The sequence below is a fragment of the Lethenteron reissneri genome, chromosome 19, assembly GCF_015708825.2.
Source record: "Lethenteron reissneri isolate LAM-NWPU_2019-01 chromosome 19, ASM1570882v1, whole genome shotgun sequence".
Classification (NCBI taxonomy): domain Eukaryota; kingdom Metazoa; phylum Chordata; class Hyperoartia; order Petromyzontiformes; family Petromyzontidae; genus Lethenteron; species Lethenteron reissneri.
Genome location: NC_083797.1, coordinates 480072 through 624250, shown reverse-complemented (window position 1 = coordinate 624250; position 144179 = coordinate 480072). Strand labels below are relative to the sequence as shown.

The 144179-nt window shown below is 56.0% G+C and overlaps 4 protein-coding genes across 4 annotated transcripts in view; 1 reads left to right on the top strand and 3 right to left on the bottom strand.

Annotated features, from left to right (window-relative positions):
• Positions 1-7279, bottom strand: part of LOC133344089 (myelin transcription factor 1-like protein) — a 132346-nt gene extending 125067 nt beyond the window's left edge. The window contains exons 1-2 of the mRNA XM_061554039.1: positions 7128-7279; positions 4902-4968 (exon numbers count right to left, since the gene is read on the bottom strand). The gene's annotated coding sequence lies outside the window, so the exon portion shown is untranslated. The remainder of the gene's footprint in view (positions 1-4901; positions 4969-7127) is intronic.
• Positions 7280-62993: 55714 nt separating this feature from the next.
• Positions 62994-86323, bottom strand: LOC133344086 (phosphatidate phosphatase LPIN1-like). Its single transcript, XM_061554034.1, is given in 22 exon segments — positions 62994-64124; positions 64616-64719; positions 64893-65007; positions 65816-65968; positions 66831-66917; positions 67078-67226; positions 69996-70137; positions 71078-71169; positions 71688-71777; positions 71985-72054; positions 73021-73114; positions 73596-73768; positions 73953-74061; positions 74479-75337; positions 75704-75824; positions 76744-76839; positions 77554-77834; positions 78069-78179; positions 79464-79553; positions 79744-79893; positions 79895-79945; positions 84786-86323. Coding segments are annotated over 22 exon segments (3366 nt in total). The 5' UTR covers positions 84915-86323; the 3' UTR covers positions 62994-64024.
• A 3649-nt stretch (positions 86324-89972) lies between these two features.
• LOC133344085 (YTH domain-containing family protein 1-like) lies at positions 89973-108843 on the bottom strand. Its single transcript, XM_061554033.1, has 6 exons — positions 108552-108843; positions 103628-103664; positions 102156-102238; positions 93280-95376; positions 92375-92820; positions 89973-91545 (listed from the first exon to the last, which is right to left on the bottom strand). Exons 1-5 carry the CDS (start codon positions 108561-108563, stop codon positions 92410-92412), a joined length of 2640 nt encoding a protein of 879 aa, XP_061410017.1. The 5' UTR covers positions 108564-108843; the 3' UTR covers positions 89973-91545; positions 92375-92409.
• LOC133344029 (acid sphingomyelinase-like phosphodiesterase 3a) lies at positions 108562-125651 on the top strand. The gene is made up of 9 exons (XM_061553981.1): positions 108562-108790; positions 109874-110176; positions 114729-114942; positions 117531-117675; positions 118417-118513; positions 119936-120114; positions 120760-120940; positions 122768-122904; positions 124226-125651. Exons 1-9 carry the CDS (start codon positions 108562-108564, stop codon positions 124652-124654), a joined length of 1914 nt encoding a protein of 637 aa, XP_061409965.1. The 3' UTR covers positions 124655-125651.
• Positions 125652-144179: the final 18528 nt, after the last annotated feature.

Here is a 144179-nt window from a genome sequence, read left to right as displayed (position 1 = left end):
TGCATTGCCCCGCAGAAGCGCGAACCGAAAAGGTGTGCGCTTCGAAGCCAGCGGCCGTCTGCTATTCGCAAGAGTGGGCCATTGTGTGCTGGCGACATGGTAACTTTTTGTAGAAATGTGGCAGTCACACCGCAAATGTCCTCAACTGGGATCACACAGCAGCAGCAGCAGCAGCGGCATAAACATCGCCCCCTACTGTGAGAGCTTGGCAAGGCCCTCCTGGATAAAGAGCCTTGAGACTCAGCGGGCTTTCCTGTGTAAACAAACGGAACAATATTAAACAATACGTCTTGCTAAAGTGATAACGGTACGATGAGACATTACCAATACGGGATATTAAATTAAAAAATATGGTTGTAACACGCGTGATCTTGTGCATGTTTGCACTATCTCATTATGAGAATGTGATGTTACATTTGTAGGGCGCCTTCACTTGACAGGGTTTGAGAAGCAGTGACACCGAATGGAATGATCTCGTTGTGGCAGGGGCGCGCTCCGAGGTACTGAGCAATGAGTGACAGCGATAGAGGGGCGCTTAGGGATCACGGAAGGGCTACGGGGGAGGGGCAGGATGGAGTGGAGGGACGAGGGGAGGGAAGAGGAAGAGAATGGATGATCGAGACGAGGTGAGCAAGTGGTATGGTTATTCAGTATTTATATACGTATCAAGATATCTAGCAGTACCCGAATATACTGCACGTGTATGGCCAATACGCACATCCGATGAGCACGGTTGGCTACGTACGGTGCAAAAGAAGTTGAACATACAGTACGTACACAATACAAAATCATGTGGGGCTACGTGCTGTTAGCGAGCACCTATTGAGGCTGGCACGATGATATGCCCGGGCGCCTGTGTGTCCTGACTTTTGGACCACCCTGCTTTAGCATGTATATAACAGGCGACGTTTCGGGCAATGGCCCTCCGCCATAACAGAGAGAGAGAGAGAGAGGATAGGGAGACGGATAGAGTGGATAGTAATTCGAGATGATGAGAACCAATTCGAGATGATTGGAAACAATTCTCTGGTGGTGCCATGGCAGTGGTGCACAAGCACAGCCAACAACAACAACTCCACACGCTCGCCAATGACAATGCGTGGCCTTCGAAGGAAAACAAATCATTGTCGACGTTTCGAGCAATGGTCCTTATTCAAGTACTTCCTATTAAGGCAAAAAATGTTTTTTTAGGGGGATGTATTGGCGAATGCCGCCTATTACAGTGTGTGTACGTGTACTGTACTGGGGAGCGGTGGCGCAGCGGTTAGCGCGACGCTACAAACCCGGCGACCCGAGGTCGATTCCCGCTCACGGCCAACATCGGTGAGGATTATCTGAACTGGTCCTGGGCCTCCCTCTAGCTCGACTCAGCCTCAAATGAGTGGCTGGTGCGATGTGCAATCATCGTCTCTTCGGGACAAAGGCGGCCGGGCGAGGCGCTGGCCACCTACCTCCCGGTGTGCCGTGCTGGCCTCCATAGGTGCGACTCGCTAACAGCACTTGTCCCAGCAGTCTGTTAAGGCTATACGGGGGATCTTTGTTGTAATCGTTTTCTTCCCTTGAAGGCCACGCTGTTGGTATTCACTAATGGCTCGAGCTTGTTTTGTTCGACTGGAACCAAAATCAGCTCCCGCATTAGCGCCACGTGGCCTCCGCAGGTGTGAGCACAGAGGACCCCCCACGTGCAAACAATGCACGTGTCAAGGCTCATTATAGAGGGGGAGGGGAGGGGTTGGGGGAGGGGAGGCGTCTCCCTCCGTAGCGACCACGATGTAAAGGCGGAGGCAGGGGTGGGGGTGGGGGCAGGGGGGGGGTCAGGCGCGCACCGCAGCGGCCCGCGTCAAGCGGACAAAGCGGCGACGGGAGAATTCACAGCGGGGACTGCAGAGCGGGGCAAGCCCTGGACCGGCTACCTGGGAAGTTCGGCCGACTCCAATGTCAGCGCTGTATCCTGAAATGTTTGCACACAAAACAACCACAGAGAGAGAGAGAGGGAGATCCCCCGTGTCGCCTTGCAGAGACGGTGGGATGAAGCGCTGTGAGCGAGAACACAGTAAAGCTGGCACGGCATGCGACTGGGTGGGTGGCAATTACCACTCCCGGCCGCCTTTATCTCCCAATTCTGATGTTTACACTCCGCATATAGTCCGAATTCTAGCGAAGGTCCAGGACCGGTTCAATTATTCGCCATTGATGATTGTTCGTGAGCGACCAATAAACCACCCACACGGACACACACAGACAAAGACAAAGATAAAGATCCCCCATATAGCCTTAACAGACTGTAGGGGCAAGTGCTGTTAGCGAGCACCTATGAAGGCCGCAACGGTACACGAGGGGGTGGGTGGCCAGCACCACGCCCGACCGCCTTTGTCTCCCTAATGGTGATGTTTACACACCGCACCAGGTACTCATTTGAGGCTGAGTCGACCTAGGGGAGGCCCAGGACCGGTTCAGATAATCGTCACCGGTGTTGGCCGTGAGCGGGAATCGAACTCGGGTGGCCGGGTTCATAGCGCAGCGCGCTAACCGCTACACCACCGCTCCCCACACACCGACACACACACACAGACACACACGGACACACACAGACACACACAGACACACACGGACACACACAGACACACACACAGACTCTTCACCCACCTCACGCCAATGCCTCAACCCTCATCCCCCACCCACCCCCTCATCACCTCCCCATCACCCCCCACCATCACCCCACGGAGCGCCGCCACCTCAGAGACGCGCAGATGACGTCACGCGGAGCTCGCGCGAGTCCCTCTGACGTGGGGACCCCGGTGCCTGGGGCCGCAGTCTCCAACGGACAGCGGACACAGCCCCCCCCCATTACCCCCCACACCCCCCACTCTCAACCCACCCCCCCTCACACCCCCACACCCCCCACTCTCAGTCCCCCCCCCATTACCCCCCACACCCCCCACTCTCAGCCACCCCCCCACACCGCCACTCTCAGAACACGGAGCAGGCTGGCCGTGCCGCCTGAGACATCCCTCCTCCTCCTCGTTGTGTCACAGACACTGCCGAGTAGGCGCAGCCCGCACGCACTTGAGACGTGACCGTCCGCAGGAGGAGGAATGACCAGGCCAAGATGTTGGGGATGAAGATGGGGCGATGGTGATGATGATGAGAGGAGGGAAGAGAGGGGAGAGAAGGAAGAAGCGAGCAGCAGGGAGTTGCGTGGAGGAGGAGCGACGTCTCTTTTCACGGTGGATGGTGAGGGGGGAGGTTCAGAGAGTGAGGTTCACTCACTCACCCACTCACTCATTCACCCAACCCACTCATTCAGTCACTCATTCAATCACACGCTCACTCACCCACTCCCTAAGTCACTCACTAACCCACTCACTCATTCACCCAACCCACTCATTCAGTCACTCATTCAATCACCCGCTCACTCACTCACTGACTAAGTCACTCACTCACCCACTCACTCATTCACCCAACCCACTCATTCAGTCACTCATTCAATCACCCGCTCACTCACCCACTGGGGGTGGCCACACAGGAGTCACGTGACTCACTGGAAGCTTGAGCAGACGTTGATACGCATCTGTTACGTAAACATCTAATCACGGACAGGTTCTCGAACACTCTCACCGCACGGCTCTCTCAGGGCCACCCTCGCGGCCCAGCGGGTTGGGGACCCCGCGATCCATCAACCCTCAAAATCCCTCCCCCGTGGAGTCTTCTCTCGAGCATTGTTCTCGTGTGGAGGCCTTCGTCGACTCGTGGATCGACGAAGAGCCGCACGTGCAGAGCCGCACGCGCGCTTACGATCTGAGTCAAAGTCAAGAGCGAGTTCTCTGCTTCAAAAGAGTCACAGGAAGGCATCGGTGCTCTACTCCCGTTCACAGCCCTGCAGAGCCAGTGGTGGACATTCCACATTCCTCTGGAGGGGGGAAGTTTCAAGTAAATGTTGTGTAACCATGTGCTCACTCGAGATACCAGGATGAGCCTCGTTTGCAAGAGTAACTTGGGTCAGTGAGTGAGTGGGTGAGCGAGTGGGTGGTGAGTGAGTGGGGTGAGCGAGTCTATGGGTGAGTGTGGAAATGGGTGAGTGAGTAAATGGGTGAGTGAATGGGCGGCTGGGTTCAAGTTTAAAGTTGATTTTGTTTAAACAGCAAAATACGTAAAATAAAGTAACAACGATGAAGCAGATAGCCATCAGAACCCAAAACCAAAACAACAACTGTGTGACGAGAGAACACGAGAATACTGCACAAACGTAAACCAATGTTACATCAAAGTTAAACATTAAACTCGGTGCAGCGCAAGCCGGTTGGAATCCATTGGTAAAAAAAAACGCGGTTGGTTTCCCCCACAAAGTGGTACCTACTTTATCGATCCGGGAAGGGGAAAGGTGGTATGATGGGTTATTACTGCGGGTGGATTTACCATAACAACAAAAACTCTGCGCCGTCTGCTCCACGAAATGCCGTGGAGGCCGTTCCCAAGCGTGGGCCATCGGGCAGTTGGGATCACACAACACGTGACACGCAGATGGGATCACACAACACGTGACACGCAGTTGGGATCACACAACACGTGACACGCAGTTGGGATCACACAAGACCGGGACTCGCAGTTGGGATCACACAACACGTGACACGCAGTTGGGATCACACAACACGTGACACGCAGTTGGGATCACACAACACGTGACACGCAGTTGAGATCACACAAGACCGGGACTCGCAGTTGGGATCACACAAGACCGGGACACGGCGGGCAGCGATCATCGTCCCACTCATGCGGACACTGTGGCAGGGCCCTCGAGAGAAATAGTCTCGAGATTCGTGGCGAGGCTTTGCTGGGTGAACAGGTATGAATAATAACAGTAGGTGGCAACAAGCAGCATCGTAGAGTGGGTCTGCACGCACCTCCAGTTTGCCGTCAGCTCGTGTTGGGCGGCGCGGGGCTGCGGGTTCCCTCCGCGCTCTCCGTTTGCTGTGGGAGCCGCGAGACAAACATCGCAAGGCAAATGCAAGTTTTTTGGCTGCGTACGGTGCGAAAGAAGTCCAACGTACATACGTACGCACATTCCATGAAATATAAATGCGAGCGCGTGTGTCTGTGAGGAGTGGGGAGCGGTCGACTCAAATGAGTGCTTTGTGCGGTGTGTACACATCACCACTGGGGAGACAAAGGCGGACGGGCGTAGTGCTGGCCATCCACCCCCTCGTGTGCTGTACCGACCTTCATATGTACTCGCTAACAGCACTTGCCCCTACATTCTGCTAAGGTTATACGGATAATCTTTGTCTTTGTAGGGAGCATTAGCAGCAGTGTCGTCATTAACACGCCGTGCCACGAACCCGGCCACCTAAGTTAGATTCCCGTTCACGATAACAAACACCAGTGAAGATGATGTGAACCAGACCTGGACCTCGCCTAGGTCGACTCAGCCTTGAATCAGTACCTGGTGCGGTGTGTAAACATCGCCACTGGGGAGACAAAGTCAGCTGGACGTGGTCCTGGCATTCCACCCCCTCGTGTGCCGTGCCGGCCTTCATAGGCGCTGCTCGCTAACAGCACTTGCCCCAACAGTCGGTTTAGGATATACGGGGGATCTTTGTCTTTGTCTCGAGCACTGAGCCAACATCACGAGCTTACACTGCAGCAGCAATAATCGATGTGAGAATGACAAAATTACCCAACGATTTGCTCTCCGCGTTCCATAATTAACGTGACACGAGGCACGTGCGTATACATTATTACACACATTTTGTAAAAAAAAGGACCTACAGATTAATTAAAAACATCGCAGAGTTTCTCTTTTGTTGATAGAGCAGGAGAGAAAAGAAACAATCGCGGGAAGTAAACTCGTTTAATAACTCGTCTCGCCTGAACCGGTGGCGTTTCACAACAGATCAGCAGAGGGGTTTCAAGTTTCATGTTGTGTTTTGTGTGAGCAGGTGAGACCAGGGTAGAGCCTCATTTGCACGAGTGAGTGGGTGAATTAGTGAGTGTATGAGAGAATGAGTGAATGGGTGAATGAGTGAGTGGGGGAGTAAGTGAATGGATGAGACAATGAGTGAGTGGGTGAATGAGTAAATGGGTGAATTAGTGAGTGAATTATATCATTCGTGAGTTGGTGAGTTGTGTGAGTGGATGAATGGGTCAGTGGAGGAGAGAATGAGTGAGTCGGTTAATGAGTGAGATGACGAGTGAGTGAGTGAGTGGATGATTGAGTGTGTGAGTGAGCAGGTGAGGGGATGGGTGAGTGAGTGAGTGAGTTTAAGATCATCTTCTGTATCCAGGTGAGAACTGAAGCGAGCAGAGTCCCATTCGCGACAGTGAGCTGGGACATCGGTCTGCTGCCAGTCGGGGCGATGATTGCTGCTGCTGCTGCTGCTTGCTGCTGCTGTGCGTCTGCGTGTGATCCCAAGTGAGGAGTCATTTCCGGCTACTATTCGAATTCAGCAAAAATGAACGTCGGCACCCGATGGCCTTAAGCCTTGTGACGACGTCAGGGGTCTTTAACGTCGCCCGTGAGTGAAGCGGACGGCGCTCGAGGGTCTGCGACAGGCGACAAACGCGCTGCCGCTGGGCCACGCCACAGCACGTCGCAACTCTGTCGGGTGGAGGTAGGTTGCACGACACAGATTCGACGAGACAATTGAGGCCTAACCCGCTCCCATCGCCCCGCAACAACAAAATCAGTGAACATTCAATGAGCTCGTTGTATGACAAGCATCTTGTACAAATGTAAAGTCAGTCGAAAATAATAGGCCGGTGTCAATTTTCCAAATCACAGAAATATCACCTCCCCCCCCCCCCTTACTGCCAGCAGGCGGATGCACAGGGCCAGCTGCCACTGGGGGTGCCCCTAGGTTAGGCCACAGCAGCAACCATCGCCGCTCGACTTTTAAACTCCCGCAGCCTGCGTCTGTGTGACCATCAGCAGCGCCTTCCTGCGTCCGTGGCCATCGTCCCGTGCCGCACAGGGATAGCTGCCACTGGGGGGCATCGTCCCCTCCTCTGAAGCTGCCGCAGGCCGCGGGCGACGATCGCCTCGCGCTCTGACGGCGGCGCAAGTGACGAGATGAGCCGCGTTGTGTTAATGGCGCTGTGATGACCGATGCGAAGGTGCAGAGAGGAATTACCTTCAGACCTCCTCGCGGACCACACGGACACGCAACGACTCCCCAGGCCTCGCGCGAGCAACAGCTTCGCGGCCACGGGAACACACGAAGACAGAGATCCCCCGAATAGCCTCAACAAACTGTTGTGGCAAGTGCTGTTAGCGCGGAGCACCAGTGAAGGCCGGCAGGGCACACGAGGTGGCGGATGGCCAGCATTACGCCCGACCGCCTTTGTCTCCACAGTTTCGATGTTTACACAACGCAGCAGAGGTACTCGCACACACACACACGGACGTGTAAGTTTCTGAAAAGTTTTGTACACAGCTCTAAACTTTTGCGTGTACGTGTTTAATCAAAACTCGCTCAAACAAGGAGAGACTCGCCCCACCAGTGGCGGGGACTCTGACATCACTCAAAGCTACGGCCTCGGGCAATCGCAGGCTGCTTCGGCTGATCGACTCCGATCCGCCGAGATCCAGGCAAGGACGCGGCCAAGTCGACTCGCTTCCGAGCCGAACCCGACCCGAGCCCGACCCGAGCCCGACCCGAACCCGACCCGAACCCGACCCGAACCCGAGCTACGCCGCCGAACCTGGCGAAGTTCGCAGACAGCCGACGGGCTGGGGAATGGAAACACAAACTAAACTTGACTTAAAGCTTTCGTGACTGCAGGAATTCATCTTCTTTGGGTCTTTCGGTAAAGTCACGGAGATAGGTTGTTATTTTCTTTGAACCTATCTACGTGACTTTACCAAGAAAAGACCCAAATAATACAAACAAAACTCTTCAGCATTTGACCAGGTAAGGCCCACTGAGCGAAGCAGCTCCTTCTAGAAAGCGACCTGGCCACAGACGATAGCTCAACGAAGTGGCCCATCACGTGGAAATGTGTAGCCTCCGATTACTCGGAACGCGTGTCGATTCTAAGTGTCGAGGGGGGGGGGGCGGTAGAACCGGAGAAATATCCTCGCGACCACGGGGAGAGACATTCAGACTCGGAGTGGACGGGCGTCAATGTCGGGATCGCACCCACGACCTCCTGCATACCAGGCGAGGCAGATAACGTCTCGCCACTGCGGCGCCCATCTGTGACAGAACAGATCGCGTTGATGCTGCTGTTGGCAGTCGTGAACAAGCACAGACAACAATAACAACAACAGACTCAACACGTCCCGTGTCAGTTATGCTGTGTGTGTGAGAGTGGCCCATCATATGAGGAATATATAATAGGCGATGTTTCGGGCAATGGCCCTTCAACATTGCATATATGAAGCACATTTAAAGCACATTTGACGTGCTATGAAGACGGGACCTTTCCCGAAACGTCGCCTCTCATACAAATTGTTGAAGGCCACACACGAACTTATTGACGACTGCGTTGCAGAACCACTCAGGTGGCCGCCCGTTCCCCAGAGCATCATCCCTCCCTCCGGGGGTTGATAAAAGGGGTACTACGTTGTGGTTGTTTTATAGATGGACTCTCCCCCGCCATAGGAATATGGAATGTCCACTACTGGCTCTGCAGGGCTGTAAACAAAAGAGCACCAATTCTCCACTGTGGCTCTTGCAGAAGGAGAGGCACTCTTGACTTTGACTCACATCATCAGCCCGCGCGCCGCTTTTCATATCGTTCAATCCTTTATCGATCCACTGCTAGATGAAGGCCTCCGCACGACCGTGTTGGGCTTTGCTGGACCCCCTTCCTCCCTGTGAGACGCGGGATCTCGTTGGACGCGAGCCGCGAGTTTGTTTTGAGACTTTTTTTTCGTTCTCAGTGATGCGGCTTTCTCTGGTTTTAACTAAAGGTCATCTCTCTCATCTATCTGTCGAATGACGCTTGAGCACATACCACGAGGTGGGGGGCAGTGGGGGGGGGGGGCTGTTGGGCGGGGAGGAGGGGGGGGGTAATTGCTGGGGAATAGCGGATGATTGGAAACGCGGGCGCGTGGATCTCTGGCTGACACTCGGAGCTTAGCCGCAACCCGCGGAGGTGATGAATGTGGAGGCGGCTGATGCGGCCCCACGACTCCCTTGTGACCACCGCCCCCACCCCGTCACGCGAGTAACCAGCCAACCACCCCACCCACACGCCAGGGGGGCGGTACGGGGGGGGGGCGTGAAAGGGGTGGGTGGATTGTTGGGTGGGTGGGTAGGTCGATGGATATTTTGGTGAATGGGTAGGTGGTTAGTTTGGTGGTTGGTTTGGTGAATGGGTTGGTGTATGGGTAAGTGGTTGGTTTGGTCCGTTGCTGGCTTAGTTGGTGCGTGGGTAAGTGGTTGGGTTGATGGGTTGGTGGGAGGGTCGGTAGGTTTGTGGGAGAGTTGACGGGCGCGTTGGTAGTTGGGTAGGTTGGTGGATGGTTTGGTGAGTGGGTTGGTAGGTTGGTGAGCGGGCGAGTGACCGGAGTCAATGAGTGAGTGCTCTATCATCATTTACCCCACTGCTGCGTCACTCTGATTTCCACCGGGTGCGGCAGTGAGGTAGTAACTGAGAACTCCACCCCAGTTAGCAGCAGCAGCAGCAGGAATCAAATTTGTGCAAGATTGGTGCTCGGTAGAGCAGCAGCAGCAGTGAGTCTCGACATTATTTTGAGTAAGAGACGAATACATTGGCACCGGCCAGATGGGTCAGGCAGTCATTCAGGCAGTCAGTCAGGCGGTCAGGCAGTCAGTCAGGCAGTCAGCCAGTCATTCAGGTAGTCATTCAGCCAGTCAGTCAGGCAGTCATTCAGGCAGTCAGTCAGGCAGTCATTCAGGCAGTCAGTCAGGCAGTCAGGCAGTCAGTCAGGGAGTCAAGCAGGCAGGCAGTGAGGAAGTCAGTCAGTCAGTCAGGGAGTCAGGCAGTCAAGCAGTCAGTCAGGCAGGCAGTCAGTCATTCAGGCAGTCAGGCAGTCAGGCAGTCAGGCAGTGAGGCAGTCAGTCAGTCAGGCAGGTAGGTAGGCGACCAACGAGAAGAGCGGCCATGCGGCGCGTCAGCCCCGCGTTACAGACACGGCCAGAGTGGCCACACAAGGCGAACTAGCGACCCGACAGTAAACACAGCGAGACACACGGAGATACACACAGACTCACAAAGAGACACACTAAAGACAAGCCACAGGAACGCGTGTGTCCATAAAACACACACTATGGATCATATAGTAAACCCATAGATACAGAGACTCTTGGACACACATAGAGACATAGAGACACAGCGACACATATATACGCTTAGATACACTTAGAGACAGTTAGAGACAGTTAGAGACACGTAGAGACCCATAGAGACACATGGAGACACATGGAGACCTACAATAAAACCTCTGTGGTCTGCGTCCCTTCAACGGAGGAGGAAGACACAGCAGTACCACACGATTCACTCGGTTGGCTACGTACGGCGCGAAAGAAGTTCAACATACACCAATACAACACACACAAGCTCCCTTTCTCTGCTGAAGCCCTCTCGTCGTGGCGGCAGCAGCAGCAGCGGAACCTCCACATTGGCATGGAGCTCCTGCACCATCTTGCTGCTGCTGCTGCTGCTGCTGCTGCTGCTGCTGCTGCTGCTGCTGCTGCTGCTGCTGCTGCTGCTGCTGCTGCTGCTGCTGCTGCTGCTGCTGCTGCTGCTGCTGCTGCTGCTGCTGCTGCTGCTGCTGCTGCTGCTGCTGCTGCTGCTGCTGCTGCTGCTGCTGCTGCTGCTGCTGCTGCTGCTGCTGCTGCTGCTGCTGCTGCTGCTGCTGCTGCTGCTGCTGCTGCTGCTGCTGCTGCTGCTGCTGCTGCTGCTGCTGCTGCTGCTGCTGCTGCTGCTGCTGCTGCTGCTGCTGCTGCTGCTGCTGCTGCTGCTGCTGCTGCTGCTGCTGCTGCTGCTGCTGCTGCTGCTGCTGCTGCTGCTGCTGCTGCTGCTGCTGCTGCTGCTGCTGCTGCTGCTGCTGCTGCTGCTGCTGCTGCTGCTGCTGCTGCTGCTGCTGCTGCTGCTGCTGCTGCTGCTGCTGCTGCTGCTGCTGCTGCTGCTGCCATCGTCGCGCGCGAGACCAGACAACGTGTCCGCGGTTCTATTCCTCGCGCCTCTGAGTGGTCGCCGCAGCCAGCGTGGGGACGCGCGCCACGCGACGCCGCCGCCGCTGCTGCTGCTGTTGCTGTTGTGGGGTCAACATCTTGACTGCGACCTCTGCCAACTGTGCACGGACTCGAGCCAACACTCGCACCGTCATCGAGGCGCGTGTTGGGGAAACAGAGGGGGCTGGCGGGGGGACCTTACCCCGCCCCCTCCCCCTACCCCCACCCCGCCCCCACCCCACCTCACCCCAACACTGCCCCCAGCCCCACCCGGCCCAGATGCCCCGTGCCGTGAAAGCGTGAAACAAAGACAGAGACCCCCCCCCCGCCTCGTCCCCACCCCCCCGCCTCGTCCCCACACCCCCCGCCTCCCTCCCCCCCCACCTCCCCCCCCGCCTCCCTCTCCACCCCCCCCGCCTCCCTCCCCACCTCCCCCGCCTCCCTCCCCCCCCACCTCCCCCCCCCGCGTCCCTCCCCACCCCCCCCGCCTCCCTCTCCAGCCCCCCCACCTCCCACCCCCCCGCCTCGTCCCCACATCCCCCGCCTCCGTCCCCCCCCCACGTCCCCCCCCGCCTCCCTCCCCAACCCCCCCGCCTCCCTCCCCCCGCCGTGATCGTGATCGAACCTTCCGTGTGATGCGCTGTTGCGCTTCTGGCAAGGTGATCGAAGCGCTGCACAACACCCGGTGGGCGCAAACCGGAGATCGACACACTCCGGTTGACTGCTGTGTTTTACTATGGCACAGCAGTGTATATCAAAGCTGGTTTACCATTGCAAAGTAAAGTTGGGGGCGCCACTGTGGCGAGATGTTAACTCCCTCGCCTGGTATACAGGAGGTCGTGGGTTCAATCACGACCCTCAAGAATGGCCATCGCCCGAAACATCGAATTTATTTTAGAATACCAACAAGTCAGGCCTCTCCTTGTGGCAATCACATTGTCAGCGTCGGGACAATGGGTTCGTGTCTATTGTTCTGTGCCTGTCTGCTCGCCGTTCGCACAGCGTGGTTCAACAACGAGCTTGGTGGAGCGCCAACACAAATGTAGTGTTGGTGATCAGGATGAGGCGGTACAGGCAAGTACGGACTAATCGTCATCCGTCCCTTCTGACAGCACTTGCGTGAGAAAGCAGTTGCAGCGCTGCGCCTTTGTCTTTTGATTGTAGATTCTGAGCACTCGGCATGAGCTGCGTCACAGCGCCCTCTAGCGCCTCCACCGGGGATGGAGGTCCGATCTCGACTCCTCCCCCATAGCCCCACCAGTCTCACTAGCTCGTCACTAGCCCCACCACTCACACTAACTAACTAGTCACTAGCACGAGCCCCACCACTCACACTAACTAGCTAGTCACTAGCACTAGCCCCACCACTCACACTAACTAGCTAGTCACTAGCACGAGCCCCACCACTCACACTAACTAGCTAGTCACTAGCACTAGCCCCACCACTCACACTAACTAGCTAGTCACTAGCCCCACCACTCACACTAACTAGCTAGTCACTAGCACCACCACTCACACTAACTAGCTAGTCACTAGCACCACCACTCACACTAACTAGCTAGTCACTAGCACCACCACTCACACTAACTAGCTAGTCACTAGCACCACCACTCACACTAACTAGCTAGTCACTAGCACCACCACTCACACTAACTAGCTAGTCACTAGCACCACCACTCACACTAACTAGCTAGTCACTAGCACCACCACTCACACTAACTAGCTAGTCACTAGCCCCACCACTCACACTAACTAGCTAGTCACTAGCCCCACCACTCACACTAACTAGCTAGTCACTAGCACCACCACTCACACTAACTAGCTAGTCACTAGCCCCACCACTCACACTAACTAGCTAGTCACTAGCCCCACCACTCACACTAACTAGCTAGTCACTAGCACCACCACTCACACTAACTAGCTAGTCACTAGCCCCACCACTCACACTAACTAGCTAGTCACTAGCCCCACCACTCACACTAACTAGCTAGTCACTAGCCCCACCACTCACACTAACTAGCTAGTCACTAGCACCACCACTCACACTAACTAGCTAGTCACTAGCACCACCACTCACACTAACTAGCTAGTCACTAGCCCCACCACTCACACTAACTAGCTAGTCACTAGCCCCACCACTCACACTAACTAGCTAGTCACTAGCACCACCACTCACACTAACTAGCTAGTCACTAGCCCCACCACTCACACTAACTAGCTAGTCACTAGCCCCACCACTCACACTAACTAGCTAGTCACTAGCACCACCACTCACACTAACTAGCTAGTCACTAGCCCCACGACTCACACTAACTAGCTAGTCACTAGCCCCACCACTCACACTAACTAGCTAGTCACTAGCCCCACCACTCACACTAACTAGCTAGTCACTAGCACCACCACTCACACTAACTAGCTAGTCACTAGCCCCACCACTCACACTAACTAGCTAGTCACTAGCCCCACCACTCACACTAACTAGCTAGTCACTAGCACCACCACTCACACTAACTAGCTAGTCACTAGCACCACCACTCACACTAACTAGCTAGTCACTAGCCCCACCACTCACACTAACTAGCTAGTCACTAGCCCCACCACTCACACTAACTAGCTAGTCACTAGCCCCACCACTCACACTAACTAGCTAGTCACTAGCACGACCACTCACACTAACTAGCTAGTCACTAGACCCACCACTCACACTAACTAGCTAGTCACTAGCCCCACCACTCACACTAACTAGCTAGTCACTAGCACCACCACTCACACTAACTAGCTAGTCACTAGCCCCACCACTCACACTAACTAGCTAGTCACTAGCCCCACCACTCACACTAACTAGCTAGTCACTAGCCCCACCACTCACACTAACTAGCTAGTCACTAGCCCCACCACTCACACTAACTAGCTAGTCACTAGCCCCACCACTCACACTAACTAGCTAGTCACTAGCCCCACCACTCACACTAACTAGCTAGTCACTAGCCCCACCACTCACACTAACTAGCTAGTCACTAGCCCCACCACTCACACTAACTAGCTAGTCACTAGCACCACCACTCACACTAACTAGCTAGTCATTAGCCCCACCACTCACACTAACTAGCTAGTCACTAGCACCACCACTCACACTAACTAGCTAGTCACTAGCACCACCACTCACACTAACTAGCTAGTCACTAGCACCACCACTCACACTAACTAGCTAGTCACTAGCCCCACCACTCACACTAACTAGCTAGTTACTAGCACCACCACTCACACTAACTAGCTAGTCACTAGCACCACCACTCACACTAACTAGCTAGTCACTAGCCCCACCACTCACACTAACTAGCTAGTCACTAGCACCACCACTCACACTAACTAGCTAGTCACTAGCCCCACCACTCACACTAACTAGCTAGTCACTAGCACCACCACTCACACTAACTAGCTAGTCACTAGAACCACCACTCACACTAACTAGCTAGTCACTAGCCCCACCACTCACACTAACTAGCTAGTCACTAGCACCACCACTCACACTAACTAGCTAGTCACTAGCCCCACCACTCACACTAACTAGCTAGTCACTAGCCCCACCACTCACACTAACTAGCTAGTCACTAGCCCCACCACTCACACTAACTAGCTAGTCACTAGCACCACCACTCACACTAACTAGCTAGTCACTAGCCCCACCACTCACACTAACTAGCTAGTCACTAGCCCCACCACTCACACTAACTAGCTAGTCACTAGCACCACCACTCACACTAACTAGCTAGTCACTAGCCCCACCACTCACACTAACTAGCTAGTCACTAGCACCACCACTCACACTAACTAGCTAGTCACTAGCCCCACCACTCACACTAACTAGCTAGTCACTAGCCCCACCACTCACACTAACTAGCTAGTCACTAGCACTAGCCCCACCACTCACACTAACTAGCTAGTCACTAGCCCCACCACTCACACTAACTAGCTAGTCACTAGCCCCACCACTCACACTAACTAGCTAGTCACTAGCACCATCACTCACACTAACTAGCTAGTCACTAGCCCCACGACTCACACTAACTAGCTAGTCACTAGCCCCACCACTCACACTAACTAGCTAGTCACTAGCACCACCACTCACACTAACTAGCTAGTCACTAGCCCCACCACTCACACTAACTAGCTAGTCACTAGCACCACCACTCACACTAACTAGCTAGTCACTAGCCCCACCACTCACACTAACTAGCTAGTCACTAGCCCCACCACTCAAACTAACTAGCTAGTCACTAGCCCCACCACTCACACTAACTAGCTAGTCACTAGCCCCACCACTCACACTAACTAGCTAGTCACTAGCACCACCACTCACACTAACTAGCTAGTCACTAGCCCCACCACTTACACTAACTAGCTAGTCACTAGCACCACCACTCACACTAACTAGCTAGTCACTAGCCCCACCACTCACACTAACTAGCTAGTCACTAGCCCCACCACTCACACTAACTAGCTAGTCACTAGCACTAGCCCCACCACTCACACTAACTAGCTAGTCACTAGCCCCACCACTCACACTAACTAGCTAGTCACTAGCCCCACCACTCACACTAACTAGCTAGTCACTAGCACCACCACTCACACTAACTAGCTAGTCACTAGCCCCACCACTCACACTAACTAGCTAGTCACTAGCCCCACCACTCACACTAACTAGCTAGTTACTAGCACCACCACTCACACTAACTAGCTAGTCACTAGCCCCACCACTCACACTAACTAGCTAGTCACTAGCACCACCACTCACACTAACTAGCTAGTCACTAGCCCCACCACTCACACTAACTAGCTAGTCACTAGCACCACCACTCACACTAACTAGCTAGTCACTAGCCCCACCACTCACACTAACTAGCTAGTCACTAGCCCCACCACTCACACTAACTAGCTAGTCACTAGCACTAGCCCCACCACTCACACTAACTAGCTAGTCACTAGCACTAGCCCCACCACTCACACTAACTAGCTAGTCACTAGCCCCACCACTCACACTAACTAGCTAGTCACTAGCCCCACCACTCACACTAACTAGCTAGTCACTAGCACCACCACTCACACTAACTAGCTAGTCACTAGCCCCACCACTCACACTAACTAGCTAGTCACTAGCCCCACCACTCACACTAACTAGCTAGTCACTAGCCCCACCACTCACACTAACTAGCTAGTCACTAGCCCCACCACTCACACTAACTAGCTAGTCACTAGCCCCACCACTCACACTAACTAGCTAGTCACTAGCACCACCACTCACACTAACTAGCTAGTCACTAGCCCCACCACTCACACTAACTAGCTAGTCACTAGCCCCACCACTCACACTAACTAGCTAGTCACTAGCCCCACCACTCACACTAACTAGCTAGTCACTAGCCCCACCACTCACACTAACTAGCTAGTCACTAGCCCCACCACTCACATTAACTAGCTAGTCACTAGCACTAGCCCCACCACTCACACTAACTAGCTAGTCACTAGCCCCACCACTCACACTAACTAGCTAGTCACTAGCCCCACCACTCACACTAACTAGCTAGTCACTAGCACCACCACTCACACTAACTAGCTAGTCACTAGCCTCACCACTCACACTAACTAGCTAGTCACTAGCCCCACCACTCACACTAACTAGCTAGTCACTAGCACCACCACTCACACTAACTAGCTAGTCACTAGCCCCACCACTCACACTAACTAGCTAGTCACTAGCCCCACCACTCACACTAACTAGCTATTCACTAGCACCACCACTCACACTAACTAGCTAGTCACTAGCCCCACCACTCACACTAACTAGCTAGTCACTAGCCCCACCACTCACACTAACTAGCTAGTCACTAGCACTAGCCCCACCACTCACACTAACTAGCTAGTCACTAGCCCCACCACTCACACTAACTAGCTAGTCACTAGCCCCACCACTCACACTAACTAGCTAGTCACTAGCCCCACCACTCACACTAACTAGCTAGTCACTAGCACCACCACTCACACTAACTAGCTAGTCACTAGCCCCACCACTCACACTAACTAGCTAGTCACTAGCCCCATCACTCACACTAACTAGCTAGTCACTAGCACCACCACTCACACTAACTAGCTAGTCACTAGCCCCACCACTCACACTAACTAGCTAGTCACTAGCACCACCACTCACACTAACTAGCTAGTCACTAGCCCCACCACTCACACTAACTAGCTAGTCACTAGCCCCACCACTCACACTAACTAGCTAGTCACTAGCACTAGCCCCACCACTCACACTAACTAGCTAGTCACTAGCCCCACCACTCACACTAACTAGCTAGTCACTAGCACCACCACTCACACTAACTAGCTAGTCACTAGCCCCACCACTCACACTAACTAGCTAGTCACTAGCCCCACCACTCACACTAACTAGCTAGTCACTAGCACCACCACTCACACTAACTAGCTAGTCACTAGCCCCACCACTCACACTAACTAGCTAGTCACTAGCACAACCACTCACACTAACTAGCTAGTCACTAGCCCCACCACTCACACTAACTAGCTAGTCACTAGCCCCACCACTCACACTAACTAGCTAGTCACTAGCCCCACCACTCACACTAACTAGCTAGTCACTAGCCCCACCACTCACACTAACTAGCTAGTCACTAGCCCCACCACTCACATTAACTAGCTAGTCACTAGCACTAGCCCCACCACTCACACTAACTAGCTAGTCACTAGCCCCACCACTCACACTAACTAGCTAGTCACTAGCCCCACCACTCACACTAACTAGCTAGTCACTAGCACCACCACTCACACTAACTAGCTAGTCACTAGCCCCACCACTCACACTAACTAGCTAGTCACTAGCCCCACCACTCACACTAACTAGCTAGTCACTAGCACCACCACTCACACTAACTAGCTAGTCACTAGCCCCACCACTCACACTAACTAGCTATTCACTAGCACCACCACTCACACTAACTAGCTAGTCACTAGCCCCACCACTCACACTAACTAGCTAGTCACTAGCCCCACCACTCACACTAACTAGCTAGTCACTAGCACTAGCCCCACCACTCACACTAACTAGCCAGTCACTAGCCCCACCACTCACACTAACTAGCTAGTCACTAGCCCCACCACTCACACTAACTAGCTAGTCACTAGCCCCACCACTCACACTAACTAGCTAGTCACTAGCACCACCACTCACACTAACTAGCTAGTCACTAGCCCCACCACTCACACTAACTAGCTAGTCACTAGCCCCATCACTCACACTAACTAGCTAGTCACTAGCACCACCACTCACACTAACTAGCTAGTCACTAGCCCCACCACTCACACTAACTAGCTAGTCACTAGCACCACCACTCACACTAACTAGCTAGTCACTAGCCCCACCACTCACACTAACTAGCTAGTCACTAGCCCCACCACTCACACTAACTAGCTAGTCACTAGCACTAGCCCCACCACTCACACTAACTAGCTAGTCACTAGCCCCACCACTCACACTAACTAGCTAGTCACTAGCCCCACCACTCACACTAACTAGCTAGTCACTAGCACCACCACTCACACTAACTAGCTAGTCACTAGCACCACCACTCACACTAACTAGCTAGTCACTAGCCCCCACCACTCACACTAACTAGCTAGTCACTAGCCCCACCACTCACACTAACTAGCTAGTCCTAGCCCCACCACTCACACTAACTAGCTAGTCACTAACCCCACCACTCACACTAACTAGCTAGTCACTAGCCCCACCACTCACACTAACTAGCTAGTCACTAGCCCCACCACTCACACTAACTAGCTAGTCACTAGCCCCACCACTCACACTAACTAGCTAGTCACTAGCCCCACCACTCACACTAACTAGCTAGTCACTAGCCCCACCACTCACATTAACTAGCTAGTCACTAGCACCACCACTCACACTAACTAGCTAGTCACTAGCCCCACCACTCACACTAACTAGCTAGTCACTAGCCCCACCACTCACACTAACTAGCTAGTCGAGCTTCCTCCCCACGTTGCCGCTAACCCTCCTCCTCCTGCTGCTGCTGGTGGTGGTGGTCGTGGTGGTGGTGGTCGTGGTGGTGGTGGTCGTGGTGGTCGTGGTGGTCGTGGTGGTGGTGGTGGTGGTCGTGGTGGTGGTGGTCGTGGTGGTCGTGGTGTGTGGTCGTGGGTGGTCTGTGTTGGTCGTGGTGGTGGTGGTCGTGCGTGGTGGTGGTGGTGGTGGTGGTCGTGGTGTGGTGGTCGTGGTGGTGGTGGTGGTGGTCGTGGTGGTGGTGGTCGTGGTGGGTGGTGGGTCGGTGGTGGTCGTTGGTGGTGGTGGTGGTGGTCGTGGTGGTCGTGGTGGTGGTGGGTGGTGTCGGTGGTCGTGGTGGTGGTGGTCGTGGTGGTGGTGGTCGTGGTGTGGTCGTGGTGGTGGTGGTGGTGGTCGTGGTGGTCGTGTGTGGTGGTGGTCGTGGTGTGGTGGTCGTGGTGGTGGTGGGTCGTGGTGGTGGTGGTCGGTGGTGGTGGTGGTCGTGGTGGTCGTGGTGTGTGGTCGTGGTGGTGGTGCGTGGTGGTGTGGTCGTGGTGGTCGGTGGTGGTGGTGGTCGTGGTCGTGGTGGTGGTCGTGGTGGTGGTGGTCGTGGTGGTGGTGGTGGTGGTGGTGGTCGTGGTGGTGGTGGTGGTGGTCGTGGTGGTGGTGGTCGTGGTGGTGGTGGTGGTCGTGGTGGTGGTGGTCGTGGTGGTGGTCGTGGTGGTCGTGGTGGTGGTGGTCGTGGTGGTGGGTGGTCGTGGTGGTGGTGGTCGTGTGGGCGTGGTGGTGGTGGTCGTGGTGGTGGTGGTCGTGGTGGTGGTGGTCGTGGTGGTGGTGGTGGTGGTCGTGGTTGGTGGTGGTCGTGGTGGTGGTGGTCGTGGTGGTGGTCGTGGTGGTGGTGGTCGTGGTGGTGGTGGTCGTGGTGGTGGTGGTCGTGGTGGTGGTGGTGGTGGTCGTGGTGGTGGTGGTCGTGGTGGTGGTGGTCGTGGTGGTGGTGGTCGTGTGGTGGTGGTCGTGGTGGTGGTGGTCGTGGTGGGCGTGGTGGGCGTGGTGGTGGTGGTCGTGGTGGTGGTGGTCGTGGTGGTGGTGGTCGTGGTGGTGGTGGTGGTCGGTGGTGGTGGTGGTGGTCGTGGTGGTGGTGGTCGGTGGTGGTGGTCGTGGTGGTGGTGGTGGTCGTGGTGGTGGTGGTCGTGGTGGGTGTGGTGGTGCGTGGTGGTGGTGGTCGTGGTGGTGGTGGTCGTGGTGGTGGTGGTCGGTGGTGGTCGTGTGGTGGTGGTGTCGTGGTGGTGGTGGTCGTGGTGGTGGTGGTCGTGGTGGTGGTGGTCGTGGTGGTTGGTGGTCGTGGTGGTGGTGGTCGGTGGTGGTCGTGGTGGTGGTGGGTGGTGGTCGTGGTGGTCGTGGTGGTGGTGGTTGGTGGTTGTCGTGGTGGTGGTGGTCGTGGTGGTGGTGGTCGTGGTGGTGGTCGTGGTGGTCGTGGTGGTGGTGGTCGTGGTGGTGGTGGTCGTGGTGGTGTGTCGTGGGTGGTGGTGTCGTGGTGGTGGTCGTGGTGGTCGTGGTGGTGGTGGTGGTGGTGGTCGTGGTGGTCGTGTGTGGTGGTGGTGGTTGTCGTGGTGGTGTGGTCGTGGTGGTGGTGGTCGTGGTGGTGGTCGTGGTGTCGTGGTGGTGGTGGTCGTGGTGGTGGTCGTGGTGGTGGTCGTGGTGGTGGTGGTCGTGGTGGTGGTCGTGGTGGTTGTGGTGGTGGTGGTGGTGGTGGTCGTGGTGGTCGTGGTGGTGGTGGTGGTGGTTGTCGTGGTGGTGGTGGTCGTGGTGGTGGTGGTCGTGGTGGTGGTCGTGGTGGTCGTGGTGGTGGTGGTCTTGGTGGTGGTGGTCGTGGTGGTGGTCGTGGTGGTGGTCGTGGTGGTCGTGGTGGTGGTGGTCGTGGTGGTGGTGGTCGTGGTGGTGGTCGTGGTGGTGGTGGTCGTGGTGGTGGTCGTGGTGGTGGTCGTGGTGGTCGTGGTGGTGGTGGTCGTGGTGGTGGTCGTGCAGGAGGTGCAGGAGGTGCAGGAGGAGCAGGAACCTCCCGGCGAGTGCGGAGCCGCGTGGAGCCACGAGGCGGCGACACCGCCACGCGTGTCCGTGCGAGCGTGGGGAGCGGTGGCGCAGTGGTTAGCGCACTGAGCAACCAACACGACCAACTGGACCGAGTTCGATTCCCTCTCGCGACCAATAAACAGTGAGGCAGTGAATATCTGATCCGGCCCTGGGAATCGCTTTCGCGAATCGACTCAGTCTTCCAAGAGTACCGGGTGCTGTGTGTAAACATCAGCAATGGGGAGACAAAGGCGGCCGGGCGTGGTGCTGGCAAACCACCCCCTCGTGTGCCGTGCCGACCTTCACTAGGTGCTCGCTCGCAGCACTTGCCCCAACAGTCTGTTAAAGCGCGGTGATCTTTCAGCACTGGTTTCTCATTGATCCTCGATTCAACATTGTGGAGGCATCAGCCGGGGTTGGTGGATCAGCAAACAGATGTCGCGAAACTCCCTTCCCGTCGGCCTTGAGGAGGAGCCATTACCTCTGACTCGTCGGGAGAAGGCGGGCACGGCAAAGTGTGCGCTCATCTCCATCTGTTTTATCTCTATGGGATAGAGTGTTGCCCCCTCGCACACGTAGGTTTCCTCCGAGTGCTTGGATTTCCTACAAAATGCAAACACTCATTAATTTGCCTGCAGCGCCTTCGTGCATAGAGGACCGCAGAGCTCGGGGTCAATGGTTGGTGTCGCCGGCTGCTGCTGCCCTCCCGCTCCTCGTCCGGGGCTCCTCCTAGCGCCTCTGAGCCCCCCACCCCTCACCCCCCTCCCGCTCTGTCTCTCTGTGAGAGCGGGGAGCAGACAAGGTGTGGTGGTGACGCAGCGGTACGAGTCGAGATGATGACTGTGGCTGGGGGTGAGCACACTGAAATATTAACGAGTCTGCGGTCAGTAATTTAATTATTAAACACAAGCTCGTACACATTCTCACACACTATCACTCTCACTCAAACACACTCACTCACATTATCACTCAAACACACTCACTCACATTATCACTCAAACACACTCACTCACACTATCACTCAAACACTCTCACTCACACTATCACTCAAACACACTCACTCACACTGTCACTCAAACAGATTACAAATGTTGTGGATTGCTCTCCGACACACCGTTGTGCTGTACTAGTAACGAATTGGCACGTTCTGTTTACTTGACAAACCTAACGTGACGTTTACGTAACAAACCTTGGCTGTGTCGGGTGGTGGCGGGTTTAACGACACATTTTAAATTTTACGCGATCTCAAACAAATACCTATATTATGGATCACTCACATTATCACTATCATTCAAACATTCACACTCACTATCACTCAAACACTCTCACTCACATTACCACTATAACTCAAACACACTCACTCACATTATCACTATCACTCAAACACACTCACTCACATTATCACTATCACTCAAACACACTCACTCACATTATCACTATCACTCAAACATACTCACTCACATCACTGGAACACACTCACTTACATTATCACTACACTCAAACACACTCACTCACAGTATCACTATCACTCAAACACACTCTCTCACATTATCACTATAACTCAAACACACTCACTCACATTATCACTATCACTCAAACACTCACTCACATTATCACTACACTCAAACACACTCTCCGCTAAACTACCGCTCCCCACTCTCAACACACCCACGCACCACAACTCTCATCTCACACTCAAACTCGCTATCACTCTCGGGCACAACTATCACCCTTAGAGCCTCAACAAGCTGGTGGGACAAGAGCCGTTTTGAGAGTAGCAACTATGAAGGCCGGCTCAGCACACCGAGGCGCGGCTGAACAGCACCTCCCGGCCGGCCACCTTTGTCTCTCCTGTTGTAGACGTCGCATCAGGTACTCATTTGGGGCTGGGTCTACCTAGGGGAGGCCTAGGACCGGTTCAAAAATTCGTCTGCGTAATTCCAGTTCGCCATGGGCTGTGAACGGGACTCGAACTCGGGTCGTGCCGGGGTTCTCATTGGCGCAGTGAGCTCACCACTGCGCCACCGCTCCCCATGTCCCGCACTGTCTATGGGGCTGGGGGGGGGGGGTGCTGCTACTGCCCCTCGTCTAAACGCTTCCCATCAGCTCCTTAAGCCGTTTCGTAAAAACGCCGCGGGATCGCGGAGCAGCGAGCGATGCCGCGGGGGAGGGGAGGGGAGATGGGGGGGGGGGCGACTCGGGGATATCGACGCGGACTTCCCGCGCTGTCTCCAGCAGCCCCCCCCCGCCCCACGCCCGGCCACTTATGGGAAACTCCGTCAGCGCACGGCGAGAGGCGCGGTGGTGATGGTGTCTGTTGCACCGCGCGTGTGGCCATTAACTTCACACTCACAGCACACAAAGATCCACAGATCACCCCTCCCCCCCGCAGTGGTGAAGATTTATAATCACGGCACTTAAGGCTGAGTCGACCTAGAGGAGGCACCCAGGATCGGGTCGGATAATAATAGGTCACCATACCATCATCAGCAGCAGAATTGCAATTATAATCGTCACCATTGATGACATATTTTCGAAGTGCAACATCATCACAATTCAAAGATCATCATGATTGTCATCATGATTGTCATCATGATGATCAGCAGCAGTAGTATCATCATCAGCGACACCACCATCAGCAGAATCATTGTCATCAATAAGCAGACGGCGCGCAGTAGTACAGTAGTATGTTCATGGTGAATCTACACCACCGCAGTAATGCACCGGGGCGGACTGCCCGATTCGAACCGCGAATCTCTGCAACCCACAAGCGGCGAACGCGCTCCCACGCAGTGGTCACGAATCTCACGAATCTCACGAATCTCCGTGTGATTCACCAACCCTCGCCCCCCCAAGTACGCTCTGGATCCACAATGTGTGTGTGGGGGGGGGGGGCGGCGCTGAGCTAACCCGACCTGCATCTCCAATGCGTTCTGTTCCAGCGACGCAGACCGCTCCTGCGTGCGGATCGCTTCGATGACGTCGCCGCTCCTCTTCCTCTGTGCCGATGGCACCCACGGATCTCACTTGCAAACTGCAGCTGGGTAACTGGCGACACGGGCACATTCCGTGTCACAAATACAACATCGATCGATTGATAAACCACCGCCTTGGCACGGACTCGAGGCTGAATGTAACCGCTTAGCTCTGCACAGCTAATCAATTGCATGGGTCAATGTTAAATGACAATAAGGGGCGGAGGGGAGAGGGGGGAGAAGTGGAGGTTTTAAGTACCGATCTGATAGCCGATACCAGATCGGTGCTTTTCTTTGATTGACTGAATACATAATGGGCGGAATAACCACTTAAAGCGACATTTGAGCTCGTGAACATGGGAATAAAAAAACAAGTGACACTGGATAAATGATAAACAAATAGGAAACGCAAAGTGGACGGCCTTGGCAGCGTGACGAGCCGCTCCTTCGGTCTCCCAGGAAGAGTTGCGTCCCGCGGGACGTGTGGGGAGGAACACGCGACCCTGCATCAGCACAGACGCCCTGGACAGAGTTGCAGGTTCGTCAGCGTCACGTCACCAACACGCCGACAGTGACGGTGACATCACTGCGCTTACATCTATCAATTGTTAATTTACTTAGCTATCGATCTGCTTCGCGTGGCTTCATCCACAGTTTCATCGCCCGTCTTCTCCCGATGGCAACTCTGGCAGGAGCGGGGGAGTTTACAATCGCAGAACGTGGCCGCTGCACGCGGCTGCCTCGTACGCCCAGCTGCGCTGTGGAGGCGGCACCAGCAGCAGCAGCAGCGATGGTTGGTGGATCACCGCCACAAGCGCAGTGAAGGTCCCCTCCTACCCCCCGTGGGTGGGCGTCGAGGAGGCAGCCACAAGCCCCGGCTCCTCAGGAGAAGGTGGCAGGGCAGAGTGGGAGCTACTCTACATCTGTTACATCTCGTCCTGTGGGTTGGGTGACTGCGATCTACGCTACGCGATTTCGTGTTGTGCGCCCCCTTTTTTGGAACGCATCTACCACCGCACAGAGCAAGGGAACACCTGTACTCAATGATTACGGAGCTGTCGTTTATGGAAAGTAAGGACTCGCAGATCCAGATGTGGTGGAGCTTTGTTGTGCAGTCGCTGGTAACCGGACTGAGACCTCCAACTCGCTACTACACCTTTGAGATCCCCGTTTAATCCGCGGGCAGTGTACAGACAGACCTCCCTTAGCGCGGGCCCGTAGAACGCCGATTCTATGAGCGCTCACGTCTCCAGCAGCGCAGCTTGAGCGCCAAGCGGAGTCTGCCTGTATTGTGATTTGCATTACCTGCGTTTGGTTACCCTGGAGAGCCTCACATCGCCTCGTGCCTCCTTATCAAGGAGGGCCCTGCCACGTCTTTGTTCCGCAATATTGGGCGGTGATTGCTTGCCGAGTATAATTTAAACGCCGGTGTGTTTTTATTGATCTGTTTTACAATCGTGACGCCGGCACCATAATGGCCCGACACTTGCTAACGACGTCGCGGGATCTTGAACGTCCTCCACTGCGAGTGCGAGTTTTGTATTTGTCTACGGTTAATACCACACACGCAGCGCGGTATTCACCGGTGCGGCCACAGGGATTCGAACCGTGACCCCTCCACATCGACGCGGTGAGCGGCGCCACCGCTGGGCCAGCGTCACCGCCCCGCGGCTGACCGCATTGAGTTTCACACGGAGCATGTCGCGACCAATAGCATCCAAAATATAGGGCGGTTATTTTGGTGAGATCGCGTAATTATAAATATGTTGTCAAACCCGCCACCACCCGACACAGCCAATTAGTAAGGTTTGTCACGTAAACAGAACGTGGCAATTCGTTACTAGTACAGCACACCGGTGTGTTGGGGAGCCAAGCCACAACATTTACAATTTGACATATTGTAAATGTTGTAGATTTTCTACAATTTGACGGATTGTAAATGTTGTGGATTACTAGTAACGTGCTATACTAGTAACGGATTCGCATGTTTTGTTTACGTGACAAACCTCACTGCTGCTCATCTTGAGCCGTGCCCCTCCCCCCTCTCTGACCCTCTTGGGGGGGTGGGGGGCTTCTGTCCCGGGCTCCCTCCCCTCTCCCGCCCCTCGCTCGTCTCCCACTCATCCTCCCCTCGGCTCGACTGCGCCTCGCGCGGTGCGTGCCTCGGCTGCAAAGGTAACGAAACTAAAATTGAAAGGAAAAATCACTTTCTTAAAATACATTTCTCGCCGTGGAAAATAAATTAAATAAAACTCTCGCCGTTCCTGTCTCTGGCTTTAGATTGGTCGTCGAACGAAAAATCAATTGTTAAATAATGAATGAATGCGTGAGACAGAGACAGAGAGAGAGAGACTTTTGACTTTTAAACAACTTTTATTGCCGCCAGCAGCAACAGCACTGGAAGCGATTCCGATACGAAATACACAAAGTCACCAGCAAACAAATAAACAAACACTATATATCCACGCGCTGTGGCGCTAAATGCGCCGCGCACAACACGAAAGAAAAGTCACTTTGTGGTGGTGGTGGTCATCGCGCACGCCACGGTGACGAGCGAGCGCTTCAGAAGGTGAACACGAGGGTGCCGTCCACGCTGGTACAGAGAGGGGCTTGTTCCGGCTCCCCAGCGTTCGAAGAAGACGCGCACATCACCGACATGTGTGTGGTACGCGTGCTCCAGCCGGAGCCGCGCCTTAAGCAGGCCCCTGAACACTGGAAGCACAAAGCAGCCGTCAGTGTCACCTTGCAGCATCTTCTTCCTCGTTCTGTACACCGCCATCTTTGCCTGAGCACAGGCGAAGTTGGCGAGGTCACGGCGCTTGTTCGCCAGGTAAGGGGCAACCCATATAGCGAAGCTGCTGTTGTAGAAGGGCACCCCCCCCCCCCAGTTTCCAGAGAGATGCCCCGGGCGGAGGGGGTCGCGCGCATGGGTGTCCCGCATCAGGCCGCGCGCTCCACCCTCTCATTCAGTGAAAGGAGCCCCCCCCCCCCCACTTATCAAAAACAAACATCCCCCCCATAGCCTTAACGCAATGTTGAGGCAAGTCCTGTTAGCGAGCACCTATGAAAGCCGGTACACGCCCGGCCGTTTTTGTCTTCCCAGTGCTCATATTTTATACACTTGCACCAGGTACTCATTTACGGCTGAGTCGACCTAGGGGAGTCCCAGGACCCGGTTCAGATATTCGTCAGCAGTATCGGTGGACGTAAACGGGAATCGAACTCACGTGGCCGGGCTCATAGGCGCAGTGGCCGAACCGCTGCGCCACCGCTTCCCACTGTAGCGCCCGCAGTGGCTCCATCGCTCCACTGCTGATGCCCTGTCTCTCGCTCACTCTCTCGCTCTGTCTCTCGCTCTCTCTGTCTCTCTCTGTCTCTCGCTCTGTCTGTCCGCGTGAGAGCGACGACTCGGTGGGCACGGCGGAGTGCCCCGTGGCGTGGCCCCGCACCACGCCAGGAGGCCGCCTTTGCCTCCACACTCAGAGGTGGATCAGGACACTTAGAGAAGGTTTTATTTGAATCTGATCCTGTATCATCTTACAGGGTGGCACGAAAGTCTGGACGCGTTGGTTTTTATTTATTTATTTAGTTAAATCACGTACGGTCATTTTATTTATTTTAACAAATGTTCAAACTGACTTCCATTAGCATAAATGTATGATGCAGGAGTTTTCTTTTGAAATGAATGTCGGACTTTGCTTTAAAGATATGAGCTGTATAACCTTTGAACATTCATCAAAACAGTTTTTCCGTCTCAATTCATGCCGGGTTCTTGGTAGAGCTTGTAAATGTCAGCGGAAAAGGAATGAGAAAAAAGAGGTTGATAGATAAACTTACTTAAGAACATACCATTAAAACGTTTTAATGCCATGTAAAAATACATGAAACAACCCGATGTTCCTGACATTTGAACCAAGGCTGATAAAAACGACGTCCTCCCAGAAGGCCGTGCGGCTAATGGGTTGTGTACAGAAGTGCGTCGATTCCATCAAAGAGGTTGTTTTGGGTTAGATCGCGTAAATATTAATGCGTCGTTAAATCCGCCACCACCCGACACAGCTAATTAGTAAGGTTTGTCACGTAAACAAAACATGCGAATTCGTTACTAGTACAGCACACAAGTGTGTTGGCTGGTTTAACGACACATTTGTATTTACGAGATCTACCCAGAAGGCTACTTGTTAACGCGTCGATTGTTCACGTGGAGAGACGGGGGTGTGAAGTCGACAGATCGCCTGCCGATGTATTTATCTGTTTGTTTATTTGCACTCACACTGACACACAGACGCACATACAACAACAGCAGTCATTCGCCGCTAAGTGGCGGTTGGCTACGTACGGTGCGAAAGAAGTTCAACATACAAACAGGTGCATATTGAGGCCATCACGTGAAGTGTGGAAGGCTCACTGCTGGCAAGATGTCACAGGACAGACCCAAGTGCCGTGGGTTGACGGATTGAGATGGCAGGCAGATCCAACACCTGTGCTCCCCACTGTGACAACTTGGTGCGAATTAGCCTCCAGGCGCTCCGCTCGTCATCGTGAGCGTCGCTCCTTTGCGCTCCGCTGGTGCTGGAGGGCGACTGCCTCTAGCTGTCCAGCGGAATTCTTCACTAATCTCCTCCACAGAGGCCGATCTTGACACCGCTGGTACCGGTCATCGGCAAGTCCACTCAGCTCCATGTCTTCTTCAGGCGGTGCCGCGCCCGTTCACCCCCCTCTATCCGGCCGAACAGAAGCTGCGTGGCTGGGCATGCAGTGGCTCGGCATGCGGGCTACATGATCGAGTCAACGCAGCCTTGCCTGTCGCACGATCAGATCTGTGCACTTGAACAAAGACAAAGATCCCCCGTATAGACAAAACATACTGTCGGGGCAAGTGCTGTTAGCGAACAGCTATGATGGCCGACACGGCGCATGAGGGGGTGGGTGGCCAGCATCACGCCCAGCCGCCTTTGTCTTCCTAGTGGCGAAGTTTACACACCGCACTAGGTACTCATTTGAGGCTGAGTCGACATAGGGGAGGCCCAAGAGCGGTTCAGATAATCGTCACCGGTGTTGCCCGTCAGCGGGAATTCAATTCGTGTGGCAGGGCAACGCGCTAACCGCTGCACCACCGCTCCCCACAGAACTTGAACAACACAACAAGAACCGCAAATCGCCATGACGTCAGCACGGCACTTGTGCCAGGCTATGTGCACCTTAAGGCAAAGTGAAGCGTCGAACGCCCGCCGAGAGGAGGTCACGGGACAGACCCAGGTGCCATGGGTTGCCTGACTGAGATGAACAACACACACACACAATAACAACAAGCGCCGTTCGCCACTAAGTGGCGGTGACGTCACCACGACGCTTGTGCCAGCCTATGTGCACCTTGAGGCCACGTGAAGTGTCGAACGCCCGCTGGCAGGAGGTCACGGGGCAGACCCAGGTGCCACGGGTCGACTGACCGAGATGACTGAGATGAGTGGCTGATGCACCACCTGTGCCCCCTACTGTGCCAACTTTCTGTGCTTTAGCTACCCGGCGCTCCACTCGTTGTTGTGAGCGACTGCCTCTAACTGCGCAGTAGCGTCCTTCACGAGCCTCCTCCACAGAGGCCGATCTTGACACCACTGGCACCAGTCATCGGCAAGTCGACTCAGCTCCACATCCTCCTGTACCACATCAATCCATCTTTTCTCTATCCTGTGCCGCGCCCGTTTATCCCCCTCGATCCAGCCGAACAAAAGCTGTTTAGGCATGCGGTGGCTGGGAATGCGGGCTACATGGCCCAGCCAACGCAGCCTTGCCTGCCGGAGGAGCTCACCGATGGGACTTTGTCCAGATCTTTCAAGGATTTGTGAGCTCCTCACACAATCCAGCCTGGTTAAACCCAGGATGGATCGTAGGCAGGACAGCCTAAATGTTTCTAACCGGCGAAGATGTTCCACTAGGGGGGTCCACGTTTCGCACAGACACACACGCAGAAACACACACACAGACACACAGGCACACACACAGACACACACACAGACACACACGCACACACAGACACACACAGACACACACACAGGCACAAACACACACACACAGACACACACACAGACACACAGACACACACACAGACATACACATACAGACACACACAGACACACACACACACACAGACACACACACACAGACACACACAGACACACACACAGACACACACACACAGACACACACAGACACACACACAGACACACACACAGACACACACACAGAGACACACACACAGACACACACATACACAGAAACACACAGACACACACAGACACACACACATACACAGAAACACACACACATACACACACAAACACACACAGACACACACAGACGCACACACACACGGGCAGGCAGGCGTCACACCCCCTCCGTGACATTCTGCTCCTCTCGAGCCTCCCGCTCGAGGACGCTCGAGCCGAGTGCCTTTTTAATTTCAAGCCGCAGCCGCCGCAATCATCGCAGACACGACGGGCCGAGTGGGGGGGGGGGGGGGGGTTAGACGAACCATCTCCCAGCCAGGTGCGTTTCGAGTGCCTCATTGTACCCTCAACTCCCCCACGTCTCATACCACCCATCCCCAAATCTCTCCGACTCTCCCCTTCTCATACTACCGATATCCAAATCTCTCTAGCTCTCTCTCGCTCTCCTCCTCTTCACCGCGCCGACCATCATCACTCTCAGCAGCTGCGGTTCATTTACACGGGGGGGGGGGGGGCAGACGGAGCCCCGGAGTTACAGCAGCGCGCCCCACGTCACCTGGTGAAAGCTGCCTCGGCGGTGGTGCGCACAAATAACGCGCCAACAACAACAACCACCACCACACCTAAACTCGCAACGCATTCGTCAATGACAACGACGCCAACAACAACAACTCACTGTCGCCTTCTTAAGAGCAAAGCATATAAAATAGGCGACGTTTTGGGCAATGACCCTTCTTCTTCAGTAGGGAGGTAGAGTGGCTGATGATGAATAAGAAGATGACACTAGCAACGCGAGTTTACACCACGGAGAGGTGGTCCTAACGCACAGGCGTGGAACCCCCTCCTCCAACTCCCCCGCTCCCCCCTCCGTCTCCCCCCCACCCCTCCCGCTGTGTCCCCCCCTCCCCCGTCTCCCCCGCCCTGCCAGTAATCGCTGGGCTAATAGTGCCGGGCACGTGAGCTGCTGCTGCTGCTGCCGCTGCTGAAGCTTCTCGCTTGACCGCGCGGCAGCTCCGGCGTCTCCCGCAGGAGTCGTTGGGGGGAGGCGCGGGGTGGGGGCGGGGGGCGGGGCTCACGAGAACGGGGGATGGGACGGTGTCTGGGGTTGTCAAACAATCCGCTGCACTGTCCATTGTCAGTTCTTCACCTGCAACCCACTGACTTTCCCTCGCGTACCCAAACTCATCCTCCCCCTTCATGAACACTACCACCACCCCCTCCCCCACCCATTCAGCACACTCACTCATCATTCACCACTCACTGTCACTTTCACCATCGTCTATTTCACACATCACCATCATCACCACCACCTTCTCATCGACTCATCTCGTCACACTTCTGCTATACAAATGGTTAACCTTGTTCAGCGCATTCGTCAAGGCGTTATACGAAAACATCAATTAATTATTAATTATAATGATTGATTTTAATTATTAAAGCAATTACAATTAATTATTATTATTTACAATAATAAGTGGTCGATGAGGGGTAGGTCGAGGCAGAACCGTGGGGGCGGCTGCCCCAGGCCCCGCACTTTGGGAGCCCACCCCGGGGGGGGGGGGCACACGGGGTGTGAGTCTTCCCGCACCCCCCTTCCCCCCCCCCATGGACGGCCCCAGGTATGGGAGAGCGCGGGGTACATGAGGGCTGGAGAGAGGAGGCGGAGAGGGCAGCTGAGTGGTGGCTGCAGTGGAAGGGTGTTAGGGGAGGCGAGGTGTAGCTGAGCGATGGGTAGAGGAGCGCTGCAGGAGCCATCCGTAGCCATGGCTTCTCTCCCTCGTCTACCCAGACGCGGGCATCTCGTGGTGACCGCGTGGGGGTAGGAGCGGTGGCGCAGCCATCAGCGTCCTGCGATATCCCTTGGTCGACACGAGATCGATTCGCGCACACGGCTAAGTTCAGTGGCGAGTGATACCCGAGGCGGTCTTGAACACCTCCTTCAGGAGTCGGCACGATGAAGTTTTGTCAAATAACCATCGTAGCCTAACCCGGTGCTGAGGCCTTCATCCAGCAGTGGAATGAGAATGAGGCTGGACACGTGTGTGTCGTTGTGGTATCTGTTGACACCTGTTACAAACCTTCGCACTCACGATTTGGTGGTGATGATGATGTTGGCGACGATGCTGATATTACTGCTAATGATCATGGCATCGTGATTGATGATGATGCCGATTATGCTGCTGCTGATGATGATGCTGGCAAATGCTGCTGATGATGATGCTGCTGACGCCGTACACAGGCTGCCACGTGGGTGATGATGATGATGATGATGATTTATTGGAATCCGTGAGATTCCGTGGAAGTCGCTTGGTGTGGAGTTTGCTGAGGAGTGCAACAATGACCCGCGCCTAATCGTGCAGAGGTAATCCTATAATGTACGGGGATTTCCCTCTCATGCATGCGTACCAAGACAAAGGTCCCACTCCACCCCCTGTAGCCTTCACAGATGGATGGGACAAGTGCTGTCAAGGCCGGCACGGCACGCGCGCGGATGGCTGACGAGCACCGCGCCCGGCACCGCCGTTTTGTCTCCCGAGTGGCGATGTTTAACACGCAGCACCAGGTACGACATTTGTTAAGGCTGAGTCGACCTAGGGGAGGCACAGAAACTGATTCGGATCACCCATCACGACTGGTGTTGATGGTGGCCGTGAGCGGAATCTCTGCCGGGTTCGTAGCGCAGTGCGCTATCCGCTACGTTACAGCTACCCCCCCCCCCACACACAACGGCAGAGATGCCCCCGTTAGCCTCCAATAGACCGCTGGGGTAAGTGCTCCTAGCGAGTCGCAACGAAGCTATTTGTACTCTTTTGTGCACCTGCGAAGACAATTTGCCATCGTCTCGTAACACGACGCAGACCGATATCACGATCGGTAATGAATATGGAGAGGGGTGAGTATGGGGAGGGAGGGAGCAGGAGGGGGAGAGGGGGGAGTGGATGTTTTATTTGAAAGCCGCCGCTGATGTTGGTGAGAACACCACCGCAGCTCGCCTGGATATTCTCGGAAAAGATCTCCTCGGGACGAGTCACCGAACCCTCTCACGCAGCCAGCCCCCCCCTCCCCCACACCGCAGCCCCCCCCCCCCCGCTTCACGAGACCCGCAGCAGCAGCAGCCGCGGGTCTTGGTTCGAGTCCCGTTCGCTGAGAGTGGCGCTAAATCCCCTGCTCACTCCTAAACTATTTTGTATTTTACCAGGCAAGCTCCACTGAGCTGCGTAGCTCTGTTTCAGAAGCGACCTGGCCACAAACGACAGCTCAACGAAGTGGCTCATCATCATCATCATCACGAGGACTTTTGTTGCAACCAAAGACTCTGGACGCGTGATGCTGATTCTAAATGTGGAGGTCGGGATAGAACCCACGACCTCCTGTATCCTAGACGAGGGAGTTAACATCTCACCAGGTTGGTTTGCGGAGGGAGGGGGGGGGATAGATGTTGACTCAGCCCAATTACATCACTCCATCCGGGGTCGATACAACGAAGACAACTTTGTGTGTGTGAGGAAAATCAACAGCGGTTGTAATATGATTAGACTCGCCTCCCCAACCCCAGTCATAGGAATGTGGAATGTCCACCATTGGGCGTTTCAGGGGCTGTGAACGGGAGAAGAGCAACAATGTTAATTTTAAGGAGCAAAAATCACTTTGGTGACGTCGTCTCTAGACGACGCGCGCACTGCGGTCAAGTTCATCCCCTTCTCCTCCCCTTTTCCCCCCTTCTCCACGCCTTACCCCCCCCCCCCCAGTTCCCCCCTCCACCTCCCCACCTGAAGACGGGCTCGTCGTGTCTGTCGCACAATGGGCGATGATGATGATGCGGTTTAATTGCCGCGGCTTTCATGTCCCACGTGGGACGACTCCGGGGATATGCGTCAGAATCATCACCATCATATTCGATGCGTCTGCCGTGAATACAACGACCCCCCCCCCCCCGTGTAGCCTTCCACAGACTGTTGGGGCAAGTGCTGTTTGCGAGTGGCACCTATATGAAGGTCGGGCCAGCACCACGCACGGCCGTCTTTGTCTCCCCAGTGCTGATGTTTACAAATCGCAACAAATACTCATTTAAGCCTGGGTCGATCTCGGGTGAGGCCCAATACCGGTTTAGACAGTCGACCCTTTATTGGTCGCGAGTTGATATAGAACTCAGGTAGCCGGGCTCGTAGCGCAGTACGCTAACCACTGCGCCACCGCTCCCCAGTTCACGCGCGCGCCCACAGCAGTACACACTGCGCTGTTTACGAGCACCTATCAAGGCTCGGCACGAGCACACGAGGATGGATGTCTTCCATCCTACCCCCCATTTCTCATGTTTACACGCGCTGTACTCGGTACTTCATTTGTCAAGGCCGAGTCGACCTAAATGGGCCCCAGGATAACGTCTGGCACGTACTGATAGCCACTGATGTTGGCAGTGGGCGGCAGTCGTGTTCGGCGAAGCCAAGCAGTCGAGGGTGAATGTCTCCCATCGCTGGCGTTCCGTGGGGGCCCGGAGGTGGCCGACGGGGCCGATGATCGCCAGGGCGCGGCGCGCGTGGCGCTGGGGTCTGTGACTCGGTCTGGGACCTCGCTGCTGTCCTGTCACTCTTCGTGTGTATGTATGTTGGACTATCATGCACGAAGCCGACCGTGATAATCGGAGGCGTGGGTGTCGTGGTCGTAGGGTTTCCAAGAGTCTTGCAGGAGCAGCAGCGGCAGACGCCACTTTGTCCATCTGGGGCAATCCTGGAGCAAAGAGGCTGTGGCTTCAATGGGGCACTTGTCCACTTGAGGACGCCTCCTTGAAGCAGCAAAGCAATGATGATGCCGATTAGATGTACGAACGTCTGATATGGCTGTTGTTCACAATTGCACCCAATAAAATGTTTTTTTTTTAAATAAAAGCGCTATCCGCGTCCTCCCCCGGAAAGAACTCGCCACGCATGTGAGAGGATAACATTCAGCCAGAAAATTTGTATTTGGTGCGGTGAGTTGTCCAAACATAGGATCACAGAGCTTAGGCAATTGGTGGAAAATTACTGTAACCTCCCTCGCACGTGCGGGTTTTCCTCCAGGCACTCAGGAGGTTTGGCAATCGGTGGCGCCGGTTCTGTGACTGCCTAACCGCTTGCCTGTGCGTTCACACGCTTCTGAATCATTCTCAAAAACCTCGAACTGTCGAATCATTTTATCGGAAATCTGCATCGATGGCACCGCGATGCGCACAACACACAATGCGACCGTTGTTGTTCACGGAGAGCGTCAGCGGCGTCAGGGGACTGCGCGTCCACTGGATGTGACGAAGAGGCTCCCTCGGCAGCAGCGTCGGTGTTGCCCTTTACCTCCGGAATTCCACAGGAAATCAGAATTCAGAGCCGGCGACGACCAACGTTGCACACTGCGCGGGGTGGCAACGTCCCGCGCAATCACTCACAGAAGAGCCCCGTGTGTACTCTACCCCGTGCATCACCACCACCACCATTCACACGTTTGAATAACATTGTTATTCATTATATCTGCGTCATTACTAATGCTATACAAAACAAAACAAAGGTCCCCTGTAGAACCTTAACAGACTGATGGGGGCAAGTGCTGTTAGCGAGCGCCAATGAAGGCTGGCACGGCACGTGAAGTGGTGGTGGCCAGTATCACGCCCAGTAGCCTTTGTCATCCTAGTGGCGAAGTTTACACACCGCACTAGGTACTTATTTGAGGCTGAGTCGACCTAGGGGAGACCCAGGACCGGTTTTAGATCATCGCTAGTGGCGTTCGTGGCCGTGAGCGAGAATCGTCCTCGGGCTCGCCGGGTTCGCAGCGCGGTGAGCGTGGGGCTTAGCGCGGACAGCCGCAGCGACGCGCGCCGAGCGACCCGCGATGTTCCCGATGTTCATTTCCCTCGACGAGCAAAGCCACAGCGGTGCAATTGTTGCCATTCAACCCAAACTACGGATCATACATATATAGTAAACCCATAGAGACATATTGAGACAGAAATACATCCACGGAGACAAATGCAAGATGCAAGCCACGGTCGTGCGATCGTGGCCACGCAACTCAAAGCGCCGCACCGCATCGCACACCAATGCAGTCTGCGTTGGAGGAGCAGGAGGAGCAGGGGAAGCAGGAGAACGGCCAAACTCCACCAACTCCCTCTCTGCTGAAGCCCGTTCGTCGTGGCCAGCAGCAGCAGCAGATATCGAAGTTGGCATCGACCTCGTGAGCCGTCTCGCTGCTGCCACCTTGCACAGGAACGGGCTCGAGTAGAACCCGCCAGGTGAGCGGCAGCATTCTGAGCAGGTGGAGCCGCACGTTGTTAAACCGCTGACGTTTCCTGCACGACTACACGTCACCACACTGGCCATGGTGGGTACATGCGCCGTGAGCAGGTCGGCATGCAACTCCGCAGCAAGAAGGCTGCGACTAGCGGCAGGCCAGTTGACTTCTGCTGAAAATTCTAGACTTGAAGCTTTCGTGACTGCAAGGAATCATATTCTTAGGTGTTTTCGGTAAAGTCACGTAGGTGAAACATCAAAATTAATAAAAAAATAATAAAATAAAATAAAGATCACGACGTTTCGGAGGCAACACAAGTCTCCGTCATCAGGTGGGACAGTCACAGCCAGATTATCTGCATCAAGTGAGGCAATGATTCAAGATGTAATCCCTTAAAAGCGAGTTGAGGGGGGAGGAGAGGGGGGGGGGGGCTCATCAGAATGTGGTAGCCAATGAATGGAAAGTATCTTGGACCACATCAATTCTAGACACCCATCCATCAGATTCACCATGGAAGTGGAGAAAGACGGTAAACTACCATTCTTGGATATTCTGTTTGAGAGGAGGCCTGACGGATCCTTGGGACATTCTGTCTACAGGAAAGCCACCCTCACAGATTCCTACTTGAAACCGGATTCCCACCACCACCCATCTCAAAAGAATTCTCTCATCAAAACGCTATACCACAGAGCCCATGGCATTTCTGACCAACACCACCTGACCGGTGAATTAAGACATGTACATCGGGCCCTCAGGATGAACGGATACTCTGACCGTACTATCCGCCAAGCTGTCTCTCCCACCACACAGAAACAGCCACATGAAACTCCGACCAAAACTATCACGTTACCATACATAGCAGGCGTGACCAAAAAGATCTCCAAAATTCTAAACAAACATAAGATCCAAGTCCGATTCAGTACAGTGCATAAAATCCGTGATCTGATTCCATCTGTGAAGGATGCTTGTTCCTGACTTACAGTATCCTGGAGTCTACAAATTGAGTTGCATTTGTGGTGATTGCTACATTGGAGAAACGAAACGTCATGTTGCTGATCGTGTCCGCGAGCACAAGTCAGATCTGAAACACGGCAGAACTGATTCTTCGGCCGTTGCCGATCATTGCTACAACTCAGTGGGCTCTCATGAAATTGTCTTTTCCGAGACCAAGGTTCTCTGCAAACCTCCTGGCTACCATCAAAAGGTTTGTACACGAAGCCATACAAATATACAAACACAGACATAATTTCAACCGTGATGATGGGTACAAACTTAGTAATCATTGGAAAGATGTTATTAACCACGCAAAAAAGACTTAATTACACTTTTTTTGGACCATCTTATCTGACAGCCACTATTTTACTTTACTTTACCGAGTGTTAACTTCCCCAGTGTTCAACAGTAATCTCTTCATTGTTCAGCCAGCATTGGTATAAACATGGGCATTTTCGTTCTTTTCTATCATGTGTATCAGACCTCCCCCCTCCCCCCTCTCTGTCCAATGCGTTGGCGTGGGCAGCAGTGTGTCGCTTGCGCACAATAGCTTCCACGCCGTCGCCCACCCTTTTTTGGCCCCTTTCTCCCGATACTTTCCATTCATTGGCTACCACATTCTGATGAGCCCCCCCCCCTCTCCTCCCCCCTCAACTCGCTTTTAAGGGATTACATCTTGAATCATTGCCTCACTTGATGCAGCTGATCTGGCTGTGACTGTCCCACCTGATGACGGAGACTTGTGTTGCCTCCGAAACGTCGTGATCTTTATTTTATTTTATTATTTTTATTAATTTTGATGTTTTACCTACGTGACTTTACCGAAAACACCTAAGAATATTCTGCTGAAAACACGTGGCGCCTCCCTGGCACGAATCGGCCACTCAAAGTGCAATCACATGAAATAATCAACCATAAAATTAGACAATTCTGAACAATGATGATGTTTATACACTATATATAGTTGTTTACATATATTTAAACATTAGCTGTGGCTGTGAGTTCGCCAGGAATCGAACCCGAGATTGGTCGGGTTAGCGGCGTCGCTGCCGCTCAACCATCACCGCCGCCGCCGTGTCACGGCCGTGCCGAGCACAACAACAACAACAGCAGCGACAGCGACGGGAGTGTTGTGCTGGCCACCAACGCCGCGGGGAAGTTGACTCCGCGCGGAGTGAGGACTCGGGACCGGGGGAGGCCGCGCACGGGCGGGCGGGCGGGCGGGCGGGCGGCGGTGACGGCAGCGAGCCGCTCTCGGCTGCCGCTGTGAACAGCGAACTTCCTGCCGTTGCTGCACGGCCACGCGAGGAAAACAGGAATCCCTCGCATGGGGGGGGGGGGACAGCAGGGGTTACGAGCCCTGGCCAGCGCCTGCCAAGCACAAGGGTCCACTTCCGAACGGACGTGACGCCGGCAGGTCCCCGCGTTTGTTTGTTTGGGGTCGGAGCAGCAAACAAAAAAGAACTGCCCGAGCAATTGCGTCACTGGCGTTTTTATGGCACCACGAAGTATCCCCCCCACCACCATCACCACCAATCTGTGCTTACATACTTTACATTTAGTGACGCTTATTTATTTGTTTTGCGTGACTTTCTTACCGTCTCTCAATTTTGCACTCCTATCTTTATTGTTGTTGTGTCCGGGTGGACATCTGTGGGGGGGGGGGGGGGGGGTGAGCTTCATAGCTCATCGGATTCCTCCCTCGAGTCTAAATCGAGACTCTGATGATTCCGTCTCTGTGCGTGGAGGTGAGGGGAGGTTCCTGGGTAAACACGTGACTTGACGGTGGCTGGGAAAGCCGCTGGGCCGAGCGCGCGCAGCGTCGGCGCTTCCGCGGGGGGCGATGTGAGAACTCGCCGGGGCGGAAGAGGCCCCGAGCCCGTGAACAATGACGGCCGCATCCCCTTCGCGCTCCCCGCGGGCCAATTGTGCGCACACCTATACACACACACATATAGACCTATATACATATACACAATAACAACAACAACCGCCATTCGCCACTAAGTGGCGGTGACGTCACCACGATGCTTGTGCCAGGCCAAGTGCACCTTGAGGCCACGTGAAGTGTCGAACGCCCGCTGGCAGGAGGTCACGGGGCAGACCCAGCAGGTACCACGGGTCGACTGACCGAGATGACCGAGATGACTGGCTGATGCACCACCTGTGCCCCCTACTGTACCAACTTGCTGTGCTTTAGCCACCCGGCGCTCCGCTCGTTGTTGTGAGCGTCGCTCCTCCGCCCTCCGTTGTTGTTGGAGGGCGACTGCCTCCAACTGCCCAGTAGCGTCCTTCACGAGCCTCCTCCACTGAGGCCGATCTTGACACCGCTGGTACCAGTCATCGGCAAGTCCACTCAGCTCCACGTCCTCCTGTACCACATCACTCCATCTCTTCTCCAGCCCGTGCCGCGCCCGTCTAGCCCCCTCGATCCGGCCGAACAAAGCTGTTTAGGCATGCGGTGGCTGGGCATGCGGGCTACATGACCCAGCCAACGCAGCCTTGCCTGCCGGAGGAGCTCACCGATGGGACTTTGCCCAGATCTTTCAAGGATTTGTGAGCTCCTCACACAATCCAGCCTGTTTAAACCCTGGATGGATCGTAGGCAGGCCAGCCTAAATGTTTCCAACCAGCGAAGATGCTCCACTAGGGGGGTCCACGTTTCGCAAGCGTAGATAAGGGAGGGAATGACCGTGGCCGAGAAGACCTGAAGCTTCGTGCGGAGCGACAGACCAGGTAGCTTCCACACAGCGTTACGCAACCGATGAAAATATATTGCCGCTCGACTGATTCGGAGTGAGACCTCTGCTGATAAACTGGAGCCGGTCATAAGCACACTGCCCAGGTATGGGAAACTCCACTCTCTCCACAACTGCCCCATCACCGATTGGGAGTTGTGGGGGTGGAGTGAGCTCGAGCAAACGCGCATCACTTGGCAGGGTCCGCCCCCCCACCCAACTGGCGTGAGATGGTACGGCCGATGTCGCGCAATAAATAAATAAAGAGAAAAAAATCCGTAAAAACGCTAATTTAACGAATTAAAAGGTGACGGACGTGAAAAAGGAATAGCCTATTCCCACCGCGGTGCTTAGGGTGTGCCGGCTGGTAATTTTCTTTCGACATAAACCCCACCGTTCGAGAGCCAAATGCCTCGCAAGCGCGCGCGAATTTATATATAAAAAGATATAGACACACAAGACAAAGATCCCCCAGTAAAGCCTTAACAGACTTTTGGGGCAAGTATTGTTAGCGAGCACCTATGAAAGTCGGCACGACACATGAGGGGGTGGGTGGCCAGCACCACGCCCGGCCGCCTTTGTCTCCCTAGTAGCGATGTTTACACACAGTACCAGTTACTCAATTGAGGCTGAGTCGACTTAGGGGAGGCGCAGAATGAATTCAGATAATCGTCACTTCTGGTGTTGTTCGTGGGCGGGAATCGAACTTGAGTCACCGGGTTCGTAGCGTAGCGCACAAACCGCAGTGCCACCGCTCCCCACCAATGTATACTGTACATATACATGCCGTACACACGTATTATACTTTATACTTTACACATACAGCAACAACCGACGTTCATCACTAAGTGGCGGTGACGTCACCGCGGTGCGTGTGCCATGCTAGGTGCACTTTGAGGCCACGTGAAGTGTCGAATAGCCGCTGGAAGGAAATCACGGAACAGACCCAGGTGCCATGGATTGACCGACTGAGATAACTGGAAGAAGATGCACCAGCTATGCTCCCCACTGTGCCAATGTCTGCGTTGTATTCGCCCAGCACTCACTGTCGTAGAGAGAGAGAGAGGGGGGGGACGACGACTCAGAGGCTCCAGGAGGTGGAACCACCGACGAGGAGCGGGAAGCCAGAAGCAGCAGCAGTAGGAACCACGCGATGTTCAAGGGGGGGGGGGCATTTCAAACCAGCCGCCAGATATTTACCCCGGGGAATGTTCGCAATGTGTTTCTTGCATTATCACGAGTTGCCCGAACGTCCTCTGAACGTGACCTTTAGTCCGTCCCTCCCTACTCTGGACATCACGTCCAGCCAGCCAGCAAACTTTCTTTTTTGTAAATATAAATAGTAAAATCAGTGTGAGGGGGGCCCCTATTCTCAAGGCGTGGGGGCGCGCTCCTCCCCGTTCATCTGTGGAAGCTTCTAGATCCGCCTCGTTTCGGCAAATCCGTCCCGAGGGAACCGCGAACCTGGGCGACCGCCCCAGGCCCGCACCGCGCTCGTCTCCGAGCCCCCCACCCCCCACCCAGGGCGCCGAGCGCAGTCTTACCGCCTGCGCCGCTGTGCACAACAAGATCTACACGCACGCGTGTGTATGCGTGTGTGTGCGTGTGTGTGTGCGTGTGTGTGCGTGTGTGTGCGTGTGTGCGTGCGTGTGTGCGTGTGTGTGTGCGTGTGTGCGCGTGTGTGTGCGTGTGTGTGTGCGTGTGCGTGTGTGTGTGCGTGCGTGTGTGCGTGTGTGTGTGCGTGTGTGCGCGTGTGTGTGCGTGTGTGTGTGCGTGTGTGCGTGCGTGTGTGCGTGTGTGTGTGCGTGTGTGCGCGTGTGTGTGTGCGTGTGCGTGTGTGCGTGTGTGTGTGCGTGTGTGTGTGCGTGTGTGTGTGCGTGTGCGTGTGTGCGTGCGTGTGTGCGTGTGTGTGTGCGTGTGTGCGCGTGTGTGTGCGTGTGTGTGTGCGTATGCGTATGTGTGTGTGTGCGCGCGTGTGTGTGTGCGTGTGTGCGTGTGTGTGCGTGTGTGTGTGTGCGTGTGTGCGTGTGTGTGCGTGTGTGTGCGTGTGTGTGTGTGCGTGTGTGTGTGTCGCGGGAGTCCCCAAGGACGACCACGCCTTTAAACAACGAGTACCTGGTGCCTTGTGCAAACACCGCCACTGGAGAGACAAAGGCGGACGGGCGTAGTTATGGCCCCCCACATCCTCCGTGTGCCGTGCTGGCCTTCATCCGTGCTAAGAGCACTTGTCCCAAAAGTCCGTTATGGCTACACGGGAGCATCTTTGTCTTTGTGTCCTACGTGATTTCCTCGTGAGGTGGGGAGGGGGGCGCGCCGGGGCGCCCTCTGACCCCCCCCCCCGCCGTGGTGTCTACACCTGGGGTGACCCCCGGAGGGAGACACGTGCGGGACGTGTCTTCCATTCCCCACTAGCACCCCAACCCCCCTGCCCCCCCCCCTCACTATCCTCCTACCAGCAGTTGGCAGCCGTGCGCGTCTTTAGCTCTACCTGACGTCACCAACACAGGAAACTCGCGGGGTGAATTTACTGCGCACACCGGGACATCCGGCGAGTCTGAGAAAGTAACATTTGAATGAATGAGCGTGTGAGTGAGTGTGTGAGTGTGTGAATGAGTGTGTGAGGGTGCGTGTGAGCGAGTGTAGTGCAGGGGAGCGGTAATGTAGTGGTTAGTGCGATGCGCTACAAACCCGGCCACCCGAGTTCGATTCCCGCTCACGGCCAACACCATTGGCGATTTTCTTAACTGGTGCTGGGCCTCCCCTAAGTCGACTCAGCCTCAACTGAGTACCTGGTATGGCAGAAAAACATCGCCACCGGGGAGGGCAAGGAAGTCCGGCGTGATGCTGGCCACCCACCCACCCCCACCACGTGCCGTGTCGGCCTTCATAGGTGCTACTCGCTAACAGCACTTGCCCCAACATGAGGACCATTCGGGGGATCTTTGTCTTTGTGGGTGAGTGTGACTTTACGTGGTTGCTGTGTTTTTATTTGTTCTACTTAGCGGGGCTGAATTGCAGCGAGAGAAACATAAAAAAAAATAACGATGCATAATCGTGTTGTTTTTTCATTGTTTTAATCACCGCATTGTGTTTTGGGAAGGTGAATTACACATATTTTTTCCTGGTGTTTTGTGTGCGGGCTAAAGAGCGTTCGTGTGCGTGCGTGTGTACAAGGGTGTGTGTGCGTATGTGTGCTCAAGGCCAACACCAGTGAGGATTATCTCAACCGGTCCCGAGTCTCCCCTAGGTCGACTCAGCCACAAATGAGTACCGTACCTGATGCAATGTGTTTTCATCAGCAGTGGGGAGACGAAGGCGGTTGGATCTCGTGCTGGCCACTGACCCCCTCGTGCACTGCGCCGGCCTTCATAGGTGCTTGCTAAAAGCACTTGTCCCAACATTCTGTTAAGGCTACACGGGCGATCTTCGCCTTTACACTGTTATACACACAACTACTTAGGCGGATAGTGGTGGCGACTCCGCTGCACAGGCGCCAGTTGGGGTTGGTGGACATTGAGAGAGAGAGAGAGAGGTACACCTGACTTAGAGGACACACGCGGGTTTCAGCCATCGCCAAATCTGTTCACAAAAGCGAGCGGGGCTTGGGCAGCCAAGGGTACGGGACACGTCCGAGACGAGGACGTTCGCCGAGGAGTGTGGAGCAATTACATCGGCTCGTGGGCAGAGCGCGTGCCGGGAGGATTTGGACTGCTGCGCAGGATCGTGAGAGGTAGAGGCGGGTTTGGGGAGGCTCTCCTTCAGCAGAGGATGGATCATGGCTGATGATCAGAGCTTAGCAAAGGAAACGATGGTGGTGGCAATGGTGGGAGCACATTCCGAGGCGGTGGAGTGCGAGGGAATAAACAGGACTGGAAGTGCTGCGGTCGGCAGTGCGGTGAGTGGCAAGAATCTACCAAGGCCTCAATCTCTGTCCTTGAAATCCTAAGTCAGGTTGACGTTCAGAGGTGTCTCGCCCCCCTAACACAGTGTCCGGCTTCCACAACACACAGCTCATCAGCGAGCCTGCCACCTATACTGTCCGACTTCCACCTTCCACGGATAGAATGGACAGTGCTTAACCAGATCCGCGGTAGAGCGGATAATAGTTGCAAAGAAGTAACACCATGGGACATGATAAAAACACATTTTGGCAATATTTGCGCGTTTGCAGATATTACACAACCTACTTGGTGACGCGTCCCTGGGCTCACGTCTCACTGCCCCCTGGACTATGAACAATACACTTGCAATGCGGTTAACCCGTGATTATCAGTACATTTTAATACGAATTTGGAACTCTCAAGGGGGGAACGGGGGGGTCGAATACCCACCCCTCTTGAGATCCCCATTCCCGCCCCTTGAGTCCCCTTGCAGCTAAGAGGCCAAAGCCACCGGGCATAGCGCGGATGGGACGGTCTGTGTGGGATGGTAGGGGGGGTGGGGGGTGGGGCAGTATTTCAGCTCGGTGACGTCACCCCGTAACAGCCCCCCCCCCATCCCCTGCCATTTGTCACTTTGAGCGCTTGACCTTTGCACTTTGACTTTTCCCACACGCGTGCACTCGGCTGAAAGGTCACGCCGGCTGGGCGAGGTGGGGGCCGAGACAACTCCCCCCTCTTCTCTTTATCTAAGAGTGTCGGCCGCGTCACCAGGAATCCTCTGACATCAAAGTGCTCGCTTGGAAGACGCCGAGGGAGGGGGCGGGGAGGGGTGGCTGCTCGGGGAGCGAGTCCGTGTCAAGTTTCCTTTCCCGGGCTCCGTCACGGAGTGTGGGGAGTGAGCAGCAGCAGCAGCGTGTGTGGGTAGCTGCGAGGAGCGGGCGGGGGGGTCAACGACTGCTTGACTTGTGCTGTACGAGTCGATCATCATTAGCAGCAAAATACATATCAGCGTCGTCATCAGCAACAGCATCGTCATCATCATCTTGAGCCGTGGTCTATGCGCTGCTAGATTAAGGCATCCCCATGCCAGAATCAAAATTATCACCGTCATCTATGGTCTATTCACTGCTGGAGGAAGGCCTTCCGACGCTGAAATCATGATTATTATTATCATCATCATCATCATCGTCTCCCCACTGCTGCTTGAGCCGTGGTGGCTGCTGTGCCTCGCTCCGCGTGTGTTCTCGCCGTTGGCTGCCGCTGCGTCGCCACTCTCCGGCGATCGGCCGTGAAAACTCCTCCGCCCAACGGGGGTGTCCACAGTCACTGCGTTGCCGCAGCCAGTCAGGGTCTCAGGGCTCTCGTGATGAGGTTACATTAATCTATTGATATTGGCACGGGTATCACGATACTGTATCTACAAAGACAAAGATCCCCGTATAGCCTTGACAGACATTTCGGGCAAGTCCTGTTCGCGAGTAGCACCTATGAAGGGGGTGCCTGGCCAGCACCACGCACGACCACCTTTGTCCCCTTGAGGCGATGATTGCACATCGCACCAGGTAATTATTTGAGGCTGAGTCGACCTAGGGGAGGTCCAGGACCAGTTCAGATAATCCTCACCTATGTTGTCCGTGAGCTGGAATCGAACTCTTGTCGCCGGGTTCGTAGCGCAGATGTTCCGAAACAACCTCGCCAGGAGAAGGCAGTACAGCAAGTGGGACTCATCGCCATCTGTTTCCGTCTGTACGTGCGGTATAGAGCGTTGCCCCCTCGCGCAAGGCGTGGGGTTTCTCCGGGTGCTCCGGTTTCCTCCCCCTACGTAAATAATGATTCATCGGCTGCAAAAAGAATACCCAATGTCGCAGCGTGACTCTCCTGGATAAATCATCACCATCATCATCATCGTACTTATTTTTCACAACTTTGCTGATTCACAGAGTGTCAGGTGCGTGAGAGCTCGGCCTGCCTGATGCCCACGACTCCGTGAGAATCAGCTGACGACCACGTCACTGTCCCGCATTAGGGGGGCGGGGTTGGTGGGGGGGGGTAGATCCAGGGGTGGAGGGAAGGGGCATGGGCCAATCGTACCCCGCCCCCTGAAATGTTTTGTCTCCATTTAAACATTGTGACATTTGGGGACACCCCCCCCCATGCCCTCCTCCCATCCCTCTTCCCCCCACTCCACCTCGCCCTATGCCCCCACCCCTCCTCCCTTCACCCCCACCCCTCCTCCCTTCACCCCCACCCCTCCTCCCTTCACCCCCACCCTCTCCTTCACCCCACCCTCCTCCCTTCACCCCCACCCCTCCTCCCTTCACCCCCACCCCTCCTCCCTTCACCCCCACCCCTCCTCCCTTCACCCCCACCCCTCCTCCCTTCACCCCCACCCCTCCTCCCTTCACCCCCACCCCTCCTCCCTTCACCCCCACCCCTCCTCCCTTCACCCCCACCTCTCCTCCCTTCACCCCCACCCCGCCCCGGCGGTGTTCCCCCGACGACTCCGTGGCGCACGGAGACGGCTGCGCCCTCACAGCCCCCACCACGTGGTCTCCTCCCGGCGCGTGCCGAGAGGGACACCCCGGGGGGGGGGGGTGCGGGCTTAGTGGTGGTGGTTGTGGTGGTGGTGGTGCGGGCGTTGTGGTGGTGGTTGTGGTGCGGGCGTTGTGGTGGTGGTGGTTGTGGTGCGGGCGTTGTGGTGGTGGTGGTTGTGGTGCGGGCTTAGTGGTGGTGGTGGTTGTGGTGCGGGTGTTGTGGTGGTGGTGGTGGTTGTGGTGCGGGCGTTGTGGTGGTGGTGGTGGTTGTGGTGCGGGCGTTGTGGTGGTGGTGGTGGTTGTGGTGCGGGCTTCGTGGTGGTGGTGGTTGTGGTGCGGGCGTTGTGGTGGTGGTGGTGGTGGTTGTGGTGCGGGCGTTGTGGTGGTGGTGGTTGTGGTGCGGGCGTTGTGGTAGTGGTGGTTGTGGTGCGGGCTTAGTGGTGGTGGTGGTTGTGGTGCGGGCGTTGTGGTGGTGGTGGTGGCTATGCACGCCTCAGGCAGGGCGCTCTCGGACGATGGGGGTTGGTAGATCATGCAGAGATTTCTGTAGCGAGGCTCCCAAGTGTGCTGGGCTTGCGACATTGGCCAGAGGCTCGTGAACCCGTATGTGCGGACTTGGGAGAGTTATCAGTGGAGTTGGTCAAACGTCCAAGTATAGAACCACAGAGCTCGGGGATTTGTTGACCTCGGTTCTTGCCTGTGGTTTGCACCTCCGTGAGATGTAATTTGCATGTTGCGGCTGTCTACAAGTGCAACATGAAACTAATACAAATACTAATTGAATACTGCTCATTATAATAATAGTGATCATGTTGGTAATGGCGGGATCCTCGGAGGCTTTGCGGGAGTTCTCCCGACTCGCTCTCCACACAAAACACAAAAAGACGCCGCGATTAAAACAAAAGAGAGAGAAATTGGCTAAATCTATCGCAGTGATTGCGAGTGGGACATTGTTATTACTTCACATCGCATCCTCGCCTCTCGCAATTAATAATTAATATCCTCCAGAGCCGCGCGAGCGCCGTAGGGGTGGGGGTTATCGCCTCCTCCCTCTCGCCAACAGAATCCCCTCGCTCTCATTTTCCGCTCTCAAACAAGGAACCACCCCGGCCCCGCAATTCCCGAAATGGCCCAAGAAGCAAGAACCCTCCTCCACCACAACAACAGCGCCCCTCCCCCCTAACACTCCCGCCCCATCCCCCCCCCCCCCACTCCTCAACACCGTCCATACCAACTCGCCACCCCCACCCGCGCCTTCAAGAATTCAGGATTTAATGTGCGGAAGAATAACCACGTGTGCGTGTGCGTGCGTGAGCACACACGCACGCACACGCACGCACCTCCTCCGTCAGGTCAATGCGGACAACGTAAAGACGATACGTACACACGCACACACTCACGCACGTACACTCACGCACGTACACACGCGCAAACACTCACGCACGCGTGCATATATAAGCAAGGGCTCTCAGCGCTCAGAGCAACAACACTGCCGGACCGGCTCGAAGACGCCTCGAGTGAAGCGGGCTTCGTCTTCTCGACCCCCGACGCCGATCAGCCGAGACCAACCCGCTCGCTACTCAGGTACCTTGCTCAGGGAGCCGCAGCAGAGTTGTGCATTTTACTGTTGTTGTTGTTGTTGTTTTTTCTCCATAATAAGGCTCCAATGGGTGAGCGAGTGAGTGACTTTGGCCCTCGCTGACCCACAGCGCACACACGGCGCGCGTGATGCCCGCCGCACAAACCGGCGCTGGCCTCGTCGCTCCCTCGTCGCATCGAGCGTGACCACTGACACTCTCGATCCACTGCTGGATGCTTGTGTGGTGTCTGCACACACGTGTGGTGGTGGGTGGGTGTCTTCTCTCGCTCGCCCTTCCTTCTCTGGACCGCGCGCTCTCGCCGTTGCTGAAACTCGACACATCGTGGGTCTGCTGCGCGCGTCGTCTGTACGAACGTCTCGACGCAAACGGATCGGTGGGATCATTGTTCCGGATGGTTGAGGGGCGCTGCTCGTGTCATCACTCGGCAGGGGAATACGCGATCGTGGGGACATGGGAGCTCAATCACTTTCTCTCGCCACCGTGTCCGTGAGCAGCAGCGCTCGCCCCTGTCCGCGCCCACCGCCCCGTTCCCCGGCCACGCGCGCGGTAGTCCTCTCAGGCGACTGCCGGCAAAGTCGCTCACCCCCTGGGGCTTGAGTGCTGTCATCGATCAGGGGGGGGGGGGGGTTGTGTTCCGCTTTATCGGACGACCCGTGTCACTCACTCGTGCGGCAATGAGAATCTTCCTGCATTGGTCTCCGGAGGTCTCGTGCGGTGACACAGAACCAACTTGGCCCTTAGCTGGACTTGTATGGGACGCCGCCTCACGGAGGCGAATCTAGAAACGGCCCGGTGAGGGGGGGGGGCGATAGGCGGGGGGCGATGCCGTAATTTCGAGGTTTTTTTTAGATAAGACCCCCCCCCCCTGCCTCGATATATATTAAATAATGTTTGCTAAAAATGTCTCTGATAGATATATCCGCAAAATACCAAGATTCCGTCTGTACCATCTACGGAAAGTGACCATAGCAATGGAGGCAGCATACGTGGTAAAGAGTTCAACTGAAGATGCTAAAAGAACAGCAGAGGTAGCGGCTGTACGACTCGGCGCCCGGTCACTGCAGCCCTGCCCTCTCCCCCACACCCCGTCACGATCCCCGTGCCGTCTTGGGTTGGCCACCAGCCTAGCAGAGGGCGTGGTGCGGGGGCTGCTCTTCATTTCTCTTTGGGGGGCCACGCGCTTCGCTGTGTGTGTGTCACCCACTTGCTCCTCAAGAATGTGTGAAGGCTATACGGGGGATCTGTGTCTTTGTGTCACCCGCAGCCACACGCGAGCAACGATGGGCGACTGGCAACTGCGTTTCCTGTTATTGCTGCTCGCCCGGGGGGGCACTGTCCATGGTGCTGAACTCGGGCAGCGGCAGCAGCAGCAGCAGCGCGACTTGGCCGCCGACGGGAGGTCGCTTCTGGCTCTGCTGCTGCTCGGCAGAAGTGAGAACACCACCAGCAGCAGCACCAGCAGCAGCAGCAGCAGCAGCTCCTCCGAGAGCGACCCCACGGGATCCGTTACCGAGGCCGAGACCGGCACCGTTGCGGCCTCGGCCGACCGGGACGTGGCCGCCGTGGACATGACCGAGAGCTGGCTCCCGCCGGCGATGGGCGTCCGCTCGGAGGGACTCCGCGCGCGCCCGCACGCGGACCCCCCGGCCGCCGGTAAGAGGAGGGCGCGAGTCGTGTGCGATGAGAGCCCTTGCGGAGAGCGCCCCAACGTGGATGCCGCGCGTGCATGTCGGCCGTGCGGGGCCCGCGCCCGAACCGTCAGACTCAAAGAGGCGCGCGCGCGGGAAAGCGTCACAGTGGAAATGCGCAGCCCACAGGATCCGGCACCAACGATTGCCCAAGCTCCGTGGCCTTCTGTGGGATGTTTGTAACAACTCCATGAATGAGTGTCCGTACGGAGAATGCGACTTGTTCGTATTTGGTTTAAGTGTAACTGGTATGATTTGTGTAATTGATTGATCGATCAGTTTTGTCAACACATTTTTCTTTTTAAATCCTTTATATTAAGTTCACTTGCTTGCTTGCGCGCTTACGACCGTGCAAATATTTCGGTCGTTTTTTAACCCACTTCCCGTGATCCAATCGAGCTGAGATTTTGCACACAAACTCGTTGTGCGTGACAATTTATTTTCGTGAAAATTTTTTTTCCAAAATTTTACACTTTTTAGGAAAAAAATTAATTATATTTAATTACCAGTTGCTTAATGGTGGCAGGCAATCATCTGACCCATAGGTGGCAGCCATCTTAAGCCAGAGGACGAGAGGACTCTAGCCGCCACGCATATAAAGGATTGATAGTGAAAAACTTTGTTTTTACGGGTTAATTTTTTTGGTGTGGTTTTCAGAGAAGCCCTCTTGTGTCACCTGCACACCTTGTTGTTACCATTTTTATTGGCATTGTTCGCCTTTCGTTTGTATTTTCAGCGCTAAACAAACAATACAATGTAATACATGTAAACATTAATATTAATTGGCCGAAAAAACTTTAAATATATAGAGTACATCAGAGTTTTGGCAACTGTTGGTAGCATCGGCTCCTCGCCGCATGGCTGCTGCCTCGCCTGTGGTTTGAGAGCGGCGGCGGCGGCGGAGGAGGAAGGTGACATCTGTCCACGTAAAGAAAACATGACGTGTTTTGTTTGACACATTCCATCAGCCACACGGCCACCTCATGGGAGGCTGTCAACTTAGGGGAGGCTCAGGGGAGACCCAGGAGCGATGTTGGCCGTGATCGGAAACCGAACACGCGGGTCGCTGTATACTACGCAGCGCACGAGGGGGTCGGTGGCCAGCGCCACGCCCGGCCGCCTTTGCCTCCCTAGTGGCGATGTTTACACACCGCACCCGGTACTCATTTGAGACTGAATCGATCTAGGGGAGATCCAGGACCAGTTGAGATAATCGCCGTGAACGGGAATCGAACTCGGGGCGTCGGGTTTGTAGTGCAGCGCGCTAAACATTGCACTACCGCGCCCCATAGACATGCACACACGCACACACCTCTCTCACGCACACGCACACACCTCTCTCACACATACCTCTCTCACACACATACAGACACAGAAGAAGGTGCATCCCTCATTAAAGGGACACAAGGAACACAAACGACTACACGTGGGGGGATGAGGTGGGGGCTGGGAGGCGGGGCGGGGGAGGTGGGTGGCATCAGGAACGCGCGACAGTTAATATTCCCAATTAGGCAAAAATTGGCCAATTAAAAGGTGGTCCCAATTTTCCAGCTCATTAAACCGAACACGGCTCGTCACACAATGCGGAGCGTGCGACGTGAACAGATGGCATTGATGCGGCGGTTCGAGGGAGCGGAGGCGATGTCGAGTACAGATCAAGAGACTCGGGAGGAATGATACGAGTCAGAGTTGTCTCTGGTGGTGGCGGCTACGCTGCTGCTGCTGAACGTGGCTGCTGTAACCCTGTGGAGGCAGCAGCAGCAGCAGCGAGGGTTGGTGGGTCACCGCACAGATGCTGTAGTGGAACTCCCTTCCTACCACGTGGGTGGGCGTCGAGGAAAAGTCATGACCTGCCACGTCTATAATTTGGCCAATACAGGAACACCTTCATATATAGAGGACCGCAGAGCTTGGGGGGAAATTGTTGTTATCGCCGGCTCCTCATCACCGCGTGGCTGCTGCTGATGCTGCCTTCCCGCTCCTCGTCTGCGGCTCCTCCTCCCCTCTTTCTCTCTCTCTCTACGAGAGCGACGGGCGGATGCCGTGCGGTGGCGGCGGCACAGCGTAACGAGTTGCTCATTATTATTACTGAATATTGTTATAAATATTCCCTGCAGGGGGCGATAATGGTTCGCGACAGGCAATGAAGCCGGTGCCACCGAGATGCTGCGGTGTTATCTGATGTAGGATTTTATACGACGCTCTTGTTAAAGCGCTTCTCACGAATTAAAAATGGTACATTAGGAGTATTGTCTGATGGGGAAAGTGGATGGGACGTGAGTGTTGGGGAGGGGAAGGGATGGCAAGGAAGGGTGATGGTAGGAAAAGGGAGGGCTGGCGAGGTTAGGAAAGGGGGAAGGGGAGGATGGTTAAGGTTAATGAGGACAGGAAGTAGTAGAGGGATAGACGATTGAAAAAAAGAGAAGTCTTAAGGGTGGAAGAAAAATGGTTTAGTGAAGTTGCCTGTGGGAGTTGATGTGGAGTTGATGTGGAGTTGATGTGGAGTTGATGTGGAGTGGGAGTTAATGTGGAGTGGGAGTTAATGTGGAGTTGATGTGGAGTGGGAGTTGATGTGGAGTTGATGTGGAGTTGGAGTTGATGTGGAGTTGGAGTTGATGTGGAGTGGGAGTTGATGTGGAGTTGATGTGGAGTGGGAGTTGATGTGGAGTGGGAGTTGATGTGGAGTGGGAGTTATTGTGGAGTGGTAGTTGATGTGGAGTGGGAGTTGATGTGGAGTTGATGTGGAGTTAGAGTTGATGTGGAGTTGATGTGGAGTTGGAGTTAATGTGGAGTGGGAGTTAATGTGGAGTTGATGTGGAGTGGGAGTTGATGTGGAGTTGATGTGGAGTTGGAGTTGATGTGGAGTTGGAGTTGATGTGGAGTGGGAGTTGATGTGGAGTGGGAGTTGATGTGGAGTTGATGTGGAGTGGGAGTTGATGTGGAGTGGGAGTTAATGTGGAGTGGTAGTTGATGTGGAGTGGGAGTTGATGTGGAGTTGATGTGGAGTTGGAGTTGATGTGGAGTTGAAGTGGAGTTGGAGTTGATGTGGAGTTGATGTGGAGTTGGAGTTGATGTGGAGTGGGAGTTGATGTGGAGTTGATGTGGAGTGGGAGTTGATGTGGAGTTGATGTGGAGTTGATGTGGAGTTGATGTGGAGTTGATGTGGAGTGGGAGTTGATGTGGAGTTGATGTGGAGTTGGAGTTGATGTAGAGTTGGAGTTGATGTGGAGTTGATGTGGAGTTGATGTGGAGTTGATGTGGAGTTGGAGTTGATGTGGAGTTGATGTGGAGTGGGAGTTGATGTGGAGTTGATGTGGAGTTGATGTGGAGTTGGAGTTGATGTGGAGTTGGAGTTGATGCGGAGTTGATGTGGAGTTGGAGTTGATGTGGAGTTGATGTGGAGTTGGAGTTGATGTGGAGTTGGAGTTGATGCGGAGTTGATGTGGAGTTGGAGTTGATGTGGAGTTGATGTGGAGTGGGAGTTGATGTGGAGTTGATGTGGAGTTGGAGTTGATGTGGAGTTGATGTGGAGTGGGAGTTGATGTGGAGTTGATGTGGAGTGGGAGTTGATGTGGAGTGGGAGTTGATGTGGAGTTGATGTGGAGTGGGAGTTGATGTGGAGTTGATGTGGAGTTGATGTGGAGTTGATGTGGAGTGGGAGTTGATGTGGAGTTGATGTGGAGTTGATGTGGAGTGGGAGTTGATATGGAGGGGAGCCAGGAGAGAGGAGTGGAGACGTGGCTGAGCACAGGGGATGGCGGGGGGCGTCGTGAGGGACGGGGCTCTGCATCGTTGACCCAGTCGAGCAGTGTGCGAGCTCCACACACTCGTCAATAGCACTATTGCATGCGTGGCAGTGGTCCTTCACCGACGTTTCGGGCAATAGTCCTTCTCCATAGCCACATAGCACATGGTGATCGATTTTAAAGCCACACACATAGTGGTGTGGTTGTTGTTGTTGTTAACGAGTGTGTTGAGTTGTTGGTGTTGTCTGTGCACCACTGCCGACGCAGCAGCAGCAGCAAATGATTTGCTTTGCGATTGCTATCATGAACAATCTGTAGAGGATGGTGGTGATGATAGTGATGGTGAGGATGATGATGGTGATGATGACAGTGATCTATATATGTAGAACTTATTTTGCAACGTACGTAGCCAACCATGCTAATCGTAGGTGCGAGTGATGATGATGATGATTGGCACTCATTATTACATAGACTTTTTTTAGGATCTTTAAAACAATATAATTAGAAGAAATAAAAATGACAGTAGATTATAATTAGTGCATTTGTTCGTTAAAACTATAATTCCGTTGTTGTGTTGTCTGTAAACATATTAAAAAAACAATTTTGGGTAAATGAACAATCCCATAAGGCTACAAAGATTCACTCTGCAGCTGCCACGTGGTCCTACAAATATCCTGTCAATACATTGGTGGGGGGAGGTTGGGGGGGGTCAATATAACGTAGTTCTCTGTAAAATAACGGAAATCCCACAGGAATATTCCGTCAATTTAACCACCAATATTTTTTTTTTCAAAACGTTGTCCGTTTTTACGTTTACGGGAAACGTTACGGGTCGGGGGCCTTGCCACGATTCACGATTCACGATTACGCGTCTCCCGGGGTCAGATCGTCGCCTCGTGGGTCGCGTGAACCCCGCGACAAACAGAGCCTCCCGCACCGAGTCGCGGCGTCGTGAGCAGCACGCGACCCCGGCCCTTCTGGCTGGACGGCGAACAACCAAGAGAAGGGGAGCAATTCTAGATTATAAGGGGAGCAATTCTAGATTATAAGGGGAGCAATGTTGAAGGGGAGCCAATTTCGTCCGACGTTTCGCTGGAGATTATATCCAGCATCATCAGGTGAAAGCAGAGCTTTTGCTGAACACCTGATGATGATGGTTGGGGTCTGCAGCGAAACGTCGTTGTTTAGAATTGCCAAAATGTTTGCTCGGGGGATCTTCAAATCTTCTCCCCGCCCCCAACTCTCCGTTGCTCTCTGCGTGACGCCGACACCACAGAGCAAGATCCCCCGCAGAGCGTGACAACAGCCTGCTCGGGCAAGTGCTGTGAGTGAACACTCACCAAGCCCTAGCGTAGATTAAGCAGCAAATTGAAGGGAACTTCCTCCTGCACCGATTGCTCCTCCGATTAGCACGGTTGGCTACGTACGGTGCGAAAGAAGCTCAACATACCGACAATATAACACGTATTATGGGTACTAATCGTCTCTCTCGCTCTCTCCCTCTCTAGAGCTGGATATTCGCGAACGAGCGCGGCCGAACAAAGAGAGTTCCAAGGACAGATACATCAGTCGTCTAACAGGTACCCCCAGAACCCGGAACCCCCAATCCCCGGGACCCCCAGAGCCCGCGGGTCACTAAAACCCGAGGTCCCCACAACCCCCAAACCTAGGGGATCCCGAGAGATTGCACATCCCCATCACCCGTAGCAGAGGTTCTTTTTTTAAATCGTTGGGTTTTTTTTAAAGACCGGTAACCGCATTAAAAATTCGTTTAAACCGGTTAGTAAACGGTTTGCAGCACATACAGACATGTCCGGGGCAATGGACACGACGCGTTTGTAACTTGAACTGATAGACGGAGACTCCGTCTCCCCGCGTAGCAGTTGAAGCCATGGGGGGGGGGGGGGGTTCTTAAATCATTACCCGCCACAGCCAACTAGTAAGGTTTGTCACGTGAACAGAACGTGCCAAATTCGTTACTAGTTCCGCACTAACCGGTGTGTTGGAGAGCAAACACACAACATTTACAATTCGAGTACGACGTTTTACAAGTAATTACGACCAGCATAATCAGGCGGGCAGCTAGATTAGTGAGTCCTCCATATCCTTGAGAGAGAGAGCGAGCGAACGAGTCCTTGGTAGTTCCGATCCGTGATTCTCCGACTTCTGCCGACGAGTCGCTGCTCGTCTTGAATCAACGCCGCCGAGTCGATGCCACCTCCAGAAGGAACGGGGCCTCGGGGTGGCCACGTGTGTGCGGCCCGTGGGTTTGGGGAAGACATTGAGACGGAGCTTTGCGCAGATTCATCGGAGCAGAAATTAATTCGCGTCGTGCGGGCTGTCGTCCCTCCCCCCCCCCCGAAGGTCCCCTACACTTCCCCCCGGCCTGCATACACGACTACTACCTGGTCTACCACAAGACCCGCGAGTGCACGTACCGGGAATGTGAGTACCACCGCGAGCCTCTGCGACAACAAGCGGCGAAGGCGCTGCCGCAAGGGTCGCGTCGCCGCCTCTGTAGATTATCCCCGAGCTCTGAGTGTGTGTGTTAATGTCTGTGTGTTAATGTGTGGGGAGCGGTAGTGTAGCGGTTAGCGCGCTGCGCTATGAACCTGGCGACCCGGGTTCGATTCCCGCTCACGGCTAACACCAGTGACGATTATCTGAACCGGTCCTGGGCCTCCCCTAGGTCGACTCAGCCTTAAATGAGTACCTGGTGCGGTGTGTAAACATCGCCACTAGGGAGACAAAGGCGGTCGGGCGTGGTGCTGGCCACCCACCCCCTCGTGTACCGTTCCGGCCTTCATAGGTGCTCGCTAACAGCACTTGCCCCTACAGTCTGTTCAGGCTATACGGGGGATCTTTGTCTTTGTCTTTGTTAATGTGTGTGTGTTAATGTGTGTGTGTTAATGTGTGTGTTAATGTGTGTGTGTGTTAATGTGTGTGTGTGTTAATGTGTGTGTGTGTTAATGTGTGTGTGTGTTAATGTGTGTGTGTGTTAATGTGTGTGTGTGTTAATGTGTGTGTGTGTTAATGTGTGTGTTGTTGTTTGTGTCAATGTGTGTGTGTTAATGTGTGTGTGTTAATGTGTGTGTGTTAATGTGTGTGTGTTAATGTGTGTGTGTTAATGTGTGTGTGTTAATGTGTGTGTTAATGTGTGTGTGTTAATGTATGTGTTAATGTGTGTGTTAATGTGTGTTAGTGTGTTAATGTGTGTTAGTGTGTTAATGTGTGTGTTAATGTGTTTGTTTGTTAATGTGTGTGTTAATGTGTGTGTTAATGTGTGTTAATGTGTGTGTTAATGCGTGTTCATGTATGCGTGTTAATGTGTGTGTGTTAATGTAGCGGTTAGCACGCTGCGCTATGAACCCAGCGACACGAGTTCGATTCCCGCTCACGGCTAACACCAGTGACGATTATCTGAACCGGTTCCGGGCCTCCCCTAGGTCAATTCAGCCTCAAATGAGTACCTGGTGCGGTATGTAAACATTGCCACTAGGGAGACAAAGGCTGTCGGGCGTGGTGTTGGCCACCCACCCCCTCGTGTACCGTTACGGCCTTCATAGGTGCTCGCTAACAGCACTTGCCCCTACAGTCTGTTAAGGCTATAGGGGGATCTTTGTCATTGTGTTAATGTGTGTTTGTTAATGTGTGTGTGTTGATGTGTGTGTTGATGTGTGTGTGTTAATGTGTGTGCTGATGTGTGTGTGTTAATGTGTGTGTGTTAATGTCAGTGGGGAGCGGTGGCGCAGTGGTTAGCGCACTGTATTACGAACTCGGCGATTCCCGCTCACAGCCAACGTCGGTGACGAATATCTGAACAGGTCTTGGGCCCACCCTAGGTCGGCTCAGCCACAAATGAGTACCTGGTGTAATAAACATCATCACTTGGCAGACACGTGGCCGAGCGCGGTGCTGGCCACACCACCCCCTCGTGTGCTGTGCCGGCTTTCATGGGTGCTGCGCGCTTACATCGCTTGCCCCAACAGTGTGTTAAGGCGATAAGGGAGGCTCTCTGCTTGTGTCGGCGTATGTAATGGGATCAATTACGACAGCCCAATTATAGTGCATTATTATCGGGCTCCCGTAATAGCCCATCACGGACAATGCACTCGCGTGCATTGTCCGCGGCCACGTAGGGTGAAGGTGCTGGCCTGTACACACCCACCACGTGCACAAGGTGATGATGATGATGATTATTCACTCCCACCCACGCCTCTCCATCTCTCTCTCCCACGCAGACTACAAGCGGTGCGCGCGACTCCTCATCCGCCTCGCCAACGGCCCCCGCTGCTCCTCCGGCCACTGGTGAGTTGACACGTGACTCGCCCTCTCGCTACGATGTCTGGGGGTGGTCTGCTCGGCCGTCAAGGGTCACCCGAACCGGCACCGATTTAGCAAAGAGAGGCGAGAGAGAGGGGGAGATGAGAGGAACGTGATGGGCACGGAGCGGAAGAACGGGAGCTGACGGGTCGGGAGAGACGAAGAGAGGAGGGGGGGCTGCACGGACAAGGAGCGGCGTCTTTTTCTCCCCCCTCGCTCACCCCCCCCCCCCTCTGCCGTTGTGTTGCAGAGCTCGAACCGCCGAGTCGTGCCAGCGCTGCGGTGTCTGGAACACCGCGGAGTCCCCGCGGCGACGACGACAACAACAACAAAAGAAGTGCCTTTCCGCGAGAGCGCAGCGAGATAGAGTGGCTCCCACCACAACCACCACCACCGCCGTCATCATCATCAGCCCCGAGGCCAAGGAAGGATTCGCTCCACATCGGAATCGTCGCAGCCGCCAGCGCAGCGGATGTTGTCGCGTTACTCGCCGCCGCACGGACCCTGGGCTCCGTCTCCCGCGGTCGGACGACATCGCCGCCCGGCGGTGAAGTCCCGAGTTAGCGATTCGACCGCTCGGCATCCACCGAGAGGGGGAGGGGAAGAACCGGAGTGGAGCGTGGCCTGGCGAAGCGCATTGGACAGAGCCTCGCCCAACAACCACTCAGCACCCAGCACTACCAAGATCCGTACCCGCCAACCCCACCCCTCGCCCCAATGCTGCCGGCCCCTAGAACTACCGATAACTAGCCAGCCAGACACGAGCACTACCACTAACTAGCCAATCAGACACGAGCACTACCACTAACTAGGCAACCAGACACGAGCACTACCACTAACTAGCCCCTAGCACTACCACTAACTAGCCCCTAGCACTACCACTAACTAGCCCCTAGCACTACCACTAACTAGGCAATCAGACACGAGCACTACCACTAACTAGGCAACCAGACACGAGCACTACCACTAACTAGGCAACCAGACACGAGCACTACCACTAACTAGGCAACCAGACACGAGCACTACCCGCAACTCGACTGTACCAGTCCATAATAATACCACGAGCCCGACCCTAATCGCACGAGCCAATCCCATTCTAGCACTACCCGTGGCCCTTTTCTAATCTCCAACTCCCAATCGTCCTCTCGCACTGCCTGCGCCCCTAATCCTCACCATCAGAATCCGAACGCCCCTCGCAGTTCCGAGTGAGGCGTCACGACTCTCATCGCCGCCGGGTGGTGGAGGGACTCGCGACACATATTTGTCAAAATCGTTACGTGTCTAAACATTAATTTACCACCACGAACCTCTTCACTCTCTGGCGTCTCGCGTCCCGTTCCACGTTTACAGCCCCCTCCTCCCCTTCCTCCCCCCGCCGCACCGCTCGTCCACACGCGCCGTCGTTGTATGCGTGTGGACACGCACACACTCGTACGGTGCGAAAGAAGTTCAACATACATACGTTGTGTGTAAACATATATACGGTATTGTTTAATAGGGCGTCTTTCAACATTCTGCCTGTTTTGCAACGAAAGAACGAATGAATGAACGCTTGGATGAATGGATGGAGGACTCATTCCTAAGTTATCAAGTTAAGTTGGGCGGTATAATTTATTATAATATATTAATATTGTTGTTATAATTGTTTTCTTGGAAATGCTGACACAGCGAATCGCGTGAAATTGGGAGAGGCCAGTGCCTGGGATGTCGGGCAATGTCTGTAAACACACTCGGGGCGGCGGCTTTGCCGATCGATGTTGCTTTTGTTGGAACGGAACAGGCCCAACATTATCAAACGGCCAGCAACAAACAGCACCATCAATATGAACACGTGACTGGTCAGCGTAGTTGCTCAGCAGTCGAAACGGACAAAAGCTGATTGGCTACCGTGATTGGTCCGTGTGATCTCAACATTGAAACGGGCAACTCTGATTGGCTACCGTGGGGGTCCAGCAGCGCAATGTACACACGTGACTGGCTGCCGTGGGGGTCCAGCAGCGCAATGTACACACGTGACTGGCTGCCGTGGGGGTCCAGCAGCGCAATGTACACACGTGACTGGCTGGATTGCGTGGGGGGGGGGGGGATTTGTGATGCCCAATTGTGTCGCTGCATCGCCCTTTGTGTTTACTGTGTATGATGTCACGATCATAACCATCATACACTACCAGTATTTATCTATTTATATCCGGGTCTTGCAAAATGTTGGTTGTAAATATTGAGCTGTGTACAAAAATACATGTTTTGCAAAAAAGAAAACATCAGCTGCTGACTTCTACGCATTTTGTTTTGTTTATGTGGTCGGTTTGGTTTTGTGCCACGAGTCGTCCCGCGTAGAGGGCATTACCAAGTAAACACGGAACGTTGGGCCAAGGTTGGTGTGTTTGCTGGGAATGTACTCGATGGGGAAATCCAACGTGTGGATGATGAAAACCCCCATCACGACAACAGCTTCATAACACAAACGACGTGGTGGTGATGCTCCTGCTGCTGCTGCTGCTGCTGCGTTGGCAGCGGTGCACAAGCAACGCCAATAACACCAAGAACAGTGTTCGGCCTTAAGAGGAAAAACAGATAAGAAATGGGCAGGAAACAAACTGTGCTCTGTAGGAGGGTAATTGCCCGAAACGTCGAGTATAATAGTTTTATTTAAAAGCCACACACGGTGGTGTTTTGTTTGAGGAAAGTGCCGAGTGTTCGATTTTATTTGCCGACCTCCACGATGACCTTGCACGGCCTCACGCCGCAGACTCTTCACTGCTGCAGTGCCGGATTCTCCCAGTAGCACAAGTAGCTACACGGGCTACGTGCCCCGCGCTAAATATCTCTGACTGATCCACCAACCCTTTCCAGCAAAGCTCTGGGACACCGGTGCGCGCCACTCAACCGGGCCTATGGATGAGACAATCGCCCATTGGCGGTGGCTCAGCAGCACGTGGTCTGTCATCGAGCACTGCGGGCAAGCGGCGAGGGTTGCTGGATCACGGAAATGTCGCGAAAGTGCCTTCCCGTTGGCGTCGAGGAGCTGTCAGAAGGCAGAACAGCAACAACAACAGCAACAAGTACTCGACGTGTCCCTCCTGTGTGGGATATAGTGTCCCCCCCTCGCACGCGTGGGGTTTCTCAGGGTGCTGAGAAACATGAAGAGAACCGCAGGGCTTTGGGTGCGGGTAATTTGGCGTCGGCTCCTCACCACCGCGTGGCTGCTGCTGCTGCTGCACCTGCTGCTGCACCTGCTGCTGCACCTGCTGCTGCACCTGCTGCTGCACCTGCTGCTGCACCTGCTGCTGCACCTGCTGCTGCACCTGCTGCTGCACCTGCTGCTGCACCTGCTGCTGCTCCTCGTCTGTGGCCCCCTCCCGGCGCCTCGGAGTCGTCGTCCCCCCCCCACACCTCCCTCTCCTGTGGGGTAGCGGCGCGTTCACAAGCGTCTCTCGACCGCCCCGACTTGACGAGCGTGGAAGACCGCGTCGCTACTGAGCGGTACCACGATAGACTGGGGGCACTCACATCGTGTTCCTGCATAACCGGTAAGCGAATGGGTTTACAAAACCGGTACAAAACCGGTTACCAGACTTTGCGAACCGGTAATTCTGGAACAACCCTTCAGTACAACACTGGGCAGGAATCGAACTCCCAACCGCAGCCCCACATGGCTCAGGTGCAACTCACTCGCACACGCTTTGTCCGCTCACCCGATCGCCCGCTCGCTCACCCGATCGCCCGCTCGCTCACCCGATCGCCCGCTCGCTCACCCAATCGCCCGCTCGCTCACCCGATCGCCCACTCGCTCACCCGATCGCTCACTCGCTCACTCAATCACCCCCCACTCACCCAATCACCCCCCACTCACCACACTGCAGGTCACTTTACTCCTCTCGCCACCTCTTCCCTCGCACTGCTCCACTTTGGAATTCCCTCCCCCTGTGATAACCACCACCACCATCGCCTCTCTTCCCCAAGCTCTTACACTCACAATAATCACCTCGCTCACGAATAAACGCGCTCTACACTCTCATCTGTTACAACTTTAATGAGTGCCGTTTTTGCTGGCTGCTCGACGTGTTGGACCTTTAAGGTCTGTATTTATTGAGCAACTGTGTTGAGTATATATAACAAAGCTGCATAGCAGGAGGGCCCTTCTGTTGTCATTCCCCCGCACCTCCGATTAGCGCGGTTGCCGACGTACGGTGCGGAAGAAGTTAAAGATACATACATACACGCGTGCACACATGAGCACGTGCACACGAGGGCTCTTGTGACGTCACGAGGGCTCTTGTGACGTCACAACGCCTTGACCTGCCGCGCCACGCGCCGTCGCGGTCGCGATTGGAGCGACATTCCGCGCTGTGGCCACGAGGCGGCGCCGCCACAAGCTCGTGAACATCTATTTATAGCCACAATATTATTTATATGCAACCATACCAATATGTATATATAACAATAGTATTATTTATATATAACCATACTATTTAAATCTAACCATAATAATATTAATATCTAAATCAGACAGCGAAACATTTCCCGGCGTGCAATTAGTTTTACATCGAGGTCGAAGATAATAGCACAAATATGAATGTTCGGTGATGAATGGCTCATACACAAGACCACAGAATCACAGCAATCGTTGTCGACTAATTGTGCCCAGATTTCGCACTTAATTTGGATCGAAAACATTTCATGTAGCTGGCCCAAAATGTTGGAACCACCTAGTTGATGATAACCTATATTTAAGCTCTTTTTTGTAATGATAATTTTAATATTGTACTGATGATTTGCTCAGTATTTTTTCATTTCTCTCACCTCTTATTGTTATCATCGATTTATTTTACTGTGATTTGCTGCGTTTGTCAGAGAAGTGGCAATGTTTTTGTTGTTGTTGATGGTGATGATGGTGGTGGTGGTGATGATGATGGTGATGATGATGATGGTGATGATGATGATGAAACCCGATTTAAGAGCTTCTTGGCTAACAGGGTACTTCAAAATAAACTGAACTGAAACTTACTCTGTTATTAAAATCACCAAAGTTTTTGTCTGAATGTAAATTTACAGCATAATTGCTATTAGTAAATTTGTGTTTTTCAAATTTGTAATTGTGAAATGCTTGGATGATGTCTGCCGGCCGAGAAGAGCTTATTAGCTCTACGGCTTTACTCCTTGTGCTTCTGAATCACTTCAACTCCTGACTCAGCGCTGACATCATCGTAGCTTTGGGACATTGACGTGAAACGTGACATGGCAATGTTTTCAAATGCGCCTTCATCGCCTGTAAATATATATCTGGGTAGATAAATACATCAGCATAAACCAGGGGGTGGAGGTGAGGACGAGGGAGCATGGTGGTGGGAGGTTCGAGGGTCACGGTAGTGGGAGGTGCAGGTGGGTGGAGGAAGGATGAGGTGGTGGTGGGTGGATGTGGTTGTGGGTGGTGGTGGGTGGAGGTGGTGGTGGGTGGTGGTGGTGAGTGGAGGTGGGCAGGAGGTGAAGGATGAGGTGGAGGGTGGAGGCGATGTGAGGATGTCGACGATTGGGCAGTGATGGTGGAGGTGGGAGGAGGTGCGAGGGGTTGCAGGTGGTGTGTGTAGGGCGGATGAGGTGGTGGTGTGGGAGGTCGTGGGAGGGAGTGGATGGGCTGGTGGGTGGAGGGAGGATGAGGTGGGAAGTAGGGAGGGGGGTCGTGCGTGGGGGTGACGTGGAGGATCGAGGCGAGCAGGGCAGAGGCGCGACGAGGTGCAGGGAGCAGGCCGAGGTGGGGGCCTGCGGGAGTCTCCGGGCCGCTCACGAGGCTGTGCTGGGGGGCCCCTCCCCCGCTCCGCCTCCCCCCGCCGTGGGCAGCCGTGGGAACACGTGGTCCACCACGTCATGCAGCTTCCCGTACCTGCCATGCGCACGCACAGACAAAGGTCCCCCCTGTAGGTCGCGCAGGCTGTTGGGGCAAGTGCTATTAGAGAGTAACACCTGAGGCGGCTGCGTGGCCTACGAGGGGTTCGGATGGCAACTGCCTCGTCTGCCCGGCCGCCTTTGTCTCCCCAGTGCTGATGCTTATACTTAGGACTAGTTCAAACAATCATCAACTATGTTGGCCGTGAGCTGGAATTTAACTCCGAGGGTAGGGATCGAGGGAGGGGGTGAGGGGAGGAGGGAAGGGGGAGGGAGAGGGAGGGAGGGAGGGGGGAGGGAGGAGAAAGGAGGAGGAGGGGAAGGAGGGTTGAGGGGGAGTGAGGACGGGAAGGTGGAGGGGAGGGTGGAGGGTGGAGGGGAGGGGGGAGGCACGTAGGAGGGCGGAAGAGGGAAAGGAGGGTGGGAGTGAGGGAGGGGAGGAGGGATGAAGGCAGGTTGGGGGGTGAGTGGGGAGGGGGGGGCACGCACGAGGACTTGTCTGTGCGTGCGTGCTCCTGCACCAGCTCCCCGCGGGGGTTCACCGTGAAGATCCTCGGCTCAGCCACCCCCACCTCCCTGTAGGCCAACACGTCCTGCGCACAGTCACACAGACAAAGGTCCCCCGAGTAGCCTCCGCGCACTGCTTTAACAAGGGCTGTTCACGAGCGCCTATGAAGGCCGGCACGGCGCACGATGGGGAGGGTGGCCAGCGCTGATGTTCATGCTCACTGCACCAGGTACTCATTTATGGCTGAGTCGACCTTACGTTGGCCCTGTTGCCGAACGCGGCGTAAAAGGGCTCCGGGGTGGGGTGGAAGAGGCGGCCGATGTCACGCAGACACTCGATCTTGAACCGCTCCGGCTTCTTCTCGATAACCTCCCTGGGCACATCGGGTGTGGGGGGGGGCAGAAGGAAAAACAAGTGCTCAGTAGCTCTCTCACACACACACGCACGCACACACGCAGACACACGCACACACACGCACACACACGCACACACACGCACACACGGACACACGCACACACGGACAAAGACACATGGTTTTTTTATGAACGCACACACGGACACACAACGCACACACGTGCACACATGCACTGACACACGTTCAAACATACAGACTCGTTTGTGAGCACAGACTGATTCACCCTGTGCTGGCCACGCAAGGCGAGTAATTAGAGCACTCTGTACCTCACCTGTGTCTCAACTGCATCTCACCTGCGCCTCACCTGCACCTCACCTGCACCTCACCTGCACCTCACCTGTGTTTCACCTGCACCTCACCTGTGTCTCACCTGCACCTCACCTGCACCTCACCTGCACCTCACCTGCACCTCACCTGTGTCTCACCTGCACCTCACCTGTACCTCACCTGCACCTCACCTGCACCTCACCTGTGTCTCACCTGTACCTCACCTGTGTCTCACCTGCACCTCACCTGCACCTCACCTGTGTTTCACCTGTACCTCACCTGTGTCTCACCTGTACCTCACCTGCACCTCACCTGCACCTCACCTGCACCTCACCTGTGTCTCACCTGCACCTCACCTGCACTTCACTTGCACCTCACCTGCACCTCACCTGCACTTCACCTGTACCTCACCTGTACCTCACCTGCGTCTCACCTGTACCTCACCTGTACCTCACCTGTACCTCACCTGTGCCTCACCTATACCTCACCTGCGCCTCACCTGTGCAGGGCAGCGAAGAGGCTGCTGGGCGAGAGCAGCAGGGGTCCGCGTGGCAGCATGGTGCCCTGCTCCCTCACGCCCTGCAGGTAGCCGCGCGTCATGTGCGCCATGCCGATCGCACGCGCTGAGCAGTACAGGAACTTGTACCCGTTCCTACAATGACAAAGATCCCCCGGATAGCCTTGATGGACTGTTGGGGCAAGTGCTGTTAGCGATAATTGCTTTTAGCGCTTAGTTTGTTGTCCTTCCCCGCACATTCGATCATTGCGGTTGACTACGTACGGAGCGCAAGAAGTTCAACATGAACCCCTATGAAGGTCGGCACGGCGCACGAGAGGGTTGGTTACCAGTACCACGCCTGCCTTTGTCTCCCCAGTGGCGATGTTCACACGTCCTACTGGGTTCTCGTTTGAGGCTGTCGCGACCTAGGGGAGGCCCATGACTGGTGCAGATAATCGTCACTGCTATTGGCCCTCAGCAGGAATCAATCTCGGGACGCCGGGTTCATCGCGCAGTGCGCTGACCGCTACACTACCGCTCCGAAGACGCGTGCATTAGACAGGCACGTGATCACACGGACACACGAGGACACACGTGATCACACGGACACACGTGATCACACGGACACACGTGATCACACGGACACACGGGGACACACGTGATCACACGTGATCACACGGACACACACGGACACACGTGATCACACGGACACACGTGATCACACGGACACACGGGGACACACGTGATCACACGTGATCACACGGACACACACGGACACACGTGATCACACGGACACACGTGATCACACGGACACACACGGACACACGGACACACGTGATCAACGGACACACGCGTGATCACACGCGATCACACAGACACACACGTGATCACACGCGATCACACAGACACACACGTGATCACACGCGATCACACAGACACACACGTGATCACACGCGATCACACGGACACACGCGGACACACGCGGACACGCAGACACACACAAGGGTCGACTCACTGGTGGATGCGGTGGAAGAGGCGAGCGATGCCCTCGTGCGTCCAGTCCTTGCCCAGCGTTGGCAGGATCTGGCCGAGAGCATCCGACCTGGCGGCACGGATTTAGAGAGCGCGGTGGGTTCATGGGAGATGCTGCCATGGAGTGTGATGATGGGCTGATGGTGTGATGCAGCGAGGATGTGACGTAGCGATTACGTGATGTAGCGATGATGTTATGGAGCGGTGATGTGACGGCGCGTTGCCCTCACTTGGTGATGGTGCCGTCGATGTCGGAGATGATGACACGCGAGTCCCAGTCCCACAGGTGCAGCGTGCCCTGGCACTGGGTCGTGCCCTGGAACGGCGTGGTCACGCTGAAACGCACTTCGTTGGCGCCCGGACGCAGCCCCAGGCTGGCCTGCGCGCTCACGGGGGACGGGTTCCATTCCCGCTCACGGTTAACGCCGGGCCACCCCTAGGTGGACTCGGCCTCAAATTCGAACCTGCTGCGGTGTGTAGTAAACATCGCCACCGGGGAGACAAAGGCGGCCGGGCGTGGTGCTGGCCACACACCCCCTCGTGTGCCGCTGCAGCGGCGGCAACAGCGGCGGCAGTGGCGGCAGCGGCAGCGGCAGCAGCAGCGGCGGCAACGGCAGCGGCAGAAGCGGCGGCAGCGGCAGCAGCAGCAGCGGCGGCAGAAGCGGCGGCAGCGGCAGCAGCGGCAGCAGTAGCGGCGGCAGCAGCGGCGGCAGCGGCAGCGGCAGAAGCGGCGGCAGTGGCGGCAGCGGTAGCAGCGGCGGCAGTGGCGGCAACATCAACATCGCACCTCCTACTGAGGACACTCGGCAGGACCCTCCTGAGGATGCTTCTTGAGGCTCGGTGAGAGTCTGACGCGTAGAGCATGACAATGACTCTGCTTCTGTCTGGAGAGGGCTCAGGCAGATCACCAACTACAAGCCCAGAGCCCCCCACACCACTAACGACTCCCGCCTAGCCAACGACCTGAACGAGTTCTACTGCAGATTTGAAAGACAATTGGACTGTCCTGAACTACCCCTTCCCACCCAAGAGGCCCCTATCCCACCCCACACTACAGAGACAACTATCTCCATTCAGGAGGGAGAAGTTAAAAAACTTTTCAAGAGGCAGAACCCACACAAAGCAGCTGGGCCGGACTCTGTCTCTCCAGCCACCCTCAGGCACTGCGCGGACCAGCTGTCTCCAGTGTTCACCAACATCTTTACCACCTCCATGGAGACATGTCATGTACCAGCCTGTCTCAAGTCCTCCATCATCATTCCAGTGCCCAAAAAGCCAAGGCCAACAGGATTAAATGATTACAGACCCATCGCCCTTACCTCCGTGGTAATGAAGTCTTTTGAGCGCCTGGTCCTGGCCCACCTCAAAGCCATCACAGACCCTCTACTGGACCCCCTTCAGTTTGCCTACAGAGCCAACAGGTCTGTGGATGACGCAGTTAACATGGCCCTCCACTTCACCCTACAGCATCTGGACTCCGCAGCATCCTACGCCAGGATCCTGTTTGTGGACTTTAGCTCGGCTTTTAACACCATCATCCCTGCCCTGCTTCAGGACAAGCTCTCCCTGCTGAACGTGCCAGACTCCACCTGCAGATGGATCACAGACTTCCTGTCTGACAGGAAGCAGTGTGTCAAACTGGGATCACAAGTTTCTGCCGCCAGGTCAATCAGCACCGGATCTCCTCAGGGCTGCGTCCTTTCCCCTCTGCTTTCATCCTGTACACCAACAGCTGCACCTCCAGTCACTAGTCTGTCAAACTCTTGAAGTTTGCGGACGACACCACCCTCATTGCGCTAATCTCTGATGGGGATGAGTCTGACTATAGGAGGGAAGCTGACAACCTGGTGACCTGGTGTAGCCAGAACAACCTGGAGCTTAATGCTCTTAAGACCGTGGAGATGGTTGTGGACTTCAGGAAGAATACAGCCCCACTCACCCCCATCACCCTGTGCGACTCCCCAGTCACCAATGTTGAGTCCTTCCGCTTCCTGGGCACTATTCTTTCCCAGGACCTCAAGTGGGAACTGAACATCAGCTCCCTTATCAAGAGAGCTCAACAGAGAATGTACTTCCTACGGCAGCTGAAGAAATTTAATCTGCCAAAGACAATGATGGTGTGCTTCTATACAGCTATCATTCAGTCCATCCTCACCTCCTCCATCACCGTCTGGTACGCTGCTGCCACTGCCAAGGACAAGAGCAGACTGCAGCGTATCATCAGCACTGCTGAGAAGGTGATTGGCTGTAATCTACCAACCCTTGAGGACCTGCACACTTTGAGGACCCTGAAGCGAGCGAGGAAGATTGCGGAAGATTCCTCGCACCCTGGATACTCTCTGTTCCAGCTACTACCCTCCGGCAGAAGGCTGCGGTCCATCAAGACCAAAACCTCACGTCATAAAAACAGTTTTTTCCCATCCGCTGTTGGCCTCCTCAACAAGGCCAAGGGCTTAAAATGACTTTTACACTTAAAATGACTGTTACACTTACTATAACATTTTATCTACATAATTACACCTTTCCATACTTACAACGTGTAATCTTATTTGTATTTTTGTATTTTAAGATTGTTTAATATGGCTAATTAACATTTTACATTCGCATTTTATAAGGTCTACTTATTCATAATTTTAAAGATTTTAGCCCTTTGGTATTACTTATACTTTGTAACGTTAGTATAGTTAGAGTGTATACCTTTTATATAAGTTAAGATTCCTACTTGTTCAATGTATGCACCGTCCCGCCATAGTGAATTCCTTGTTTGTGCAAACTTACATGGCGATTAAAACCGTTTCTGATTCTGATTTCTGAGCACTGGACAATAATGGGAGCACTGGACAATAATGGGAGCACTGGACAATGATGGGAGCACTGGACAATGATGGGAGCACTGGACAATGATGGGAGCACTGGACAATGATGGGAGCACTGGACAATGATGGGAGCACTGGACAATGATGGGAGCACTGGACAATAATGGGAGCACTGAAGTGTACGTGTCTATGCAGAACTTCTGTCGCACCGTACGTGGCCAACTGCTAATCGGAGGTGCGACACGACCCCCTCGACTGCTACAACCCCTCGACAAGGGCAGCAGCTGCAGGCTACCCCCCAACCCCCTCATACCCCCCCCACGAGCACTCACGAGCTGCTGCGAGGACAAACGCAGTGTCTTGCGGAACGCCGGAGCGGGGGGCCGCGTGTCCAGCGGGGAGGTGGGGGGCGGCTTCAGCTTCTGCATTTGTGGGGGTCCCTGCACCTCCAGGGGGGAATCCTCGTGGGGGGCACTGTGAGCCAGGGCAAGACGAGTGGGGGGCGCTGTGAGCCAGGGCAAGACGAGTGGGGGGCGCTGTGAGCCAGGGCAAGACGAGTGGGGGGCGCTGTGAGTGGGGGGCTGTGAGCCAGGGCAAGACGAGTGGGGGGCGCTGTGAGTGGGGGGCTGTGAGCCAGGACAAGACGAGTGGGGGGCTGTGAGCCAGGGCAAGACGAGTGGGGGGCACTGTGAGTGGGGGGCGCTGTGAGCCAGGGCAAGACGAGTGGGGGGCGCTGTGAGTGGGGGGCGCTGTGAGTGGGGGGCGCTGTGAGTTAGGGCAAGACGAGTGGGGGGCGCTGTGAGTGGGGGGCGCTGTGAGCCAGGGCAAGACGAGTGGGGGGCATTGTGAGCCAGGGCAAGATGAGTGGGGGGCGCTGTGAGCCAGGGCAAGACGAGTGGGGGGCATTGTGAGCCAGGGAAGACGAGTGGGGGGCGCTGTGAGCCAGGGCAAGACGAGTGGGGGGCATTGTGAGCCAGGGAAGACGAGTGGGGGGCGCTGTGAGCCAGGGAAGACGAGTGGGGGGCGCTGTGAGCCAGGGCAAGACGAGTGGGGGGCGCTGTGAGCCAGGGAAGACGAGTGGGGGGGGGGGGGGCTGTGAGCCAGGGCAAGACGAGTGGGGGGCCGGGGTCAGAGGGGTTGATGACGTCGCGTGCTGACCGCCTCTCAGTCCGCGTGTGGAGGGGGGTGGGGGTGGGGGTGGAGGGGGGGGTGGGGGTGGAGGGGGGTGGGGGTGGAGGGGGGGTGGAGGGGGGGTGGGGGTTGGGGTGGAGGGGGGTGGAGGGGGGTGGGGGTGGTGGGGGGGGTGGAGGGTGGTGGGGGGGTGGAGGGTGGTGGGGGGGTGGAGGGAGGGTGGGAGTGGAGGTGAGTGTGGGGGGTGGGGGGTGGTGGGGGTGAGCGGGGGGGGGGGGGTCACCTGTGTGTGGTGGAGGCTGCGCTGGTGCTGGTGCTGGGGCTCGACTCGGTGCCACTGGGGGTGCTCGCCACGTCGCCCCTCCCCGGTGACTCCTGCCGGCACGGTGGGGAGGGGTGGGGGGGGGGTCACGGGGGAGGGTCACAGGTGAGTCACTAGAGCTGCAAGTGCGAGTGACACTGAGAAGTGTGGGAGGTGAGTGGGAGGTGAGTAGGAGGTGAGTGGGAGGTGAGTGGGCGGTGAGTAGGAGGTGAGTGGGAGGTGAGTGGGCGGTGAGTAGGAGGTGAGTGGGAGGTGAGTGGGAGGTGAGTGAGAGGTGAGTGGGCGGTGAGTGGGAGGTGAGTGAGAGGTGAGTGGGAGGTGAGTGGGAGGTGAGTGGGCGGTGAGTGGGAGGTGAGTGAGTAGTGAGTGGGAGGTGAGTGGGAGGTGAGCGGGAGGTGAGTGGGAGGTGAGTGAGTGGTGAGTGGGAGGTGAGTGGGAGGTGAGTGAGTGGTGAGTGGGAGGTGAGTGGGAGGTGAGTGGGAGGTGAGCGGGAGGTGAGTGGAAGGTGAGTGAGTGGTGAGTGGGAGGTGAGCGGGAGGTGAGCGAGTGGTGAGCGAGTGGTGAGTGTTACCAGCGCTGCGTTGTCACGGCGTCCCCATGAGAACCACCAGCGATACGACGAGCGGGACATCTTCTCCCTCACCAGGCGGTCCACACACGCCTACACAGACAGAGGTCCCCCGTGTGGACCCTAGGTAGACTCAGCCTTAAATGAGTACCTGGTGCAGTGTGTGTAGACATCAGCACTGGGAAGACAATGCCAGCCGGGCGTGCCGCTGGCTACCTGTGGATTTTAACCGGTCATGGGCCTCCCCGAGGTCGACTCAGCCCTAAATGAGTATGTGTGTGTGTGTCTTCCCGTTCGCACCTGTGGTAGCTGCCTCCCAAAGGCGTGAACGGAGAGTAGGATGGGAGCCGCCACTGCCCAGTTGTAATAGCTGTGGTGAGCAACACCAGAGATTCACCAACACACAGACACACACACCAACACACAGACACACACACAGACACACACCAACACACAGACACCAACACACACCAACACACAGACACACTGGAGGTGATATAACAGTATGAAAAAGTAATAATAATAGGGTTTCCCCTTTTTGGCAATAAAACGGGTGTTAAGATGTAAAAAACACCTAATGGAAACCTTTTGCAAGAGATCATATCTGCATTGACCACATGTAGTTGTGTTGAACATGCGACGGCACATGCTCTGATAGACCAAACACAACGCCACGCATATCAGAGCACTCGGGGCGAGCAGCTACATCATGGGGACCTTCTTAACCGGCTTCCCTTCCTCCCTGAAGACCACTAACCCCCATCTCGTCTATCACTACCCCAACCCCAATCACTACCCGAACCCCTACCACTATCCCTATCACTACCCCAACCCCTACCACTAACCCTATCACTACCCCAACCTCTACCACTATCCATATCACTAATACAACTCCTACCACTACCCCTATCTTTACCACAACCCCTACCACTACCACAACCCTTACCACAACCCATACCACTATCCCTATCACTACCCCAACCCCTATCACTACCCCAACCCCTACCACAACCCCAACCCCTACCACAACCCCTACCACAACCACAACCCCTACCACTACTACAACCCCTACCCCTCTTTAACCACTCAAAAGCCATTCTCCTGTCACCACAACTGCACCACCACGACAACTTTAATAACCACCCCACTCTGTAGCTCAATCACTGGCGTCTCGTGTAGAGTTGTATAATTATTGTGAAGCGCCTAAGTCTGTGTGAATGGCAGTAGAAGCAGCAGCGAAGTCTGCAATGTGAACGAGCCGAGAGGCAGACGCACTGCTGCCAGCCCCTACCCAGGCCGCCCACCCACCCGTGGCCGTGCCGTGCCGCGTCTTCACCTGTTGCCGATCTTCACCACGAGCTGCGGGTCGCTGAGCAGCTCCGGGTTCTCACACAGATCCAGGAAGGCGACGCGGCGCTCGCGGAACCGCTCTGGGGAGGGGGGGGGGGCACAGAAGTACGGTCAACTGTCAATCACTCAGGTGGCGTGTGAATCTGACGGAGCAATGTCCCCTCTGACTGAGATATATTGGCCTTAGTTCAACGCAACACTCTGTACGATACACAAAAAGCAATCATCTTTAGCATCATTATGGGGAATATAAATTATTACGTAAATGCCCGCAGCTTTAATGTTCTACGTGTGGAGAGGCAGACACGTAGATGCGCATTATCTGCGTATCCACGTCATCTGCATTCATGAATCTGTTACGCAATCGGTTAAATGCCGTGCGTCATCACTGGCACAGGCCTCGTGTCACTCCACTGCTGGATGGTGCCCAGAAGCGGGTCGTGAGGATCATTTGGCCATACTTCACCGCATTGGTCGGTACCGGTCGGCGAAGGTGTGCAGCGCGGTAGTCGCGTCTAACACCGGCGTAAGGCACTAGCACTACTCCCGGGCGCCCCGCACCTTCCGTGAGCTGCCCCGTGTCGCTCAGCCCCCCGCACAGCGACAGCGCGATCCGGGGCCCTCCGGGGGGGCCCAGGGGGGAGTCCCACCGGCAGTCCGCGCCGCCGTCGGGGGGGCTGCCCCCAAGGGGGGGGCGCGGGGGTCCCGCCAGGGGCAAGCTCGCCGGCCTGCAGCTCGAGCGGGGGGAGAAGAGAGGGGGGGGGGTTGGTGTCGTACTTCACCCACCGCGTAACGATTCATCTGCTCCCCCACCCCCCTCCCATCTCCCCAACGACCCCCCCCCCTTTCTCGCTCCTCCGTCCCGGATGACGGCGACGGCGGCGACGGCGGCGGCGGCTCACCTCGTCACTGGAGCACGTGACGCCGTCGACGCCGCCGTCGTCGCCGCCGCCGGCAACGACGGTTGAGGGGGGCGCCTCCCCTGAGACGCTCGGCTGACCCCACACCTCGTCCGCCGCGTGGTTCTCTACAGTGGCACACGGACAAAGATCCCCCGTATAGGCTTCAGCAGGCTGTTGGGGCAAGTGCTGTCGGCGAGTCGAGGTAGCTACGAAGGCAGGCACGGCACACGACGGGGTGGGTGGCCGGCACCTCGCCCGACCGCCTTTGTCTCCCCAGTAGCGATGTTCGCACACTCCTTATAGGCTGAGTCGACCTACGGGAGGCCATGGACCCGTTCAGATAATAGTCACTCAGGTCGCAGGGTTCGTAGCGCAGTGCACTAACCACTATACTACCGCTCCCCACATTTCTCTCACCCACTCATTCACTCACTTAACTTAGTGCTTTGCACACGAACTCACCCACTCGCTCACGCCCTCACTCACCACAAAATCTCTCACCCGCTCACCCACCCACTCATCGCCGTGCACTGCACACTTACCTCTCCCACTGCCCATCGCAGCAGCAGCATCCCCCACCTCCACCGCATCCTCGTACACCGAGTCCCATGACACGAGGGGGGCCCTGGGGGTCCCACCCGCCGCACCGTAGGGGGTCTGGGTCCCCCCGGAGCTCTGGGGGGCCGGGATTTGCCGGACCCTGCTGGCGGCAGCGGCAGTCTCGGCGCGCTCGATCACGATCACCGGCACGTCGCCCGGCGACTCCACCGGCACGTCGCCCGGCGGGTCCCTCGGTGAGTCGACCAGCTTGTCACCCAATGAGTCACCCAATGAGTCACCCAATGAGTCACCCAATGAGTCACCCAATGAGTCACCCAATGAGTCGCCCGGCAGGTCACCAGATGGGTTACCCGGTGGGTTACCCGGCGGGTCGCCCAGCACGTCACCCGTCTGATCTGCTGCTGCTGCTGATGATGATTTCACTGAAGCTTCCAATACTATTGGTGCAGCTGCAGATTCTGCTGCTGGTGATGCTGATGGTGATGGTGCTGCTACTGCTGCTGTTGTTCCTTTTGCTTGTCTTGCTGTGGTGGTGGTTGCTGCTGTTGATGATAATGAACCTGTTGCTGCTGATGATGTTTCTACTATTGTTTTTGTTTTTGATAATGATGATGATGATGTTGTAATTCGGGCCGCTGATTCAAGTGTTTTTGGCCCTGCTGATATTGTTCCATTTGCTTGTGCTGAAATTGCTACTAATGATCTTGCTCGTGATGTTGCTGCTGCTGCTGCTGATGATGATTCCATGTTCGACCAGGAGCACTGCGCTCCTCTGCGGGATTGAAATCGGGACCCCCCTTCTGCCTTCCGCTGCTCCCCACTCACCGAGGGCCGGTGCTGCTGCAGAGGTGGAGCAGGGAGGGACGGGAGGGGCGTAGAGGGGGCGGGGGAGAGAAGGGGGGGGGTCCCAAAAATATTAATATATATACACAGCCGTGAATTTAATAAAAAATAAAGTCATCAACACAGCGCCGGATGTTCTGGGTCCCAAGGGAGGGGGCAATAAGCCCACCCCTCCCACACCACCTTTATGGTCCTCGCTGGTGACGATGCATCGTCAATTCATCGATTTATACCGATAGCTCAGCTCACGATGCACGCTCCGACTCGCACGTGCGGAGGTGAGAGGAGGGAAGAGGAGGGGGGTGGTGGGGGGATAGGAAGAGGGTGGGAGGAGGGGAGGCTGGGTCCCACCCCCCCATTCACCAGCGCCGCCCTGGGGAAGGCCCCCCAGGCCCACTGCATGTGCTGCTCCATGACCGACGTGCGCCGCTCCCCTGTGGGGTGGACGCTCAGCTCCGAGTCGCTCTTGGGGCTGCACGAAGGACTGGACACAACAACAACAACAACTCGTCTCCCTGTCACCACGTCCCCACGTCCCCACGTCCCCACGTCCCCGTGTCCCCGTGTCCCCATGTTCCCATGTCCCCGTGTCCCCGTGTCCCCATGTCCCCACGTCCCCGTGTCCCCGTGTCCCCATGTCCCTACGTCCCCGTGTCCCCGTGTCCCCACGTCCACGTGTCCCCGTGTCCCCGTGTCCCCACGTCCCCGTGTCCCCGTGTCCCCGTGTCCCCACGTCCCCGTGTCCCCGTGTCCACATGTCCCCGTGTCCCCGTGTCCCCATGTCCCCACGTCCCCGTGTCCCCGTGTCCACACGTCCCCGTGTCCCCGTGTCCCCGTGTCCCCGTGTCCCCACGTCCCCACGTCCCCGTGTCCCCATGTCCCCACGTCCCCGTGTCCCCGTGTCCACACGTCCCCGTGTCCCCGTGTCCCCGTGTCCCCGTGTCCCCACGTCCCCGTGTGCCCACGTCCCCACGTCCCCACGTCCCCGCGTCCCCGCGTCCCCGTGTCCCCGTGTCCCCGTGTCCCCGTGTCTCCATATCTCCCTGTCCCCACGTCCCCGTGTCCCCGTGTCCCCACGTCCCCACGTCCCCGTGTGCCCGTGTCCCCGTGTCCCCGTGTCTCCGTGTCCCCGTGTCTCCGTGTCCCCGTGTCCCCGTGTCCCCGTGTCTCCATGTCTCCCTGTCCCCACGTCCCCGTGTCCCCGTGTCCCCACGTCCCCACGTCCCCGTGTGCCCGTGTCCCCGTGTCCCCGTGTCTCCATGTCTCCCTGTCCCCACGTCCCCACGTCCCCACGTCCCCGCGTCCCCGTGTCCCCGTGTCCCCGTGTCCCCGTGTCTCCATGTCTCCCTGTCCCCACGTCCCCGTGTCCCCGCACCTCTGTGTCCCCGCGTCTCCGCCCGTACCTGGGCGTGGGACTCCACTCTCCGTCTGACACCGTCTTCTGGCTCGGGATGAAGGTGGGGGCTCTCACACGGTGCTCCATCTGACCCGGCACAAAACTACAACCAAAACCACAATACAACCACAACACAACCACAATACAACCACAACACAACCACAATACAACCACAAAACAACCACAACACAACCACAATACAACCACAATACAACCACAAAACAACCACAATACAACCACAAAACAACCACAATACAACCACAAAACAACCACAAAACAACCACAATACAACCACAACACAACCACAATACAACCACAACACAACCACAATACAACCACAACACAACCACAATACAACCACAACACAACCACAATATAACCACAATACAACTCTCCACATAGCTCTACTGGGATTACACGCAGCAGCAATCAATCGCCCCCTACTGGCAAGCTTGTGTCCCACAAGGATAGCTGCCACTGGGGGTGCCCCTTTATAATGCGTTGCAATGAGATGTGACAATGCAAATCACTCGTCGCGTGTAAAGAGGGCGGCTCTAACAACCACAAAAACTCATTGTTACAAGCTGCCTAGCAAGTCCGCTAAAGGAGCCTGCACAATGTAATTTATTTATTTGTCTTTTTTCCAAACATCCCAATTGTCCATCGGTCGTATTTTGACGGGGTCCAGAGGCCAGGAAGAAACCTGGCAGCGCCCTGCAGGAATAGAACGCAGGCCACTGGGCGTCATTGTGCGGCGTGCTAACAGCGGAGCCACCACTCCGCACAATACCCTCCACAGACCCGCGCGAGTGCTCACCCCCTCTTCCGTCTCTCCTTCCTCTTCCGCGCCGGCGAGGAGTCTCCAGGCTCGCGCTCTTCCACCTCCTCCTCCTCGTCGGGGCTGAGTTCCAAGTTGAACATGGCTCCCCCGTCGCCCCCTCGTCCGCGCCCCCCCTCCCCATCATCATCATCGTCATCCTCGTCCTCTTCGTCCGTGGAGTCTCCTCCCCCCACCTCCTCCTCCCTCCTCCTCATCCTCTGCCGCTTGAGCATCTCCATAGCGACTGTGCTACCCGCAGCATTGGACGGATCGCCCTGCTAACCGCACACCCACAATGCAACACTCTCTAAACGACACCCACAATGTACCACCCTACACTCTAAACTCACAATGCACCAATACGATATCCACAATGCCCAACTCTCTACCCGAAATGCACCACACACTCCACCCACAATGCACACAGACTTCACAAACAATGCACCACACTCCACCCACAATGCACCACACACTCCACCCACCATGCACCCCACCAGGTGTGTGGGGGCTACCTGTGGTGCTGGGGGGGTGGTAGAGGGGGGCGGGGTGGCATGCTGCTGGCTCAGTGGGCCGGCTCCGCCCATGGGGATGGGAGACGTGGAGAGGTGGGAAGGAAGCTCCCCCTGCAAGCGCACACCGTGAGCCACCCCTCACACCGTGAGCAACCCGTCACACTGTGAGCCACCCGTCACACCGTGAGCCACCCACCCCCCACACCGTGAGCCACCCACCCCTCAGTCCGTGAGCCACCCTCACACCGTGAGTCCGCCACGACGACCACTACAACAAAGTCCGCCCCCCAACCCCCCCCCCCCCCCCCATATAACAGCCTGGAGGGGCAAGTGCTGCTAGCGAGCAGCTGTGAAGACCAGCACAGGACACGAGGCGGTGGGTGGCCAGGACCACGCCCGGCCTTTTTGGCTCCCCGGTGGCGGCGATGTTTACGCCCGCGGGCAGCAGGTCACGGAGCAGACCCAGGTGCCACGAGTCGACTGACTGGGATGACTGGCCAATGCACCACCTGTACCCCCTAGTGTTGGCACCGCTCCCCACACCAACACACACGCGCACACACACACACGCACACACGCGCACACACACGCGCACACACACACACGCGCACACACACACACGCGCACACACACGCGCACACACGCACACACACGCGCACACATACGCACACACACACGCTCCCGTAATTCCCCAGGCACCCCTTGGCCGCGGGTGACGGTCAGAGCCGCTCGTCACCGGACACGCGGCGTCATCAGCACCTCGCCACCTGGCCAATCTACCGACAGCCACCTCCGTTAAATCCTCCTCGTTAATCCCTGCGCCGCTGGTCATGAGGCACCCCCTGAGAGACCCCACAGGGAATCGGACAGTGGCAGCTTGCCGACCACCACCCCCCGTATTGGAGAAGTGGATACCACAGAGCTACCACCGAGACCCCTTGAAGTGACCTCTGGTCCAACACACGCAGTGGACGGCAGCACTTGGCCAGGCGCGCCGCCACGGCGAGCAACCTCCATCGCCTGCCAATGGACGCGACGTTTTTCATTCTCAGAGCTTGAATCTACCCCAGCTGATATCCCAGTTGGGTGAATGAGTGGGTGAAGGAATAAGTGGGCGGGTGAATGGGTGAGTGAATAAGTGGTTGGGTGAATTAGTGCATGGGTGAGGGAATTAGTGGGTGGGTGGGTGAGTGAATGAGTGGTTGGGTGAATTAGTGCATGGGTGAGGGAATTAGTGGGTGGGTGGGTGAGTGATTGGGGGAGATCTAGGTGCACATCAACTCCTGCCATCACCCGAGCGAGGAGGTGAATCCCCGAACCGTCCAGGCCAGACTGGATGGTCCAGGCGGTGACCCCAGGGTGAACCATCGCCCCGCAACACCCCTCATCTCTCACCTCGTCGGTCTCGAGCACAAAGAACGCCTCCCCATTGTCCCCAAGCTTCATCTGCAGATCCACGGGGAAACCATTCACCTCAATATCCACCTGCACACGGGGGGGAGGTGGGGCGGGGGTACTGTGATGGGCGGGGTTTGGTGATGTCATTGGCAAAATCCACCTTGAAACTGCCCACACTACAAACCACGGGGGTGTCCCGCCCTCTGCAGTGTGGGGCCTAAGGGGTCTGAGTATTGCACCACATCACTCGGCCGATCATCGCTCGAATCGCGCTCACCACTTTCTCGCGGGAGCTGAGCACGCCGAGTTTGCCGAAGCGCACGTGGAAGGGCGAGCAGGCAAGCGACCCGTCGGCGCGCCGCACCACGATCACGTCGATGCAGCCCGTGAGCGTGGCAGGGTTCAGGCCCTTGTAGAGGTCGCGCACCTGTCACCAGCACCTGGCCCGCCAGGTGGCCCATGAAGCTCATGGTCTGTGTCTGCAGGAGGCGGACGTGGAGCCGACGACAAAGACAACGGCGTAGACTCCCCCGTGTGGTCCGGAACAGAATGTTGAGGCGAGTGCTGTTTGCCAGCAGCAACTCTGAAGGCCGTCACGGCACACGAGGGGGGTGGGGTGGCCAGCACCACGCCCGGCCGAAATTGTCTCTCCAGTTGCAACGTTTACAAACGGCACCTGGTACACATTTGAGGCTGAGTCAACCTAGGGGAGGCCCTGGACCGATTCAGATAATCGTCACTGGTGGTGGACGTGAGCGGGTAATCGAACCCGGGTCGCCAGGTTTGTAGCGCACATACACACACACGTACATACACACACACGTACATACACACACACGTACATACACACACGCACGCACACACACACGCGCTCTGATCGGTTTAAGCGTCTGTGTCGAGCAGCGATTATTTTTGGAAAGAAGAGATCAAGCGGCGGTAGAGAGACAGATAAAGGCACAGATCCCCCGTATAGCCCTAACAGACTTTTGGGGCAAGTGCTGTTAGCGAGTAGCATCAAGGCCGGCACGGCACACGAGGGGGCGGGTGGCCAGCACCACGCCCAGCCGCCTTTGTCTCCCCAGTGGCGATGTTTACAAATCACACCAAGTACTCGGTTGAATGCTGAGTTGACCTAGGGGAGGCCCAAGACCCTGTCCAGATCATTGTCACCGGCGGTGTTGGCGCGCGGAGTCTAACTCGGGTGCCGGGCCTCGGAGTGCAGCAGCAGCAGCGGCGCCCTGGGCACCAACCCCCTGTGACGTCACCCGCCCAAGGCGAACTGGCAAGAGGTTCAACACGCTGCATATAAATAAATACATAACTGCACGTTCGTCGACAACATTGTGGCATTTAAAATAAACTACGTAACAGGCGACGGTTCGGGCAATGGGCCTTCATAGTAGAACAACTTAACACAAATTCAACACATTCGCGACTTCGCTGTGAACATTCATAACGGGTAACGGTGACGGCGATGAGCCTTCCCTACGTTGTCGAGTTATGTCGCGTAGTGGGTGAGTGGTGGAGTAGGTGGGTGAGTGAGTGGTGCAGTAGGTGGGTGAGTGAGTGGTGGAGTAGGTGGGTGAGTGAGTGGTGGAGTAGGTGGGTGAGTGAGTGGTTTAGTTGGTGGGTGAGTGAGTGGTGGAGTAGGTGGGTGAGTGAGTGGTTTAGTTGGTGGGTGAGTGAGTGGTGGAGTAGGTGGGTGAGTGAGTGGTGGAGTAGGTGGGTGAGTGAGTGGTGGAGTAGGTGGGTGAGTGAGTGGTGGAATAGGTGGGTAAGTGAGTGGTTTAGTTGGTGGTGAGTGAGTGGTGCAGTAGGTGGGTGAGTGAGTGGTTTAGTTGGTGGGTGAGTGAGTGGTGGAGTAGGTGGGTGGGTGAGTGGTGGAGTAGGTGGGTGAGTGAGTGGTGGAGTAGGTGGGTAAGTGAGTGGTTTAGTTGGTGGTGAGTGAGTGGTGCAGTAGGTGGGTGAGTGAGTGGTGGAGTAGGTGGGTGAGTGAGTGGTGGAGTAGGTGGGTGAGTGAGTAGTGGAGTAGGTAGGTGAGTGAGTGGTGGAGTAGGTGGGTGAGTGAGTGGTTGAGTAGGTGGGTGAGTGAGTTGTTGCGAACTGCAGTGTAATGGTGGTGGTGGAACACAGTGTGGTGGATGAGACGATACAGTCCGTGTCTGCAGGCCGAGTCCTCAACACGGCTGGAGGAATCATCGTGTGAGGTTCACGGGACCACGAGCCATGGCAGTCGCGATAGAAGAGTGATCAAGCGTGACCGGAGTGAATGGGAGGTGCAGGCGAATGGAGGAGGCTTCGTGTGCAGTGCCGGCCTTCATTAGGTGGTCGCTCAGAAGCACTTGCCCTAACAATCTGTTTATGCCATACGGAGGATCTCTGTCTTTTGTGAACGGTAGAGTTCATCCGATGTCGAGGGCACGAACACTAATCATGTTTGCTGTTGCTATTGCGCCTTTCATTGCAAGATCACAGACCAAGGTACAGGTGAAAGTTTCAACACGTCACGCAAAACAAACCCCCACCAAATAAACACTCTGCACACATTCGTCTGCGACGTTTCGAGCAATGACCCTTCTTCGTAGCAGCAAGAGAAAGCGTATTGACCCCCTCAACCCACACGCCGGTGCCGTGGCGAGATGATAGAATCGGAGCGGACGGGAGGGGGGGGGGTCCGTGGTGCTTCCCAACCTTGGAGTCGCGTGCTCTCGGGATGTTTGTCTTCATCCTCCCGGGCGCAGTAACTGCGTAAAGATTACGCGCGCCGATCGTTACCTCGACGAGACACGCACGGAGGGACGGGGGGGGGGCAAAGTCGGCTTGCTTCAGCCCAACCCCAGCGGGTCTCTAACCTTTCCTGGCTACCACTGCCACCCGCCACCCACCCACCCACACCGCCTCCTTCTTGAAATCTGTTTCAACCCAGTCACCCCACCCCTCGCCCCGTTGACTGACACAACATGGAACACGCAGCATTCAACTCGATATTGAAACTGAATGCCCTTTTTGTGAGGTATCCTGAACTCGCTGGTAACTGCAATCGAATACAAAAACACAAAAACAAATACACAAAAACACTAAAACACAAAAACACTAAAATACAAAAACACAAAAACACTAAACACTAAAACACACAAACACAAAAACACTAAAACACAAAAAACACTAAAACACAAAAACAAACGCTGGTTCCTCTCGGAAACCCGCATTGACAACGATCAATGAGTTGAGGAAGGTATTTTATGTATCGTTATAGGTGACCATACGGATTTACATTTCATCGTTGTTATTCCATATTGACACATTCACGCAACATGATTCTTCACCCCTGGGGACATCGCCACGCGTTCCCCCCAGGGGTCCCCGCACACCCCCGGCTAAGAACCGCGGGCCAACAGCCCAGAGTGAGGACATGGTCTTAAAATGTATAGGCGACGTTTCGGGCAATAGCCCTGAATATGCTGAGTTGTTGATTGTTGTTGGCGGGGCGTGGGGCTGCCTCATCCAGCAGTGGAGTGTACACGCACACAGCATACACTGTTACCCTCCCGTCTGGAGCGAGTGCAGTTAGCGAGCACATATTAACTAGACTGTACATTGCTCTCAAACTGCATTAGTGATGGTGCATTGCCAACGCAGCATCACGAAGGGCCATTTTCCGTAACGTCACCGATAGTTTCCCCCCTTTCAGGGCAATGCTTTTGCCGAACGTGACCGGCTGTTATTTGACAGCATGCTGAGGTGAGCTCAAAGAACACACAAAGACACAGATCTCCGTATAGCCTTTAGCAGGCTGTTGGGGCAAGTGCTGTTAGCGAGAACCTATTAAGGCCGGAACGGCCCACGAGGTATTGCCAACATCACGCCCGGCCGCTTTTGTCTCCCCAGTGCTGATGTTTACACAGTAGCAGCTTACAGACACAAAAATATGCCCCTGTAGCCTTAACAGACTGTTGGGCAAGTGCTGTTAGCGAGCACCTATGAAGGCCGGAACGGCCAGCACCACGCCCGACCGTATTTGTCTCCCTAGTGGCGATATTTACACACCGTACCAGGTACTCGTTTAAGGCTGAGTCGACCTAGGGGAGGCCCAGGCCCGATTCAGATAATCTGGAATCGCTCACATTGTTGGCATTGAGCGGGAATCGAACTGGGGTCGACGGGTTCGTAGCGCAGGACACTGACCGCTACACTACCGCTCCCCAGAACTAACTTACTCACACACGGACACACAGACACACTCACACACGGACACTCACACACAGACACACAGACACACTCACACACGGACACACTTTCACAACTGTGCCACGCACCGTATGCAGCGAGCCCTCCGCATGCCCCGCGCTTCTGTGTCTCCGCGTGTCTCTCCGTCTCCGCCTCTGTCTACCCACGTGGCCGTGTCGACGCGGGTTTCTCTCTGCGCGTCTCTGCGCGTCTCTCTCTCTCTCTCTGCTCGTCTGTCTGCGTGCGGTGAGTTCCAAATCCGCCCTCTCCTCTGTACATCCGGGGACGCTGAGCCTTAAGGTTGCCTAATTTAACGTGTGCATTTATTTATTTAGGTATGGCGGGGAGGAAGAGGGGAGTGGTGGCGCAATAGTAAGCGCACCGACCCACAGCCCCATCGCTACACCCGGTAGAATTCAGGGACGCGGCCCTGAGACATTGGTGTCAAAACCGGTCTCGAGTGTTTCGTCTGTGGACGCAATGCTGCTGATAATATGCACTCCGAGGAGGCCGTGAGACTCATGAGATGTGCACAACATACTGTTGTTATTTGTGTATGCCGAGGGAGGCCAATTCTGATTTTGTTTTCCTGCCAAGTTGTGAAAGTAGCGGCGGTGTTGTGGCTATTTAAGTGAGTGGGTGGGTGGATGAGTGAGTGAGTTACTGAGTGACTTGGCACAACGAATGAGCGACGTGAAGTGGGTAGCCGAGAGGGTCTGTTAGGGTTGCCACCTCTGACACAGATTGTCCGGGTCAAGCCTGGACTGGTGGCAGCCCTGTCACGCAACACCCCACACACGCACACGTTCACACAACACCCCACACACGCACACGTGCACACAACACCCCACACACGCACACGTTCACACAACACCCCGCACACGTTCACACAACACCCTACACACGCACACGTTCACACAACACCCCACACACGCACACGTGCACACAACACCCCACACACGCACACGTTCACACAACACCCCGCACACGTTCACACAACACCCTACACACGCACACGTTCACACAACACCCCACACACGCACACGTTCACACAACACCCCACACACGCACACACAATCGCTCATCACTCACCCCACGTAACAGGAGCTGTCGACCCGGGGAAGACGCGAGCTGTTGTTGTTGTTGCTGCTGTTGTTGTTGCTGCTCCTGGGTATCGACTGGGTCCGTCTCTCCCCTAGGTAGGCTCAGCATTGAAAACATGGTTCTGCTTCTCCGTGCTGGGTGCGTAGAGGACGGGGAGGAACCTGTCAATCAAACTACGGACACACAGACAAAGATCCCCTGATATCCTTTGACAGATGGATGGGGAAAGTGCTGTTAGCGAGCACCTATGACGGCACACGAGAGGGTGGGTGGCCAGCACCACGCCCGGCCGCCTTTGTCTCTCCAGTGGCGATGTTTACACATCGCACCAGCTCCTCATTTGAGGCCGTGAGCGGGAATCGAACTGGGGTGGGCGGGTTCTTAGCATAGCGCGCTACCTGCTGCACGACGGCTCCCAACTCACACGCACAACAGGCCGTTTGGGAGAAAGTGTTGCATTAATGAAGGGCGACACGGCACACACATACCCAGGGACAAAGATACCCCGCATAGCTCTCACAAACTGTTGGGGACAGTGAATATTTCATACACGCCTCGTGCCACGCACGGGGACCTGTTGGAGAAAGCCGCTTGACTGCTCTCTCTCTCACACGCGCGAGCACACGGGGTGGTATTATTACTCTCACACACACCCGCTGTGTGTGTGTGCAGTGGGCCAACACCAGTGACGATTATCTGAACCGGTCCTGGGCCTCTCCTAGGTCGACTCAGCCTCAAATGGACGTAATCTTGGCCACCCCCTCTATCCCCATGCCGGCCTTCATACAGGTGCTACTCGGTAACAGCACTTGCCCCAACAGTGTGTTGAGGCTACACGGGTCATCTTTGACTTTGTGTACACTGTGTCCTGTCAGTGCGACCCAGCGCCCAGGGCACAGCGCCACGTGCCCAGGTGAAGGAACGGGCGGAGTGTGGGGTGGTGGAGGGGTCCTCAAAACAGGTCACTCCGGTTTCGCAGGCGAGAGAGGAATGCGGCCGCAAGAGGAGTCACGCCGCAGTCTGCCGACTCGAAGACTCCCTGGGAAGGGAGACGCGAACCCCACCACCCACCCCTTCCCCAAACTTGTGTCCGGTGTCAAATAAAGTTTCGCAAATAAGATTGTCACAAAGACAAATACAGGCCGTGTAGCCTCCGCAGGCTGTTGGGGCAAGTGCTTTTAGCGAGTAGCGCCTACAAAGGTCGACACTGGCACACGAGGGCGGAGTGGGTGGCAAACACCACGTCCGGCCGCCTTTGTCTCCCTCGTTGTTGTTGATCTTTAAATAACGTACACACGTGTGCGATGGGCCGTGGCACCCAGTCGAGGTCGGGAAGGCCGACCTGGACTGCGTTCAGATATTCGCCACCGATGTTTGGACGTGAGCTGACAGATCGCTCCCCACATGGTCACACACGGACGCACACACACACACACTAGCACACACGCACACTAACACACACACTAACGCACACACGCACACACACGCACACACACACTAACACACACACACACACTAACACACACTAACACACACGCACATTAACACACACACTCACACACACGCACACAAACACACACAAAGACAAAGATCCCCCCGTGTAGCCTTAACAGACTGTTGGGGCAAGTGCTGTTAGCGAGCACCTATGAATGACAGAACGGCACACGAGGGGGTGGTTGGCCAGCACCACGCCCGACCGCCTTTGTCTCCCCAGTGGCGATATTTACACCCGGCACCAGGCACCCACTTGCTCACACTGCGAGGAAGAGTCAGCCTCGACGCTCAGGAATCTCCTGAGGGCTCGGCAGGATTTGAGGCTGGACGCCGCTTATAGATGGGCGATCACCATGCATAACAAGGTGCTATATACTTCTGCGGGGCTGCATCGTGTGACGGCGGAGGGTAGTGAGATGGAAAAACACGTGGTTGAACTGCACTTGTATGCTTCCACGTCTATGCTCCCAGCGTGATTGAGGTATGATACAATAGCCCCTCAGGGACTCACTCGCTCAGGCGTGGGGAGACACTCATCCAGCAGTGGATTGGCAAAAGGGCTGCACAGGTACACAGTCAAACCCACTCACGACATTGGTCACCAACACTGCCTTACAACGGAACATATCACGACGTTTCAGGCAATATCCCGTCTTCACAGCAGCGTGTGTGTGCATCCCCTAGGTCGACTCAGCCTTAAATGAGTACCTGGTGCGGTGTGTAAATATCGTCACTGGGGAGACAAAGGCGGCCGGGCGTGGTGCTGGCCACCCACCCCCTCGTGTACCGTTCCGGCCTTCATAGGGGCTCGCTAACAGCACTTGCCCCTACAGTGTTTTAAGTCTACACGGGGGATCTTTGTCTTTGTGTGAGTGTGGAGGTGGCTACGAACCCTGGCGAGCGGTTCCCAGGCACGGCCGCGGGGGGGGGGGGGGTCCTGCCGGGGGGGGGGTCCTGCCGGGGCTCCCAGTCGGTCGACTTCACATCGGGCGTCGGCGTGTCCAGCATCAGCACGGGGGACACAAACGCGCCCGGGGCTTGGTCCGGGCCACACCAACCCAGGAGGTGCGTCTTGACTGCCTCCTCAATAGGTGCTCGCTAACAACGCTCGGCCTCAGCAGTGTGTGGTGGGTCGGCTACACGGCGGCCTCAGCAGTGTGTGGTGGGTAGGCTACGCTGTGGTGGTGGTGGGGGGTGTTGCTCTGCTGAGTGCTTCTCAGAATTCCTCAACGCGAGACACGGAGCGCGTGGCGACCCCTGCCCCCCCCCCCACCGTGGCCCCCACTTCGTATTGGTTCTTCGTGGGGGTGTGCGCGCGCGGGGAGCGGTGGCGCTGCGCTCGGAACGCAACGCGGGCCCGAGTTCCATTCCAGGGCCCACGGCCAACAACACCAAGTGAGGTGTGTAAACATCGCTACTGGGGAGATAAAGGTGGTCGGGGGTGGGGCTGGCCACCACCCACTACCCCTCGTGAACCGTTCCAGCCTTCATAGGTGCTCGCTACGGGGGGGGGGGGGGGGCGGTCTTTTTATTTGTGCGGTGCGGATGCCAAGCGAGACGCGCTCAGCCGATCATTCAATCCCTCCTCCTCCCCACGCGTCCCGGTGACCGTCAGAGTGATGTTGTTTTCCTGACACGACAAGCGACTGACGTCATAACTTTCATTGAAAAGGGCACACCCAGTTGCAGCTGTCCCTACGCGAAACAAGGATACTCGGCACCCTGATCGACAACATTGGCATTATGATAACAAATCTTTAGACTGGAGGAATCCGATAAGCTATGAAGCTCTTTTCACAGATGTCCAGCCGAGGCGGGTCATGTCGAGTATGGGCGGGTCAGTGTGCCAGCAGGGGAGGGGGGCGACGATCGCTTCGTGGTCGATCCGAGGGTGCCCCCAGGGGCAGCTGTCCCTGTGCGGCACCTGGCCTGCAAGGTGGGCGGCAGAGGGTGGGCACTGCTACTGTCTGTAATCAGATTTGATGTTTTGTCATTCTGCAGAAGCCATCAACCTCACGACCTTCCTTCTTAGAAGAATGAATGTCAAGGTCATTGATTCAATCTCAACAAAACTCTGAACCGGTTTTGACATTCAGTGTCCCATCAGCAGTCAGGCTTGAACCAATGCTGGTTTACTGTTTTATTTATATTCTCCACAACGATGTCATGTTTAAGTTGTGTCATGTATTAAATGGCTTTTCGTCAAACTGACCAGGTCACTGGTTGCAGACAAGCCCGACTCTACTGATGGGACACGGAACGTCGAAACCGTCCTAGCTGTTTCTTGCGTTGACCCAATGCTGCTGACATGATGCACTCACAGGAGGCGGCCGTGTCGGGGCTGGTGGGACGTGTAAAACGTGTATTTATGGAGGTAGAGATGTGGTGGCGTTGGTGTCCGCTTGTTTACCTGGCTGCCTACAGAGGGCGCTACGTTCATTGAGGACAAAACGAACCCTCGAGTGGAAGGGCAATCGCGACCCCCATCTTGAATCGTGACCATGGAGCGGAGGACCTCTCGGCCTGGGGTCGATATTTCTCCCCGTGCCCAATCCCGATCCTTCTCCCTCCTTGCACCTCTCCACTGGAATCAACTTCCCTTGGACATTGAGCAACACTGCCCATAGACAAACACTGCCCATAGACGACTCAATACTGCCCATAGACTCAACACTGCCCATAGACTAACACTTCCCATAGTCTCAACACTGCCCATAGACTCAACATTGCCCATAGACTAACACTGCCCATAGACTAACACTGCCCATAGACTCAACACTGCCCATAGACTCAGCACTGCTCATAGACTCAACACTGCCCAGAGACTCAACACTTCCCGTGTATATTAAGCAGTTCCCCTCCTTAACCACCTTCAGTTCCTCTCTAAAAGCTTCAACTTTTCTCCATCGCCCACTGTCTTCCACTTCCCTCCCCCTGGCCCATCCACTCCTTCCCGTCCCTCCCCGACACTTTCGCGACCCCTCAGCACCTCTCTATCGCCGCTGTCACTCATTCCCCAACCCGTGAAGCACACCCCTGCCAACTACATCATTCCATTGTCAGCGTTTTGCAAGCCACGTCACGCGCCTTGGGTGCAGGCGCTCTATAAATGTAAACGAGATCACATTTCCACGCGTGCATCTCGCAACAGCGGCTGGCTTAAACAAGGCATCCGTGGTGGCTCCGCGTTAGAGCTCGCAGCTCAGTCGGAAGGTCGCGAGTTCAAGTCCCGGTTGAGGATTTGGGTTGGAGCAGCCCATCATCCCTCCCACTGGGAGTCGCTAAAATCGATACCACTTTGTGAGGAAGATCATAAGCGATTCTCCGACGGAATCTGAACCCCCCCCCCCCCCCCACGGAATAGGAATGTGGAATTTCCACCACTGGTTTCTACATGGCTGCAAACTGCTGATGAGGACCAATGACTCGATTCTCACATGAACTCACTTTTGACTTTGAGGGTATGGCATTGGGTGAACACTCATAACACCCATTAATTGGCCGTAAACGTCTTAATATAAAAACACAGACAATGCAGGAACCTCTTGACAAAGGGGCCACAGGACCCGGTGGTTTCCCGGCAATATAGGTAATTGTTATTGCTGTGTACGATGTAAGAGAGAAGAATGCCTTGCCATTAACCGGGAGTAGAACTCAACAAAGACACCGCAGCGGCAAGACTTTTGGTCTAAGTACAGTACATTTATTACAGGCAATATCCAGTACAGTACTGCGAATACCTCAAACGTGTTGGTAGAGGGGGAGGTCTAATTAAACACTGGAAGTCTTCATTGTTGGGAAATTGTAACATTGCTCAACGCTTGTCTTCATCTCAGGGGAGGGGCTCGTGGGTTTAATTTTTTTTGGGGGGGGGGGTGGGCAGGAAGGCTCATGGTGGACGATGTTTGGCGGCGAGGGTGAGCTGCTCTGGCCGTGGCCTGGCGTCGACCCATCTGGCCCGCCGGCTGGATAATTACCGCTCACGGGGAGCGTCGGAATGCGCGGCTCAGGCGGTCGAGCGGTCCCCAGGGGGCGGCAGAGACGAAACGCGTCCCCCCCCCCCCTCTCTCCTCGTCGCTTCCCTCGTCTCTCTCGGGGCGGCGCTCTCTCCACGCTCCGTCCAACCGGAGCCACCGTTAGCAGAGGGTCTGTCAAGTCACCTTTTTTCCCCGACAGACCAACAGTCCAGGACTGCGACAACGCAGCCCCCGTTAGGCTTCCCGTCTTCTGATCATCATCATTACTATTACGACTATAATTTGTAACGGCAGACAATTGCTTTTGCTTTTTTCGTTTAAACATTGCTTACAATCACACGTGAAAACCTCCTCAAACACGGGCGACGCGACGCGGGCAACCGGAGATGTGGCCACCGCCGCCGCCCTCCTCCGCCTCGTCGTCCGCCTCCTCGTCCTCCTCATCACCGGTCCATTGCGCGCACACTTACGATGGCTCCCCACACCACCCCCCCCTCTCTGGAAAGCTGCCGCGCTTCTCTCTCGCCCCTCCTCCCTGCCCCGCGTCCCCAAGCGAAATAAAATACAAAGATGCGTAAATATGACGTTACAGGTACAGTCGGTTACAGTGAAAACGTGAGGAGTACTTGAGAGACAATCAAAAGAAAAACAGAAACTTCCAAAGTACAAAATAAAAGTAAAACGGCGAAAAAACAAAGATGCGACTTCACCGTCGGCTGGGGGGATATAAGTTACGCTTACGAGTGACTCGGTCCACACTCCAAACAGCACTACGAGTGTCACCCTCCGCCCCCTCCTCCTCCTCCTTCGCGACAGACGCCACCGGCTCACCCCTTGCTGCCGCGGCACACACGCACACAAGCACGCACGCGCACACACACGCACGCGCACACACACGCACGTGCACACACACGCACGCGCACACACACGCGCGCAGGCGCACACGCACACGCACACACACATGCGCGCACACACATGCACACACACACGCGCGCACGTGCACGCACACACAGAAAGTGCGCGCACGCACACACACGAAGGGGACAGGGGGAGAAGATGGGGCAGGGACGCAAAGAACTCGAAGCGAACACAAAACAATCCGCGGCCGGTGGCCACCGTGGGTAGCGTCTCTATCAGGACGAGCAGAGAGAGCGGTGGCGACCCTGCCGGGGACTCCTCTCGCTCGCGCGTCCCGACGGCAGAGCGACCTCCAGCAACCAACCCCCCGCCCGCAGGTCCGGCCACCCTCGCCATCGCTCGCTGCGCTTGCGCCGCCTCTGCAAACAACGACGGCGGCGGACGAGAGAAAGATGGCGTCAATACTCCGCACGTTCGTGTCTCACGGCAAGAAGGGCCCCGGTTCGATTCCCGACACGGGCGCCCTCTCTGCGCGCATCAAGCATGGCTGGCTATGTACGGTGCAAAAGAAGCGTGACATGAGAGCACGCGCGTCCTCCTGCCGGCTTGCAGAGTGTGTGTGCGAGCGCAAGTGTGGGGAATGTGTTTGAGAGGGCAGCCCCAGGGGTAGCTGTGTCTGGGTGGCGGCACTCGGCACGCGACCCAAGGGCATCGGTCTGCCGGTAGGGGGCGAAATCCGCCGCTGCTGTTGCTGCTGTGTGTAACCCCCAGTGAGTGATTTAAGCCGTCATGTTTCTAATTTGACAAATATGGAAAACGGTGGCCTTCTCATTTCGAATGACACCAGGGGGCCTTTTATCATCCACCGTGAAGCAGACGGCACGTACTTTACCGAATACACACCGCGGTAATCACCAGGGCGGCCTGCCGAATTCAAAACGCGAACTTCTGTTTGTCTGCGGTTCCTCCTCCTGGCGTCTCCAAGTCACCCCGCTCCCCCTCTCTCCGTGGCGGCGGAGCGTTACGAGTTGACACCGTTATCATCATCGCACCTCGCTCGGGGGTGGATCAAAACGAGTACCACTTTGTCCGGGGGAAGATCAACAAGCGGTCGACCCGTGGATAAAACTCATCCCTACCATAGCAATGTGCAATTTCGGCATCTGGCTCCGCAAAGGCTGTGAACAACTACAGGCGAGCGCCGGCGACTCCGGAGTGGCCGCCGCTCGCCGCGCGCCAGGTACTGACCGCGCGTGCCGCCTGGACCGGCGAGTGCCGTCGCTCTAGCGGCCGTCCGTGCGGGGGCGCGCCGTCCGCGGGGGGCGGCGCCGGGCGGGCCCCGACGCGGCGCCGGCGGCGTTGGCGTTGTTGCCGGCGGCGCCGGTGGCGCCGGCGGCGGCGTTGGCAACGTTGGCGGCGGCGTTGGCGGCGGCGTTGTTGGCGTTGGCGGCCGCCCTCGCCTTGTCTCTCCTCAGGCTCTCCTCCTCCTCCTGCCGGCGCTCGTAGTGCGCGAAGTCGTCGAAGATGGAGGTGGTGTGGCGGAAGGCGGCGATGACGCGCAGCGCCTGGCGCGCCTTGTCGAGCGGCACCTCCTGCGTGTCGCGAGAGTTGGTCACCGGCTTGTTCTCGTTGTTTTCCAGGCGGATGTGGCGCAGCTGCGAGTTGGGCACGTCTTTCACAAAGATCCACTGCACCTGGGGTGGGGGGCGCGTGCATGGGGGCGAGCGTGGGAAACGGGGTAGGGATAGGGAGAGATAGGAGGGAGGGAGAGTGGGTAAAGAGGGAGAGTGGGAAGCAGAAAGAGGGTGCATGGTTGGACAGGGAAACGGATAATTAATAGACGCACGTGTGTTTGTGTATTTATGTATGAGGAGCGGTAGTTGAGATGTTTACGCGCTGTGCTACGAACCCAGCAACAAATTCAATTCCCGCTCAGGGTCATCACCGGTGACAATTATTTGAATAGGTCTTGGGCCTCCCCTCGGTGCATTGCATAGGTTCCACTCGCTAACAACTAACAACACTTGCCAAGTGTCTTCGTGACATACATTGCTTATGTCGTGGCTCAATCTTACCCACGCACCTATTGAGTTCCTCCCCAGCTCTCTGTCGCCATTTGGCGTAGACTCCACGCGTGCGTTTCAAAGGCTTACCTCGAACTTGCCCTTCCACTTGTCCTGCGACCACACGCCGGCGCACGTCTGGTAGTCCACGGGCGAGGTCATCTGCGCCACGCCGCAGAAGTGGCCGCTGCCGTTGACGCTGAAGAGGAGGTAGACGGGGCCCTTGCCCTGCATGGCGCGGTAGGCGCCGTCCAGCCGCCGGTTGCCGTGCTCGGTGCTGCACCAGATGGAGTACTTGACCGAGCGGTGGACGTCGTCCTCCGAGTAGCTCTTGATGATAAAGGCCCGCAGGTCACGCGGGCTGCAGTCGAAGTCGCTCGGGTTGTAGCCGTTGTGCGACTGCAGCTTCTCCAGCAGCGGCGGCGGCGCCTGTAGCGGAGCCGGCGCCGGTTCCCCGATGCCAGGCGCGCCGCCGCCGCTCCCGTCGCCGGCAAACGACGGTGTCGTTACCTGCTGCTGCTGCTGCAAGCTCTGTCGAGGAGGAGCCTGCTGCTGCTGCTGCTGGTTGAGCTGGTGCCGTGTCTGGGGCAAGGAGGAGATAGGAGCAGGCTGGCTCCCGTTTTGAGTCAGCATTGCTGGCCCACAGCTGCGTGAAGCCACCCAGCGATCAGACTGCTGCTGTTGATGCTGATGATGTTGTTGCTGCTGCTGCTGCTGTTGCTGCTGCTGTTGCTGCTGCTGCTGTTGCTGCTGCTGTTGCTGCTGCTGTTGCTGCTGATGCTCTTGAAACGGTGCTTGCACCTGCGGAGGCTGCATAGCCGGGTTGATATTTGGCTGGCGCTGCATCATCGCGTAGTAACCATTCTGCAGAGTCTGGTGTTCATGCTGCTGCTGCTGCTGGTGATGGTAATGGCTTTGCTGCTGAAAGTTCTGGTGTTGCTGCTGCTGCATCATGTACGACTGCAGCTGATGTTGCTGCTGCTGTTGCTGCTGCTGCAAGGTCTGTACCGGCTGCTGCTGTTGCGGCAGCGGCGGCGGCGACATGGAGTGAGACATCTGCGCGGACACCTGCATGGCGTCCACCGACATGGAGGCCGAGGCCTGGGCCTGCTCTTGCCCGGCGTCGACCTGCGGCTTCCCCAGTGCCAGAGCTCCGTCGGCGGGCTGAGCGAACTGCGGCGGCGGCGTGGCCTTGCTGACCGGGCCCTTGCCGTCCCACGTGCCGATGTCCATGTTGTGCTTGATGGGGGGGGGCGGCACCGACGTCCCGCTGGCCATCTTCCCCGCGCCGCCCCCACCGCCGCCCTTCACCGACCTCGGCGCCAGCTGCTGCCTGGCCGGCTTGCTGGCGATGGACGCCCAGGACGCCGGCGCCGGCTTGGCCTGCGGCGCCGCCGCCGCACTCGTCGCCGCCGCGGCCTGCGCCACCGGATCCGGTCCGGCCGCCACCGGCGGCGGCGCGCCAGGTTTCCCGCCGGCGGGCGGCTCGCGGGAGTCTCCGCCGATGCGGAGACCGCCCACGCCCTGCTGCAGCACCACCACACCGCTCGCCACGCCGCCGGGGCTCCCCCCGCCGCCGCCACCGCCTCCGCCGGACACGGCGGAGGCGGTGGCGCCGACGTGGCCCGGCGCCCGGCTCACGCCGCCGGCGAACGAGCCGGTCTGCGGGTCCACGACGGCCGCCCCGCCGAGCGAGCTGGGCGGGAAGGCATAACCGCTGCCGTACGCCACCGAGATGGGCGACGACACGGGCGAGCCGCGCAGGCCGCCCTGGCCACCGACGCCGCCCGCCGCCCCCCCGCCGCCGCCCGACGGCCTCAGCCAGGCCGCGAATTCGGGCCCGCCGGGGAAGAAGCCGAAGGCGTGCTGCTGCCGCTGGCTCATGTACGCGGCCGCCGGAGTGGTGGCGGTCGCCGCGCCGCCCAGGTAGCCGGGGTCGGCCATGAAGTGGGCGTGCGGGTGCGGGTGCCCGTGCGCCGACACGTGGTGGTGGTGGTGGGAGAGCGGCGCATCCCCGTTGGCGAGGGCCCCCGGCGGCCCGTAGTGGTGGGCGATGTACGGCACGGCCGGGTCGGCGCCCGCTGTGGACCAGGCCGGCTCGGAGCTCAGCGAGTAGGAGGAGAAGGCCACCGAGGGGCCATAGTAGGCCGGCACGTAGGCCTCCGACACGGCTGCGTAGCTGCTGCTCTGTGGGGGTGGCACGCGGCGCCACGCGGGGACCGAATTACACGGTCACACGGCACGGGTCCCTGTGCGGGTCTGTGGGTCTCTATACAATTCTGTGTATTTTTTAAATAAATAATTGATGAGCACAAGCCCCAAACGTCACAAGGCCAGTAACAAACAGCACTATCAGAGCTGTAATAGATCAGCATGTAACACGTTAATGGAATTGAACAAGCTTATCATTGTAAGAGCTTGGGACAAGAGACAATCCGGAGGAAATTCTGAAGCAAGGTGGCAAACTCTGGACTGGTTTCGACATTTAGTGTCTCATCAGCAGTCAGGCTAACTTTCATCAATGGCGGTGAATTTCCAGATGTTTACAAGCAAGGACCCTCCCCATTCGATACAGCACCTCATTACATTTTGACCAACGAAACCATCGTGAACAAGCCTGATCTTGCAGGCCGAGGCGAGGCTGAGCCTGGCGAAGAGCGAGCCGTTGTCTCCTCGTCAGGCCCAGAGTGCACGGTCGTCAGTTCAGTTTCAGTTTATTTTGAAGTACCCTGTGAGCCAAGAAGCCCTTAAATCGGGTGTAGTAGCCACTGCTCTGCATCGTGGGTTTTATTTCTACAATTTAACCTGATTTTTTCTGGCATTTCATAATAACTTGACTGTTTTATCATGTTTCTTTCCCTTGATGTATTTTTATAATTTCCTGAGTGTTTTCACAACATTTGTCTTTGTAAAATGTTTTTCTTTTTTCTTAGCATGCGTGAAGTCCCTTCAACCTTTCGGTATGAAAGGCGTTCTATAAATAAAGATGATTATTATTATTATCACTTGGCTGAGAGGCTGCCTGGTGGTGTTTGTAGAAATGGGCTGCAAGGTGTGGCCAGGAGGTGGCTGCACAGCCCAGGATTCTTAAATCCATCTGTGTCACCACACTCCCAAGAGCTCCATAGGAGCTTCACTAGCTCACACTCTCCCACTCACAGGCTCAAAATTGGTCAATCAACCCCCAACACCTGGGTCTGTCCCGTGACCCCCTGCCAGCAGGGAGAGCCTTCCACGCTACATGTTGCGGCCTCAAAGTGCACCCAGCCTGGCACGTGGTGGCTGCTGTTGTCGCAGACCGCAGCACGAGTGCAGCGCGCGTGTCCGCGCTTACACTGCCACCGCTGTTAGTGTCCTCCTGTTACCATCTGGCTACGCGAACTCGCAAACAGACACGGACAGCGAGGATCAAAATCTGAGCGGGTTTCGGATTTCACTGATAGATAAGAGCCACTGCACACGCGTAACCCGGCGTGGGGCAATCACCTGCTGCGCACCAGCTAACTTGCTCACCATCTCACACACTCTTTAAACCCACCAGCTTGCACTCACCAGCTAACCCGCTCACTCACACGCTCACCAGCTAACCTGTTCACCCGCTCACCAGCTCACACACTCTTTAAACCCACCAGCTTGCACTCACCAGCTAACCCGCTCACTCACACGCTCACCAGCTCACACACTCTTTAAACCCACCAGCTTGCACTCACCAGCTAACCCGCTTACTCACACGCTCACCAGCTAACCTGTTCACCCGCTCACCAGCTCAAACACTCTCCAGCTCACCATGGCCTTGTCTCTCTCAAATCCTTCCATGTCCCATCTTCTCTGTCTCTATATTCTTGGTTCTTTCGGTAAAATCACGTAGATAGAAAACAAATCTAAATTAAAAGCAAAAAACCCACGACGTTTCGATCGCAACACAAGCGGTCTTCTTCAGGAAAGAAAAAGGGTGTCACTCCTCCTCCCTGTGTTCAATCCCGTTTCTGGTCCTCCTCCCTCCTTGTATCCCCCACTGGAATCAACTTCCCCTCTACACTAATCAGTCCCCCTTAACCTCCTGCCGCTCCTCTTACAGCCTCACCTATATTGCCCGTTCTCTTCCTCTTCCCTCCCCTACTTCCCGTCCCTCCCGTCCGCTTTCGTGATCCCTAAATACACTCTACCACAGTCACTCATTCCTGAATCCTTTCATGCCCCTGCCATCTAAATAATTCTGTTCTGTCACCATTCTGTTGTACTATGTCAAGCGCTATATTTGAAGCTTTCGTGACTGCAAGGATTCATATTCTTAGGTTTTTTCGGTAAAGTCACGTAGGTAAAAAAATTTAATTAATAAAAGTAAAATAAAATAAAAAAACACGACGTTTCGGAGGCAACACAAGCTTCCGTCTTCAGGTGGAACCGTCACAGCCACGACAGCTGTATCAAGTAAATGAGAGATTACAAGAGCTACCACTCCGTTGAAAGCGATGGGTATTACCTTGTTTATCTCGGCATCTCTTGTCGTGGCTGTGACGGTTCCACCTGAAGACGGAAGCTTGTGTTGCCTCCGATACGTCGTGACTTTTTATTTTTAACTTACTTTTATTAATTTTAATTTTTTACCTACGTGACTTTACCGAAAAAACCTAAGAATGTCAAGCGCCTTGAGTGAAAGTGATTTATAAATATACACTTAGATTAGATAACCTGTTCACCAGCTCACACTCACTCGCCTACCCACTCACCATCTCACCCGTTGACCATCTCACACACTCTCTAGCTCACCAGCTAACCCACTCAAAAGCTCACCTGCTTACCACCGCGCACATTCTCCAGCTCACCAGCTTCACAGCTAACCTGCTTACCAGCTCCCACACCAGTTCGCATGCTTTCCAGTTAACACGCTTACCGGCTCACCAGCTCACCCGCCCCGATTACAGACCCCATTCTCCATTGGCGGCGACCGTCGTAACAAACGCTGGGGCTGTGGGAAACGCGATCCACCCGCTGAACGCTGTGTCCGGCACGCACCTCCAGATTTCTACTCACGATTTCAAAGCGAGGATCAAAGCGATTGTGCATTATCAGCGCTGTTTGTGTCCATCCCCCATGTCCATTCGACCACAGGGTGCCTCTATAACGAACGCGAATTCAACGTTTGTGTAAAACTGTTTCTAGCAGGGCCTTCAAAGTGATTTCCATCTTCTCTTTCCCCAAACTCTTACAATAACCATGCTCGATTCAAGAAAGGTGGAAACGCTTACCGTTACTACTTTGACAGTGCTTTTGTGTTGCTGGCCGCGGGACGTTTTGGGCCTTTGGGCCTCCTGTGCTCAACTCCTTGTTTTAGGTCGCGCGGCTCAGGCAGAGACGGGTAACCGGCAGAGCATGCCGACAGCGGCCTCCGCACAGCAGGCCTTAAATAAATATATACAATAGGCAACGGTTCGGAAATGGTCCTTCATGAATAAGGGCCATTTCCCATAACGTCACCTATTATATATGTTTTTTTATGTAAGGCCGCCATTATTATTGACCCAAGTGTTTGTCCTTGTAGCAGAGGTGCTTGGCTCAATGGTCCTTGCCAGCTGACCTATGAAAAGCCTGGGTTCGAGTCTGATCCAGTGCTCCACGAGAAGCGGGACAGACCCGAGTTTCCAGTCGTGACTTCAAAACATCGACCGTGGCCCCCCCACCCGAGTCACTGATTCGGCTGGGGGGTGGGGGCATTCCAGAATGCCACACGGCAGCAAGTCCGGCAGTGGCCCTCGGAGCAAAGTCCTCGGGATGCAGGGAAGACCGGAATACGTGGAGCGGCGCGCGTATGGCGACGAGACGCGGGTACCGTCAACCCATCCGAAATGACTGTGACGGCAACGCCGCACGCGACAGCAAGTGACGGCGGCGCGGAGACGAGCGGAGCCGGCCAAGTTGCCGTGAGGCCGGCCGAGGTGGCGCGCGCGCCCTGCCGACACGCAACTGGACGCGGCGGAGGGCAGCGGGATCGCGGAGACGCGAGGCCGGAAAGCCATCACACCTCAAGGAAAATAAACAAAGATTAATGGGTGCGGGGAAGGTGCAGGTCGAAGGTTACAAATACAAGGCCCGGGATTAGGTTTGGGGGGAGACAAAGAGCGTCGATAGCTTGCCTTGTGTTGTGCCAAGAAGGTGAGGAGGATGCCCTCGGGGGTGCTTTACCAGCCACCCAATGGCCTTTTAAAAGAGCCCACTGCGCAAGCAGGAACAGCCAGAACCGGTAAGTCGTTGTAGGAGTCGCCCGATTTGACAATTGACGTGAGACGCGGTACGTGGTGGAGAGAACCACCGTCGTAGCCATTAGGGCTGCAGAATTCAAAACCCGTCCAGGAAATTCCAAAAAAATGCCGCCACTCCGGGTCGTAACTCAACTCAAGAGGTATTGTTTTTAAAAAACGTTGCAGTGAATGGTAGCGCCCTGAGTATTATTGTTATTAAGCTCATTTAATGGGTCCCTTTCGCATGTATGTACGTATGTTGAACTTCTTTCGCACCGTACGTAGCCAACCTTGCTAATCGGGGGGGTGCTGCCAATAATTCACAGTCGGGGGGTCATTATTGCTATGTACATTCCCACATTCCCAGTTGTATAATTTGTGGTGTCACATTTCAGATTTGGCAACTTTGGACCAGAGCGCCTGCACAAAGTCGCCACCCGTGCGAATGGCGTCACAGGACCTCCCCGCCAGAGGGAGTCGAGGGGTATTTGCCAGACTCTTCCATTATGGCCAGGTGATGTGGGAACACCCACACTTTACCCCACCACACGTGGTGACCTGCCAATTGACTTAACTGTGGTGTGGCCATCTATGCCTCTTGGTTGACAGAGGTGGCAGGCAGATTAGAGAAACTGGGATCACACACTCCATGTATTGAGCACACTCCATACATTACGACGCCACTGTCTGGCCTGGTGGGTACCATCCGTCGTCACAAGATGGGGTCGAACCAGCGACCTGATGATAGCAGTCACAGCATGACACTAACCACCATGCTACCACCGAGGCAGCTAACTTCGTCTCTCTCCGTTCAAAAACCCAACATACGCAGTGTCTTTATTGCTCTAGACATTTCTGCAACGATTTCTACAAACCTAATATTTTAATCAATGGTTAACGGATCGTTCCAACGTTTACATGAGTGTTGTGCAAATCCATTAATTAACCAAAAAGTCCAAAAAATTCTCAAAAACAGTGTGGCCTTTTTTTAATAATAGGTGACGTTTCAGGCAAATGGCCTTTCATCAGACCAGGCTCCATCTGCTTAGCCGGATTACAGAGAGGCTGTACCAAGCGGCAAATCGTTCTGCTGTACGTGCAGACTCTGACGAAGGATCGTTACGCAGCAGCTGCTCAGCGCAGCACGGTGGTATTTCACCACCGAGCACCACGCGGATTTACAACGTAGGTAGGGGAGCGGAGATGCGACTGCATCCCGGCGCACGGTGCTTACTGGCGAGCAGAGGCCACGGCGGTACTCCGTGAGCCACGAAGCACCCGTTCGTTCTTGGTGTAACCCACGGGGGGGCCACCCTCGCGCACCACAGGCCATTGTGCTGTCACGCATCTCAATGGCTTCAGTCCATCTCCTGGTTAAACCTTTATCCACACTAACAATGAACTGTAATGATTTATTATGTTTTATTATTTTATTACTTCCCTTCTACGTGACTTTACCGAAAGAAACAAGAAGATGTAATGATTTGTTCAGCGATTACAAATCATACATGATTTATTTACACCGGGGTGTCTCAAGGGCACTTTACACATGACGAGTCACTTCCGCTCTCAACACATTTGAAAGGGCACCCCCAGTGACACCTGTCCAAGTGCGGTACAAGTTTACTCAGCATCTGGCTTGAGCAGGCTTCAGTCTGCCAGTAAGTGGGGGAGGCAGGCGATGATTCCTGCTGTGTGTAATCCCAACGGAGTAATTTGCAGGGTGATTTTTCGAATTTGGGCCTTGACTCCGGCACACAACGACCTACTCTTTTGAACGACACAAAGGGATCTTTAACGTCCACTCTAACGAAGCAGACGGCGCGCCGTAGTGTTTTACAATTACTGCGCCGTTTTACAGTGCCGGTATTCAACAGGGCGGCCCGGCGGATTCGAACCACGAACCTCTGCAACAAGCGGCTAACCCTCTGGCGCTGGGCCGCATGCTCGGGTTTGTCGTCATTCAGACTGAGCGCAGCCATGGCAGCTCAGAGCGGCAACTTATTTAAGCATTATCGACAACCGTATGCAACAAAAAAAAACCTTAGCGCCATCGATAATCGTTTTTCAAAAATGTTACTGGCCTACACCGGCCAGCGCGGTGAAGTATGGTCAAGAAAGCCCGAAGGCAGACGTGACGAGGCCTTCATCCAGCAGTGGTCTGGCAAAGTGCTGCAAGTTTAGAAGATGTTCGTGGGCGAATTGTTTAGACCGTTTGTAAAACTGAACCGGATTCGATTATTGATTCCATGACTTTTGGAATCTAAAATCAATTACAAGAACAATTATCTAAAAATCAATCATTGATTTTAAACCCTACTGGCTCGCAGATGCAATTATTGGTACAGTCAAGTCAGAGTGATCTCCTGCTCACATCAGCCTTGAGGCATTGGACCTCATCAGTTTACAGCCATGGACCAGTGGAGGCAAGTCCACATTCTAATGACGATGGCGAGTCCACACGTAGAACAACCAACTTCCCCACGCAGCGGTGTGCTCAGGTTATCGACGTCGTCAGCAGGACCGTCCCTAGGGGGGTGCGTGGCCCAGGCAACTCACTCCGTGTGGGCCCCCCGACGACTTCAAACTAAATTGCAAGTATTACATCTGACTCCGTGACGTTGAAGCGCGGGGCCCCCGCCCCCCAAAGTGCTGGGCCCGGGATGGTCGCCCCATTTTGCCATACGCTCGGGACGGCTCTGGCTGTCAATGTCCACCCCAACTCACCTGCTCGGTCTGACTGCTCAGGTAAGTCTCAAAGTCGCCGTGGCTGCTCCCATCCTTCCGGTGATTGGCGACGTTTTGAATACCTAGAGGAGAGAGCGGCGTCGAGCGAATATGTCGCGACGCAGGGATCGGTCTCACGATTTTACCATCACGCCAATGTTCGGTAGAAACATTTTGTTGGGTTCAGGCTACGTAATGACCCGGCCAAATGTGTGTCGTTAAGAACTCTCCACCACCTGACGCAGCCCAAACAAATTAATTACGCGTACAAGCGTATAACGACACACACCCTACGACTGCTTCAGCTCATTCACCGGGTGAGTGAGAGAACAATTCTCATGGCAAGATTTTACGGTGATTAGCTGCGTGACCTTTCGCTTGAAATCGCGTCAAGCATATTCAGGAAAATCCAGGAAGTCAGAAAAACAACCCAGAAAATCAGGATGAAAAACCGACGCATTATGTAAACCGATGACGCCGATTCAAGGATTTGATGGCCGGTGACACCTTTCCACGTTCACCTCTACGGTGCCGATGCTTATAATGAGGCTGATGACAAGCGATGCCGATGAGTTTATACTTCCCAATGATTATCTTCAAGGCAATGAGGATTACGAATGATTATGATGCTGCTGTTACCGAAAACACTCAAGCTGATATGATCCTAATGATAACGACGCAGAAGATTTTGCTACCGATTAAGTTACTCATGGTAAGGCTATCAAGTATGCCGATGATGAGGATGACACTGGTGATGATGCTATAAATTCTGGTAATGAGCTCATCAATCGTGACTTTTCTGATGATGCTATTGATGATGATGATGACGCTCTTGATGACATTAGACATAATGCCCATGGTGATGCTGCCGATTTGACTAACGATGACGGATGTGATCTTGCTGTGGATGACGATGCTACAGACAATACAGTCAATCATGATTAAGGTGATGACATTTCCGATGTCACTCACGAAGATGTCACCTAATAACGACGCTCACGACATTGCAATTCTTTATGCGGTTGACGAAGATTAAAATATGATGCATCTCATTATTCAGATGATCGTGCAAAAGTGAAAGTGAATTCCCTGTTCCAATGACCAGAGGTATTGGTGCTCATCTCCTATTTACAGCTATGGTCGGGGCGAGTCTATCCATAGGAAAGCCACTGTTGACTTCCCCACAACGTGGCACTCATTTTATCGACCCTGGAGGGAGGGCAATTGGGCTGAGTCAACCCCCATCCCCCAACCATGGCTTGAACTCATGACCTTCCGATTGCGTGAATGATTAAGAATGATAAAGACGCTGTGACTGCTGCTGCTGCTGCAAACTAATCCTTACGATGCTGGCAATTGCTAATTGACAATGACGGATGGTTATAATTGATGACGATGGATGATTATAATTGATGACGATGGATGATCAGTCCCAGCTCATCCACCCATTCCACACCAGCGTGGCCACTCACCGTTCAACACCTGCTGCTGCTGCTGCCCCTTTGCTCTCTGGAGAAACAAATACGGACAGAGAGACACACGCGGTTAGACAGACACACACATGGATACACACAGACATACATGGATACACACAGACATACAAGGATACACACAGACATACAAGGATAAACACAGACATACAAGGATACACACACACATATATACAGTTACACGGACATATCGATACATACACGCACACGCTTACACACACAGGTACAGATGAATATGCACACATGGATACAAGACAAAGACACGCACAAAAAATACGGATCCACAGATCCACACAAATTAACGGATACACAAAATCACAAACACACATACAGATACACATACAGATATACATCAGGCACACACACACGAATAAAGAAACAGTACCTGGATACAAATAACAAATACATAGACCAACTAACACACAAACGAATAGAAAAAAAGACGATACACACACACAGACACACAAGACACACGTGGACACACATACACACACATGAATAGAGTTACATGGGCACACAGATACTGTATATACAACATTCGAAATGCGAATATAGAAATACACCAAAACATTTGAATTGCCAAACACACATACATGGGCACACACAACATTGAAAATGCAATACACGCACAAGTGGACGCGTAAAATATTTCCAAACACAACACAAAACATTCGAATTGCACACATTTTAAACGGTACGCACACACACACATGGACACACAAACAAATACACGTAGAAAAACACGCAGACATGCGCACACAGGGACACACAAATGGCAAAGTGAAACGTATGTGAGCACAATATACACCGGGTCCCTTGCGCACATGAGCAGATGCGAGTGGGGTTGAGAATACCTCCGTGACCCCGACACCGCTGAACAAAATGATTCCTTAGATCCTGGGTCTCCAGCCACCCAAGGCTCCGCGTACCTTTAGACCTCTAAACACCAGGACCCTAGATCTTGAGACTCCCAGGATCCCTTGGATGCCAAGACTCCCCCTGAAATGTACACCTGCTGGAACCTGCAAAACTAGACTCCGGAGAGCCGTATAGCCCCGAGCATCTACAAATGAAACCCTACACCCGGGACCCCTAAGACTCGATACACTCCACAAATACCTAGAATAATTAGAACCTTCTAACTGCCAGAACCCTGTACCTGAAGACCCCCACCCCAGGATTCCTTGACCCCTGAATCTACAAAACACGTCGGCCACCTAAACCACAACAACCCCCTAAACAGCCCGAAATCATCGATTTCCAAGGCCATTCTGACCCCTGTACCGCATAGAACCCTAAATCCATAACCTCATACACGTCTAGATCTTCGACAATGCTAATACCCCCTGGAGCCATAAACTCCATATCACCTCCATCGCGAGATGCCACCTTATATCCCTGGACTTACAAATCAGCCTTTAAGTCCTTCAACTCCACAATCCCAAACACACACAGAATCCCAGCACCCTCATAATTCACGACAACTCTTTAATCCACTACAGATCACCAAACACTCACGATCCCCGACCTCACAAATCCCAACACCCCCACGATCCCAACACCCCCACAATCCCAACACCCCCACAATCCCAAACCCCCACAATCCCAACACCCCCACAATCCCAAAACTACCCCACGATCCCAACAACCTCACAAATCCCAACACCCCCACAATCCCAACACCCCCACAATCCCAAAACTACCCCACGATCCCAACAGCCCCACAATCCCAACAACCTCACAAATCCCAACACCCCCACGATCCTAACAGCCCCACAATCCCAACAGCCCCACAATCCCAACAGCCCCACAATCCCAACATCCCACAAATCCCAACACCCCCACAGTCCCAACACCCCCACGATCCCAACAACCTCACAAATCCCAACACCCCCACAGTCCCAACACCCCCACGATCCCAACACCCCCACGATCCCAACACCCCCACAATCCCAACACCCCCACAATCCCAACACCCCCACCATCCCAACACCCCCACGATCCCAACACCCCCACAATCCCCAACACCCCCACAATCCCCAACAGCCCCACAATCCCAACAACCTCACAAATCCCAACACCCCCACAATCCCAACACCCCCACGATCCCAACACCCCCACAATCCCCAACACCCCCACAATCCCCAACAGCCCCACAATCCCAACAACCTCACAAATCCCAACACCCCCACAATCCCAAAACTACCCCACGATCCCAATACCCCCACAATCCCAACAACCTCACAAATCCCAACACCCCCACAATCCCAACACCCCCACGATCCCAACACCCCCACAATCCCCAACACCCCCACAATCCCCAACAGCCCCACAATCCCAACAACCTCACAAATCCCAACACCCCCACAATCCCAAAACTACCCCACAATCCCAACACCCCCACAATCCCAACAACCTCACAAATCCCAACACCCCCACGATCCTAACAGCCCCACAATCCCAACAGCCCCACAATCCCAACAGCCCCACAATCCCAACATCCCACAAATCCCAACACCCCCACAGTCCCAACACCCCCACGATCCCAACAACCTCACAAATCCCAACACCCCCACAGTCCCAACACCCCCACAATCCCAACACCCCCACAATCCCAACAACCTCACAAATCCCAACACCCCCACAGTCCCAACACCCCCACGATCCCAACACCCCCACGATCCCAACACCCCCACAATCCCAACACCCCCACAATCCCAACAACCTCACAAATCCCAACACCACCACAATCCCAACACCCCCACAATCCCAACAGCCCCACAATCCCAACAGCCCCACAATCCCAACATCCCACAAATCCCAACACCCCCACAGTCCCAACACCCCCACGATCCCAACAACCTCACAAATCCCAACACCCCCACAGTCCCAACACCCCCACAATCCCAACACCCCCACAATCCCAACAACCTCACAAATCCCAACACCCCCACAGTCCCAACACCCCCACGATCCCAACACCCCCACGATCCCAACACCCCCACAATCCCAACACCCCCACAATCCCAACACCCCCACCATCCCAACACCCCCACGATCCCAACACCCCCACAATCCCCAACACCCCCACAATCCCCAACAGCCCCACAATCCCAACAACCTCACAAATCCCAACACCCCCACAATCCCAACACCCCCACGATCCCAACACCCCCACAATCCCCAACACCCCCACAATCCCCAACAGCCCCACAATCCCAACAACCTCACAAATCCCAACACCCCCACAATCCCAAAACTACCCCACGATCCCAATACCCCCACAATCCCAACAACCTCACAAATCCCAACACCCCCACAATCCCAACACCCCCACGATCCCAACACCCCCACAATCCCCAACACCCCCACAATCCCCAACAGCCCCACAATCCCAACAACCTCACAAATCCCAACACCCCCACAATCCCAAAACTACCCCACAATCCCAACACCCCCACAATCCCAACAACCTCACAAATCCCAACAACCTCACAAATCCCAACACCCCCACGATCCTAACAGCCCCACAATCCCAACAGCCCCACAATCCCAACAGCCCCACAATCCCAACATCCCACAAATCCCAACACCCCCACAGTCCCAACACCCCCACGATCCCAACAACCTCACAAATCCCAACACCCCCACAGTCCCAACACCCCTACAATCCCAACACCCCCACAATCCCAACAACCTCACAAATCCCAACACCCCCACAGTCCCAACACCCCCACGATCCCAACACCCCCACGATCCCAACACCCCCACAATCCCAACACCCCCACAATCCCAACACCCCCACCATCCCAACACCCCCACGATCCCAACACCCCCACAATCCCCAACACCCCCACAATCCCCAACAGCCCCACAATCCCAACAACCTCACAAATCCCAACACCGCCACAATCCCAACACCCCCACGATCCCAACACCCCCACAATCCCCAACACCCCCACAATCCCCAACAGCCCCACAATCCCAACAACCTCACAAATCCCAACACCCCCACAATCCCAAAACTACCCCACGATTCCAATACCCCCACGATCCCAACAGCACCACAATCCCCAACACCCCCACAATCCCAACACCCCCACGATCCCAACAACCTCACAAATCCCAACACCCCCACAATTCCAAAACTACCCCACGATCCCAACATCCCCACAATCCTCAACACCCCCACGATCCCAACAGACCACGATCCCAACAGACCACGATCCCAACACCCCCACAATCCCAACAACCTCACAAATCCTAACACCCCCACGATCCCAACAGACCACAATCCCAACACCCCCACAAACCCAACAACCTCACAAATCCTAACACCCCCACGATCCCAACACCCCCACAATCCCAACACCCCCACAAACCCAACAACCTCACAAATCCCAACACCCCCACGATCCCAACACCCCCACGATCCCAACACCCCCACGATCCCAACACCCCCACAATCCCAACACCCCCACGATGCCAACACCCCCACAATCCCAACACCCCCACGATCCCAACACCCCCACAATCCCCAACAGCCCCACAATCCCAACAACCTCACAAATCCCAACACCCCCACAATCCCAAAACTACCCCACGATCCCAATACCCCCACGATCCCAACAGCACCACAATCCCCAACACCCCCACAATCCCAACACCCCCACAAACCCAACAACCTCACAAATCCCAACACCCCCACGATCCCAACACCCCCACGATCCCAACCGCCCCACGATCCCCTCCCGACACGACTAAAATCCCTCCGCCTCAACAATTCCCGACACTCCCACAACCCGCTTACACTGCCACAATCCCTTACTCCGTCACAATTCTCTCCATCCCAGCACCCCCAGGGACCCCCCCGCTGGGACCCGCTGCTCGCCGCGCTGCCACTGACCGGGTCAGACATGGTGCTGGCGGGGCTGCTGCTGCTGCTGCTGCCGCCGCCGCTGCTGCTGCCGGGCTCGAGGCAGGAGGCCTGGCCTTGGCGGCTCCGCGCGGGCAGGAGGCGAGGGCGGCGAAGGAAAGGAACGAGAATAAAGAGGAGGGTGGAGACGCCGACGCCGACGATGGAGAAGCGGCGGAGGAGGAGGCGGCGGCGGCTGAGGCGACGGCGGAACGAGGAGCCGAGGAGAAGCCTCGGGGAGCGATGGCGGCGCGCGCGAGCGGCTTGAAATTTCCCAGCGCGTATAGGCGGTGCAATGCCCTGATTGGCTCCCGTCGGTCGCCTCGGGCGCAATTGGCCAATGGGAGCGGGGTTCGCGATCTGCGCCAACAAATCGCGTGGCGGAACGCGAGCAGGCGGCGCCTATGCGCTGTAAGGAATTCAATAAGCGGCGCCCGGGGCCGCGTGGGGTCCCCATTGCGACCCCTCACCCGGCCCACGTGACGCGGCAAGATGGCCCCGCCCATCAATCAATATTCATGAGGTGGTCGATAGAAACCCGCCTGGCTCATTAATATTCAGGAATAAATATGAACCCGCCTGCTTGATTAATATTCATGTTCCAATAATACGAACACGCCCCCAATCGATATGCATAAGTTAGTTTAATGAACCTGCCTGCCTAATTAAAATGCATTAGTTAGGCGCTGCCTCCTACCTTATCAATATACAAAAGAATGAACACATTCGTTAAATATAGCATATCAAATGACGTGTGTTAAGTTTTAAAACATATATACACTTGCTTGTACACCAACGTGCTATCAGCAAATAATATTTGTATTCATATTGATATAGAAAGTAATGTACTTGAATAGTGTGTATATTTTCATGCTTTAACAAACGATGTTTTAAATGAAGACAACATTGCGAAGAGTTCAGTCCCTATGACTCACTCGGACCTCTGGTCTATGTATTATGAAGAAGAGCTATAACGAAGTGCTATATAGAAGAGCTATGACAAAGTGCTATAAAGAAGGGGCCATTTCCCCAAACTATCACCTTTTCTATGTTTTCCTTTTCATGCCACGGTGTTATTGAAAAAGTGGGTATATATATATGTGTGTTTGCTTAAAAAATTTTCTTGCTGTGGATTTCACACCTGATGACGATTGCTTGTGTTGCAGTCGAAACGTCGTGATAATTTTTGATTGTTTTATATATTTGTAATTTTTTTTATTTCCCTTCTACGTGACTTTACCGACAGAACCAAGAACATGAATGCCTGCAGTCACGAAAGCTTTACATCAAAATATATATTTAATTATTTATAGACAACGTGTTGAATCTCTCTTTCGCCGTGGGCGGGGTCTCGCGCGCTGGGAAGGTGACGTCACAGGGGGGCGGGGTCTCGCGCGCTGGGAGGGTGACGTCACAGGGGGGGGGGGGTCCCCCGCTGGGAAGGAGTTCCCCCCGGACGCGGCTGTGGACAGCAGTCGCCACGAGCAGCGGCGAGCAGCACATGGCGGCGTCAGCGCTCCTGCCGAGGAGGCTCCTCTTCCTCGTGCTCCTCGGGGCCAGCTGCCTCCTCCACACGGCCATGGCAGCGGCACTCCGCCGGGCTCGTGGAGGCAAAGGTAAACCCATTCGGGGTCTTCGTGGTCAACTTTACTCCCGTGAGAGTTTGGTGATTTCCGGCTCAAATTAGCACTGAGACATCGGTGCCCATTTCCCGTTCACAGCTCCGGCCTCAGTGATGGCCATTTTACATTGATTTGGTGCGGGCGGGTTTATCCATAGGACAACCACAGCTGACTTCCCAGAAAAGTTGTCCTGTACCTATTTTATCGACCCGATAGGATGATGGGCTTCGTCAATCCCCATCAGGATTCGAACTCGTGACTTTCCGATTGCGTGAGCCGCTCGCACTCCTCGTCGAGCGAGCGGTCTCCGCAGTGCCACCACGGTGTACGCGGGCGCTATCGCGCACGTGTTCCGCTGACGGACACGTTTACCTCGGTGGTGCTTGTATTGAACCTATCCTGCTGATATCACGCGCTGCCAGAAGGCCGAGCTGCTGATGGGATGTGTAAAACAACAAGGCTGCTCATTCGTGTTTACGTGAAGGGACGGTGCGAGTTGTCGTCTCTGTAAGCGGGAGGGGGGATCTGGGTCGTGGGTCGGAGCCGACACCACTGCGGGCAGCCTCCAGCGAGGCCCCCGCACCCAGCGCGACTCCCTCACCACTCACCACCCAGCACGACTCCCTCACCACTCACCACCCAGCACGACTCCCTCACCACTCAGCACCCAGCACGACTCCTTGACCACTCACCACCCAGAGCGACTCCCTCACCACTCAGCACCCAGCACGACTCCCTCACCACTCACCACCCAGCACGACTCCCTCACCACTCAGCACCCAGCACGACTCCTTGACCACTCACCACCCAGCGCGACTCCCTCACCACTCAGCACCCAGCACGACTCCCTCACCACTCACCACCCAGCACGACTCCTTGACCACTCACCACCCAGCGCGACTCCCTCACCACTCAGCACCCAGCGCGACTCCCTCACCACTCACCACCCAGCACGACTCCCTCACCACTCACCACCCAGCACGACTCCCTCACCACTCACCACCCAGCGCGACTCCCTCACCACTCACCACCCAGCACGACTCCCTCACCACTCACCACCCAGCACGACTCCCTCACCACTCAGCACCCAGCACGACTCCTTGACCACTCACCACCCAGCGCGACTCCCTCACCACTCACCACCCAGCACGACTCCCTCACCACTCACCACCCAGCACGACTCCCTCACCACTCACCACTCAGCGCGACTCCCTCACCACTCACCACCCAGCACGACTCCTTCACCACTCACCACCCAGCGCGACTCCCTCACCACCCAGCACGACTCCCTCACCACTCACCACCCAGCACGACTCCCTCACCACTCAGCACCCAGCACGACTCCCTCACCACTCACCACCCAGCACGACTCCCTCACCACTCACCACCCAGCGCGACTCCCTCACCACTCCCCACCCAGCACGACTCCCTCACCACTCACCACCCAGCACGACTCCCTCACCACTCACCACCCAGCACGACTCCCTCACCACTCACCACCCAGCACGACTCCCTCACCACTCACAACCCAGCACGACTCCCTCACCACTCACCACCCAGCACGACTCCCTCACCACTCACCATTCAGCGCGACTCCCTCACCACTCACCACCCAGCACGACTCCCTCACCACTCACCACCCAGCACGACTCCCTCACCACTCACCACCCAGCACGACTCCCTCACCACTCACCACCCAGCACGACTCCCTCACCACTCACCACCCAGCACGACTCCCTCACCACTCCCCACCCAGCACGACTCCCTCACCACTCACCATTCAGCGCGACTCCCTCACCACTCACCACCCAGCGCGACTCCCTCACCACTCACCACCCAGCACGACTCCCTCACCACTCACCACTCAGCGCGACTCCCTCACCACTCACCACCCAGCACGACTCCCTCACCACTCAGCACCCAGCACGACTCCTTGACCACTCACCACCCAGCACGACTCCCTCACCACTCACCACCCAGCACGACTCCCTCACCACTCAGCACCCAGCACGACTCCTTGACCACTCACCACCCAGCACGACTCCCTCACCACCCAGCACGACTCCCTCACCACTCACCACCCAGCACGACTCCCTCACCACTCAGCACCCAGCACGACTCCCTCACCACTCACCACCCAGCGCGACTCCCTCACCACTCAGCACCCAGCACGACTCCCTCACCACTCAGCACCCAGCACGAATCCCTCACCACTCAGCACCCAGCACGACTCCCTCACCACTCACCACCCAGCACGACTCCCTCACCACTCACCACCCAGCACGACTCCCTCACCACTCACCACCCAGCGCGACTCCCTCACCACTCACCACTCAGCACGACTCTCTCACCACTCAGCACCCAGCACGACTCCCTCACCACTCACCACCCAGCACGACTCCCTCACCACTCACCACCTAGCACGACTCCCTCACCACTCACCACCCAGCGCGACTCCCTCACCACTCACCACTCAGCACGACTCCCTCACCACTCAGCACCCAGCACGACTCCCTCACCACTCACCACCCAGCACGACTCCCTCACCACTCACCACCCAGCACGACTCCCTCACCACTCACCACCCAGCACGACTCCCTCACCACTCACCACCCAGCGCGACTCCCTCACCACTCACCACCCAGCACGACTCCCTCACCACTCACCACCCAGCACGACTCCCTCACCACTCACCACCCAGCGCGACTCCCTCACCACTCACCACCCAGCACGACTCCCTCACCACTCACACCCTCTCTCGTCATAGCCGGATGGCAGTGGCGGCGGCTACGCTGCACGTGGCCCGTAATCACGAAGTGTGGAAGGCAGCGGGCATGGGTCGGTGAACCGCAACTTCGGGTTGCCAAACTCCGCTATCCCTGCGGGCTCCGAGGAGGGTCCCCTTTCCCCGGCTCGCCAGGAGACGGCGGCAGACCTCGCTCGTGATGACCTCGCCCGTGATGACCTCGCCCGTGATGACCTCGCTCGTGATGACCTCGCCCGTGATGACCTCGCTCGTGATGACCTCGCTCGTGATGACCTCGCTCGTAATGACCTCGCCCGTGATGACCGCGCTCGTGATGACCTCGCCCGTGATGACCTCGCTCGTGATGATCGCGCTCGTGATGACCTCGCTCGTGATGATCGCGCTCGTGATGACCGCGCTCGTGATGACCTCGCTCGTGATGACCTCGCTCGTGATGACCTCGCTCGTGATGACCTCGCTCGTGATGACCTCGCTCGTGATGACCTCGCTCGTGATGACCTCGCTCGTGATGACCTCGCCCGTGATGATCGCGCTCGTGATGATCGCGCTCGTGATGACCGCGCTCGTGATGACCTCGCTCGTGATGACCTCGCTCGTGATGACCTCGCCTGTGATGACCTCGCTCGTGATGACCTCGCCCGTGATGACCTCGCTCGTGATGACCTCGCTCGTGATGACCTCGCTCGTGATGACCTCGCTCGTGATGACCTCGCCCGTGATGACCTCGCTCGTGATGACCTCGCTCGTGATGACCTCGCTCGTAATGACCTCGCTCGTGATGACCTCGCTCGTGATGACCTCGCCCGTGATGACCTCGCCCGTGATGACCTCGCCTGTGATGACCTCGCCCGTGATGACCTCGCCCGTGATGACCTCGCTCGTGATGACCTCGCCCGTGATGACCTCGCTCGTGATGACCTCGCTCGTGATGACCTCGCCCGTGATGACCGCGCTCGTGATGACCTCGCTCGTGATGACCTCGCCCGTGATGACCTCGCTCGTGATGACCTCGCTCGTGATGACCTCGCTCGTGATGACCTCGCTCGTGATGATTTCGCTCGTGATGACCTCACTCGTGATGACCTCGCTCGTGATGATTTCGCTCTCTCCGTTCGTTCGCGGAACGGTCATTCGGACGGATCACCGTAGGATGAGCGTGGTCCGGAGGAGATCAACCCAAGTTATGGGGGCTTACTCAACCACTGTGTAGGTTGTTCTATGGGTAGACTCGCCCCCATCATAGGGGTGACATTTTCCACCACTTCTCCTGCAGGGCTGTAAATGGGAGATGATCCCCAATGGCTCCTCTACGCCCAAGGAAGCCGCTCCTTGTGGCCTCCCTTGGCCCTGTCCACCGATGCCTCTGTGATCGCTGATTGTGCTGACGCAGGTTGCTGTCAATGACTTGCCAAGGGCCTGTGGCCTCGCGCGGCCCATCGTCTCACCTTCCTCACCCTTCAACTCTTTACGAGCCCAACTTTGCAACTTTCCTCGTAAAGTTGTTCTCGTTGACTTTGGAAATTACTTCCGTTTATCGTATCGACGACCCTGTCGTAATATTTTTCCAGAACCGAAATTTGCAGCGCTGTTCATGAAGTGAATTTCCTCACTTCCCGTATTTCCTCTCAGTTTGAGCAACCCCGCAAGCACGTGTTCGCGTGCCTCGCCGCTCGTCTCCCCGCACGTGTCCACGTATATATTCCTGCGTGTACCCGTGTGTCTCTCCACGTGCGTCCACACGCGCCTCACCGCGCATCTCCCCGCCCGCGTCACCCCCAGGCGTGTTCTGGCACCTGAGCGACCTGCACCTGGACCCGAGCTACCGGGCGGACGCGGCGCCGGAGTCGGTGTGCCGCTCCTCGCGGGGGCTGCCCGTGCGCGACGCGGGCCCCTTCGGCTCGCACATGTGCGACTCGGCCTGGCGCCTCGTGCAGTCCGCCCTGGAGAGCATGCGCAGCCTCGACCCCGACCCGGACTTCCTCGTGTGGACCGGGTACCCCCCCATGCTCCCCCCCCACGCTCCCCCCCACGCTCCCCACGCCCCCCCCCACTCTCCCCCCCCACGCTCCCCCCCACACGCTCCCCCCCACACTCCCCCCCACGCTCCCCCCCACGCTCCCCCCCACGCTCCCCCCCCACGCTCCCCCCCACGCTCCCCCCCCCCACGCCCCCCCCCACTCTCCCCCCCCCACGCTCCCCCCCACACGCTCCCCCCCACACTCCCCCCCACGCTCCCCCCCCACACTCCCCCCCCACGCTCCCCCCCACACTCCCCCCCACACTCCCCCCCACGCTCCCCCCCACGCTCCCCCCCCCACGCTCCCCCCCCACGCTCCCCCTACACTCCCCCCCACACTCCCCCCCACGCTCTCCCCCACGCTCCCCCCCACGCTCCCCCCCCACGCTCTCCCCCACACTCCCCCCCACGCTCCCCCCCACGCTCCCCCCCACGCTCCCCCCCACGCTCCCCCCCCCACACTCCCCCCTCACGCTCCCCCCCACACTCCCCCCCACGCTCCCCCCCACGCTCCCCCCCCCACGCCCCCCCCACGCTCCCCCTCCCACGCCCCCCCACACTCCCCCCCACGCTCCCCCCCACGCTCCTCCCCCACGCTCCCCCCCCACGTTCCCCCCCACGCTCCCCCCCACGCTCCCCCCCACGCTCCCCCCCCACGCTCCCCCCCACGCTCCCCCCCACGCTCCCCCTCCACGCTCCCCCCCACGCTCCCCCCCACGCTCCCCCCCACGCTCCCCCCCCCACGCTCCCCCCCACGCTCCCCCCCTCACACTCCCCCCCACGCTCCCCCCCTCACGCTCCCCCCCACGCTCCCCCCCCCACTCCCCCCCACGCTCCCCCCCCACGCTCCCCCCCACGCTCCCCCCCCACGCTCCCCCCCCCACGCTCCCCCCCCCACGCTCCCCCCCACGCTCTCCCCCCCACGCTCCCCCCCACGCTCCCCCCCACGCTCCCCCCCCCCACGCTCCCCCCCCCACGCCCCCCCCCACGCTCCCCCCGCCCTCCGCGCAGGTTCCACGGCGTTCCGCCCAAGCGTTCAGACGCAAACAGGAAGACTTCTTCACAATTCTGGCAAATCGCCTGATGAGGCTGCTTGTAATCAATTGCTCCTTTTTGTTTACGTGACAAACCTTACTAATTGGCTGTGGTGGGTTAACGACACATTTATATTTATGCGATCTCACCCAAAAAACCTGCCTGCCATCTGTCCATAGTTTATTTGGCTGTACTTGGGTCGACGCGTCGCGGTTGATTTCTGCTCCGGTTCACGTTTCTTTGAGTTTCGGCAAACAGCGATTTGATGGATGTGGCCGGGTGCCATGAGGGTACATCCCTCATATCAACACAAAATGTACCTGCGTGCCGTTGGTATTTAGCCTCGCGTCGACCTCGTGATACCGTGTTTTGGTCTGGCGCTCATCACTACAGTGCCAGCGACTGGAATTTCCTCAAAATAGATCTGCCAACTGTGGTGTTACACAGATACCTCAACAGTAGATGAGCTGGCAGCCTCGTCACCTTTGCAACTGCGCTCGGTCCGTGCCAACGACCTTCGAACCCTGCGTGCTTGTGCCCTCGCCACCCTGCCCGGCCCGCGTCTGCTACCCGTGAGCTCGCAGCCTCGGTGGCCCTGCTTAGGCCCGAGACCGAGAATTTCGAGCTTGGGCTGACAACGCTGTTCTAATAACAAACATAAAGAGTTTTTAACACGCGCAGTTTTCACGCAAACAGACAAATCGTTTCATGATCACGAACTCGGGAGGCACAGAGCACAGGGCCGTCACGGTTCGCCATGCGCCAGTCCAGGAGTGGATTTACTGGGGGCTAAAGGTGAATGTCCATGAACTTCATACAAATACGATCGCACAATGGGATTGAATAGGTGGCCGAGGCGAGGAGTAATGAGTGGTCGTATACACCACATTGGCCGAGCGTTGGCGTCTGGACGTTCACCGCTAGCTGCGAGGAATGTGTTGATCTCATAGCCAGACCGACTTTCTGCTGCCCTTAACGGAGATCTTGTTCACGTGACTTGCGTTATTTCATCGCTCTGTAACTCCTGGAAATCGTTGCACTTTCCCGCACGTTGTTCTTTGCTAACCCCTGATAGTTATGTTCCGTTTGCCTTGACCCTTTCCCTGGAAATGGTTCATCTCGATAGGGTTCTCTGGATGGTTCGAGACAAAGACAGCTGGGAATTTGTGGAACTTGCACTGTGGTCTGTTTTACGTCGGAGCCGTGACAAATTTGGGGGGTGAGGTTGAGATGAAAAGGCGAGAAAGGCAATCTGTGACCAGAGTCCGTCTCGAGTTGATGGGAGGTGGCGTGGGCTGCGTCCGCCGATCGTGGACGCTCTCCGTACAGAAGGCGATGACCGCCCACCTGACCCTGGCACTGTCGCTATAGCTGTGGCTCACTGGCCACATGCAAACTCCAGCTGACCAATCAAAGCCTGAGAAGACTGGGTGAGAGAGGAAGCCCGGGTTGTTTGGTGGGCTCCGTGGTGGTGGCGGTGGCATAATGCCGCTCGCGATCTGACTCAGTGTGATCTCCCGTCGCGGCAGGGACAGCCCCCCGCACCTGCCCGTTAAGGAGCTGTCCACGCAGGAGGTGCTTGAGATCATGGGCAACTTCACGGCGCTTATCCGATCCACGTTCCCGAACACGCCCGTGATTCCTGCGTTGGGAAATCACGATTACTGGCCGCAGGTGACACCACCCTCACCACTCACATCATCATCTTTCTTATCATTATTATTATTTATAATGATGCTTGTTTACCCAGGAAAGCCTCACAGAGTCTCAAGGCTCTTGTGCAGGAGGGTCCTGCCAAGTTTTCACAGTGGAGCAGGTGATGCTGATGCTGCTGCTGTGGATCTAATTGAGCGATTTGCAGTGTAATGTTCCAGCATTGGGATGTTTGGCCAATACCGGTTACACTGTATGTGGCTATTTGGCTATGGGAGGAACCCATGCAGAACAGAGATAACATGCAAATACCACAAAGACAAAGATCTTCCGTATAGTCTTAACAGACTGTAGGGGCAAGTGCTGTTAGCGAGCACCTATGAAGGCCGGAACAGTATACGAGGGGGTGGGTGGCCTGCACCACGCCCGACCGCCTTTGTCTCCCGAGTGGCGATGTTTACACACCGCACCAGGTACTCATTTGAGGCTGAGTCGACCTAGGGGAGGCCCAGGACCGGTTCAGATAATTGTCACTGGTGTTGGCCGCGAGCGGGAATTGAACCCGTGTCGCTGAGTGCATAGCGCAGCGCGCTAACCGCTACACTATACCGCTCCCCACTCTCACACAGAATGCATGCTCACTCACACTCGCTCGTTCACGCTCTGCAGCGTACAAAGTCGGCATGTGGCCCAACTCAGCACTTGGCTCCAAGAATCCCGTAGAGGCTATCGGGGGGATCTTTGTCTCTGTCGCTGTTTCAGGACCAGGACCCGGTGGCGGGCAGCGAACTGTACGACCGCGTCGCCGACATGTGGAGCGGCTGGCTCACGGAGGAGTCGCAGGCCTTGTTCAGGAAGGGCGAGTGGCGCACAGCGACACACACACACACAGTACATTCATGAATCTATCCATGCGGAGCTTCGAGTGTCCGAACCCCTCTTGTGCCTGGTGGGTTTTCTCCGGGCTCTGCGCTTTCCTCCCACACGAAGCCAACCTCTCACGAATAATGGAATGCGTGGTCGAGCGTCCCAATGTAGCAGAGGCAGCAGCCACCCCCATTAGAATGTCTCTTGGGTACATCACTGGAATTGTGGTCAAGAGTAGCAACAATAATCATTTGTTTTTGTGTAGCGTCCTTCAGGGAAACATCACAAAGACCAAGCACCGTTGCTGTAGGCAATTATCAAAGCACTCACGGGTCGGGTCGAGCATATTGGCGTTGTCTCTGTGCTGTTCGCCTTCTGGCGTTGTCTTGTGGTCGAACATCGGTGGTCAGACAAGGCCATAGATGAGGCTGTCACTGGTGTAGGCAGTCAGTTTCAAGGTGAATGTCTACATTACCTAAGCACGTTTGTTTGCATGTATAACGGGCGTATGTGACGCAGGAGAAGTTGATGGAGGCAACACGTATTACAATTAAATTCAGTACAGCAGAGTAACGACTCTAACACTCGAAGAGGTATCGGCCTCTTCACCCGGTCTATTAGAGGAAGTGTTCTCCAGCTAATGCTCCCCGTTAACTCCTTACTTCCCTCTATCCCAGACCTTCCCCAAATGTAGGCTAGCTAACCTGGCCCAGCTTCGGCGCAGGTTCCGACCCTCAGCCACACGAGTCTGGCCCTTACAAGGACATCAGATCTCGCTGCTCTGAGGTCGCCACTGGCTTGCCCTGTTCGGCTCTTACAAGAACAGCGAGTCAGGGTAGTTCAGTCTTCACTGGCTCTTCATCTTGAGCTGTACCCAACGACTGCCTCGAGCTGTCTCGCTCTTCGCCTTATATACCAACATGCCCTCGAGGGGCGGGGCTGTGTGGGATCCCAGCCTCTCCCCCAGACAGCCCCCCAGGGTGGTAACCGTTTGCGGACGTGGATGTAGACACCCCAGTGTAACTGCCCGTTTCTCCCCGTTACGTAACACCTCTACACATGTTTTACCAGGAGCATGCGTGGTTACTGCAGACTTGATGCCAAGTGCTAAACGGTGTTTGAACATCTTTCTTGCTGGTAGGAGTACAGATTCGGCAGTGAAATAAATAGAAATCGATGCAAGAGCAACCACGTCACACAAGAAATCGAAAATATCGCGCAGACGTAAATCATCGATGAACGATAAACTCCCCGTGGCGCGAGTCGGCCCGGGCGGACTCCGATTCCCACACTCGCTCGCTCCACCTCCACTCATCGAGCCTCGATCCATCCAGCAGCGGATCGATCGACTCACCACTGCCGTGTCTCCCGCTGCCCCCCCCCTCCATCGCTCCCCTGCCCCCATTTCGCGCAGCCGGCTTCTACACGCAGCTGGTGCCCGGTGCGAGCAGCGGCGCGGCACTGCGCGTGGTCAGCCTCAACACCAACCTGTACTACACGCCCAACCGCCAGACGCTGGGCCTGCCGGACCCCGGCGGCCAGCTGGCCTGGCTGCGCGACGTCCTCTCGCTGGCGCGCCGCCACCAGGAGAAGGTGCCGTGGGGGGTTGGGGGCAGGCCTGGGGGTGGGGGGCTGGGGGCAGGCCTGGGGGTGGGGGGCTGGGGGCTGGGGGCAGGCCTGGAGGTGGGGGGCTGGGGGCAGGCCTGGGGGTGGGGGGCTGGGGGCAGGCCTGGGGGTGGGGGGCTGGGGGCTGGGGGCAGGCCTGGGGGTGGGGGGCTGGGGGCAGGCCTGGGGGTGGGGGGCAGGTGGCAGGCCTGGGGGTGGGGGGCGGCACCATGAGTCCCGGCGCGGCGCCCGTAGGTGTACGTCGTGGCACCTGTATGTCTATGTCGTGCTGCCCGTACGTGCACGCCGTGCCGCCTGTAGATATATGTATGCTGTGTTGCCTGTAAGTGTATATCGTGGTGCCTGTAGATGCACGCCGTGGCACCTGTAGGTGTGCGTCTTGACGACTGTAGGTGTACGTCTTGCTGCCTGTATGTGTTCATCTTGCTGCCTGTAGCTGTGTGTCTTGCTGCCTGTATGTGTGCGTCTTGCTGCCTGTAGGTGTACGTTGTGGTGCCTGTATGTGTGCGTTGTGGTGCCTGTATGTGTGCGTCTTGCTGCCTGTATGTGTGCGTCTATTTGCCTGTAGCTGTACGTCGTGGTGCCTGTATGTGTGCGTCTTGCTCCCTGTAGGTGTACGTTGTGGCTCACGTCCCTCCGGGGTACAAGCCCGAGTTGAGCCCCGGGACGTTCGTGCGGCCCGAGTACAACGCGCGCCTCGTGGCGGTGTTCAGCGAGTTTGCGGACGTGATCGCCGCTCACCTCTACGGCCACCTGCACACCGACTGCTTCATGGTGCTGCAGAGCCCCGCAGGTGCAGCGCATTATTACGTTACTACGTGAATCCCCCCTCTTGTCTTCACACCTGATTGGCTCACAAGTGATGATGTCACATCTATCTCTCTATTTAAGGAACAAAACGGGTGGATTTCTCCACAACTCTGGCTGTCGCCTGATGATGCTAGTTGGGGGAGGCCGTATTCAGATTGGAAATGTTGTGGATTTGCTCTCCAACACACCGGTGTGCTGTACTAGTAATGAATTGGCACGTTCTGTTCACGTGACAACCATTACTAATTGGCTGTGTCGGGTGGTGGCGGGTTTAACGACACATATATATATTTACGCGATCTAACCCAAAAAAACATGCATTCTGGGCAGCGTGCTCGTGTCTCTGGCCGTGTGCTAGGGGCGGCTCTGGGCAGCGTGTTTGTGTCTCTGGCTGTGTGCTAGGGGCGGCTCTGGGCAGCGTGTTTGTGTCTCTGGCTGTGTACTAGGGGCGGCTCTGGGCAGCGTGTTTGTGTCTCTGGCTGTGTGCTAGGGGCGGCTCTGGGCGGCGTGTTTGTGTCTCTGGCTGTGTACTAGGGGCGGCTCTGGGCGGCGTGTTTGTGTCTCTGGCCGTGTGCTAGGGGCGGCTATGGGCGGCGTGTTTGTGTCTTTGGCTGTGTGCTAGGGGCGGCTCTGGGTGGCGTGTTTGTGTCTCTGGCCGTGTGCTAGGGGCAGCTATGGGCGGCGTGTTTGTGTCTCTGGCTGTGTGCTAGGGCCGGCTCTGGGCGGCGTGTTTGTGTCTCTGGCCGTGTGCTAGGGGCAGCTATGGGCGGCGTGTTTGTGTCTCTGGCTGTGTGCTAGGGGCGGCTCTGGGCAGCGTGTTTGTGTCTCTGTCTGTGTGCTAGGGGCGGCTATGGGCAGCATGTTCGTGTCTCTGGCTGTGTGCTAGGGGTGGCTCTGGGCAGCGTGTTCGTGTCTCTGGCTGTGTGCTAGGGGAGGCTCTGGGCAGCATGTTTGTGTCTCTGGCCGTGTGCTAGGGGCGGCTCTGGGCAGCGTGTTCGTGTCTTTGGCTGTGTGCTAGGGGCGGCTCTGGGCAGCATGTTTGTGTCTCTGGCCGTGTGCTAGGGGCGGCTATGGGCAGCATGTTCGTGTCTCTGGCCGTGTGCTAGGGGCGGCTCTGGGCGGCGTGTTTGTGTTTCTGGCCGTGTGCTAGGGGCGGCTCTGGGCGGCGTGTTTGTGTTTCTGGCCGTGTGCTAGGGGCGGCTCTGGGCGGCGTGTTTGTGTCTCTGGCCGTGTGCTAGGGGCGGCTCTGGGCGGCGTGTTTGTGTCTCTGGCCGTGTGCTAGGGGCGGCTATGGGCAGCGTGTTTGTGTCTCTGGCTGTGTGCTCGGGGCGGCTATGGGCAGCGTGTTTGTGTCTCTGTCCGTGTGCTAGGGGCGGCTCTGGGCGGCGTGTTTGTGTCTCTGGCCGTGGGCTAGGGGCAGCTATGGGCAGCGTGTTTGTGTCTCTGGCTGTGTGCTAGGGGTGGCTCTGGGCAGCATGTTCGTGTCTCTGGCCGTGTGCTAGGGGCGGCTATGGGCAGCGTGCTCGTGTCTCTGGCTGTGTGCTAGGGGTGGCTCTGGGCAGCGTGTTTGTGTCTCTGGCTGTGTGCTAGGGGTGGCTCTGGGCAGCGTGTTTGTGTCTCTGGCTGTGTGCTAGGGGTGGCTATGGGCAGCGTGTTTGTGTCTCTGGCCGTGGGCTAGGGGCAGCTATGGGCAGCATGTTTGTGTCTCTGGCCAGGTGCTAGGGGTGGCTCTGGGCAGCGTGTTTGTGTTTCTGGCCGTGGGCTAGGGGTGGCTCTGGGCAGCATGTTTGTGTCTCTGGCCATGTGCTAGGGGCGGCTCTGGGCAGCATGTTCGTGTCTCCGGCCATCACGCCCTGGCGCTCTAACAACGGCTCGGTGGCCATACCGCTCGCCAACAACCCCGGCTTCCGCTCCTACAACTACAGCCAGCGCGACCTGGCTATTGAGGTGCGTGCCTGTCTGCGTGTGTCTGTGTGTGGTATTGGGCAGTTGGAGGCAGTCGCCCTCCAACAACAACGGAGGGCGGAGGAGCGACGTTCACAACAACGAGCGGAGTGCCGGGTGGCTAAAGCACAGCAAGTTGGCACAGTAGGGGGCACAGGTAGTGCATCAGCCAGTCGTCTCAGTCAGTCAACCCGTGGCACCTGCTGGGTCTGCCCCGTGACCTCCTGCCAGCGGGCGTTTGACACTTCACGTGGCCTCAAGGTGCACATGGCCTGGCACAAGCGTTGTGGTGACGTCACCGCCACATAGTGGCGGTTGTTGTTGTGTGTGGTAGTTGGGAGTGGTAGTGTAGCTGTTAACGTGCTGCGCTACGAACCCGGCGACCAGAGTTCAATTTTCGCTCATGGCCAACACCAGTGACGATTATTTGAGCTGGTCATGGGCCCCCCTAGGTCGACCCAGCCTCAAAAGAGCACCTAGACGGTGTGTAAACATCGCCACTGGGGAGACGGGGGCAGCCGGGCGTGGTGTTGGCCACCCACCCCCTTGTGTGCTGTGCCTTCATAGGTGCTCATTAACGGTACTTGCCCGAACAGTCTGTCAAGGCTATACAGGGAATCGTTGTCTTCGTGTGTGTGCCTGCGTGCGTGCATGCGCGTTTGGCTGCGGGAAGCCAGACGGACCTCGTTACAGACTCGCGCACTTACAGGCGGTTGCTTTGCATCGCTGGTAACCGTGTGGAGAACCGGTTCATTCCAGTTTTTCCGCACGCACGTAGAGAAACGTCGTGGAGCGATCGAGACGGCCTCTTTGGCTTCTTAACTGAGAGACGGAGGAGGCAGCCGCCACGGTGGGGCAGTTATTGGCAGCGTACACGGCACCACTCTGGAGCGCCTCTAGTGGAGACCCCGTTCCGCCAGCAGTGGCGACAGTGAGCACTTGCAGGCACTGCGCCTTGCGCCGAACCACGTGGTGACTTAGGCCTGCGCCGTGCGGTGTGTACGTCCGCGGCAATGCCGATCAGCGCGTTCGTTACGAAACATTCCTCTGGCACCGGTGACTGCCTGACGGTTACCAGTTTACCTCGAGTTAGCTGGAGTTGACTGGAACTAGCTTCAGCTAACTCATCACAAGTCGAGTTGACTCAACCTGAGTTGACAACGCAGGTCAACCGGATTGCTTCCAGCCCTCCGTTCGCGACGTTCGCTCGGCGTTTCCACGTCTCTGATTGGCCGAGCGACTCTGGTAGCCGTCTCCCCCACTGCCCCCGCGAGCCACCGGCGCCCCGCTACCCCTGCCCACCCCCATCCACCCCCTCTCGCAGGAGCTGTCTCAGTTCTACCTGAACCTGACGGAGGCCAACGAGCGCGGGAAGGCCTCCTGGGCCCTCGAGTACCGCATGGCCGAGGCGTTCGGCCTGCCCGACCTGCGCCCCGGCAGCCTGCTGGCGCTCGGGCACCTCATGCTGGCCCGGGGCCCCTCCGCCGACGCCGCCTTCGCCCTGTACGCGCGCCACTTCCTCGTGAGCTTCACGGCGGACCGCTGGTGCCAGGGGCCGTGCCGGCTCCGGCTGGCGTGCGCCGCGCTGCACGTGGGGAGCGACGGCTACGAGGCGTGCGTCGACCGCGCCGCGGCGCGCGACGACGCGCGGGGCTGGGCGGCGGGCCGCCTCGGCAGCGAGGTCGGAGCGGCGGCGAGGATGAGAGTCGGCCTCGGGATGGGCGGCGCCAGCCTGGCTCACGATCTCCTCTGAGAGCCGGGAGCGGCTCTGAGAGCGGCTCTCAGAGCCGCCGGGAGCGGCTCCGTGTGCGCCGCGCTGCCCGCGAGCGCTCCGCCGGGGTTCCCTGGCCGCCGGCACTCGCGTCCCGACTACGGAGCGAGCGAGCGGCCGATTTCTTGTTGTTTGTTTGTTGTTTGTTTGTTTGTTGTTTGGGTGTTCACGCTCGCGGGTGTAAGCGCCCTGTTGATTTGCTTTGTTATCGTTCTTCAATGTCAGACGTCCATTCATCCACGAGCGCCCCCCTCACGTTGAAGATCAATAAAATACCGCAACACCACCACCACCACGACCACCACCACCACGACCACCACCACCACGACCACGACCACCACGACCACGACCACCACCACGACCATGCAGCGACCTCCAAGATCTGCAATACCAAGCCGCCCACTGTCTGCTCATAGATTTCCATCGAGACCGATTCAAAGTATTCACAGAGACCCATAGACTCACATAGAGACCCATAGACTCACAGAAAGACTCAAAAACACATGCTCACAAGGAGACCTATAGATACCCTTAAATTCACATAGAGACTCGCAGATTCACACACAAATCCATGGACTCACAGACCCACAGACTCGCGTAGAGACACAGACTCACATAGAGACCCATAGACACGTAACTATAGACTCAAAAAGAGACCCACCGACTCACACAGAGAAATATACATTCACACAGAGACCCATAGATCTGCCCTGACAGTCTCCCACCGTCTGCTCTTCGGTCTTCTCTCCCCCCCCCTTACCCCTTCCTCCTCCCCCATGCGCCCCACGCGTCTCACCCAGTGGAGCCAGGTGTGTGTTTTTACGAATCGCCCTGACATCGATGTAAATCTTTGCACTGAGTCGCCGACTCCCCCGCTTGCACTGCCCGCGTTGTCTTCTACCGGCCGTCGACCACGAGTCACTCGGCTGATTGCGAGCTTGTAACGCGAGCCCCAATAAAGTTGCCATTCTTAGAGAATGGGTGGAACGCATTCGTTCTCTCTAATCTCTCCAGACGGAAGCCTTTCCTCCTCTTCTGCTGTGCGTCGACCAGAGGTCACTGGAAGAGGTTCATGATCTCAGACGTAGCTCTTTGATATCTGCCTCCCGCGAGTCGAGAGGCGCGGAATCGGGGTGAAGCTGTGGACAGACGACGACGAGAAGAGGAGCAGAGGCATCCGTCTCAGGGGATTAGAGAGATGAATGAGACGAGAGCGGAGTAGAGTGAGATGAGAGGTGGGAGTGGAGGGGAGTAGAGTGAGATGAGAGGGAGAGGTGGGAGAGTGAGTGGAGGGGAGTAGAGTGAGAAGAGAGGGAGAGGTGGTAGTGGAGGGGAGTAGAGTGAGATGAGAGTGGAGGTGGTAGTGTGAGTGGAGGGGAGTAGAGTGAGAAGAGAGGGGAGAGGTGGGAGTGGAGGCGGAGTAGAGTGAGATGAGAGGCAGGAGTGTGAGTGGAGGGGAGTAGAGTGAGATGAGAGGGAGAGGTGGGAGTGTGAGTGGAGGGGAGTGGAGTGAGGTGAGAGTGGAGAGGTAGGAGAGTGCGTGGAGGGGAGTCGAGTGAGATGAGTGAGATGAGAGAGAGATGAGAGCGCTGCTGTGCTCGCTCTCGAGCAGCAGGCGGCAGTGTGGGACCGCTGCCCCAACACCGTGTGGCGCGCACGCCTCTCACCCTCCACGTGCCATTAAGGACCATTGCCGAAACGTCGCCTGATATATATTTTATGTTTAAGACCACTCACGTGTTACTATTGAGGAACGTGTTGAGTTGTGTCGTTCATTGTGCATCACAGTGAACGCAGCAGCAGCATCCATCATCAAAGCATCTGTTTTTATTTTGGAATTCCATCGGTACAATCCGGACATTACTGCAGGACGCTCCTTTCAAGGCGTCTTGGGACTCAGTGAGGCTTCCCCGGGTGAATGGATGTCGCCATGTGTCGCTGTGCTCCCTCTGCTGCAGAGCCGTCCCGAGGGTACGGCGAATCCGGGCGACCGCCCGGGCCCCGCAATTTGGGGGGAGGAGGGCTGCGTGTCGATGTCACGGTGTCAGATGGAATGCTTCCCGTTTAGTTTGGTCCGGTGTGTAGACATCGCCACTAGGGAGACAAAGGCGACCGAGGGTGGTGTTGGCCACCCGCCCCCTCGTGTGCCCCCAAAGATGAACAGCACTTGCCCCAACAGCCTGTCAAGGCTATACGGGGGATCTTTGTTGTCTCTTTGTTTTTGAGACGTGCAGATGGAGCGAGGTGGGGAGAAGAGAGGGCGTGTGGGGGGAGCGGTGTTGCGGTCGCGCTGGACGCTCGAGGCACGCGGAGAAACCGCCGCCACCGCCACCACCACCACCGCCACCACCACCATCGCTACCACCGCCACCACCACCATCGCCACCACAACCGCCACCACCGCCACCACCGCCACTCCACCCCGCAGATCGCTTCTCTCCGTCCGCGACGTCGGTGCCGAGGGTCCCCGGAGCCGTCGCGCCCCGGGGCGAATTCTCGCGGCCAGGCGGGTCGCGTCGCGCTCGCGCGCACGCCGCTGGGGGGGGGGGGGGGGGAGTCACAGCAGGAGACAAATCATCATCCATAACACAGCAGCAGCCATGATCAGTCCACTGCTGAATGAAGGCCTCTCCCAACCCGCAACCGCCGACAATCTCCCACGATCCTGCGACGAACGATCCATCTACGAACGCGGCGACCTGTGTTCGATATTTACCGCGCACGCCATACATCCGTACTGACCAGCGTGGGGAAGTATGACCTCTGTGATCGACACGGCGTGGGAGAGGCTTTCATCCAGCAGTGGAATGACAGGGGGCTGAACATTTAAATTGGTCACCCGATTGCCATAAACGGGCTTGGCAAACCGCCAGGCTGACGGTGATTCAGTCGATGTCAACATCGTATCAGCAAAGCCAAAACATCAACAATCTCACACACACACACAGACACACACACAGCCCGTGATGGGATCACGACAGGGAAACAGGGCACGGCCCCGTCTTCGTCGCGCTTACGATTAGCACGGATGGCGACAAGCAGTGCGAAAGAAGCTCTCCACACACCGACACTCGTGTGAGTTCTCTCTTGGCCCTGGCTTCAACGCGTCAGCAACTCCGAGCGCCGTTCGTCGCGCCCCGTCTCGGACAATGCGAAGGGCACCCCCAGCGGCAGCTGCCCCAATGCGCGGTGCGAGGTGACTCGGCACGTGGCCTGCAAGCGGGCATCAGCCTGCCGGTAGCGGGGGGGGGGGCGATGTTGCTCGCGTAATCCCAATTGCACTTCTCAGCATTGGCAAGTTCTATTATCGGTCGCCACCAGTTACATTGTGCGTGTACGTGGATTGGTTTGTTAGATCTTGGTAGGAAACCGGAGAACCCGGAGGAAACTCATGCAGAACGAGGGGAGAACGTCAAACCTCCACACAAAGACGCGAAGATCCCCCATGTCGCCTTTAGCACCAAGCGAAAGGTGCTCATTTGGGCTAAGCCGACCTAGGGGAGGCACAAAACCTCTTCATATATTTGTCTCAAATGTTGGCTGAGTGGAAATTTAACTCGAGTTGTCAGGTTCTTAGCGCAGTGTGTTACCCCCCCCCCCCCCCCCCACAAACCTTGCAGAACCGACGGAGAACACGCAAACTCCACACAGGAAAGGCGCTCCCGAGTCGGGAATCGAACCCAGGTGGCCGTCTTGCAGCGAGGCACGAGCGTTACTGCGGCTGCCGTCCGGCCTGAGTGAAACGCAAGTTACCTTCATAACCCAAACGCCTCTATTATGTGCATACATTCCCTCTGAGTGCGATGGGCCTCGGGGCTGACAGTAGTAGCAGCAGCAGCAGCCGTGTTTACCAGTAGCACCGGTTCAAGGGGCCGGCTACCGCCAGACTTGATGGGCAGGAGGAGTAAAACGGAAAAAAACACACGACACGGCAGTGGAAAAACGACTTCGTCTCCATCAGACGCGTCCATCACAGGCGCTCGCGTGCTCCCAAGCGCCACGTGAGCTCCACAGGCGGCCGCCTCACTCACAGATCAGAGGCGCAGCCGAGCCGCCGACGCTGGGGGCCTGGGTTCCAATCCGGGGTTCAGCCGCAGAGTCAGCGCAGGACTCAGGTTACGGGGGGCCTAAGGCTAAAGTCCCTCGACTCAGTAGCGTGGCTGCATCGATAAAGACGTCACAACAAAGGCATGGACCAGCACGGCCACTCGAACAGCGCGCTGACGCACCGCCAATCGACCAACACCCCACGCGGCGCGCCGCTTCATTGCGCGTTTAAACCGCGTGCAGTACGATAGTACTAGACAGTACAGTAGTATAGTACTAGACAGTACAGTACTATATAGTACTAGACAGTACAGTACTATATTACTTATACAGTACAGTACTATAGTAGTATGGGAGCTGGCTCTCCAGACGCGACAAACAGAGACATTGTTACCGACATCTGTAAGAAACAAAATCTCTCCTTCAAGAGGCGCAATGCGCTGCGGTGATACGACGCCGTGATCCTTGATCAGGAACGTCGCGAAGCAGTCGTGAAAGAGCCGCCCCATGCGGCTCCCGAGCCTCGGCTCGCCGAGCCGCTGAGTCCTCGTGGCACCACGAGTCTGCAGATCGTCACGGACGCAGCGGACGGAGCCCAGTGAAGTTCCACCAACGCGTTGCATACCTCACTTCCTTCCTCCTGAGGAGTTGGGGGAATCGCTAATTCCTCGCACGCACGCACGCTCACTCACACATCGAACAGCTCTCATATAAGCGTAGATAGCAGGGGGCAAGTGCTGTTGGCGAGTACCGATTCAGGCCGTGGCGGTGGTGGTAATGTGGAAAGCACCACGCTTGGCCGCCTTTGTCTCTCCAGTTCTGATGTTTACACACCGCACCAGATGACCTATGAGCCTGAGTCGACCCAGAACCGGTTTAAATATTCGTCACTGATGTTGACCGTGAGCGGGAATCGAGCTGAGCTCGCCGGCTCCCGAGCGCAGTGCGCTAACCACGGAGTCACCACGGCACCCTTCACACAAGATACAGACAAAGGCGCTCCGTATAGTCTTCAGCAGACTGTCGGTGCAAGTGTTGTTAGCGAGAACCTATTAAGGCCGTGTACGGACGCACGAGGAGGAAGAACGGCCAGGAGAACGCCCGCCCGGCCGCCTTTGTTTCCCCCCGGACACACACACAGACGTGCACACAGACACACACAGACACACACACAGACGTACACACAGACATACACACACACACAGACGTACACACACACACACAGACACACGCACACACAGACGTACACACAGACATACACACACAGACGTACACACAGACACACACAGACGTACACACAGACACACACACAGACATACACACAGACGTACACACACACACAGACGTACACACAGGCATACACAGACGTACACACAGACATACACACACAGACGTACACACAGACATACACACACACAGACGTACACACAGACACACACAGACACACACAGACACACACACAGACGTGCACACAGACGAACACACAGACACACACAGACGTACACACAGACACACACACAGACGTACACATAGACGTACACACACACAGACGTACACACAGACGAACACACAGACACACACACACACACGTACAGACATACACACAGACACACAGACGTGCACACAGACGAACACACAGACGAACACACAGACACACACACAGACGTACACACAGACACACACACAGACGTACACATAGATGTACACACACAGACGTACACACAGACGAACACACAGACGAACACACAGACACACACACAGACGTACACATAGACACACACACAGACGTACACATAGACGTACACACACACGGACGTACACACAGACGAACACACAGACACACACACAGACGAACACACAGACGTACACACAGACACACACACAGACGAACACACAGACACACACACAGACGAACACACAGACGTACACACAGACACACACACAGACGTACACACAGACACACACACAGACGTACACATAGACGTACACACACACGGACGTACACACAGACGAACACACAGACACACACACAGACGTACACACAGACGTACACACAGGCACACACACAGACGAACACACAGACGTACACACAGACATACACACAGACGTACACACAGACGTACACACACACAGACGTACACACAGACGTACACAATGCTACAAACGCACACGTGGTAAAGCATCGCAGCAATAATATTAATAATGATCAAGCATCGCGCTACCAAAAAAGGTAGCGGAGGCGCGCGCTGCAAATTTGCCACTGGGACAAAGTTTGGTGATCGCGAGGAGATAAAGGAATGAGAGATGGGGAGAGGGGGGACGGAGAGAGGAGGGGAGACGGAGAGAGGGGGAGATGGGGAGAGGAGGAAACGGAGAGAAGGGGGGGAGGGAGCGAGGAGGAGGGAAGCACTCGGGGAAGAAAGTGCAGGAGGAGGAGGAATGTGCAGGCGGTGTAATTGGCGCACGGGACTCGAGTCGTACCTCCCGCCGCCGGTAGCTGCCACTTGCGAAGGACCTCGAGTGAGTGGAGCGTGAGCCCGGGGTCCCGAGGGACCGCGTGAACAATGAACGACGCTAGCTGCGCAGGTGAATGGCCCCGAAAGTGACCGCCCACGAGTTCCCTCCCATGTGCATGCCCCGTTCCCGGGCGGCTCGTAATCGGGAGATTGCGAGTTCGGATTCATGTTCGGGTGGGGGATGTTGGGGGGGGAGAGTTGACTCAGCCCATCATATCTCTATCCGGGGTCGATCAATTGATGGGGGGAGATCACCAGCGGTCGTGCTAACGGTGGAGCTCCGTCTCAATGGTCGAGGCGCTGAGCTCACTGGATGCTGTCCATCTCAAGTTAGGGTGGAGCTCACGTTGCGAGCAACAGTGATGGCATCGCAATTATTTAATGGCAATTGCTCTGCTGTCCTACATCCTGCTGGCGAGCCAGGGTACTGCGCTTGTAAGCCCACGGGAAGGGAGCCCTCCCGCAGTGCTGGGGGGGTCACAGGCGCGCACTTCTGGGCCCTCGCCAAATGCCCCTTGTGTGAAATCTGGCGCCACCAGCCCCGGGCACCGAGCCAGCCACCCGCGGTACGCAGCGCGAACCGCCGCCACGGTCGCTCCCCTCCCAGAATCTGGGTCACCGCCACCACCGCCACCACCGCCACCACGTGTGGCCTTAACAGACTGTTGGGGCAAGTGCTGTTAGCGAGAAGCTATGAAGGCCGGCACATCACACGAGGGGATGGTCAGGACCTCGCCCGGCATCCTTTGTCTCCCTCGTGTCGCTATTTTATATACAGCACGAGATACTCATTTGAGGCTGAGTCGACCTAGAAGAGACCCAGGACCAGTTCAAAAAATCGCCACTGTGTCTTGGTCGGGAGCAGAAATCGAACTCGGGTCGCCGGGTTTGTAGCACAATACGCTAACCACTGTGTCACCGCTCCCCCATGCAGACACACACACACAAGGCCAAAGAACGAGAGAGTGCTCACACATTTATTATAAAATCCGAAATGAAATTTAAAATTGCTGCAAGGCAGTGAGTGGTGAGCCGTCATCTGGGAAACATCACAGAGCGAATAAACTTTCTAGAAGATCAATCACAGAGTTGCATTTCTTTACAAAAAAACATAAACCAAGTCGCTGCTTTTGTATAGGAAACAAACGCTGTTAATGAATCTGTACGTCGATATGAGCTCAATTTTTACAATAACACCACACCGCGTTGATTGATGGGGCGTATCGAGGCACAGAGTGAGGTTCCATAGAGAGTGAGAGAGCGGCAGGCAGTTAGAGGCATGGGGTAGAGAGAGCACACCGGTCTTGAACAGGGGCAGGGAGTCGATAGCAAGAGCGACTGGGGCGCGAAGTGAACCTGTGACCTGCTGGTGTCCGAAACTCTCTCCGCCCACACTCCCGCTGGTGGAGCGACTCAGAGGCGGAGAGCGTTGCAGACGCGATCGCGAGCTTCCAGAGAATGCTGAATCCCCACTTTGCTGTAACTACACATTCTCGTGGCGTGTCAGGGTATGGCTCCTCCTCGACGCGAACAGTAAAGGGTCTCTCACGAGTTCCTGCGGTGATCCACCAACCCTCGCTGATGCCTCCACAGCGCTGGGTCACAGGCAGCCACGTGCGGCAGCAGCGTAGCCACCGCCAGCCCTCGTCTGGGTACCGCGGCTGACTCCGAATGCAATCCGTGCGCCTGAGCGCGCAGACCAAGGAGATTTTATCCGGAATTGCGACTTCGCTGAGCCTCGACATCGCGAGGCAACGTTTGCATTCGTTTCCAGTAAACACGCACACAAAAACCGGGCCACAACGCGCTCAGGACTCGTATGTAGGTGTGTATGTATGTGTGTATGTGTGTGTGTGCATTATGCAAGAACCATCAACAGTTTCTGAAGAACTGCAATGTCTTAGGTCATCATGAAGTAGGTTGTGAGCAAATGTGACCCGAACTGACGGCAGCGGTGACACCGAGACAGACCACTGTACAGGGGTCTCGCCCTTACCGGGACTCATCACCGCAGTAGAGTCGCCAATGCTCACTGATGCTGCACAGTCTGCCTCTGGGAGCCATCGACGCATTTCCTCAACGCAGCCTCGAGGGCGCAGCGTTAACAACCCACGCGGGAGGAGCTTCCAGATGCGTCGATCGCGCGAGGTGCAAGAACACAAAACAACCGCGTGAACGCATCAGTCGCAGGGCGATGATTGCAGAAACATGTGACGAGGGCGCTCGGGATTCTGGCCGAGAGCAGAGCACGTGGGCGGCCCACGTGCCGCTGCGTGGCCGTCTCCGCCGTTCCTCGTCAGCGAAAACGAGCGCGGCTCCGCTCCGTCTCGATAGGAAACACAAAGGTTGCGCCTGGCTTGTGATGTAAGCGTCCATCTGTACACTTGGCGTTCACGTCCCGAGCGAGCCCGGCTCTGCTGACGAGACGTCGCGTGTCGGAACCGGCTCGGAGTTGTTGCTTGTCATGAATCAATGCGGCTGAAATGACGCATTCCCAGAGGGCCGTGCGGCTGATGGGTTGTGTTCTTGCGCGCGTTGGCAGCGGCAAGATAGTTCGGCAGCTTGGTGCCAATGTCCAGGTCTGCCGGCCACGACGAGAGGGCTTCGGCAGAGAGAGAGAGAGAGTTCGTGCCGTTTTGCTGATATTGGAGACTCTGCTGCTGAACCTGGGGCATGCCATTAAGTTGGTGTTGTTGTTGGTGGTCGTGTTGGTGGTTTTGGTGGTGTTGGTGGTCGTGTTGGTGGTTGTGTTGGTGTTGGTGGTCGTGTTGGTGTTTGTGGTGGTGTTGGTGGTCGTGTTGGTGTTTGTGGTGGTGTTGGTGGTCGTGTTGATGTTTGTGGTGGTGTTGGTGGTCGTGTTGGTGGTTTTGGTGGTGTTGGTGGTCGTGTTGGTGTTTTTGGTGGTGTTGGTGGTCGTGTTGGTGTTTTTGGTGGTGTTGGTGGTCGTGTTGATGTTTGTGGTGGTGTTGGTGGTCGTGTTGGTGTTTGTGGTGGTGTTGGTGGTCGTGTTGGTGTTTTTGGTGGTGTTGGGGGTAGTGTTGGTGGTATTGGTGGTCGTGTTGTTGGTGTTGGACCGCGAATTGCTGAGCAACGGGAAACGCCGCATTCTCAAATTCAGACGGAACTCAAATCCACACGGGAGTTATCTCTCTCTCTCACTCACACTCACTCTCTCTCTCACTCTCTCTCACTCACTCACTCTCTCTCTCCGACTGTGGGTCCACCGACCTCGAGGTGACACCGCGGCGCGTTTGGCCGCCGCTCTTAAACAAAGGAAACCCAACGCGACACAGCCGCGACAAAGGCTCGGCCAGGGCGCAGGTGAGGGGGACGCGTCGGCCAGAGACGCGGGCAGCGCGCCAGAGGCTTCGCTTCAAAGGCGCTCCCAGGATCATCCAGAGCTTGAGCGCTCGATCCTCTTGCCAAGCCGCCACATCTGCGCCCGAGACGCGAGCGCATTTATCCTGGGAGGCTGAACGACTTCCAGAGACGTAAAAGAAGAGATAAATAATTACAAATAAACTCCATAAGTTAAAATGGAACCGTAAAAAAGCCACGTGTGCGCGCTGGCGGTCGTTACTTATGGCTAAGGGTCGTGACCTCGAGAAAAAAAACACCAACCGTGATCTATCCACTGCTCGATGTAGGCCACTCCCAAACCAAACCACCTCTCAAGGATCTGCTACGAAACGATCTGCTCTCGGACACGGTACCCATTGCATCGCTCCATCTCTCGGGCGCATTCTCTCATTCGGCTGCCACTCCATCCTTAGTTTCTACCAACGGCCATCATCTCACAGTGCTGTCCATTGCACTTACCCTCCTTCTCCACAGTCGATATTGTGAGGCTAGATATATAAGACAATGTTCGCTCACATAGCGTCTACAATGTTGAAATGCGAGTGCAGTGGTAACGCAGCGGTTTTTGCACTGCACTATGAATCCGGCAACCCGAGTTCGATCCCCGACCACGGCTACCATCAGTGGTACGTGGCATCCGAACCGGTGCTGGGCCCATGCCCCCCTCCCCATAACGCCGAGGCCATGCTCCAGCAGTGGCTTGGCAAGGGGCTGAGAGGTTACACAACGGAGTGAGAAGTGGGCCCCGTGAGTGAGTGAGAGGAGGGGGGGAGGCCGGAAGAGTCGCAGACGGCTGCCGAGCGCGGCTCTTGGCAGTGGCCGCGCGGCCTCTCGCCCTCCAGGGCCCCGCGCTCCTCTCCTGGCCGCGGGGCCGCGGGGCGCTTCGTGCTTCGCGCACGGGAATCATTTAGCGTCGCGTGGGGAGATTGTCAGGAACGCGATAACTACGCGAGCAGATGATTTTCCTCCTCAGCATACCGTACACACATGTCTCCTACACGTCAAATACGCGCTCCCAGAAGGCAAGGACTTTATGTGATTGAAATACACAAATGCACACGATTTCTCATTGAAAATATGTACATTTCAAAATATCACTGTCCTGGTCACAAAAGCAAAGTATGTGGGGAATAATAACCATCTTCTGTACTTTTGAGGTATAAGCAACTAGGAAATAACACTTACTACACAGGAACACTTTTTTGTTACGCAGTGAATTTGTACTGCCATTATGGCATCGTGTGACAGCGACAGCTGGCGACGGCCTTCATCCAGCAGTGGATCGATCGCGGCTGACGATGTCTGAATGTATGGAGTATGTCCGTGTGCTCTTCGTTGAGGTGTGGGTTTACAGTGTGGGTCTTCCTCGCATCTTAGACTTACGTGACTGTGGAGAGACTTTTATTTAATTCATATATATCCTGACATTTTTATTTCCTAATCCTGGAACGGAGTCAAGCAAAACACAGCTACTCTCCAGGAATGAAGCAGCCTCTGGCGAGGGCCTCTTTGGGAGCTGCCCACGACGAGTCTGCTACCGGGCATTCGTCATGGAGAGTCCAGACCGCAGCGGCGTGAAAACAGCGGCACGCGGCCTCCTGTGAGAGCCAAGTCCACTCCCGAGCAGCCTCTGCCCTGCGCCCTGGTCCGTCTCGGCTCCACACGCAGACGTGGTCACTGCCGCCGTGCTGGCGAGCTAGGCCAGGACTGGGTTCGACATTCAGCCTCTCATCAGCAGTGTCGAGCTTGCTTGGATCAATGCTGGTGAACTGCTAGCGAGATGTTTATAGGCAAAACCTCTTCCCCTCTCTCTCTCTGTCAGATGCGGGTCCTAGTTCGAAGCTGAGCTAATAGACCCAGCACAGAAGCAGCACACGCAACACATTTACTTTGATTGTTTTTATCGTGTGGAGCGACAGATGTGAGGAGGAGTAGGAGGTGCCGTGTTGCGTTGCTTCTTTCATGAGTTACTTATATCCTCCACAACCAGGTTAATGCCTCGTTTGTTGTTATACATTGCGTTTTGAGTTGCTAATTGAAACCTTCTGCCGAACTCTGACTCCCGGTCTCCAATCTGAAGCCACTGGGTTCCCTAAATTACTCTCGTAGCGAGAAGCACATGGGTCCGTTTCCTCTTCCAGAGACACAGATAGGAGGGGGGGGGGAGGACGGGGAGAGGGAAATTTGAGCGCAGCTTTGACAATGACGCGGCCCACAGGGAGCGCGTTCGTCACTTGCAGCAGAAGTTCACGGTTCCATTCCAGCGGCCGCCCTGATCAATACAGGTCTCCCTCGCTGTATGCGGGTTGGGATTGTGCGATTTGGCGCTGTATATGCGGCTAACCTAGTTCGACCCAAAATGCGAGTGCTGTTAGCGAGCGCCTATGAAGGGCGGCATTGCACACAAGGCGGTGTCTGGCCCACACCACGCCCAGCTGCGTTTGTTCACACACCGCACCGGGGACTCATTTGAGGCTGAGTCGACCGAGGGGAGGTCCAGGACCGGTTCAGATAATCGTCACCGGTGTTGGTCGTCAGCGGGATCGAACCCGGGCTCGTAGCGTGGCGCGCTAACCGCTACACCACCATTCGCACCCTCGCGCACAGATGCGTGCCCACACACATGAAACAAAGATAAAGACAAAGACCACCCATATAGCTTTCAACGGACTGTCGGGACAAGTGCTCACTGCAGTGCAAGCGCCTCCTCACTCGGCGGGGGCGATGTGGCCTTACCAAGATTCTGTCGCGATTTAAATCTTTAACTTAAACAACTAAAACTGATTGCAGTATTATTTGGGTCTTTCGTTAAAGTCACGTAGATAGGTTAAAATGAAATAACAAAAATAACTACGACGTTTCGATCACAACCCAAGCGATCGTCATCAGGAGGAGATTGCAGTGTTATTCACAATAAGAGTAGCGGTGGTGGTGGTGGCGGTGGTGGTGGTGGTGGCGGTGGTGGTGGTGGTGCTTCTATAACTCCGTCTGCTACTGCGGTACGAGGACGTCTCGCATCCGTTCTAGATGCTCAAATGACCCGAAAGAAGCAGAGAAGTGCGCAAACGACGCGTGGAATGACACTTCTTGTTGTTCTTCTTCTTCTTTCGTACGGCTGCTGATGTCGATGCAGAGCCACAACTGCAACGTCACATGCAGGTGGCCAAGCCGGATAACCGCGTGAGGGGCAGCGGGGTTCGTGTGTCACGGCCCTGGTGTCTCCTTCGTACTCGTGGGTCGGGGCATCGCGTCGTCGCGTGTTGTACCGTCTGCTCTGGATGTTGACAGTGCCGGATGAAGCGAGTGCGGGCCCTTAGCATCTGCTATAAAGGGGCCCTAAATAAAAAAAATACACGTGAATATTAAAACAAATACATTTTTGACTTGCATAGTAATTGTATTCTTTCGTTTGCTATACAGCCAGATAATACGACAAATCGCTAACCTGAAACACTCAGTCGTTCATAAACGTTGAAGGCGGTATATTACTATAGTAATAGAGCAAGTGCAGAATCACTGAACCGGAATTGACAGCTTAAAAGCATTTAGCGCGGGGCCCTTGAAGCAGGTGTAGCTACTACATATGTAGCACATATGTAGCTACTACATATGTACTACATATGTATCTACTACATATGTACTACATATGTAGTAGCTACTACACATGTAGCTACTTGTGCTAATGGGATAATCCGGGACTGGATGGTGGTGGCGATGGTGGCCGGTGTTCGAAGCTAACAACGGAGCGGCAGTCGAAGGAGTGAAGACGCTCGAAGAAGGTTCCTTTACCGTGGAGATGGAGCGATTAAATCGGCTCCTGTGCAGGTACGAGACAGATCGTTATATCGCATGGCGGTGATAGATTGCGACGCTTTGGGGAGGCCTTTATCCAGCAGTGGGTAGACTATGACTGCTGCTGCTGATGATGATGATAATGCTGATGATGATAATGGTGATGATGATAATGGTGATGATGATAATGGTGATGATGATAATGGTGATGTGCACACGCCGAGTCTGTCATTCGCTGCCATGAGCCCTGCAGCCAGAGCCCGCCACAATCGCCTGGCGCCGTGGGCCTCTGAGAGCGGCGTTGGCTGTGAACGGGAGAGGCTGCGGTGGAGAGGCAGGCACGGAGGGGGGAGGTGGCAGGGGTGCTCCGCTGGAAAGGAATTTAATTTCGTTTCACGGGACGAGCCGCTGCTCACTATCAATTACCTGCTTGGGGGGGGGGGGGTTGGGAAGGGGAGGGGGGGGCCTCAAGTGGAATCATTCAGGAGAGGTCCCCTTTTTTCCATCCCCTTCTCGTTACCGAAAAAATTCCAGACAAAGGTCCCCCTATAGCTCTAACAGACTTTGAGTAAGTGCTGTTAGCGAGCACCCATTAAGGCCGATCCCGTTTACAACTCCCCCCATCCCGTCACCCCCCCTCCACCACCCCCTGCACGCTGCATGGGCGAAGCTGGATCCGTTCCAGGTGTTGTGAACCCCAGCGGGGGCTGCTGGACGCTGATTGATGCCGACCAAGGCGCAGCCGCGAGGGAGCCGCGCTTCACGGGCGCTCTTAGCTCGGTGATGTGCGACACGCGGCACCGCGAGCCTTCTCACCCCCAGCCCCCACCAGTCCCCAGCCCCCACGCCATCTCACCCCCAGCCCCCACCAGTCCCCAGCCCCCACGCCATCTCCCCCCTCCCCACCGTCCACCCCCACCGCCTCCCAGAGCAGGCGCGACTCGCCACGCGCTCGCCTGCCTCTCCCTTCTCATCTCACTCGACTCCCCTCCACGCACTTTCCTACCTCTCCCTTCTCATCTCACTCTACTCCCCTCCACGCACTCTCCTGCCTCTGCCCTCTCATCTCACTCTACTCCCCTCCACGCGCTCGCCTGCCTCTCCCCTCTCATCTCACTCAACTCCCCTCCACGCACTCTCCTGCCTCTGCCCTCTCATCTCACTCTACTCCCCTCCACGCACTCTCCTGCCTCTGCCCTCTCATCTCACTCTACTCCCCTCCACGCACTCTCCTGCCTCTGCCCTCTCATCTCACTCTACTCCCCTCCACACACTCTCCTGCCTCTGCCCTCTCATCTCACTCTACTCCCCTCCACGCACTCTCCTGCCTCTCCCCTCTCATCTCACTCAACTCCCCTCCACGCACTCTCCTGCCTCTGCCCTCTCATCTCACTCTACTCCCCTCCACGCACTCTCCTGCCTCTGCCCTCTCATCTCACTCTACTCCCCTCCACACACTCTCCTGCCTCTGCCCTCTCATCTCACTCTACTCCCCTCCACACACTCTCCTGCCTCTCCCCTCTCATCTCGCTCTCGGCGCCCCAGTTGCGCTTTACGCAACACAGTGGAACAGGGCTCCGCGCTGCTGCGTGGGGTAACCCATAGCATGTGGTCGGGTTCTAGGCCCGCTGGACCTCACCGTTACGAACACGCTGAATGTGTTGCTTGCGTTAAACGAATGCAGCTGGAACTACGCACTCCCAGAAGGGAGGGCGTGTGCCGATGGGAAGTGTAAAACAAAATACGTGTATTCTTTACGATCGTGTTTCTGAGCAGGAGAGCCGCACTTTGTCCCAAGGCTTTTACAAGGGTCCTACCGCGTTGGGATGATTGGCCATGAATTCCGTGAGTAATGAGAGTTTTGGCTTCAGGTGGAAGCAGGCAACCGGAGAATGCGGGGACATTCCAGCACGCGTACGATAGGGAAACACACAAAGCGCCGCACAGATAGATTCAAGGATGAATTACTGCCCTTGCTATCAACTGGCCACCTCGCAACCCAAGGCTACAGCATCTGGTGTTCTCAGGCAGGCTCCCCTCCAAGCACTGTCCCGGCTGGGCTCTGCTTAGCTTCTGACATCAGGGTGGCTTTGTCGTGCACGTGGACTTCGTGCAGTTCCTGAGCAAATAGTCTAAAACGTCACGCGGCCAGCAACAAACGGCACTGTTATCAAAGCAGCGGTAGCTAAGAGAGTGTAACGCCTCTCTTGCACTGAGCGAGGTTATTGTTGTTGCAAGAGCGTTGGGTGTAAAGGACCTCAATGTAGCAGCAGCAGCAGGAGCCTCTGATAAAGTAAGACTCGGCGTGGCTCTCGTGGGTAAAGAAGTGAAATATAATTAAACAAGAGAGCCGCGTGAGCGACGGGGCGCGACAGTGGCGGTAAACACGCGCCCAGGAATGCTGTCTGCAGGCAACTCCTATCTGCAGGCAACTCCTGTCTGCAGGCAAACTTCTGTCTGGAGGCAACTCCTGCCCAGTGACTGCGGCACAGACAACGCCGGCATGCAAACGAATGAGCCGAGAAATGTCAGCTTAGAACAAAGACAAAGGTCCTCCCTTTAGCCTACGCCGGCTATTGGGGCAAGTGTTGATAGGAAGGGCACACGAGGGCGTGTTTTGGCCAGAACCACGTCCGGCCGCCCTTGCGTTGATATTTTCACGCCGCACTAGGTACTCGTTTAAGGCTGAGTCGACCTAGAGGAGGCTCAGGACCGGTTCAGATATTTATCACTCAAGTTAGCCATGAGCGGGAGTCGACCTCGGGTCGTTGGGTTCGAAGCGCAGTGCGCTAACCACTATGCCACCGCTCCCGAGCTGTACACGTGTGCACACTCACCACCACGTGGATTGACGCAGCGTCTCTAGAAACGACCACGTCTCTTTTATAGAGGCAGTCATAGGGCTGTGTGTGTGTCTATGTGGTGTCCATGTAGGTCTATGGGTCTATGGGAGAGAGAGAGTCAGTTAGTCATAGGGCTGTGTGAGTGTCTATGTGGTGTCCATGTGGGTCTATGGGAGAGAGTCAGTTAGTCATAGGGCTGTGTGTGTGTCTATGTGGTGTCCATGTGGGTCTATGGGAGAGAGGGAGTCAGTTAGTCATAGGGCTGTGTGTGTCTATGTGGTGTCCAAGTGGGTCTATGGGAGAGAGAGAGTCAGTCAGTCATAGACGACAGTCTCCAGCGTGGAAACGAACAGGCACAGGGAGTGGACGCACGGACAACCTCAGGCCTGAAGGGAAGAGGGGCTTAGACTCCGGGAGCGGTTGGCTGCCTCTCTCTCTCTCGTGAGTTTTAGTTTCAACCACCGCTCATTAACGCTCCTAGGCACGTGGGCTGACCACAAACAACACTCGCACTCTTGGCAGTCACCGTGGCGATGTCTTTCACCTGCTGCGTTTGTCCCCTAAATCCCACGTGTCCCTCGTTCTTGCTCTCCAACCATAAGTACAAAGATCGCCCGTATAGCCTTAACAGACTGTAGGGGCAAGTGCTGTTAGCGTGCACCTTTGGAGGCCGGAACGGCAAACGAGGGGGTGGGTGGCCAGCACCACGCCCGCCGCCTTTGTCTCACTAGCGGCGATGTTGATACATCGCACCAGGTACTCATTTGAGGCTGAGTCGACCTAAATCTAGCCACACACACACGCACACACACCCGCACACACACACACGCGCATCTCTCCATGCTTTTTGTGTCTTTCCGCGCTTCCGCTTCACGCGTCTAGAATCCCCGTGCCGCTCACCGACAGCCCGACTCCCTGTGCCTTCTCTCCCCGTCTTTACCTTCCCCTGAAATCAAAACACAGAGACGACATGCACATTTACTCTTCTGGCGCCTCTCGCTCTCACATTGCGCTGTGTTTGACTCGCGCGTGTTGTGTTTGACTCGTTAAATAGCCAAGCGGTTAGTGGTGCAATATCCCTGAAGGATCCTGCTGTACTCAATCTCTGCATCATCGATGTTGTTGTCTTTGTTGTGCTGCTGCTGCTGTGCTCACGCAGCACCACGGATCTCCCGTGCAACACACCCGGGAGACTGCCCGCACGGACCCATCATCGTCTCGCCCGTGCACTTTCCAGCTTTTGTTCCATTCCCATTTCTCCGAATGTCCACGTGGTTGCTGCTCGTGACGGACCGTGGGGGGCTCAGCTGTTCCCATTGGCCCCGCCGTGACGGCTCCTCGACGCGACGAGGGACCGTGACCTCATGCGATCCGATGGGCGCCCCAATGACGCTCGTCTCAAGTATCGTGATGACAACTCGAACCGCGCAAGCCCCGTCGAGTTTAACACGCGGAATCCGGTTGCACGCCACTAACGAGTGGAACCACGTGACCCGCACTCCAAATCAGCGCCGTCGGTCATTGGCTGAACACGCAGCGAGAACAATGAGCAACCTCTTCCACGCGGTGGCACCGAATCGCCCAAATCACAATTGGCCCATTACATTATTGAGCCCATTGCGCGCTCCGTAATTACACACCGCTGGGGTTACACAGACACACCGCTGGGGTTAAACAAACACACATACACACACACACACACCGCTGTGGTTACACAGACACACACACACATCGCTGTGGTTACACAAACTCACTCACACACACCGCTGGGGTTAAACAAACACACAGACACACACATACACCGCTGGGGTTACACAGACACACACACACATCGCTGGGGTTACACAGACACACACACCGCTGGGGTTACACAGACACACACACACACCGCTGGGGTTACACAGACACACACACACCGCTGTGGTTACACAAACACACACACACAGACACCGCCGTGGTTACACAGACGCACACACACACCACTGGGGATACACAGACACACAGACACACACACACACACCACTGGGATTACACAGACACACACACACACACCGCTGGGGTTATACAGACATATTCACACACACCGCTGGGGTTACACACACACAGACACACAGCTCACCACTCACTCGCTCGCTAACTCACTCGCTCACTCACTCGCTCGCTAACTCACTCGCTCACTCACTCGCTCGCTAACTCACTCGCTCACTCACTCGCTCGCTAACTCACTCGCTCACTCACTCGCTCGCTAACTCACTCGCTCACTCACTCGCTCGCTAACTCACTCGCTCACTCACTCGCTCACCAGCTCAACACTCACTTGCCCACACTCCCGCGACGTCGTGACGTGCTCATACGAATCAGCAGGAAGCCGTCTCCGTGTCGCGGGTATTGCAAGTAAACAGACGAGCGCGTGGATGTGGATGCGGGAGGGGAACGTTTCCGAGAAAGCGCCCCCCCCCCCCCCTGCAGAGAGGGAAGCCCGTTCCTGTCATAGAGCGCGGGAGCGTGGTGCAGGGGCCCGCGTGTGTGTGCGTGTGTGTGTGTGCGTGTGTGTGAGCGTGTATGTGTGTGAGTGTGTGTGCGTGTGAGTGTGTGTGCGTGTGTGTGAGTGTGTGTGAGTGTGTGTGTGTGAGTGTGTGTGCGTGTGAGTGTGTGTGTGTGCGTGAGTGTGTGTGCGTGTGAGTGTGTGTGCGTGTGTGTGAGTGTGTGCGTGTGTGCGTGAGTGTGTGTGCGTGTGTGCGTGTGAGTGTGCGTGTGAGTGCATGTGTGTGTGTGTGCGTGTGAGTGTGTGTGCGTGTGTGCGCTTGTGAGTGTGTGTGTGAGTGTATGTGCGTGAGTGTGTGTGTGAGTGTGTGAGTGAGTGTGCGTGTGAGTGTGCATGTGTGTGTGTGTGCGCGTGAGTGTGCGTGTGTGTGCTTGTGAGTGTGTGTGTGAGTGTATGTGCGTGAG

What these genes read in the sequence shown, in the direction of transcription:
- LOC133344029 (XM_061553981.1), top strand. Translation starts at nt 108,562, where the DNA reads ATGGTGCTGGCGGGGCTGCTGCTGCTGCTGCTGCCGCCGCCGCTGCTG. An exon ending in CGCGCCGCCACCAGGAGAAG is followed by an intron (nt 120,115 to 120,759) that starts GTGCCGTGGGGG and finishes TGCTCCCTGTAG; the next exon opens with GTGTACGTTGTGGCTCACGT. An exon ending in AGCGCGACCTGGCTATTGAG is followed by an intron (nt 122,905 to 124,225) that starts GTGCGTGCCTGT and finishes CCCCTCTCGCAG; the next exon opens with GAGCTGTCTCAGTTCTACCT.
- LOC133344085 (XM_061554033.1), bottom strand. An exon ending in GCAGCAGCAGGTGTTGAACG is followed by an intron (nt 102,239 to 103,627) that starts GTGAGTGGCCAC and finishes TCTCTCCTCTAG; the next exon opens with GTATTCAAAACGTCGCCAAT. An exon ending in TGAGCAGTCAGACCGAGCAG is followed by an intron (nt 95,377 to 102,155) that starts GTGAGTTGGGGT and finishes CCACCCCCACAG; the next exon opens with AGCAGCAGCTACGCAGCCGT.